The sequence below is a fragment of the Primulina eburnea genome, chromosome 17 (assembly GCF_022965805.1).
Source record: "Primulina eburnea isolate SZY01 chromosome 17, ASM2296580v1, whole genome shotgun sequence".
In the NCBI taxonomy this organism is placed as follows: Eukaryota; Viridiplantae; Streptophyta; class Magnoliopsida; order Lamiales; family Gesneriaceae; genus Primulina; species Primulina eburnea.
Genome location: NC_133117.1, coordinates 4841018 through 4985196, shown reverse-complemented (window position 1 = coordinate 4985196; position 144179 = coordinate 4841018). Strand labels below are relative to the sequence as shown.

At 35.2% G+C, this 144179-nt stretch overlaps 8 protein-coding genes, 1 long non-coding RNA gene and 1 pseudogene across 13 annotated transcripts in view; 4 read left to right on the top strand and 6 right to left on the bottom strand.

The window, feature by feature from the left end:
- LOC140818261 (lysine-specific demethylase JMJ27-like) overlaps positions 1–13929 on the bottom strand; it is a 16964-nt gene extending 3035 nt beyond the window's left edge. The window contains exons 1-11 of one of the 5 annotated variants that reach the window (XR_012114931.1): positions 13065–13929; positions 12824–12939; positions 12319–12418; positions 12082–12223; positions 11374–11437; positions 10493–11294; positions 9732–10061; positions 8853–9581; positions 8324–8396; positions 8145–8230; positions 827–1100 (exon numbers count right to left, since the gene is read on the bottom strand). Coding sequence is in view for 3 of the 5 variants with exons in the window: in XM_073178171.1 (XP_073034272.1) it covers positions 7412–7471; positions 8145–8230; positions 8324–8396; positions 8853–9581; positions 9732–10061; positions 10493–11294; positions 11374–11437; positions 12082–12223; positions 12319–12418; positions 12824–12939; positions 13065–13901 (3339 nt within the window). In the remaining 2 variants the exon portion in view is untranslated. Of the gene's footprint in view, positions 1–826; positions 1101–3177; positions 3325–7259; positions 7472–8144; positions 8231–8323; positions 8397–8477; positions 8568–8852; positions 9582–9731; positions 10062–10492; positions 11295–11373; positions 11438–12081; positions 12224–12318; positions 12419–12823; positions 12940–13064 lie in introns of those variants that run through there. The other 4 variants (XR_012114932.1, XM_073178171.1, XM_073178170.1 and 1 more) reach the window with 4 other exon arrangements.
- A 26286-nt stretch (positions 13930–40215) lies between these two features.
- Positions 40216–44093, top strand: LOC140818142 (glycerophosphocholine acyltransferase 1-like). Its single transcript, XM_073178001.1, has 8 exons — positions 40216–40600; positions 40855–40941; positions 41187–41244; positions 41343–41443; positions 41804–41899; positions 41995–42088; positions 43227–43464; positions 43745–44093. Exons 1-8 carry the CDS (start codon positions 40511–40513, stop codon positions 44013–44015), a joined length of 1035 nt encoding a protein of 344 aa, XP_073034102.1. The 5' UTR covers positions 40216–40510; the 3' UTR covers positions 44016–44093.
- A 3270-nt stretch (positions 44094–47363) lies between these two features.
- On the bottom strand, positions 47364–48876 carry LOC140818746 (uncharacterized). The gene has a single exon (XM_073178797.1). It carries the CDS (start codon positions 48351–48353, stop codon positions 47364–47366), a length of 990 nt encoding a protein of 329 aa, XP_073034898.1. The 5' UTR covers positions 48354–48876.
- Positions 48877–53057: 4181 nt separating this feature from the next.
- LOC140818141 (glycerophosphocholine acyltransferase 1-like) lies at positions 53058–56977 on the top strand. The gene is made up of 8 exons (XM_073177999.1): positions 53058–53403; positions 53645–53764; positions 53979–54036; positions 54135–54235; positions 54598–54693; positions 54787–54880; positions 56020–56257; positions 56544–56977. Exons 1-8 carry the CDS (start codon positions 53314–53316, stop codon positions 56902–56904), a joined length of 1158 nt encoding a protein of 385 aa, XP_073034100.1. The 5' UTR covers positions 53058–53313; the 3' UTR covers positions 56905–56977.
- Positions 56978–58218: 1241 nt separating this feature from the next.
- On the bottom strand, positions 58219–73272 carry LOC140818153 (myosin-17-like). Its single transcript, XM_073178024.1, is given in 40 exon segments — positions 58219–58635; positions 59042–59124; positions 59243–59323; positions 59418–59474; positions 59568–59624; positions 59727–59826; positions 59954–60024; positions 60122–60259; positions 60892–61098; positions 61198–61353; positions 61525–61653; positions 61655–61696; positions 61848–61928; positions 62036–62086; positions 62169–62286; positions 62959–63098; positions 63747–63968; positions 64056–64154; positions 64244–64363; positions 64471–64676; positions 65071–65248; positions 65535–65595; positions 65739–65848; positions 65978–66109; positions 67188–67358; positions 67444–67570; positions 67781–67818; positions 67984–68085; positions 68176–68233; positions 68318–68419; positions 68869–69015; positions 69096–69232; positions 69334–69483; positions 69654–69813; positions 69986–70044; positions 70168–70324; positions 70444–70589; positions 70710–70853; positions 71597–71725; positions 72893–73272. Coding segments are annotated over 40 exon segments (4593 nt in total). The 5' UTR covers positions 72896–73272; the 3' UTR covers positions 58219–58511.
- Positions 73273–73742: 470 nt separating this feature from the next.
- LOC140818743 (uncharacterized) lies at positions 73743–75140 on the bottom strand. The gene has a single exon (XM_073178793.1). The coding sequence runs from the start codon at positions 75138–75140 to the stop codon at positions 73791–73793; it is 1350 nt and encodes a 449-aa protein (XP_073034894.1). The 3' UTR covers positions 73743–73790.
- Positions 75141–75681: 541 nt separating this feature from the next.
- Positions 75682–77160, top strand: LOC140818518 (glutathione S-transferase T3-like). Its single transcript, XM_073178504.1, has 2 exons — positions 75682–76137; positions 76223–77160. Exons 1-2 carry the CDS (start codon positions 75841–75843, stop codon positions 76919–76921), a joined length of 996 nt encoding a protein of 331 aa, XP_073034605.1. The 5' UTR covers positions 75682–75840; the 3' UTR covers positions 76922–77160.
- Positions 77161–82009: 4849 nt separating this feature from the next.
- LOC140818405 (WD repeat-containing protein VIP3-like) lies at positions 82010–104319 on the bottom strand (annotated as a pseudogene).
- Positions 104320–119673: 15354 nt separating this feature from the next.
- On the top strand, positions 119674–122139 carry LOC140818269 (pre-mRNA cleavage factor Im 25 kDa subunit 1-like). Its single transcript, XM_073178188.1, has 7 exons — positions 119674–120168; positions 120282–120327; positions 120896–120989; positions 121098–121171; positions 121248–121334; positions 121414–121524; positions 121776–122139. Exons 1-7 carry the CDS (start codon positions 119996–119998, stop codon positions 121842–121844), a joined length of 654 nt encoding a protein of 217 aa, XP_073034289.1. The 5' UTR covers positions 119674–119995; the 3' UTR covers positions 121845–122139.
- Positions 122140–122762: 623 nt separating this feature from the next.
- Positions 122763–136459, bottom strand: LOC140818270 (uncharacterized). Its single transcript, XR_012114937.1, has 2 exons — positions 136381–136459; positions 122763–122864 (listed from the first exon to the last, which is right to left on the bottom strand). It is a non-coding gene; the product is annotated as an uncharacterized lncRNA (long non-coding RNA).
- Between the last annotated feature and the right edge of the window lie 7720 nt (positions 136460–144179).

Genomic DNA, 144179 nt, shown 5'->3' with positions numbered 1-144179 from the left:
CCATGTTTCTTAGTCCTCAACTTACCAAATTTCCCCAAACGAAGGTATTATATACTGACGTATAATCTACTGATGTCTATATTTGACAATATTAGCCTTCAGCAAACACTTTAACAATCTTTTGATGGACAAATCTTGTCAAACCTTTGCTTGGAGAAATTTGGTAAGTTAGAGTAGTAAGAAACATCGCAACGTTAGAAGATGTGCAAAGGATGAATTTGGGGCTATGAGTCTATGACAAAAAGCAAAACCCCCCCATATAAAATTATTTACACTAAAACCCTATGTTTTTAAAAATAAGCATAAAACCCTTCATATATGGGGTAAATGTGCTTGAGTTCTAAAAAAATGGAAGACATATTAGCTTATTAAAGAACTTCATAGAAGTTAGAGTAGTAAGAAACATGGCAACGTTAAAAGCGATGCAAAGGATGAATCTGAGGCTATGAGTCTGACACAAAGCAAAACCCCCCCATATAAAATTACTTGCACTAAAACCCTATGTTGTTAAAAATAAGTATAAAACCTTTCATATATGGGGTAAATGTGCTTGAGTTCTAAAAAAATGGAAGATATATTAGCTTATTAATATTTTAAAGTGGTTTATGTGTTTAAGACTTCTCACAAGAGGCAGATGCAATTAGCTACTAATTTTAATCAATCTCTTTGAAGAATTGACCTTCCGTGGGAGTAGCCTTTAAATACCTAGGGATATTATAAATAAACGAATTTAAAAAATTCCTCATCAAGTGCATGTATAATTGACTAGTCACACTTATTGAAAAAGTAATATCGGAACGTGTGTGAGATAGGCAGAGCAACATACCTATTGATCTTTGGAATTGTCGAGTATCAAGAGTAATACCCCCAACCTTTGCCGCTAGCTTAACATTAGGATTCATATGGAGTCTCAGATGGTCTATAATTACCCATTCCAAGTTCTTCCCAAAGCTCTGATTATATTTATGTTGAGAGAACGACTCCTATTTTGAACAAGTAATTTCCATAACTAGTGTGTCAACGCTCCTAAATCCTTCACCTCAAAAGTTTTTTTTGTTAATTATGTCGTCATCCTCCAACTCTGATTTTCTTCTAAAAATCTGCATGGTATCAGAGTGACTTTGATCATCTCCTCTCATAACAAATAAGGTACAACCACTAAAAAATTTAACTCTTCATTTGAAATTACATCATATTCCAAAAAAATTCCTAATGGAGGAATCGACAACAATCTACCCATCACCGGTCGTAAATTAAATGGGCATAATTGCCTTCAGTGGTCTCAATCTGTAAGATATTTGAGTGAAAAGATGAAAGATGATTACCTAATTGGAGATGCAACAATCCCCAACAAAAAAGATCCAAAATACAAAACATGGAAATCTAAAAACAATATGACAATATCATGGTAATTGAAGAAAACTTTATTCACCATGAAACAATCAAAGGTATATAGGACACTACAAGAGAAACATATTCCAGTTCAGAAAAACATCCGAGGTAATTAAGGTCGAAAGCATTCTCCGTGATCTTCATCAAGGTGAATCTTTTTTTTTTTTTTTTTTTTTTTTTTTTTGATAAGAAACTAATATATATTGATAAAATTTAGTTAAATATTACAACATTAAGTGGACAAGCCATCCACAAATCGTGGTAAATGAAAAAGATTACAGCCTCAACTTTCAAGAATCAACAGAGGATAAAACACCAATCCCTAACAAGATCATGAATGAAAGTGTTCCAATAATGAAATCTTGTAGATAGTCGAAAAGTAGCAGATAATCAAACTTTTAGTGGGATTCAGCAAAGACCATGATGAAATGAAGGCAGAATTCTACGAACAAAGCCCCTACCGAGCATCCATGAAGCCTTCTCCAAAACTCCTCCAGAAAAGAGATGGCAAAAATGATGATGAGTGCTCAATTGGCACCTTTTTGCAACCATAGAAGAGTATGCAGTCGCAGTTCAAGGACATCAAGATGTCAGGCGAACTTGAAAAGAAAGACCTTGTTGTGAAATTGCGATATACCTAATCATACTAAGCAAACATGTTGGAAACTTCACCGAAAACCAACTGTTGGAAGTCATCCTCTGCATGGCACACCAACAAAGAAAGTCGTCTAAATATTGTCACTACATCTGAGGGGTTTGTTTCTAATGAATCTGCCGTGTTTAACAAAGTAGATTGACTTTCTTCAAAGATGCTTGGACATTCATTGTCCAATCCGTAGACTCCTTGTTTATGAGTTCGTGATCAGAAAATCATCTACAACTTAAGCTCAATCAAGTGATTCTTTCAAGGCTTTTACTGCAAAGCAGGTTAAGAAACCATGTATTGTTGATTTAGGTGCTTCAAGCTACGACTGTTGGTGCCTTTTTCATCATGAATCTCAAGACAATTCATGAAACATTGTCTAAATTGCCAGTGGATCTGTATCTAAAGAAAAAGGAATTGGTTTAGCCAAAATCGCAAATTCCATTGCTCCCGGGCCATCTACAACCCTGTACCAAAATAGGGCCCCTCTCCTTGCACCAACTTTGGCACAGGGGTTTATTTTGTTATTCAGTTTTTAGTGATTATAAAGACTTAATAAATAGTTTAATTTGGTAATATAATCTACAAACGTATAACATATACATATATATGGAAGTTAATTTTGTAACATTTTAAAAATATTTAATCCATTAACAATTAATTAGTGTAAATAATTAATGCAATAATATAATGACAAATTCAAACACACTAATTTAATTATAATAATATTATTAAATTTATAAATAGATGGTTAATTCTTAATTTTATTTATACTGTTTATTTATTTTTAAAAATTATAAATAATTAATAAACGGTTTAATTTAATGAATAAATAATAAAATAGCCAATATAGTTTATAAATATGTAATTTATATTAATTTTATCATTTTAAAATAATTTTAATTTTAAAATAAATGATGAGAAATAATGTGAGTAAAATAAAAAAGAATACTCTAGAATAAATTTTATAGCATAAGATTTGAAGTAAATGAGTTGGATATGGATATTGTAATCAATGCAGAATTTGCATTATTTTAGTTTAGAAATTGCACTAAAAGAGATTTATGGGTCGGAAATTGCCTCTATTATATCCTTCTTGTTCCAGCCCATGATTGTAATATTTTATCAATAACTAGACTCACCCATATGAAAATTGTGGCTAGATTTGGTCATAACCTTTGTGAACATCATAACTTGGATTCGGGAGAGACGATTGACATTGTTAAAGAGAACTCGGGACCCTATCTTCTCTACAATGAAGAATCTCCAAATAAGCCAATGCTGTCAAGCTGCCTTAGAAAATTAATGTCAGAATAAAGCTTTATTAAATTCTAAGTCCAATAATGATTGTGAAATTATGTTAAATCGCCATCATCCAGGTTGGGTTTTTTTTTTTTTAACCATGGTCAAATTTTTTTTTAAAACTCGCTTTCTTAAAAAAATATTTGACCATGTTTATTTTACAAATTTCCACTCATCTAGGTCATCCTATTTCTAGTTTTTGGAAAAGATTTTCCCACTTTATTCAGAAATAAACCCTCGTAGGATTTCCAATGTGAAGTGTGTCACTATTCAACGCACGTTAGTTCATACTGCAAAATTCCATATAAAATTGCATCTTTTCCCACTAATTCACATCGATATTTGGGGAGTTTCCTCAAATAAAAAATATAACAAGTGCATAATGGTTTATTTCCTCTATAGATCATCATACTCGAACCACTTGGCTGTTTCTTACGGCAGAAAAATCTGAAACAACCCAGATATTAAAAAATTTCCATGTCAAAATTCAAACCCGATTTAATGCTAAGAAATACTTTGCTTCAATTCTTGGTGATTATCTATTGGTCATGGGATTATTCATGTAAGCTCTTCTATTGACGCACCTCAACAAAATTGGGCGGACAACAGGAAAAACAGGCATTGTCTCGAGGGAGCTAGATCTCCCATGTTCACAACTCATGTCCCTATAAATTTTCCGGGGGAATCTATTATTGTGCAACTTATCCTATCAATAGGATGTCATCTCAAGCCCTAATTTCAGAATACCTATAAGTGCTTTTTCTTGATTAATACCACGCTCCAAAATTGTGTCTAACATTTCCTCGAAAATATTTGGATGATGAACCTATATTCATGTGCATCGGTGAGGTAAACTTGATCCCAAAGCCATCAAATGCATAGTCTTAAGGTACTTACCAAACCAGAAACAGCATAAATGTTATTCTTCTATCAAAAGACAGTTCTACAATACGATGAAAATCACTTTTCGTGAACAATGCCTGTACTATCCCAACCTGCCATCCAGGGGGAGAATGTAAGTAATGTATACCAACTTTGGAATAGCATGTTCACTCAATCACCTGCTGCATCTAAACTTTTAGTTTCTCCACCACATTTTGCGCAAAATCATATCCCTCAATTTCTTGAGTTTGAACCTCAAAGTAATGCTCCCAATAATTCCATTGAACCACCAAGTCCACTGCCATCAAGTTCTGAAAAATCCTTCTGTCCCAAAGAGCGATCTTCGATTCTATTTCAGGAGAAGAACTCGAGAGGAAACAAAAAACCGAGCATACCTTGATCCAGTCCAGGAGTCCAACCCCAACACAAGCCATCATGTGTTTCAAGTTAACATCTAAGAAATTCCCATCACTAATTAACTCTTGATGATTTGAATTTGCCAATTGCCATGAGAAAATGTGTAAGATCTTGTATCAAACACCCAATCTAAAACCTTTTTTCTATAAAAATCTCTCACCTAGTTATACCGTCTTTATGTGCAATATTGATCCGATACATGTCCCCAACCCTGTCCATGCGCAAGTACCTGAACGGAAGGAAACAATTCTTGAAGAACTTAACATCTTAGAGAAATATAAGACGTGGGAGCCCTCAGAACTAGCACTAGGAAAATAAATTTGTTGGATTGAAGGGGATGTTTACAGTGAAACACGAAGCAGATGGAAGTCCCGAAAGATTCAAGGTTCACCTCGTGGCTAAGGGGTGGTTCACCCAAGCTTAAAGGATTGACTATCAGGAGATGTTTTCTCATGTAGCAGAGCCCAACACTATCAGGGTCCTTTCCTTTTACATCTAATTAGGATTGGCCTCTTTATCAATTAGATGTGAAGAACGAGTCCTCAATAATTACCCCTGAAATTAAGTTTATTTGGTAATTTTTTCTGTAATTAAATTGCCTGCTACAACCAACAATGTTTTCAAACTTAAGAAGTCCTTATATTGATTAATTCAGTATCCGTGTGCCTAGCTTGACAGATTTTCTAAAAGTTCAGAAGATATATGGTTACAACCAACGTCAAGCAAATCACACTCTTCATCAAGCATTTTCCCGATGATAGCACAGTTGTCCTAATAGTGTACGTCGATATTATTATCACTAACAACTTACATAGAAAAATGGATAAACTCAAGAAATTCCTCATGAAAGAATATGAAATCAAATACCTGGGGGCTGGGAAATCTCATATTTTCTAGAGATGACAGTGGCTCGAACAAGGAATGACGTCTCTATCTCTCAGAGGAAATATGTGTTTGATCTTCTAAAATAAATTGGAATGATGGGAGGTAAACCAACTAATCATGTAGATGCTACAACAAAACTTGAAATCAACGAAGCTAAGGCGCCAGTGGACAAAGGTCATTAGCAAAGACTAGTGAGAAAATCCATCTATCTACCCCCATGCTAGACCAGATATTAGTTATTCGGCGACTGTTGCAATTCAATCCATGAGCAGTCACACAAAAGAACACATGGAGGCAGTCTATCGCATACTCGGGTATCTCAAGACGGCACCATGAAGAGGATTGTATTTCAGTGAGAATCTCAACAACAAAGTTGATTTTAGCAAAGGCTAATTGGTTAGGCTCTGTGTTAAATCATTGGTCCACCATTGAGTATCCATATGGGGAAAAATTGTCACTTGGCAAAGCAAGAAACAGTTCGTAGTCAGTCACACCAAGTAGCGCAGAAGCTGAAATCAGACCTATGACCCTTTCGATTTGTGAAGGAATGTGGTTAAGAAGACTTTTCAATGAAACGGGCATCTCAACCACCGAACCTATTCGCATGCACTAAATCAAACCGGTAAAAGAATTACAGAAAGCCCAATTCATCAATCATCATGATCAAATAAACATGGAAGCTTTTCGGCATTTCATCAAAGAGAAGTTAGTTAGCAAAGTCGTGAAACTCTTTTATACATCAATTCACCAAATTGCATATGTTCTTACCAAAAAGTGTCTCGAACTACCTTTGAAAAATGAGTCGCAAATTGGTAATGATTCAAATGCATCATCCAACTTGGGAAGTGTAGAATTTTTTAGAGTTAGTTCTCAGAAATTAAGGAATATTTATACCTTGTAGTTTGCTGGTTTGTACAGGCTGCAGATAGGTGCTTATATTAGTTGATTTTTGGTAACTTAGTTCGTTTTCTCTGTAGACTGATTATAGGAGATATTTTAGCTGTAAATCTGTAATTCTAAATTAGAATACTAACTTTTTGACTTCAACTCCTCTACATAATGTAGTATGTATTGTACATTTGAAATGCATAGACATGTTGCTTCAAGGTCTCATGCATTAAATCAAACCGTTAAAAGAATTAAAGAAAAACCCAATTCATCAATCATCATGATCAAACAAACTTGGAAGATTATTGGCATTTCATCAAAGAGAAGTTAGATAGCAAAGTCGTGAAACTCTTTTATACATCAATTCACCAAATTGCATATGTTCTTATCAAAAAAGTGTCTCGAACTACCTTTGAAAAATGAGTTGCAAGGTTGGTAATGATTCAAATGTATCATCCAACTTGAGAAGTGTAGAATTTTTTAGTTAGTTCTCAGAAATTAAGGAATATTTCTACCTTGTAGTTTGCTGGTTTGTACAGGCTGCAGATAGGTGATTAAATTAGTTGATTTTTGGTAACTTAGTTTCCTTTTCTGTGTAGACTGATTATAGGAGATATTTTAGCTGTAAATCTGTAATTGTAAATTAGAATGCTAACTTTTTACTTCAAGTCCTCTACATAATGTAGTATATATTGTACGTTTGAAATGCGTAGACATGTTGTTTCAAGGTCTAATGTATATGATAGATTTATTTTGCTAAAGAATGTAGTAGTTTCAAAATTGATTTGGTACTCTTGAGACTCCTCATTTGAGGTTTCAAAGGAAGACAGCTTTTTGCCACATTTTCTTATATACTATTAATGGTTCTGCACAACAATAAATACTTCTGCTTATAAACATTTAATTGCAATGGAACAAGTGAATCATAAACAGCTCGAGTTCATGGCTCAAAAGCATCAATTTTTTTCAACATTCAACAACAGCATTTTTCAAATATTCTGCTCACATTTCTGCTGACCTAATTGGATCAGGTTGAAGATTCAGTATAAACCTGCCTGAAACCTGGTCATACACCACCAAAGTTTATCACTAATCACATAGATTCAAGATCCAATCACCCACCAACTTGTATATATAGAAAATGTGATTCTAAGGTCATTTCAAGAACTAGATACACAATACCCTAAAACAGGAAACATCTTGAATCAGATTTTAGTTGGGTAATCATCTTTGTGGAGCACCTCGATCCAAAAGAGGATTGAAAGAAGAAAAACATCATCATCCACCCTTAATCTTGTCAATTCTTGGTCCCATACCTAATTAAAATTTCTATCTCAACAACAAATCTGACAAAAGGAGGTAGTAGGTTGATGTTTAAAATTTCAATCTAATCTGAGAGTTGTACTATTCATGTGTTTCAACCAAAGAATTTCAAATTGCTCAGTCAAAATCTATTGCAATAATTATAATATTTATTGTTTTATGTTGATTTCAAATTCATCCAGTACAATTTTGAGAGACAAGGATTGTAATGGGAAATATAAATCCTCCAATAACGAAACCCATTGAAATCTAAATATCAAATCATTTCTTCAAAAGTCGATCCTTCAACAAAACAGAAACTGGATAATCATGGAACTAAAATTTTTTGATCCATTTTTCTAGGTCAACTTAAAAAGGAGCCTTCATGAGAGTTTCAATAAAAACATCATAGCAGTTCCGCAAACAAATCTACCTTTAAATTCCTGACTTGATGTGGACAGCCAGCAGGTATGAAAACTGCATCGCCTAATTTCTGAACAAATGTCCATGGTTCAATTCCTAAGTAAGCACAAGCATTTAGCAAGATTAACCAAAAAAACTACATTTTTTACTGGTCACAAATATTGGATGCATTAAACAGGGTAAACTAACCATATTCCTCCTTAAGTCTTCTTTTATGCTCCTTTGTCAGGTAAACAGTTTGATCATGGATGGGATGGACAACCTATAATGTGAGATATTTATACAGATATTAAATTATCACAGATGCAGGCAGGTTTGAGGGAATGCATTTCTGATACCCAGAGAGACAACAAAAACATTAGTTACAAATTTCAGAAAAATGTAGTAGACAAAGCAAATCATAAATAGTTTGATCATGAATGGGATGGACAACCTATAATGTGAAATATTGTGAGTAGATATTAATTCTCACGGATGCAAAAAGGTTTGAAGGAAAAATTTTCTGATATCCAGAGAAACAACAAAAACATTAATCACAAATTTCAGAAAAACGAGAAGACGAAGCAAATCAAATTCGATCACTGGACCTTCTTAGTGGCTTCTACATTGTATGGTTGTAAAAGACTTGTGAATTATGGTTCTTACTCTTCGGATTTATAAAACTTGATTGAAAATACAGGTTTCCTGAACCTTTAAACAATTCCAAATCAATTTTTACCTGAGGCAATGGATTGCAAAAGAAGTGCCTGAACTCCTTGCAATGCCGCTTCACATATTCCTCAAGCTTCGGTACATCTTGCCTCCTAAAAATATCCCAGAGAGCACCCTCATTGTCTCTATAACATTCTAATACATTTCCTGAAACTGAAGCACCATCAGTATCATCTTTTCTACATTCTTTCTTTTGGTCATTTTCAACACTTTCAGAAGATCCTAACAGCTCATACTGATCATCATCAAATACCTCAGCCTTGTTACTTTTCATCATTTCCTCTGGGATGCAAGATTTTACACCAGATTCGTTGATAGAGCAAGCCTCAGTGTTATTGTCTTGCCTATCTGAGGTATCAGCTCCATTCTTTCCTACATTGAGACATATCAGGTCCTTTACATTACAGTCTCTCTGTTCTTCCATATGACTTTCAATGCAGACCTTCTCATCTGGTTTTTCATTCAGAGTGTTTCTCTTTGCAATATTAGAAGCTGTCGATTTGCTAGCTTTATTCCTTAAATTAGAACCCTCAAAAACCTGTGACAATGCCTTTTCACTCAACCTGGATGGTCCACTGTCACTGAGTTGCTGATTTTTTAATGTGGCATTTAATATCCGAGTCTCTCCATACAATTCTCTTTTATCCTGGACAGCAAGCTTCTTTTGCAGTTCTTTTATTTTCTCAAGCCTCGTGGGTCCAATCGTGACCGACTCGCAATGGGTCAGCACATTCACCTAAGAGTGACAAGATTAAAAAACCTCAAAAAGTGTAAGACTATACTGACAGCAAAGACTTGGCGTGGGAACCAAAAGGATCTCATGCATACGCCGTACTAAATATCATATGATAGCAACAGAATCACAAATTCAAAGGATAGAGCGTACAGCATCAGATATATCACAGTGAAGTTTGGTGACAGAATCACCCCGTCCAAACTCTGGAGCAAATCCATAAGCAATATATGTCTTTGGTCCCAAATCCGGGTTCAGACATTTCTCAGGAAGTTTAGCAGCAAGATTTAAGTACCCGCTGCGAGGATGTGTGTATTCCTTGAAAGGCAAACAGCTGAGAAACTCGGCACCATGGCGAGGTAACCGCTCCTCAAACAAGTTAGATGAAGGCCAGTCTTTCAACTTAAGGATCTCTGGCCAACCTGTAGAATCAAATCGACCCGCTGAATACCCTTTGAAAAACTGGTGTACATTTACATCGACCTGCATATTATGAAATATGTTTTATCCATCACATTGAAACGACAGATAGAAGCATGCTTATCTGTAAGATGATGACCAAGTTGGATAAGAGAAACAACTTGATGAAGAACCTATATTGTTCTAGCAGCGAACACGACGATCAAGTTAAAAAAAATTATATAGCCAAGAACTTAAAGCCTACATTGCCTTCGAAGCTTCAATTTCAGATGTCCTATTCAGTAATTTAAAAAATTCAGCTAAAAATTGACAACTATCATATAAACCATCCAACGTAAGTAAATAATTCAAAACCCAACATTCAAAGAGAAACCACACTCAACAAATAACCAAAGATGACCCAAACAAACAAATAAAGTTCACAATCAGATATACATAACAATCAGGCTTTAGCTGCTTGAAGAAATAAAATAGTAATGGAAAAACCAAGCAACCTCACACCAGTCCAAGCATCTAATAGCAGAAACGTCACGTAGCTGTCCATGTTTAACATTTGTAATCTGTCGAAAGGCTCGCCACATAACCATAGGCTCCCAGCTCAAACCACGCGTAGTTTCGAGCACATCACTGACAATCACCGGCTCACCTTTAGACCAATGCCACTGAAAATGCATCAAATCAGTATGATGGTCTTTGGATGTTGGATTGAATAAAAAATTATCCTCTGAGTTTTTTCGAGCTGCGGCTTTGAGCATCTTGTTCCTGTCAGTGTTTTCGCCAACAAAGTTAAAACATGAGCACTTCTGCTCAAAATTTCGGGACGTGTTCTCAAGATCTTGTGTTTGGGCTATTTCTTCCACTTTAAGCAACAACTCGGACACACAATTATTAGGAAAGATGCGTTTCAATTCAAGAATCCCTTCACCACAGCCACCCATCTGTTGGGGTGGGCACGGGATGGCACCTGTTTCCATACATTTCCATTCATGTTTGAACTCACCAGCATCCCTGGTCATAGTATCAGACACTTTGCCACAAGTCCCATTGTTTACTGAAGTAGCACCATTTAAATCAACAAGATCCCTTTCATTTGCTTCACGACGAGATGTTTTTCTTTTAGCGAATAAATCACCAAGCATATAACCAGGTTTGTGTTGGATATAATGCATGACTACTGCCTTATCACGTCCCCGTAGAAATCCATCCCGAAGCTCCCGGCAACAAGTGAGGCACAGATGATATGAGCATCGTGGACAGCTTCGGTGAAAATCAACAATAGATGTTTTGCAGTTGTCACTGTATACATTCATGGAAAAAATAAGTCTTTTGCAAACTTTAAAAGTGTCAAAATAAAGAGAGCGCCACCCACATATACCAGTAAAATCGCTCATTCATTTTACAATCCGATTTCCGAGGTTCAATTTCTGAGACTGGTAACCCTGCTCAAACAAACTATCATGAGTCAAATAAATTGAGTAAATGAAGTTGAAATTAAGTTTGTTTTAAATTGTTGAGGCAGTTAAATTTTAGATTATAATTGAAACCTTCACATTATTGGCAAAGAAAAGAGGTGCATTAGCCAGCCAGTCATGATTTTGCAGGAAAAGAAAAGAAATCAACCGTTGAATCAGCACAAAATCTGTTCCACCATACGAGTTTAGCAAGAGTTGTCGTCTGAAACACTTATTCCCAATTATACAGAAATTTAGCAGTTCTCACAGCATTCACAATAACAGAAAATCCCAAGATTTGTAACAAAACCACTAGGTAGTAGTTTCTTACAGTTCTCACAGCATTCACAATAACAGCAAATCCCAAGATTTGTAACAAAACCACTAGGTAGTCTGTAGTAGTTTCTTACAGTTCTCACAGCATTCACAATAACAGAAAATCCCAAGATTTGTAACAAAACCACTAGGTAGTAGTTTCTTACAGTTCTCACAGCATTCACAATAACAGAAAATCCCAAGATTTGTAACAAAACCACTAGGCAGTAGTTTGTTTTGCAATATTATGAATTATTCCATGCTAACCAGAAGGGAGAAAGGGAATCATCCAAAAAATAATATGTTCCGGAAAATACCTTGTATCTTGGCCTCCATTTCCCCCTCATATGCTTGTTCTGCGTGAAATTGTTTCAAGAAGGGCAGAAGCATTTGCAATACATGTTTAGAGTACCGCATTCTCTCTTCATCACAATATTCCAATTTCAAGTCGGCCAAGCTCTAAAACAATGTAACATTATTCATATATAGTAAAAAACTAAGAATGCGATAAACATAGGAAACATAATCACAAAAGCAGAATATGTAAAGCCAACCCTAATTGATCCATCCAAACGCATGCAGCTCTTGCAATTGCAGTTTCTACAACAGACGGGGCAAGCTTTAGCAAAATCCTCTTCTGACATCCGAGGATACCTGCGAACATGAAAGATAGAGATGCCAGTCCAAGGTATACCTATTAATGGAAGGATAAAAGCATGAGATAATAAACACCCATAGCTAAAGAGTGGTGGATAATAAAAAATTAAGTATATGAGGACATGCATGCTAAACGGCTTGCACAGTCTGAAACAGCTTGCACTGCAACACTGTCAATTTGAGTACTTTCTCGGTTATGCTTTGAAGTCATACCTCATGGTGAGACACGTCTTACTTGAACTTGAAATGTTTGAAAACACTCGAGTGTACTCCAAATTCCCAAAATAATAAACTCAACAGCAGAAAGATGTGTGCCCATTCAAAGATAGAAGTTATAACAGGTAGGTTAGGATAATGACCATGTCCAGCAAAAAAGAACTAGACATGTAAGATTTCACACACCATCGAGTCATGCAAGGAACGCAATATCGCTTTGTGTTACATTGAGTACAACCTACAACCCTCCCTTTATCATTCCTCTGGCACTGGTGACACATGGTAGACTCTATCTCATTCCCCTGTCAAATGAAAGGGAAAGCCAAAACAGAATACGTATGACTCTGGCCAGATTGACAGAAAACAGAGAAAACCAAACTATTACAAGCCGCTAAAAATTAAATTCAAGAAATAGAAATTAATTTACATTTTCATCGATCTTCTTCAAAGCGTTGCGCTTCTGTGCACCATTGGTTTTAGAATTCTTATATCGAAGAGAATAATCTCCTTTCTCACCATTTTTCCCTCCCTCCTCTCCTCCTTTCTCCTCTTCTCCCTGTTTCAAAGGCTTTCCCCCTTGACCTCTGGCATGGCTACCTTTTTCCTCGATTTTTTCATCTACCACAGCCTCGTCATCATTCTCCTCATTTCTTTTCTTTCTCTTCATGCCCCTTTTTGGCTTCTCCTCAGCTTTCTCCACTTCCACCGTCTCACTATCGCTGGGCTCACTTTTCACACACTTTTTCTTTCCCACATGACCCATCCTCTTTTTCTTAAGGTTCTTTCTCTGCTTTCTCTCCACTTCTGAATCATACAAACCCTCATTCCGAACTGCTTTCTCTATTTTCTCCCTCGCCAGCAGACCAGACTTCTTCGGTTCTCTCGGGCTAAAAACACCACAGTTCATAAAACCAGCCCCATCCGCTTTCCACTCCTTGTTTCCACTCGAATTCCCATTTCCCTGTTCTTTCCGTCTCCTACCCCTCTTCTTCCCACACTCTCTCTTGTCCACTAGGTCATCGATCTCCATTCCATCTCTCTCGCCAATTTTCGCTTCTTCCTTTTCAACATTTTCTTTCTTTTTATCCCTCCCATCTTCCACCTCATTTGCCAAAGCTGCCATATTTTCTCCCAATCCGACGTTTTCCTCCATTAAACACCGACTTCCCTCCCTCCCATCTTCCAACTCTTTCTGCAAAGTCTCCATATTTTCTCCCACCGCAACAGTTTTCTCCCCGACTACACACGGTCTCCTATCCCTCATCTTCCAACTCTTACCGCAAAAGGTAGACATTTACAGACTTTCAATTATTTTTTTTAAATAACAAATTCTTATTAATTTGATAAATTTTTATTGATTTTTATACAATATTTGTAAATAAAATTTCATGAATTTTTATAGATTTTTTACGATTGTGATAGACATTTAAAAAAAAAAAAATACAATTCAATTTAACAAAATCAAAATTTCAATATATATAATTTCTTTGATTTAATAATTATTTAATATAAATATAAATAAAAATTTCACTTTGAAATAGATTTACTTATTTAAAAAATAAATATGTTTAATATATGAAAAAAAAATCACAATTCAATTTATCAAAATCAAAATTTCAATCTTAGGGTATATTCAACATGCATAAATAATTAATCAATAAATTTTAAATTTATAAGCATATATATAAATTTAATCAATATAGATAAATAGATAATCAAAACATTATGAAATTTGATAAATTTTAAGCAGTTTTTTATGGAAAAAAAAACATAAGGTTCGTTATTGTGAATATGATCAACGTCACTCCACATTCTATTTGCTATAGTATCTCTCCATGCATTTGCATTTGCATTTGCATTTGCTCGTCGTTGTTCTTCAGTGTCAAATATTTGATCAAAGTTGTTATCCTCGTAAACTTGTTCTGATGAAGGTTGTGGAACTTCATTCTCTGATTCAACTGGAAATTCATCAGATCGACACTCCTTTCGAAGAAAATTGTGCAATCCGGCACAAGCCAATACAAGCTCTGCCTGTGTTGGATATGGAAATGGAGGAGCAGTTTTGAATATTTTTAACCACGATTTAAATATACCGAATATCCTCTCAATGACGTTTCTCAAAGAGGCATGACGAAGATTGAACAACTCGTTTGCATCTTCAGGGTGACGACCTTGGCTAGTGAATTCTTGGAGATAATAACGAACACATCTAAAAGGAGCCAAGATTTAACGTCGATTTGCATATCCACAATCCACTAAAAAAAATTTAATCGAACAGTATTTGTAGAATCAAGTAACCAATGAATAACATATATAATCTTGAAAAATTACAAACTTTTTAAATAAGTAGCATATAGAACAAAAAACATACATTGTGGCACTTTAAGCTCGTTATTTCTTCACAAAGCATATGTCAATATGTTTGAATCATGGGCAGATCCCTCCCACCCAATGAGCACATAAATAAATTATAAATCAAAGTTACAAGCTGCTAAAATATTTTGAGAAATTGTCCCGTGACGATTACGATAACTGTTAGTATCATGTCCAAACATTGTTGCTGGAATATGAGTGTCATCAATAGCCCCAATGCAATCCTACAATAAGAAAAACATAATAAAAATTGTGGTACTTATAATAATAACAACTAAAATGAATTTAATCACTTACTTTAAAATAAGAATAAAATCTTGTACTCTCTCTTATTTTTTCTGGAACTCCAGATCCAGGTTTGACCATCATATTTGCTGCAATGCTATTCAATGCTCTCAACACTTTGTTGAAGTTTTGGCTAGTATTATATTGTGATCGAACGAATATTTTACGAATCAAGCAATATCGAGTATCTTGACCGATAACAAGTAAAAACATGGCAAGCATTTCTTCAATACAAATATATCTTGTATCTTGCAATTGTGTTTTTTCTATAAGGATGTTGCACAATTTTAAAAATACGTCAGGTACATTCTATAAATTTCTCGAAAGTTTGTTGGATCCTCTTTTAATATTTTATGGATATAATCGTATCCACTTGAAGTTATTGTCGTCTATTTAAGGGACGATGGACACGTTCGTCATTCATGCTAGTTATATGCTTAGTTAGCACATAGAGCATCCCAAGAATTTCCCTCAACAAATACCTAAAAGTTTCGTGTAATTTTTCTTCGAATTCCTCTTCTTCCATTTGATCTTCTACATCATGTACGTTGATATATGAAATTTTAATGAACCACCTGATATCAGACAAGGAATTAGAATAAAAAAAAGTCTATGAATTTATTGAACATCATTCCATGTAAAACTCAAAATTTATATAAATAATCCAAAAATACACAATCAGAAAACAAATAAAAAGAATATATCCATAAATTAAATCACAATATAACTCATTATTGATCATGTCCCTAAAAATACTCATTCATTTAATTTATAGTTTATCCATCCCGAACGCTCTTCAATTGTCATTTTCAAGAAATCCATCTTCTTTGATCTGGTGTTAAGTTAATCAAGCACTTTGTATCGAGTACGATTATCCAAATTTGGGACCTCTTTGATAGCATCCCAACAAGTATCACATGCATTCCCTATTAATTCTATCTTAGAAATTACCTTCTCAAGAGTGTGAGATATTTCAAATATATAATTTGGGTCTGTATTCTTGCATGTGCTTGATTTTGCTTCAAACTCAGTCATATCTCGTTTTTTTGTTGTTGGTTGAACCTCTGAATTTCTGGGCTGAGGGGATAATGGTAAAGCAGAGTTCTCAAAAAATGGAAGCTGGTGTGAAGAATCTTGTTTGTCACTTTGCACGAATTCACCACTATCATAATCAAAGACATAATCATTTAATAAATTAGTTTCCCTATTTTCTTCTATCTCAAATATTCTTACATCAGTGTCATCTCCTAGTCCAATTGAGTATTTTCCAGTAGCAGTTCCAGTCCCGACCGCAATTCTCAAATCTTCATAATCCTCAAAAGTGTCTGTCCGATAATGTTCGTGTTTAGGATGAGACTGGTAAAGAACAAAAAACAACAATTGTTAAAATTAGTTATAATTCTAATTATAAATATAAATTTATTATTTTAACTCAAAGATTTTTACCTTGAAATAATCCTCTCATACTTCGTCTTTAGCAGTGAATTTTTTTGTCACGGAATCCCATCCAAAACCAGAGTTATGACGTATAAGCTTACAATAATTGTTGTATCGTTGTTTGAACTACTTTAAACGACTTTGATATTGTGTAATAGTCTTTTCACATCCAAGTTTTTCATTTAGAGCAGGAAGTATTTTTTTCTCCACAGTTTTCTTGTTAAATACTCCATTCTTATCGGGCCATCCTCGCATTGCGGCATCAACCATGATTTTTAGCAATTCATTACTCTCTTCAATCTTCCACACATTATATTTTGCTCGTGAATCTCCCATTGTAAGTATTACTTGAGTATGCATAAGATATAAAATATACGGTGATAAGAAGCAAACAAGCATATACATTTTACTAGATATTGACCAAAATAAGTAAAAAGATCTAGAGACAATGATAAAGTGTAATACAAACAATCAGACAATAAGGACTAACAAGAATTTTAAGAAAGATGCTCCTAAGTTCTATGCTTATCACAACTACATGATATACATTGATTTTAAGTCAATGTATTAATTCATAAATGGACTATACATGTGATGTTTTTTATTGTGCGACATTAAACATTGCAATGGAATTAATATTATTGAATGCCTTAAAAATATCAATATTAGATATTAATATGTCAAACTTACTCATTATTATGATGATTTGGGAAGCATTGGTTTTCTTATAGATAACGCGCCTTCTTTCAAGGCTATTAAAAAATTGTTAGGAAATTTGGGCATCATAATGGCATATGAATGAATAATATATATTTGAATACAAAACACACATATGTTGTTAGCCTATTGTTATATCTTGCAAAACCATCGGCATTAAATTAAGAAAACAAAACCTCTTCATATGATACATTTCCTCCTCACCTTCCAAGATATAGATGCATATAAAATTAAAATAGATTTTTATATCCTAATTCCTGACCACTGTGAAATGATCTGCTAAGATTGAAACCAAAAGGAGACCCAAACTGTACAATAAAGTATATTATGAGAGTATTTTGACTCGCATATCAAAGGAAAGTAAACAAAAATACTGTTACGAAAATCTTTTGTATTACTTCAAAAAATCCATTTCATCTCAAGAAATTTAAAGAAAATAACAAATTAAACAATGACATCGACTCACCACTAATAAAAAAAACTACTGCAAAATCATAAAAATTGATTCCACGAAATGCTTATCCAAAATGTCTATTGTCCATACCAATAATGTAATCATCAAAACTATAATTTCCAGCCACACCTACGTGAATGAACCAAAATACACTTGTTGAACACATGATTTGAATATATAGAAATCATAATATTTTTTTTTTAATCAAATCAATAACGATTCAAGAAAAGATTCATACCTTTGAAATTTGAGAAACCCTCGATTTGTCTTTAGAGATGAGAAAACGCCGTCTTTTGAGTGAGAAAGAAAGATATATGGGTGAGAATGATATTTTATTCGATTAAAAGTCTACCAAAATCTCTAGGATGAGCAGAAGACAATTTTTGAGTTTTTATAGTTGTACCTAGAGTTTTAAGGTTTGTACATAGAGAATTATATTAGAATCATTGTAAATCTATGGAAATATTGGATATCTATAGATTTTTATAGATTTTTAAAAAGTCAAGTTTGAATACCACTATACTTTTTCTGACTCTAAAAAAATCTAATTTGGATACCACAAAACTTTTATAGAGTTTATAAAAGTCTATGTTCAATACATCTAGACTTTTAAACTCTACAAAAGTAAATAAAGTAATTAAATTTCCAAGGTTGAATACACCCCCTGTTGGAACTTTTCAAGTTCGCAATCTTGATTTTGATGATAACAAAACTCATTATTATGTTACTAATAATCTACCTTAGTGCGCAGATAGCTTAAACCGATTTAATCAAGTTTACGAAACCATAACTGAAGCTATCAGAGATACCAACTGATCGCCGAAACCAAATCAGTCCAACTGGTTCTTCAAGCAAGCAGTTCAGTTGGTAGTTCAGCTGATAGGTGATTCAGCAAGGAGACCTCAAAAGCTTGGCCAGCCGATCACATGTCCAACTGACGATGAACTCAGCTAGCCAGTTCAAATGAATGAGCTAAACCAGTTCAACTGACGAGTCAACTGATTTAGCTAGCCCAACTGAAGATCGGTAAAGCTGACGAAACTGAAGCATCAGTCAGAACCTTTCAGTTGCGGATCAAGACAAGCTTACAGCTAATGGATTCCAGCTGTACGTAAAGGTACAAACCTTTGTTCAGTCAAAGTACAATAATGGTTGTTGCATCAGAGCATTAAAAGACAAAACGCTTCAGAAGGGCAGACAAAAAGTCGAGACACAAAGTTCAAGAATCCGATTCGAAATGCAACAGATACAATAATTGAGTCTCACTGTACGATCAGTTATCTCCTGCCTATTTAAAGAAGATATCAGTGAAGACTCAATAACACAAGTCGATAAGAAGAAGGAGTGAGTGAGAAAAAGAAATACAGAGAAGGGCACGCTTAATTGCAAATCAGCTTATAGAAGCATTATAGCCCAGAGGGATTTCATTATTGTTGTATCAGCTTAGTTTAGAAGCAATCGTCCCTCAGTGTGTGAGAACATTCTTTGTTCAGTTCTCACACACACACTCACTTACAAAACCACTCAAACATCGTCTTTCACAAAGATGTAAAACTTATGTATGTAGTCTTTGACATATAGACGTTTAAGAAGTGTTGGCTGGAAGGTGCTGCCTTCAGTCGTAGCTAGGAGTTCAGTTTAGGCAGTAGTGTAAGTCCTAGCTGAGTGGGTTTGTACAAGGTGTTGTATAAATCAAAGTCTTCTAGTAGATCATACTCGTGGAGGTAGAAAGGGTGACGTAGGAGAAGTTGAAGTCTCCGAACATCCATAAATATATCTTGTGTACTTAACTGATTAACTACCGTTTTAAAATTATTTTGATTAGTTGGAGTGTTCGTCTGTTCAAATGTCACCATAACTGAAATACAAGAATGCAAAAACTAATCTATGTTCTTTCAGTTAGTCATTTTACACAAGTTAAAAAATTTTCTAACATTTCAGTTTTCTTTACGAAAGATTACTTCGAGTTTCTTCCGCTTGGTTTAAAACCAAACTCGATTTAATTTATCGGTGTTAATATTCTTAGAACACGAGCTATTGAAGCTCATTGGAGAATGTAGTGTTCGAAGTGTCTTCGAAGACACTAGCACACTTTGGTCCCTTCAATTGGTATCAGAGCAGGTTATTCTAAGAAGAACATTTGAAGAAAATTGTGTTTTAAAATGCTTTACTTGGAAATAGTGTTAAAAGCTATTTAAAAGTATTTCAAATTATTTTCAAAACTATTTGAAAATATTTATATGTCTCTCCTTAGTAAAGAGTTGAGAGGATTGGTCCTGCAATCTTCGTTATGGCCACTTCTCCAATTTCCTAACTTCAGAGTTTTTAATCAGGCTGCAGGGGACTGAGAAATATCTACAAAGATGCACAACTAAATTGCTCACTGAACAAGAACTCAATTGAAAACCCACCAAGTCAGTTGTTCTTCATACGAAACTCATCCATGTCGGGATGTTGGTCGATTCAATCACCAGCTGAACTTCACATGAGCCTAGTCAGAGTCTGCTCGACCAGCTGGGTGAGCACAGAGGACAAGTTCAAAGCAGTTTTACTCGTTTCTCTAGCAAATTGAACTCACAACTGATGCAGTAGTTCAAGCAGTCAAAACAACTAGCTGATGGTATATCCAGTTCTGTCACAGAAACCAACTGATATCTGATGTTGTTTAAAATATGCTATTGTTGTAGAAAATTTTCTTCAACTGATGTATGTACTCAATGTAAATACATGGAATTTTATTTGAATAAAACATCACGTTCAGTCAGTTGCGTTTCAGTGTGATTAAATAGATATTCTCAGTTATCTTGCATACGATACTTGAATGATCAAAATGACCATATAAGCATTCTTTTTCAAATACGAGATTTTATTCAGTCTCTGAGGGGGAGCGTTTCAGTTAAACTAAAAAATTTCATTAAAATCCAGTTACTCTCTCAGTCAACTGATAAATACTGTTTTAAATTCTCCTTATTTATCAATTCAGTTTTAAAAGGGAATTTTTCTTTTGTATTCAAAATTTCTTTAATTCAGTTGTTAAGGGGGAGCTTTTAACAGAGTTTGAATGTACTAACCCTTAAACTAAATATATTGTGCTTAACTGTTCGAGTTTTGTAATTATCAAAAAGGGGGAGATTGTTAGAACTTTTCAAGTTCGCAATCTTGATTTTGATGATAACAAAACTCATTATTATGTTATTAATAATCTACCTTAGTGCGCATATAGCTTAAACCGATTTAATCAAGTTTACGAAACCATAACTGAAGCTATCAGAGATACCAACTGATCGCCGAAACCAAATCAGTCCAACTGGTTCTTCAAGCAAGCAGTTCAGTTGGTAGTCCAGCTGATAGGTGATTCAGAAGGGAGACCTCAAAAGCTTGGCCTGCCGATGACGTGTCCAACTAACAATGAACTCAGCTATCCAGTTCAACTGAAGGAGCTAAACCAGTTCAACTGACGAGTCAAATGATTTAACTAGCCCAACTGAAGATCAGTCAAGCTGACGAAACTGAAGCATCAGTCAGAACCTTTCAGTTGCGGATCAAGACAAGCTTACAACCAATGTTTTCAAAACCAGACCGGACCGGCCGGTTGGACCGGTTCAACCGTGAACCGGCCTCCAGACCGGTCCGGACATAAATAAAAACCCGGAAAACAGGTTTAACCGGAAAAAATCGGTTAAAACCCGGTTCAACCGGAAAAATCGGAAACCGGCCGGTCTTCAGGAACCGGCCGGGTCTGTGAAATTATAAAAAAAAATTGCCCAGAGATCGACGACGGTTATTTCAAAAACCGTCGCTATATAGCGACGGTTAAAGAATAACCGTCGCTATTTAGCGACGGTTATTTTAAAACCGTCGCTAAATAGCGACGGTCTAGAAACTTTTTTATAAGACACTTGATGTTTGCTACTTTTTTTATAATTAATCTTGATGTTTACTTGAGCACTTAAACTTGGTCATCACTATTTGGTTACATGTCATGTGTAATTTGGATTTTTGAATTTGAAAAATGATTTTTATTTTGATATTTGTTGTAATTTTCATCTTAAAAATTAAATAAAAATTATAAAAACATAAATAATCAATATTTTACTATTTTATTTATTATATAAAATAAATAAAATATTAATTTTATTGATCCGGTTCGACCGTCCGGTCGAACCGGTTGAACCGGTTGAACCATTTTTTAAGGCTTGACCGGTTCGATTAACGGTCCGGTTATAAAAACACTGCTTACAACTAATGGATTCCAGCTGTGCGTAAAGGTACAAACCTTTGTTCAGTCAAAGTACAATAATGGCCGTTGCATCAGAGCATTAAAAGACAAAACGCTTCAGAAAGACAGACAAAAAGTCGAGACACAAAGTCCAAGAAGCCGATTCAAAATGCAACGGATACAATAATTGAGTCTCACTGTACGATCAGTTATCTCCTGCCTATTTAAAGAAGATATCAGTGAAGATTCAATAACACAAGTCGATAAGAAGAAGGAGTGAGTGAGAAAAAGAAATACAGAGAAGGGCACGCTCAGTTGCAAATCAGCTTATAGAAGCATTATAGCCCAGAGGGATTTCATTATTGTTGTATCAGCTTAGTTTAGAAGCAATCGTCCCTCAGTGTGTGAGAACATTCTTTGTTCAGTCCTCACACATACACACACTCACAAAACCACTCAAACACCGTCTTGCACAAAGACGTAAAACTTGTGTATGTAGTCTTTGACACATAGACGTTAAAAAAATGTTGGCTGGAAGGTGCTGTCTTCAGTCGTAACTAGGAGTTCAGTTTAGGCAGTAGTGTAAGTCCACTAGCTGAGTGGGTTTGTACAAGGTGTTGTATAAATCAAAGTCTTTTAGTAGATCCTACTCGTGGAGGTAGAAAGGGTGACGTAGGAGCAGTTGAAGTCTCCGAACATCCATAAATATATCTTGTGTACTTAACTGATTAAATATCGTTTTAAAATTGTTTCAACCAGTTGGAGTGTTCTTGTGTTCAGTTGTCACCATAACTGAAATACAAAAATGCAAAAACTAATATGTGTTCTTTCAGTTAGTCAGTTTACATATGTTAAAAGATTTTCTAACATTTCAGTTTTCTTTACGAAGGATTACTTCGAGTTTCTTTCGCTTGGTTTAAAACCAAACTCGATTTAATTCATCGGTGTTAATATTCTTACAATACGAGGTATTGAAGCTCATTGGAGAATGTAGTGTTCGAAGTGTCTTCGAAGACACTAGCACACTTCGGTCCCCCCCCCCCCCCCCCCTTATCTTTTCCTCCTCCGCTGGGAAATTCAAATCCATCTTAATCGAAATCCTCTCTCATCAAGAAACAAAGAATACATAAACAAGGGAAAAATCCCCAAATAGTCCCTTAACTTGTTCCAGATTTAGTCCCAAATGTTCTTATTTAATCCCGAATATTTATATTTTTACCCAATTTAGTACAACTTCTCATTTTGACCCTAATTTTATTTATTTTTTTGGATATGAGAACACGACGTTGTTACAGCTATTGTGTATGTCCAAAAGTATAAGGTTGCACAAGATTTCTATCTTGCATACCATAGATCTAAGTTTTTTATGGCTCATCACGCTTCCATAAGATAAAATAAATCTTACATCTTTTTGACCAAAATATCGTCATGTCATATCTACCGAGTTTTTAAGACTGTTACTTGCATCTTAACCACACAGTTGTAACTGATGGTTCCTGAGGCAAATTCTTTCTGCATCACATACATAACCTAGTTTCGTTTCCTACATCAAATTATATAGTAATAGATTTAATTTGAAAATAATAGTTTTATATACATATTCATGTTGGGGCACCGTTTTCTCGCACCCAAATAGCAACGAAAGTTTAAAAATTTTGTTTCGACATTCGAAACTGCTATTGGGTGTTGTATGTTTATAAACCATTCATAGAGTGTTTAGATTGTTATCTCCGCGTATAAAACTGAAACGTCTACTGCTTAAAATACTACTAGAATTTTTTTTTTTGTAAATTCACTTTCGAAAATTACCAACTTATGCATGCCTGCGATACCACTGGAAATTACACATTTTAAAATAATAGCAATCATCTGACAAATGAAAATACTGCAGTTTTAAAAAGGGCAAAACATCAAACCTAGTCTTGCGTTTTAAAGTAATGCAAATATGAATGTGTAAAGATCCTGATAACCAACAATATAATAAAATGAATGAGTATGAAGATATCCATCCACCCCTAACTCAAAACATAATGTGCGAAAAATACGGTTGTAAGGTCCAGAAATTTAATTCACGTAACATGAATGCATACAATCTAGTATTTTATTAAATTATGTGTTTAATTATTTTTATGCATAATTATTGCATGATAGGAATTTTTTCATGAAATTTTAAAAGTTCATGCATTAGGATTTCTAGATGCATTTCGCGCTCGAACGAGGAACGGAGACCAAGGAATTATCAGGAATATTATTTAATTGCATGGTTAATTTTTATTAATTAAAGTAAGGTGTTGTAAATGTGTTTTTCAAGAAATGGGCTTTGTTGGATAATTTTACCCGTCAGAGCATATTTTTAACCGGTACGTGAATTTTATCAAAACAGAGGACTTTTTGAGGGCTCGGACGATATTTTCAAAAACTTACCAAAACGAAATATTTTTCAGGAGTGTGTTTGGACTTAATGGGCCTAATTTTAAGCTTATTGGGCTTGAAACATATTTTAAAATTTACTAGGGCCCATTAGTGCATACTTATTATTTTTAATTACCCCTTAATCACACCCTAAACCTAATATCCTTGTATACCAGCCGACACCCCTTCTATTCAGCTCATACCCTCTCGTTTTCAGCACCTCCATCAGCAGCAAGTTTCGACCCAGCCTTTTCCTTCAAGAAAAAGTTCTCCGGTGCTTTCCCGACGTTTGTTCTTTTGACGTTCTTGCGTTGAATTCATCAAGGCACGCTTTTTATCATTTCGTTACTCATCACTCACGTTTTATATGCTGATGAATGTGTATATGCATGAAAAACTTTCGATCCAGCCTTGAGCATGAGAGATTTTTGAGTTTACATATGTTTCTTGCATTTCCATGATCGTTACTCACGTTTCTTGTTATTTTGTGCAAGGGGCTGCGGTTGTTGGTTGTTAAGGGGCTGAACATGGTGACAAGATATTGTTTTGGGCATTAGAATCGTTGCTGGTGGTTGTAGGCTGAAGGGCCGAGAGGGTGGTGCTGCGTTTGGTGTGGGTTTCAGGAAGATCGTGTGGGAAGGGTGGGGCTGGCGGTGCAAGGGTCGATCCAAGGCTTAGACCGGACCATGTGGGGTCTGAGTCATGGCTGGGGAAGGCTCGAACGCTGCTGGAGCCATCCTTGAAGTCGCTCGATCGGGATCTAGGAGACTTGGCCGTGGGTTGTATTCCTTGGAGACAAGCGGGTGATCGCGATTTTCTAGCGTGCATGGGGCTGGGTCCATGGGTATGGTAGGTCCCTTAGGGTCTGGTCTAGGTCCTAGGTGGCTTGGTTCGTGGTTGGTGCGAGCTGGTGGAGCCTAGGGGTGCTAGTTTTCGAGTTGGTGCATTGAGGGTTGATAGGGGGAAAAGCTAAATTTTTCCAGCAACTTTGGGGCTGTTCTCGTGAGCTTAGGTGGTCTGGAATTAATAGTTTAGGAGCTGGTCTAGTAAATTTAAGACATGGTTCGAGTTGGGAAAATTTTGGTAATGTTTCGGGTTGATTCGGATTAAAACCGGGACTCCGGTTCAAGTTTTAAAACGAATCGATTAAGTTTTGAAATGGGCTCGAGTTTGCGTCTAAGAAATACTTTTAAACTGTTTTGGGATGGTAAGCTTCAGGTCAAATTTTAGAGGTCCAAGGGTAAAACGATAATTTTGGGTTTCTAGGAGCAAAATGGTCATTTTGCACATGTGGTGAAATTTTTGTCCTGACAGCGTCTTAAGCACATTTTATCATGTTTTAAATGTTTATGCATCATGTTTATGATTTTTATGAAATTATGATAAATACGGTGCATGCTTGGTTTTAAGGAAACAATTACGTATATGCATGTTTTTATTAAGCGGTGAATATGATGATGTTTGTATGGCATTTTAAAATTTGTTAAGTCATGATTATTTATTTTAAATCGCGGGAGTTTAGTTTTTGTCTTTTCGGTTAAATAAGTGAGGTCGAACTGGAGTTGGAGTATTGAGATAAAATTTAATAATAAGAAAATATTCTTAAATTTAATTTAAACCAAAGAATAAGTTATTTTAATGTAAAAGAATGTTTAAGGATTTATTTAATTAATTAGAGATAAGTAGTAAATAAGTTCCTTTATGTCCAAGAATTTACTTAAAAGCCTAAATTAAAATGTATGACCAATTGAGATAAGTTAATCTAGGCTTATTTTATTTAAGAAATTGTAACTTAACATGTTAGTAATTTATTTTAAGAATTTGCCATGCATGCAAGAAAATTACTATCCCAAATTAATTTATTATTTCACTAAAATACATAATAAGTGTTTAAAACTTTAAAGAGTTAAAATTCAATAATTAAGCAATATTTCACCCTATTTTGAAAGCATAATTTCGGCCACCCCATAAAAGATTTGATTTAGTTTGACAACTCACCATTTTTGAATCCCTTCCTTATCCATTATTGGTAGATAATCCCTTCATTTTAATCAAAAATAATTATTGAATTAAGCAATATTTCCCTCCATTTTTATTTGTAGATTTTCGGCCACTCCTTAGTTAGATTTAAAAAAGTTTGGTAACTCTCCATTTTTAATTCATTTCCTTATCCTTTCTTGGGAGATAATTCTCCCACTTTTAATCTTCAATAATTAATAATTAAGCAATTTTCTACCTTATTTTGAATGAAGAAATCGGTCACCTCATTTAAATCTCCTTCAAACCAAATCATTTCCTTATCTCTCAAACTCAAGGATAGAAAAGTTTCTATCTTGCCTTTCTATCTCCCATTTATTTTGCAACTTCCTCATTCACTTCCTAGCCTTCTCTCCTCTCCATATTTTCGAAAATTTCAGAGCCTTTCAACACAAGAAAATCGAGAGTAGCTCAAGGAAATTAAGGAAGAAAACAAGAAAGTAAAGCAACTCCGTCTCCTCCACGCCGTATCGTCGTATAGTTTGTTTCTTTTCAAACAAAAGAATTTCAGGCATGTCTATATCATTCTTTTCTCTTCAATCAAGTCATATACATGTTTTTAAACCATAGTATGTTCATTATTAATGTAGCAAAACCGAAATCATGTCAACTATCAAGAAACTTTCGAAAATGTTGTGCAGATTTTCGGCTCATTCATTGTGCCTTCACGGTTTTGTTGTTTTTGATGATTTCAGGAGTTGACTCGATTCCAGGCAACCAAGGATGCATCTAGACATGTACTAGGGTGAGTTTGGATCATATTGGTCCATTAGTTCAAGTCCCAAACTCGTTGGATTCAAGACTTGACAGCAACTCCACCATAGTTGCGAGTTGAGTCTCGAAATTCTGATTTTTGATTGTTCAAGGAGGTTCGAATCTTGGTTGGCTTTTGGGCCATGTAACCATGGTTAGGACCTTTCCTTAGCATGTCTAGGACATGACCAAGATGACCTTTCATGGCTTGGTTCATGGTCCCATCGGTTTTAAAACAAACAACACAAGACAGCCCCTTCGATTTCATTTTTGAGTTTGTGTGAGTAGTTTCGAATTATTGGGTGTTGTGTGGATCTTGGTTGGCTCCTAGCCCTTAGCCATGGTTCACACAATACCTCATGATGTCTAGATCAAGCCATGGTTGATCTCATGACCATTGGAATTACCAAGACAACAAGTGAAGCAATACACCCCACGCGTGCTCAATGGCGTCTCGGGTGGAGCTTCAGATTTGTCGTCGTTGTTTGTTTGGATTATGGTTGGCCTAGGGCCCTTAGCCATGGTTCAAACCACACCTTAGGATGTTTGGAAGAGGCTCTGGTCAGTGGTTCAAGCCCCAATGGCCATTAGCCTTGTAATCGAAGCGAAGCATGCACAGTTGCTGCTGCTAGAATTTTACAGCAACTTCATCTTCGGTTCAGAGGTCACGTTTGAGTTCTTGGTAGGATTTTGGCCTATGGCCTTGGACTGGACAATACCTTATTGAGTTAGGAAGGTCATGTTTTTGTCCGTTTGTGATTTGGTTAAGTTTAGAGGTCGTACGAGAATTTACGGTGCAATGTGCCAAAGTGACTCTCGAAAAAGCGTTTCATGATTTTGGCCTCCATGCACAATGTTCGTGTATTACAGCCCTTGGTATTTATTTTCTATCATTTTAGGTGTATTTTAATCATGACTAAATGATGGTTCGATGTTGGTTCGGGTTGGTACGGAGTCATGGTTAGATACTAAGTTTGTTGGGCGCAATTGTCTCGTTTTTAGTTCGGTTATGAAGTTTTGGTCAAGTTGAGTTTATTTGCATGTTCTCATGTTAGGATTAGGATGCAGCGAGCCTGAGAATGATCCAACTCAATTGGTAAATTAAAACATGATTTTTAATTATATTACATGCATAAATATAAAAGTTTATTTTTGAGATATATGCGATATGTCTTGTGGCCACCTCACGCTTATGGGATTGCACGCTTATGGGATTGCAGCTTATGAGATTATTACTTCACCCGGTGACTTACCACATGTTAATGTTCATGTATGGGTACAAATATCCAGTCCAAGGGCTGTGATGATCTCTACCGCCCAGTATACAGTTGTTTAGTCTGATCAGACGATTCATTTCATGTTATGGGCCACTTGCGTAGAACATTATCTCAACAGAAAATTATGATATGCTATTTTATGACAGTGCTCTATCGAGCAAACATTTTACGTATGATTTTTCATTTATGCACGTATTTATAATTATTCATGACACGACTTTTCACGTTATGCTTTACGTTACGATATTTTTACGCTACGCCAGATTTTACGATATATTTACTTGTTATTCATGATATATGCATGCAGATTTTTTAGACTCACTAGACTTGATTATTGTAGGTACTGATGAGGTCGAGACCGAGGGTGGGGACCAGTGAGCTAGCTTGGATCGGCAGTAGTAAGAACCCGAGGACCTCATTTTTCAGCACTTACTATTTTTAATCAAACTCAGTTTTTATTTTGTCGAAATATTTTTAAGTTGTGGTTGGAAACATTTATTTACTTCTGCTGCTACTTTAAACATTGAATCTTTTTATCAGTTTATTTTTATGAATGATGCATGTTATTTATTTAAAAAAAAAGAAAAAAAATTTGAATTATTCCGTAAATTTTCAAATACGAATTTCCGGCCTCTACAATGATGATGTTTTTGAAGGATAAAAATTGGTTGTGACTGACGATGTATATATATACGATGACATGAGATATGATGAGCTGATGCCAAGGCTCAGTGGACGGGTAATGCTGTCGCTGATGTCCCTGCCGCCGGGTACCACTGTTTTATAGATCGATCCATCGAATAGAGCTGATATGATAGAGCTGATACGAAAATCACAACTAATGAACTGAATTCAATTAAAAGAAAATGTATACGTATATGATGACATGATGAGACATGCTTTGACACGTTATGATTTTATATGACACGTTTATGTTCATGCTTTTAAGTTCATGAAAGATATGTTGAGTATGATATTTTTCACTACTGTGTGACATGTATATGTACATGATATTTCTGGTACAGGTGTGTTGAGTCTTTAGACTCACTAGGCGTGTGTGATGCAGGTGAACTTGATGTTGAGGGGACTGGAGGTGCCGAACTCTGAGTAGGCAGACATGGTGGGGTGACACGACCTGAGGACCGCATGTCTTCCGCATTATGATTTCTGAGATTTGATAGGATATGAACATTTTTATTCGTTGATGATTTTAAAATTTTTTTTCGTTTATGTTTACGTATAATTTTAGATGAGTTTGGTTATTTTAAACTGCACTATTTTTACTGTCAAATATTTAAGATCATTTTTCTTTATGTTATATTTTTCTGTAAAGTGCATACATATTTAGATACCCTCAAAGCAAAGGTGAGAAAGATAGATTACAGTCCTATCAGTGCAACGGCCGAGCTTTTAAAAATATATATATATCTGTACTTTTAAATCAGTAGATGTTACAACGGTCGTCAGGTTCGCGTGCGCACATCCAACTCTGCCTACTCAGTCTTCGGTACCTCCGATCTCCTGATCAATATGCTCACCTGCATCATTCATATCTAATGAGTCTAAAGACTCAGCACACCTGTAACGTTATAGCAAGTAAATATACATAACATGCAATAGTGAAAAGTACTGTAATAAGAAATACATTTCGTGATCTTAAAAATTCGTAAGCATAATCATGACTTGTCGAAGCATAAACATGTTCATAACATATCTCATCATATCCACATATACGTGTTTGTTTTCTTAATTCGAATTTTGTTCATTAGTTGTGACTTTCGTATCATCGTATTAGGCGATGGATCCATCTACGTATAACCGCGGTATCTGGCTACGGGGACATCAGCAACAGTATTACCCATCCACTGAGTCTTGGCCTTACATATTGAAACATCCACTACTCTTTTTTTCTTAAAAAGTGCTAGAAATTTATTTTTCTACTTAATCTCGACCGAATATACTATACATATATATATATATATATATATATATATATATATATATATATATACTTTTTAAAATACCTTGCACCATTTAAAAATAAAACAACCAACTATATTTGAAAATTCAGAGGAAAAAGTTTAAAACATAAAATCGTCATTTGTTTACCAACCTAACTTATCAATATTTCAAAATAAAATTAACTCTAAAAACCTCTCAAAACCACTCAAAAAGCATCATAAAAGTCGTAAAAATCCTTAACATAAACTTAAATCATAAATGCGGAAAAACTAGCGTTGGTCATCGGGCTATGTGCACCTTCAGTCCAGTGAGATCAACCTTCAAGTCTGTCAACAATGTCAACATCATGCTCACATGCATCGATTACACCTAGTGAATCTATTGACTCATCAAACCATAACCATAATAGCAAGTAATATGTATACAATCACATGCAACAGTTTACTTAAAATAACATTTCATAATATGCATAAACTTAAACATTTTTCATTCATCATAAACATAATCCTTTCATTATATACGTTTACGTTTTCTTTTTCGTTGAATTCAGATCATTAATCGTTACTTTCGTATTAGCTGAAGGTCGATGGATCTATCTACGTATTATCACAGTTGTAACGCCCCAAAAATTTGAAGGTCCACGCGAACCACATGCATACAAGTTACTAAATTCCTTGTGTATTTCAATTAATTGTTAAATATACCATAATAAGGCATAATGCAAAAGAGATTTTTTTTCATAAAAAAAATTCACAAAATCATTCCCAATTGTAATCTACACTCTCAGCCACCATAAAAATTTTGGAAGAAAATTTTGGCAAAAAGGAAAATTGATTTGCTTAATTATGGATTGAGAATCCATAATAATTGATTAAGAATCAATTAAGGAAAAAAAATCATCCCATCCTTTTCATGAAAAGCTCTCGGCCATGAAATAAATTGGTTGGGAAATTTTTGGCCAAGTGATTTTTCCTTCCACCACCGCGCCGCCGACGCTACACCGTCACCGGATTTTGGAAATTCGGAGTGCGCAATCTCAACGCACAAATCGTTTGGATTTTCTAGTGCAAATCAAGCGATGAAAACAGTCTTCGATCGTGGACCTAATTAGACGATCAAAGAAGGACGTTCATAGGGAATTACAAGAAGGGCTATATTCGTCTTAAACATCGGAATAGTTTGGAGTCAAGCGTTAAGAACGCAAATGTATGATCCTAAACGCTCTATGAATGATTTGAACACACGACGCCCAATAACAAAATTTTTAAACTTCCGCTGCGTTTTAGGTGCGAGAATACGATGTCCCAACAAAATATACAAATCAGATCATAATTATAAGACACGTGTTGTTGTATAAGTACTTGCGCCTAAATTTATAATTTTTATGCATTTTTTGCAACTATTAAATTTAATTCATGTGAGCAAGACATAAATATAAAAAATATTGTGATTTACATGCAAACGTATTTTAAATAGTTTTCGGAAATGAGCTTCAATAGAAAAACTAATTAGATACCGAATACATAAAAATAAATTGATTTTAAATTAACATTGAATGATCATATAACAACAACAATGGAATTTCGTCCCGGTTTATTTTTGTTTAGATAAATTAAATGAATTTTTTTTATTTGATCAATATATACTATCTACTTCTTTTGTAAATTATAATATGAAATGCCTAAACAGTGGGTTCTTGGACTATAAATATTGTAAACCTTCCAAGAGCAAAGAATACTAATTTGCGACAAATTTTCATTATAAAATATTTACCCAATTATAATTTGTATAAAATTATATTATATTTCATGTTACACATATTAAAATTAAATTTGTGAGGAAAAAACATGCATTTCATTTTGGTTAGGTGGGTAGATTTTAATATATATAATTTAGGTTTTATTATGGTATGCCACACGATCATGGAAGATAATATTATTCTTCTTTTATGAAAATGGGAGGAGTAAAGTTGTGAAGGCGATGGATTGTTTCGATTTTGTAGTCGATGGAAGGAATATGAAATATTGCATGAAATTTTAGTTTATTCATAATTATCATATATCGTTTGTGGATCCAACCATTTCCAAAACTAGCCGAGTAAGAAGCCATTTCAGAGGCAATTCAAATATGATTCATGTCTCTTCCGTGCGTTATATCGTAACAAAGTAGTAAAATGCATGTGTTGTTCGACCCGATAACGTAATCTATCGATAATTTATACAATTTGTAAATGCATTTCTTTACAATATAATTAGGTTTATCATATTAAAAATTTTATTCGCATGCATATGCGCATTGTTCCAAAAGTGCGCAAATTTGATTTTAATCGGATTTATTTGACTGCTTATAAAGTGAATTCATTTAATGTATAAAGTCGGGGATGGATCCGGTTATTGATCTCCTTAATTTCTTGTCTCAGCCATGAAACACGATAATTATAATATATGACAAGTGGGATTCACTAATTACTTTGTTGTTACAAAATGATTTTTAAAACTGAACCATGTTATTCCTTGTCCAACTTATCTTATAATTATTTTATGATTCGTAGTGGATATCCAGTCCAAGGGCTGTGGTGATCTTTGCCGGCCAAGAGCTGTGTTGTTAGTTTGATCAAACGAAATATGTTATGGTGCCACATTTCAATGAGCAGAACTCTACGCAAAATATTTAAGTTTATATTATGTCAACCGAAATATGCTTTATGAAAATGTTTATGCAGGAAAGTCGCGTCATATTTATTTATGCCTAGGTAATTTACGTATCAAGAATGTTTAGATTGCATGAATTTTTATTATATAGTATTCGTTGTTCACGGTTTATCCATGCTGAGTCTTTAGATTCACTAGACTTGATTGATGCAGATGAAGTTGTTGAGGAGACTGGAAGTGATGACCAGTGAGCAGGCTCGGATCGTAGGCAATGCATGCTCGATGGCCTTACAGTTTATGAGCTTTGTGCATGTTAAAACTGATTTAATATTCTGATTTATTTTATTGCATTTTGGTTGGGAAACCAATTATTTCTTTGGATGTTTTAAAATATATTATAGATATCGACGTACATCACTTTTTTAATCCATCAAAATTTTAAGAATTTAAATTGTTTATATTTTTTTTAGTTTTGAATTTTAGGTTTATTTTTGGAATCTTCGAAAATGATGTATAAGTTTTGTTGAGTTTAAAAGTTAAGAGTTATGGATTTAATTAGACAGAAAATTTTTATTTTTCGCATATTTTAAGTAGTAAGTGAGGGTCGTTATAGTTAGTATCAGACAAGGTCTTGATAAAGAGTTGTGCCTACTTTCAGTTGCGAGAAACTCAGCAAGTCAAGCATCAAGTCTGTAAGTTTTTACGATTTTAAATATTATAATTATAAAAATACGAGTTTTTTTGGTTGTGTGTTTAAGTTTCAAATCATATTTAGTATGTTATTTGAATATTATTTTTATGCTTGTTGATTACGTGTTGAGTTGGGTTGTGGAACAGTATGCTTCCCAGATGTGTGGATGATCATAAGAATCGTGAGGGTCATGAGGATGAGAGAGTTCCCTCTCCACGTCCACCACTAGATCTTCAGCTACAGATGCTTGCTGGCATGACCCATTTTTTTGCACAGTTCGCTAGGAACAATGCCGAAGTGGGGAGAAGGACGAGTCCATAAGCAGTTTATGAGCGCTTCCGCAATATGGTCCCCAAGGACTTTGCGTGGACGATAGATCCTTTGGTGGCAGAGCGTTGGATTAAATCCATAGAGGTGATCTTTACTTTTATAGAATTGCAGGATGTCGACAGAGTTAGATATGCCACCTATCTGCTGAAGGATGATGCTAGACTGTGTTGGGAAGGAGTATCAATGACTGTGAACCTTGATATCCTTACATGGGAGGGCTTCAAGGAAGTGTTTTATTCGAAGTACTTCACTGATGATGTCCGCTTCCGTCTGAGTAGGGAATATATGACACTGAGGCAGGGGGACCACAATGTGGCGGAGTTTCTGATGAAGTTCGAGCAGGGGTGTCATTTTGTGCCCATGATTGCAAATAATCTAAGAGAGAAGTTGATTGAACTTTCTAAATGGTTTGCGGTCGATCTTGCGCCGTGATGTTCGTGTGGCTGGTCCTATTGTAATGTCTGAAAAATCAATCCACGTAAACCACATGCATGCGAAATTATTTTAATTGTTTTAAATGCTTGCATGATATTTATTATATGATTAAATATATAATTGCATGATTAAATGATTATATGACATGATTTCATGAAATTAAGGATTTTACCCGAATATTCGATAATAGGCAGGGAAAAGGAGACCGGGGACGACCAAAACAAGAATATTTATTTTTCATTAAATAATGGCAAGGCTTCCTAATATGATTAAAAATGATTTAAATTTTCTAAAAATATTGGAGTTAGAATTATTTTATGAGTCAAGCTCGATTTTTCTCGGGAAGCCGGTTTTGGGCAAACAAGAAGTTTTAAAAGATAAAAAATATTATTTTATGAAAACTTTTTTTATAAACTTTTATTATTTAATTAATTAAGTGTTATTAGGTCCAATTTTATTAATTAAAGTAGGTCCAATTACCCTTAAGCTTGCAAGCTCAAAACCAAAGTCCATTAATATATAATTAAGTTTATAAATAACTAAACCTAGTCTTCTTCACCTCATAAATCATCACCCATCAGCCGAGAACACCTTTCACACACTCACAATATTTTCGAAAATTTGGGAAGGAAAGAAGCTTGTGTTCTTCGTCGTCCGGTCGTCCAACGTCGCACCCTCGCCAACGATCGAATAATCGAGCGTTATAAACGCAAAGGCACGTTTTCTAAACCCTTTCAACCATTATACAAATCATAATATGTGTGTTTTAATTGATTATGCATGAAAAATATGTGGGTTCGATAATTTTTACGGTAAAAAGTTTATTTGTAAAAACGAGACGATTTTACGTTTATTTGAAAAACGTTTTGAATCCAACGGACACGCTGCCAATACATGATAAAAATATGGTTAAGTTATGATTGAAACATGATAAATTCAATAGGAATTAGGCTGGAAAGACTCATCTTGGTACAGTGAGGACAGTCGTCGAATCTAGGGCGTTACAGTTGGTATCAGAGCCGACCTCTCTTAGTACGGTGTGGTTTGGGGACGATCCAAGCGGAAGCTGGTGGGCATGTGAGGCCCGGGGCCGAAGAGGGTGGGGGGTGATCGCCGGTGCCATGATTTTGCACGGACAATGAACGGTTCCTGGCAGGCTTCTATGCGGAGAAAACATGAATGAAACGATCTTACACCGGAAAGAGAGGGATTTTGAAACTGTTTAGGTATGAGACTATACAGTTGAGAAGGGATTAAAAGATTTGATATATACTACACATATCAAGAAGGTGCATCTTCTTTTCGGTAGCTCATCACATAAAAACTCCAAAGTTAAGCGTGCTTGATTTGGAGCAATTTTGGGATGGGAGACCCCCTGAGAAGTTTCTTAGAATGCGTGTGAGAGAGGACATAAGCACGCTAGAAAGACTCGTCTTGGTACAGTGGGGACAGTCGTCGAATCTGGGGCGTTACAAGAAGTTTTAAAAGAAAAAAAATATTATTTTATGGAAACTTATTTTACAAACTTTTATTATTTAATTTAATTAATTAAGTGTTCTTGGGCCCAATTTTATTAATTAAAGTAGGCCCAATTACTCTTAAGCTTGCAAGCTCAAAACCAAATCCCATTAACATGTAATTAAGTTTATAAATAACCAAATCTAGTTTTCTACACCTCATAAATCATCACCCATCAGCCGAGAACACCTTTCACACACTCACAATATTTTCGAAAATTTGGGAAGGAAAGAAGCTTGTGTTCTTCTTCGTCCGGTCGTCCAACATCGTACCCTCGCCAACGATCGAATAATCGAGTGTTATAAACGCAAATGCACGTTTTCTAAACCCTTTCAAACATCATACAAATCATATTATGCATGATTTAATTGTTTATGTGCGGAAAAAATAGGTGTTTGAATATTTTTACGGTAGAACGTTTATTTTCAAAAATACGATATTTTTACGTTTATTCGAAAAACGTTATGAATCCAAGGGGTTAAGCTGCAAATACATGATAAAAATATGATTATATTAGGGACAAAACATGATAAATTAGTCAAGAGAACATGTTGAAATCGTAGGAAAAATTCAGAAATAAGAGCCGTGGGTTGTTGTTTGGTTTGCAAATTCAAGGGCTCGGTTCTTATGCATGGGGGTAGGTGGCTCGACTAGGTCTGGAGGTTGGGTCCTAGGGGTCATGGCTAGGTCCTGGGTTGGGTCCTAGGGTGGCTAGGGTTTGAGATTTGGGCTGGGGAAGAGTCCACGTGAAGAGGGACTCTCCCCCACGCTCACGTTTGTGCAGCAGCGGCCATGGGGGCTCGCTGCTTGGGGCTGGGTGGCTCAGATAGGTCCTATAGGGTCTAAGGTTGATGGGCAAGGGCTGGGTCAGGGGCTGGAGTGGAGTGGTTAGCCGCTGGCACGACTAGAAGTGGTTGGCGCAAGGGAAGCAAAGCTCACAGGTTCTGGTGTGACTGATAAAGGGGGCTCGCGGCTGGCCTGGGGGCAAGCCAGGTGGGTCCTATAGGGTCTAAGGGTAAGGGCTGGGCTAGGTGTTGGAGCGGCTGGGTGTGCTGTGGCTCGAGCCAAAAGTTGGAACCGTGAGGAGAAGCTTTAGCGCGCAGGTTCTGGTACTTGGCTTCAGGAGCTTTGCTGCTTTGTTCAGGGGCTTGGGCTGGTCTGAGCTTGGTCTAGGCATGGTCTAGGGATGGTAAGGGTCAGGTGGGCTCGGTGGTGGCTCGGCTAGAAGTGTCCAGGTTTTGCTAGGAGTCTTTAGGCATGAGGTTCTTCCATGTGCAGGTTTGTGCTTCAGTTTCCATGCGAGTTGGAGCGACTTAGGGGCTGGTTCTTTGGGATGGGCTTGGTCAGTAGGGTGCCTAAGTGGGTTGGCTAGGGTTTGGCTCAAGGTGTCTTGGGCGCGGCTCGAGTAAATTGGGAGATGGCTCGGTGGTTTTGATTAGGTGTCAATATTTCGAATTTTAGAACAAAAAATAGAACCATGGGTCCACGGGTGTGGTTCATGGCTCCTAAGGGTAGAATAAATACTAAAAATGTTATGTTTAAAATTTGGGATCAAAATATTGAGTTTCGGATTTATCCGGGATTTAATCACCACACGAAACGCTAATTAAAGAATTAATTGGAAAGCCTAGTTTTAAACTTTATAAAATTATGAAAAAAGTGAGATCGATCCCAAAATAATATAAAGTGAACATGAAATTCCAAGTTTAAATTTCAAAATATGTTATTTGATTTTGTATATAAGATCGATTATACAATTTAGCTTCATTAATGTTATAGTTGAACAATGTACACAACTCGTCTGAAGTGACGAAGAACCCTTTTAAAGAAAGTGAGTGAATATTTCAATTTCAAAAGAATAATGAAGGCTAGTCGTTATGAAAGAAATTGATGTCATGCATGACATATCTTATATTACTTGCAAGCAAACATAAAATACGCTAAAAGCGTGATCGACCAAATATTTTAATGAATCCAATTTGGATGGTGTTATTCATGAGCACTTTAGCTCAGAGTTTCTAACCCAAAGTCGGTTATGAGAAAATATTTTCAGTGGTCATAAATGAGTTAATTATACAGTGATATGTATAGAAAATCCTCTTAAGATTTGATATGTCAAATGGATTTAGATTCAATGTCCAAAACTATTATTTCAATAGAACATGTCATTATATAAATAAAAATGATCACATGCATCAACTTTTGGCAAATCAATATACAAGTTTGGAATACGAAGAGTTGATGATTTTAAGTGATGCTTGCAATAGGAGGAGTATTCAAAGTTGTCTCTTTTTTTCTCATCTATTATTTTTCTCGTTTGTCAAAACTAAATTTTTAATGAGGCAATTAACGATTAACGAGAGATGTCGTACTCTTTTTCCTTCACTAAGATTTTGTCAACACTTGGTTTTTCCTAGAAAGGTTTTAACAAGACGCATCTATTGGTGGGAAGACATCCAAAGAAAGTATCTATTGATGTACTCTTTTTCTTTCGTTTGGATTTTCCCCAATGTGTTTCGCTGACAAAGTTTTAACGAGACATCATTGAGTCCCAACAAAGTTTCTAAGCATCCATCTTGCCAAATGGATATTTGACGAATCAATTGTTTCTGCAAATAATCATCTAAGGGATAGTGTTATAAATATATTATTATTGTAGATGATTATCTTATTTAGTTAGATTTGAAATATTTGTAATCAAGATAAATATGACAAGATAATATATGTAAAGATTTGTATGTTGTAATCTTTTTCTATAAATAAAGTGACTGTGTTTAATGAAAATTGCACCTCAGTATTGACTTATTATCTCTTTTCTTTTATGAATTTTTTATGCTCATCTCTCCTTATTTTATAGTTTATAACAAGTATAACATATATAAGTTACAATGTCAATATTATGCTACAAGTTCATTACTCTTATTTGTGATAATTAATATTATAAAAAATCATTTGACGCAAATGATAATGTATTTGATTACACATATTTGTTTTATCCAACATTTGATTTAAGTTCTATAAATGATTAGAGTTATATATCATTATATTATACATGATTCCATGCATAGAGCTGTCAAAATGAGTCGGGCCCGTTGGATCAACCGGCTCTGTCAAATAGATAGGTTGGATTCAAAATTCTCAGCATGCCTCGTAAAATGTTGGGTTGCTAGTCGGTCCTCCCGCCAATCCGTTTTGACTTCTTTATCCATGTATATAGATTTGTTATCCCTATATCACACATCCAAAATTATCTCATCTCATTAGCCCAATGATGTCTAAATGTTTATAATAATTTGCTTTGTTGGATGGGACGATGGATGATGTAATGATAAATTGAGAAATTAAATATTTTTTGACTTCGATTATCGTAAACTTTAGGCCAAACTTTCAAATAATGTTAAAGATAAATCTCTTCTCTTCCACTACAACAGATGTTCAACATGACGAAAATTCTCGTATTTCGTATATACATGTTCTCTGCATATAATATGTTTTATAATATAAAAAAACATCATTTATATTTTTTGAATTCAAATAAAAATATTGTATAATCTAAAAAATCAATTAATGTTTTTGTGTAAAATCGAATGTGTGGTAGATCGCCGTTCCTGCGGCTGACTAATCGATATCTTTTATGATGAATATCATTGCTCCAAAAGGTAAAATCGCTCACCTTAGGCGTCCTTCACCCTCGGCCCGACAAGATTGTGAGAGGAGGTAAATCATGGTGACTCAGCCAACCAGCAGCAGCTAGACCTTATGCTACGCTGCGCACAAGGAGCTCCCCCTCATTGGAAGGAATTTAACTCCCACACTGCCGCTTGCGAGACTCGATCTCTGGTCATTGCTCCAAGATTTACTGCTGCTGACCAACTAAGCTAAGCCCATGCGGGCTTTTATGATGAATATCATGCTTGAATTGAAATTGGAATTGAAATTAAAATTATGATTATATGAAAATATCTCTCCTTTTTTTCGATCACTTGTGAAAGGAATTTAAATTAACATAAATGTTCACTCAAAAAAAAAGAGAAAAGAACGGAATCGTCTGAGGATAAACCCCGTTGGGGATGAGAGATTCAAACGTATTTATTTTTGTAATGGGATTAGCTTTTTTATGCAACGATTAGCCAGCTGATCAAAGCGAAAGCGACAGATTTCCATTTCCCTGAACAGACGCACACGCACAGAAAGACAATGCCAACTTGAATGAAGCAAAGAACCACGTCGCAATCGACTGACTTCTTTAAATTCATTTCCCGCAGCGAAATAAGGAGGTTTCTTGAAAAACAATAGGAGGTTTTTGTTTATGCGGAGAAAGAATGGCAGCCTATGAAGAAATCATGGAGGTGGAGGATTCAGAAGGGAATTCATGCGGGCAAGTTAAGCTAAGATTCAGAGATCGGTCCAAGGTATGAGCCTTATGTTGTGTAGATGCATGAATGCAATTTGCTAGTGAATGGCTACAAAATTTGCGCTTTTCTTGAGGTGGGTTTACATTTTGGATGCTTTCTTCATTTGGGTTGTGGGCAAGCAACACTTCTATCTCGAGGGAGAAAAATAATTACTCGAAATTTGAATTTTTTTCATGTTCTGGATTGTTGTCTGCGCGCGTGTGTTTTTTGATTGTTATTTGTTTACGTGGGCTGCGTTTGATTTTGCCTAGGCAGTGGCTCAGACCAAACAGATCTTGTCAAAGCAAGCGGATAAGATCGCCAAACAGGCTGAAGAACATGAAAGATTCATCAATAAGGTATTTGGTTGCATAATTATGTACAAGATTCTTTATTCTTCTGCCATTTTCGATTAGGAAATGTGACTAATATTATGTACAAGGTATTTGGTTGCATAATAATGGAAGCAGGACCATGTTTTCTACAGTATTTGCATGCAACTTAAAGAGAAAAATTGTGGTTTTTAAGACTCCTCGACTTGATTCTTAGTGTATGGAGCAATTTTCCGAAGTTTTGATAAATGGTTTTGTTGGGAACTATTTAGGTGACGCATTTGCTTGGTGTTCTTGGCTTCGGAGGATTTTGCTTTGTTTTGGGGGCAAGTGAGTGGAACATCTACTGGCGCATGACTTCGTTGGGATTACTGGCATGCATTGTAATCTTGTCATGATATTGATCTTTGGTTGGTTAAATGATGCAGGGCCACAAGATGTGCGGTACCTATATTGTTTGTTTTACATTATTTTTGTTCCTCTTCGATGGATTTACTACCGATACAAGAAATGGCACTATTATCTTCTGGTAATCTCCTACTTATCTATACCACTTGATTGTTATGGTGGAGGATCAATCTGGTTTTTTGGAAATTTGTTTGTTGTCCTTCCGTTCAGGAGTGACGTGATAGTTTGTTGCTCGCTATTCTAGTGGCTTTACATAATTTAGGTTTACGCTCAGCCTTGAAATTGAGTGCATGCCGTAACTGCGTTTTGTCAGTGTTATCTATCAGTTTCATATTCTATTCTGTCAGTATGTACATAAGGTTTGCAGATTCGGTATGTTCATATACAGTGGTATGAGTTTGAATTCATAGTGCCATGCTAGGCTTCTTCTACAGTCTCAAGGAAAGAGTATTCTCATGATTCACGTGTTTATGCCATACAGGACTTTTGCTATTATGCAAATACAATCTTTCTGGTCATGATTCTGGGTTATCCTAGAAACGAGAAACTTTTCATGGTTTGCTTCTCATTTGCAGAGGTAAGTTATCTGACCACTTTCACTTCAGTTTTATTTCATTAGCATAATTCCCTTGCTCATTTTTTTTTTCCCGAATTAATGTACAATGATTTCAGGGACCATTGGCATGGGCGCTCATTGTTTGGCGATGTAGCTTAGTTTTCATTTCTATGGACAAAATTGTAAGCGTCTTCATACATCTCTTGCCTGGTAAGATGAATTTCCTTTACCGTTGTTAAATGATTCAATTGGCTATTCAGTATCTTGAGAGCATTCTGAGAACTGAATATTTGTATTTTTGTCCTGTTAATTTGACTTGTTAAAGTTGATGTAGTTGTCCAATTTACATTTAAATTATGGTCATATATTTTGGTCTTTGATTTAGCTCAGCTCTTAGCACTGGCATGGGACAAGGTTTGGAGTATTAGAGTCATGCATATGGCGCATTAACCTGGTAACTAGACCGACAGTTACTCAATGTGTTCAGATTGTTACATACAGAACCTGTACAGTGTACAATATGTCAGATGAGATTTTTGTTTCTCAAGGTGACAAAATCATAGTGTGTGCTTACTACGTACCATATTTCTGACCTTTTTCATAAGTCAAGCCTCCAGAGTTATCTCTCGAGGGTTCTTTACATGAAAATGGTTGGAAACCTGAGCCAAAAGGCCATGGTTCTTCAGATTGAAATAGTTGTTCTTGGGTATACCAGAAAGATAATTAATAAACGTAGAATATTTATTTCTGTATAATGGGTGAAAACAAAATCTGGGCATTTGACCAAATCAAGAGAAAAAAACTAAAGAGAACCTCTTCTCCATTTACAAGAACTTTTTTCGGACTTTGCCTTTGTGTTGGGTGGATGTGGAGGCAGCCCATTGACTGACAACCTCCTCTTTTTCTGTCATTGCCTCTACCTTGTAGTTCATGAAAGGATGCATAAGTTTTGGCTGTAATTTTCACCTTATATTTCATGGAATTCGATAGCAGCTGGCTGTTTCAACACTCAATGAATTATTCACAGTACACAATTTCTTTATGATAGTCAAACTGCTTCAAATATGTTCTTTCCCAAAAGAATGTAGAATACAGTATGTATTACCAGTACTTTCATAATAACAGTGATGGAAAATATGAACCCTGTTGTAATCTGAATATGTTTTTTCTTGAAAATGGAATGATTCAGCTAAACTATTTGTCCTCGTGCCATTTCACAGCGACTCCAGCATATTGTGGTAGCTCAGATAGTTGCAAAACTTTTATTGGATGTAAAGCAAGTTTTTCTAAAATATATATGTAGTCCCATAATCAAGCAATTTATAGATGATTCAAATGTGGCTTTCAGGATTGGTTTTCTTCACAATTCGATGGTGGGATCCTCCGTTTTTTGAAGCCATGCATCCCGAGGGAACAGCTCGGAGAATAACATGGCCCTATGCAGAAAGCAAATCATATCTGTGGACATGGCTTTTTTTGGTTCCTTTGGTGGCTTATAGTGTGTGGCAGCTTCTTTATTTTCTGATTGTAGATGTTTTACGTGGCCAAAGACTACTCAGAGATCCCGAAGTAATGACTTCCTACAGGTTAAAACATCTCTCTCTCTGCTTGCAAGTTACTATAGATCAGGGGTGGTTTCCGCAAGAGGGTGATGGTGTCCCATCCAACAAAAACGTTTTTCTAACTGTACATGTATCATTTTTAAGAAAACTGTAAGTTTTGTCCCCAAATATCTAGTCTGTTGCACTTGTTTGGGTTCACCCCTTGACTGTAGTGACACTTCCATAAAACTTGGAGCCCATTTTTTTCGTTATTCAATGGAATGGAACATATGGCCACTCATTTTTCGAGCTTCCTATCGAACAGGGAAATGTCGAAGAGAGCCCAGAAAGCAAACAACATTTGGTGGCGTTTAAGTGGATTGCTTGGAGACAATAACCGCTTGTTTATGTACATTCTGCTTCAGGCCATTTTCACCGTAGCAACTATGGCACTAACTGTCCTCGTATTCTTATCTTACAAATTACACGTTACTTTCCAATTACTCAAGGTTACTGCAACTGGAGGCCACCTTCAATGTTCAAAGGGTGGGGGTAATGGTGATTTCATATTATCAACATATTTACTTGTTTGCTGACCAACTAATTTGGGATTAAGACACATATAATTATATAAAGATGACGAAAACCATATTTCGACCAGAGTCAGTGTTGAATAGACATCGTTTAACACCTAATCTGATGCTAAACGTAATGGTCTAGGGTATTAAAAATGAATATTGTTACATGTATTTATTGGTGGTTTGTCATCTTTATTAAGCCTCAGGAATGTTACCTCTCGTGTAGTTGCGAGAACGATCGAATTGTGAAGTTTAAGTTACAACGCAGTTTAAAAAAATTTGGTCAGTGTAACATACGAGATTTCTAGGGCATGAGACGAACTTAAAAAATTGTTTTCGAAATAATAGACCATTGTTTTTCATTAAAAAGATTTTTTTTAAAAAATATAACATCATATCTATTTCATCATCTTCAATTAAGATTTCTCTAACATTTTTCCCATTATATGATCATGAACATTCAGAGGAAATCTCTCTCTCTTTGTTTATATTTTCGTGTTAAATATTTTCAGTATCATAATATGCAAGACAATGCAATTATTAAGATGGGTGTTCTTGATGGGAAAACAATCGCAATGTGACGTCAAAGATGTTGGTTGTTGTACGACCAGGGATGGATCCATGAATAAAAGTTGGGGGGGCTTGAACTCAATATGATAAGTTATATATTATTAAAAAAAATTTATATTATATCGTTCAATGAAGTTGTGTCCTACAATGATTTTCTGAAAACGACGATTCTGGCTTCCAAATTTTGTACCTAGATACTCCAACATATCTCGTTTATAATGCCCCATATTTAGATATGAACGTCTTATCTCATCTCGTACATTAACATGATATTCACATATCTGTTTTCTTTTTCCCGGATCTCATTCAATAAAAGTAGACGAAGACTGATGATCGTCTCTAGGAAAGGAACATGAAGGAATTTGGATATTGGGAAATAGAAGACTTTCACTGGATTGATGTTACATTGTAAGGACCGTAGGAATTGAAGTATCTTCACTAGCTTGACGATCTCTCTTCTTAAAGAAAGATGATATCAATGTTTTTCCTTTCTTTGCAGCAGATTGATGTTCCATTTTGAAATAGTTCAAGTTATACTCATAACAAGAATAAAATAATTATTAAACAAATAAACAAGTAATAGTCAATCAACAACTCAACAACAAACAATCAAGAAACCACAAATCACGCACAGAGAAGCTATAAAAAACAAAATAAAAAATGTATAGCCGATTCTTACTTGGATTGTTGCCTTGTCGATGAGCAATTCAATTTCTTCGGGAGTCCACAATTCTATTCTGTCGCTAAAGGGTTTGGGACTTGGGAGAGAAATTTTGTAGAATTGAGATGGGGCGGATCAGAGGATATGGGATGAATTTGGTCTCATCCTTGTAAATGGACGGGACTTGATTGCATCAGCGACGGTTTAGTAAAACCGTCGCAAATATTAGCGACGGTTGTTGAAAAACCGTCGCTAAATAAAAAGTGGACTGGGCTACCGTCCAGTACAGCCTTATAATAAATCCGTCTCTGTGTATGACGTAAAATATTATAATTGTATTGTTATAACTAGCTATATTTTTTAGTAAAACTTGCTAAGATTCGATCATACGAGAAAAATCGTTTTAAGATATGAAAAGTGATTTTTCATAATTTAATTATATTTATTGAAAATACGTACAAAGACAAAAAATAAGGGTATGGGTCATGAAATGTACGTGAGAACAGTAGCCCATGCTAGTCATCAATCTTGACCAAATAGATACAACATGCATAAATCCAAAATTAATTAATTTTTACTTTGAACAAAGAGAAAGCAACTCTATCCCTTCGCCCAAAAAAAAACTCTATCCCTTCGCCCAAAAAAAAAAATTTGTTTCCAATATATTGAGTATGAATTTTTATATGCGATAATATAATTTTTTACAAAATATTTTACAGCTTAAATTAAATTTAAGTGAAGGAAAAAAATTATTATTATTATTTTATACTTAAAATTTAGAAATAAGGTCATCTTACTTTAAATATACTAACAGGCATGAACGCAAATATGTTTGCTCGGTAGGAAAAATCAGTGTTTTAAAAAGCGGTAGGCGGTAGGCGGACGGTCACTTACCGCCTAGCGCCTAGGCGTTTAGGCGGGGCCTAGGCGGCCGCCTAGACGGTTTTTTTTAAGCCCAAAAATCTTGTGATTTTCTATGCAATAATAAATTAATAATATTTAGTATATAGATATTAATACGTTTTTATATATTACTAATATTGGTCAATCACTATCATATGTTTGCTACAACTTTCGTATCATCCATGATACTTCAATATTTTTCCGACAAAATATATAGATATTAAGTCTAAACATCTATTTCTTCTTGTTCATCTCCATATTTTTCCAACACTTTTTCTGTATCAGATTCAAACTCAAAATCCATGGCGTCTTCCTCCTCTTCATCCGATACAAATTCTTCTTCGTGAAGTTCTCTTATATCTTCGACATTTGTCTCAGCATCTTCATCTCCACCATCAACAATCCATCCTTGTGCCATAGTTGCTTCAGTTGTAAGTAGCACATCTACTCCTTTTCTTCTTGTCTTCTCCTCTTGTTGATGATCTTGACATTAAATTGAACATAGACTAAATTGTTCAACCTTCCGGTATCTAGTCTATTTCTTTTTTTTTTGTATGAATCTGGATTAAAGAAAAATGTTAATATTGAATACTTATTTAAAATTTTAATAATAAATACAGAATAATTAATCAAGTGCTTACCCCCTCAAAAGTGCTCCAATTTCTCTCACAACCAGAAGAACTTGTAGTTAAAGAAAGAATTCTTTTAGCCATTTTTTGCAATTTGGGTACACCATTTCCATAAAGATGCTACCATCCAACTAAATAAACAAATGAAACAAGTCAACAACAATTAGAGAACAAAAAAAAACACAAACAATAAAATTTACAAAATAAATTAAGTTCTTACCCGGATCATATTTCTCATCATTTTTTGTGCATCCCGCCTTAGCCAATGCTCTTCCAAATCCACCCTCTTTGTTGATATACTTCAAAAACTCCACATTTACTACCTCACTTTGGTTATCAATATCATCAGGGAAGAATGATTCAACACAAGTGAAAAATCCATTTGTGACCACTTCTTCACTTCCTATGCTTGGGTCATTGAAGGAGTAATAAGGGTTCAAGAGGTAGGCGGCCAAATGTAGTGGACTATCAAGCCGATTACGACTTTTCTCATCAATAATATCAATAATGGGACGATAATGAAACTCTTGATTTTTGAATGTCATTTTAATCTCATCTCTTGCTCTAAGTAATTCACCATACAAAAAACCCATAGATGGTTTCTTATCGACGAAGCACCTTAACTAATGGAGCAAACACCTTCAAGCAAAAACTTACCCCGTTCCAAAAAGAGGCACTCAAAGCGGTATTATATGACATCTTCCCTTTTACACTCTTTGAATGTTTGCATACATTCCACTCTTCACTAGCAACCATAGCTCTCAATTCATTTTTCTTCTCCATCAAGCTTTGCAAAGTTAGAAAAGCGGTTGCAAATTTTGTTACTCCCGGCCTCACAATGTCTCTTTTTTTGGTGAATTTCCTCATCATTGACAATGTCTTGTGATGTGCATAAATAAAGATGGTGAAACATTTCGCCTTCTCAATCACCCCTTTGAACTTAGATTGGTTTCCAATTCCTTGAAGCATAAGATTCAATGTGTGAGTTGCACAAGAAGCCCAAAATATATGTGGTCTCTTCTCCTTTAATAAATCTTTCGCCGCCATATTATTTGAAGCATTGTCCGTTACCACTTGAACTACACTTTGTGCTCCAACTTCTTCAATGCACTTGTCCACATATTCAAATATATAATTCCCGGTGTGTGCTTCATCTGATGCTTCCCTAGAAGAAAGGAAAGTTGTGCCTTCCTTACAATTAACACACAAATTCATGATACTTCTTCTTTTTCGGTCGGTCCAAGCATCAGTCAAAATTGAGCAACCATTCAAAATCCATTCTTCTTCTTGCTTTTTTAATAAACTTTTAGTTCTTTCTACCTCTTCTTTCAATAAGGGCTCCCTTAATAGGTATTGACTTGGAGGACAATAACCCGGACCAAATTGACCAACCGCTTCTACAAACCTCTTGAAGCTATCATTGTCAATGGCATGAAAAGGAATACCAGACTCATACACCCATCGAGATACATATTGGTGCACACTATGTGTCCTTTGCTTCCAAAGTGCATCAATAATATTTTTCTGTTGAGTCGTCTTCTTACTACCACTCAATGAAGAATCAAGGTTAATTTCAGATGCAAATCGGTCCATAGGTCCAAGATTAAGTGGTTTTCTTCTTGTCCCTAGACTTCATTCTACTTCCTCATATTCATCAAGAAAAACTTCTTCTCTCACCATCATTTCATTTGTATTCTTTTGTTTCTTTTTTGTTCTTGCTTCTTCAATAGCATTCTTACACTTCACTTTATCCTCGTCCGAAGAATTTTTACACGGGGCAACATTTCCCTTGATATTAGCAATATGTTGTTTCATCCGATAAATTCCACCACTAGTAATTTTACCACACAACTTACATTTCAACTTATCCATATTTGTAGGATCCACCAAGTCCGCAAATTCCCATCCAACATCTTTCGAATTACGCTTCAAAGGATTATCAATCTCCGTCCCCGATATTGAATTAGATGCTTCAAAAGACATAGTACCCGCAATTTTCCTTCACAAATATCAATTCAAGACAAACAATAACATACTTGAAAGTTGAAAATAACAATTACATTCTGCATATATTAGCATCATCGAGATTTACACGGATTCGTACAATAGATATTGTTTTTATGAAAAGAGTTCATTTTAGAAAACAGAAAAAAAGATTTTATTTTACACAAACGAGTCTGAGATGAACATTATCACTTCTATAATTCTTAAAATATTCTAATATGTAAATATAGATGCAAGTAAACCAAATTTCAGCACATATATATGAGAAAATTACCAAAAATAGAGAAAGAAATAGTTTTCTTACAAAATTTAAAATGAAATGGTATGATAGAAGATAAGATGTAAATAAAAATATTAAATATGAATTTGGGTGGTTAAAAAGTATTTTTGAAATTATAATTTTTTTAGAGTAGGTCTCTTGTGAAACGGTCTCACGAATCTTTATATGTGAGACGGGTCAATCCTATAGATATTCACAATAAAAAGTAATACTCTTAACATAAAAATTAATATTTTTCATGGATGAGCCAAATAAGAGATTTGTCTCACAAAATACGACTCGTGAGACAAATCGGTCCATAGGTCCAAGATTAAGTGGTTTTCTTCTTGTCCCTAGACTTCATTCTACTTCCTCATATTCATCAAGAAAAACTTCTTCTCTCACCATCATTTCATTTGTATTCTTTTGTTTCTTTTTTGTTCTTGCTTCTTCAATAGCATTCTTACACTTCACTTTATCCTCGTCCGAAGAATTTTTACACGGGGCAACATTTCCCTTGATATTAGCAATATGTTGTTTCATCCGATAAATTCCACCACTAGTAATTTTACCACACAACTTACATTTCAACTTATCCATATTTGTAGGATCCACCAAGTCCGCAAATTCCCATCCAACATCTTTCGAATTACGCTTCAAAGGATTATCAATCTCCGTCCCCGATATTGAATTAGATGCTTCAAAAGACATAGTACCCGCAATTTTCCTTCACAAATATCAATTCAAGACAAACAATAACATACTTGAAAGTTGAAAATAACAATTACATTCTGCATATATTAGCATCATCGAGATTTACACGGATTCGTACAATAGATATTGTTTTTATGAAAAGAGTTCATTTTAGAAAACAGAAAAAAAGATTTTATTTTACACAAACGAGTCTGAGATGAACATTATCACTTCTATAATTCTTAAAATATTCTAATATGTAAATATAGATGCAAGTAAACCAAATTTCAGCACATATATATGAGAAAATTACCAAAAATAGAGAAAGAAATAGTTTTCTTACAAAATTTAAAATGAAATGGTATGATAGAAGATAAGATGTAAATAAAAATATTAAATATGAATTTGGGTGGTTAAAAAGTATTTTTGAAATTATAATTTTTTTAGAGTAGGTCTCTTGTGAAACGGTCTCACGAATCTTTATATGTGAGACGGGTCAATCCTATAGATATTCACAATAAAAAGTAATACTCTTAACATAAAAATTAATATTTTTCATGGATGAGCCAAATAAGAGATTTGTCTCACAAAATACGACTCGTGAGACCATCTCAAATAAGTTTTTGCCTTTATATGAGTCAGTTGTAATGACATCTATATGTTGAATACGATGAAATTGTACATTTATTAATAGATGTTCCTTAGCTGTTTCAACTTGATTGAATATCGAAATATTTATATGATAGATATACAAAAAAAACTTAAAAATTATATTTTGCGTTGAATTGTATCCGAACTCTTCGTTCATGAATTTGAAAGTTAGTAACAAATTCAACACAAAGCCCAGCTCATTGAATATTTCTACGAAAAGATTGGTATATTTAAATAAAGTCAAATGATAATTAAATAGTGTTTCATTATGGCAAAAACTTGTGTGTGACAGTTTCACGAGTCGTATTTGTGTGACAGATCTCTTATTTGAGTCATTCATGAAAAAATATTACTTTTTATGCTAAAAGTATTACTTTTTATTGTGAATATGGGTAGGGTTGACATGTTTCACATATTAAGATCCGTGAGACGCTCTCACGTGAGACGGTCTCACATGATACCCAATCTTTCATTATAAGATTAATTAAATGAAGATTGAATCATCCTTCAACTTCCCCAAATATAGGCAAGTGTCCAATTGATGTTATTCTGAACCAAAAAATATTAATTAATTTAGGTAAACATCTCCACCCATTGTACAAAAAAATATGTTTTTTGTGAGACGCTCTCAATAATCTGTATTTGTGAGCAGGGCCGTGCCTATTAGGAGGCAAATGAGTCCAATGACTCAAGCCCATCTTTTTTTTGGGGCCCAAAATTTATTTTAAAAAATTATTATATATAATATTAGTTATTAGATAGTCCAAAACCAATTATTTATTAAATGAAACTTGCTTAGCATTTCATCGATTTATTCCCCAATCTTTCCCAATATTCATCTGCAGACAAGCCTTAATTGACTCCATTCGTTTGCGTCGTCTTTAGGTTTGATTGAAAGACCCGTGAGTAGCTGTAAGTCTATTTTCTTGTATTTGCTTTGTTCGGGCTTCTAATTTTTATTGTAGTTTTTCTACTTTCTTCGGGCTTTATGTGGTATCTATAATCTACGCTTTTTGACTGAAATTTTGGTGGATGTAATGCTTATCCGGATTTCAAATGCTCATATTGCTTATAAAATCTTGTTGACTGTCCTGGTCACAGTAGCAAGTGCATAGCGAAGTTTTTCAAAGATAAAGCTCATCAAAACTTTTCTCCGATCAACCATGTCACGAAAAAAATTGAATGGATTGGCTATGTTATCGATTGAAAAAAAATTACTGAACAACTTGATTATACAGACTTGATTAATATTTTTAGCTATAAAACTGTTAGGCGGGTTGTTTTTTAGTGATCATTTTGGACATGTTTGACATTTTTATTCCTTTAATTTTTTATATTGTCTTTGACGTATTGATTTAATTTGAAAAATTGCTATGCAACGAAAAAAATATGAACACACATTATGTTTCGGATATCTCTTTTTAAAAGTTAGACTCAGGCCCAAATATTGTTAGGATCGGCCCTGTTTGTGAGATGGGTCAACCCTACTAATATTCACAATAAAAAGTAATGCTCTTAGCATAAAAAGTAATACTTTTTCATGGATGACCCAAATAAGATATCCGTCTCACAAAATACGGCCTGTGAGATCGTCTCACACAAGTTTTTGCCTTAAATAAATTTTGGTTTGAGCCATTATTTGATAAAAATTTCTAAAAAACTAGATTTATTTAAGGCAAAAGCTTGTGTGAGACGGTCTCACAGGTCGTATTTGTGAGACGGATCTCTTATTTGGGTCATTCATAAAAAAATATTATTTTTTATACTAAGAGTATTACTTTTTATTGTGAATATGAGTAGGGTTGACATGTCTCACATATTAAGATCCGTGAGACGGTCTCACATGAGACTCAATCTTTATTTAAATGTTTTTAAGCTACAATTTCTATATTCAAGCTGAATCAAAACCGCCTCTCTAAAATCAAACTAAAATTAAATCCATCGATCTTGGTTTAAGATCTGAATATAAAATTTCCTAAAATTATGACATACCTAGATTTTTTTCCCAAATAAAAATTGGGGAACTTCTATGAAAAATATAAGTTGTTAAAAGAACATATTTATAACATGAGTAGGTCTCATGTGAGACCGTCTCACGGATCACAATCTGTGAGACGGGTCAACCCTACTCATATTCACAATAAAAAGTAATACTTTTAGCATAAAAAGTAATACTTTTCCATGGATTATCCAAATAAAGATCCGTCTCACAAAATACGACCCGTGAGACCGTCTCACACAAGTTTTTGCTTTATAACATATATAAGTTATAGTGTCAATATTATGCTACAAGTTCATTAGTCTTATTTGTGATAATTAATGTTATAAAACATCATTTGGTGCGAATGATAATGAATTTGATTATACATATTTGTTTTATCTAACGTTTGATTTAAGTTTTATAAAAGATTAGAGTTATAAATTATTATGTTATAAACGATTCCATGTGTAGAGCTGTCAAAATGAGCTGGGTCTGTTGGATCGACCGGCTCTGTCAAATAGACGCGTTAGGTTCAAAATTCTCAAATCGCCCTCGTAAAATGGTGGGTTGCTGGTCGGTCCTCCCGTCAGTCCGTTTTAACAGCTGTATCCATGTGTATCGATTAGTGATCCCTATATCACACATCCATCATTATCTCATCAACGATATTTAAATGTTTATAATCATTTGGTTTGTAGAAATAAAACGCCATGGGGGATGAGAGTCAAACGTATTTATTTTGCAATCGGATTAGTTCTTTTTTAATGCAACGATTAGCCAGCTGATCAAAGTGAAAGCGGCAGATTTCCATTTCCCTAAACAAACGCACCCGCACAGAAAGACAATGCCTTGAATGAAGCAAAGAACCACGTCGCAATCGACTGACTTCTTTAAATTCATTTTCCGCAGCGAAATAAGGAAGTTTCTTGAAAAACAATAGGAGGTTTTGTTTATGCGGAGAAGGAATGGCAGCCTATGAAGAAATCATGGAGGTGGAGGATTCAGAAGGGAATTCATATGGGCAAGTTAAGCTAAGATTCAGAGATCGGTCCAAGGTATGAGCCTTATGTTATGAAGATGCATGAATGAAATTTGCTAGTGAATGGCCACAAAATTTGCGCTTTCTTGAGGTGGGTTTGCATTTTGGATGCTTTCTTCATTTGGGTTGTGGGCAAGCAACACTTCTATCTCAAGGGAGAGAAATTCGATTTTTTTTTCATGTTTTGGATTGTTGTCTGCTCGCGTGTGTGTTTTGATTGTTATTTTTTTATGTGGGCTGCGTTTGATTTTGCCTAGGCAGTGGCTCAGACCAAGGAGATGCTGTCTAAACAAGCAGATCAGACCAAGCAGATCTTGTCCAAGCAAGCGGATAAGATCGCCAAACAGGCTGAAGAACATGAGAGATTCATCAACAAGGTATTTTGTTGCATAATTGTGTACAAGATTCTTTATTCTTCTGCCATTTTCGATTAGGGAAATGTGAATAATGGAAGCAGGACCATACTATCTACAGTATTTGCATGCAACTTGAAGAGAAAAATTGTGGTTTTTAATATTCTTCAACTTGATTCTTAGTGTATGGAGCAATTTTCCGAAGTTTTGATAAATGGTTTTGTTGGGAACTATTTAGGTGACGCATTTGCTTGGTGTTCTTGGCTTCGGAGGATTTTGCTTTGTTTTGGGGGCAAGTGAGTAGAACATCTACTGGCGCATGACTTTGTTGGGATTACTGGCATGCATCGTAATGGTGTCATGATATTGATCTTTGGTTGGTTAAATGATCCAGGGCCACAAGATGTGCGGTACCTATATTGTTTGTTTTACATTATTTTCGTTCCTCTTCGATGGATTTACTACCGATACAAGAAATGGCACTATTATCTTCTGGTAATCTCCTACTCATCTATACCACGTGATTGTCATGGTGGAGATCAATCTTGTTTTGTGGAAATTTGTTAGTTGTCCTGTTCAGGAGTGATGTGATAGTTTGTTGCTCGCTATTCTAGTGGCTTTACAAAATTTAGGTTTAGGCTCAGCCTTGAAATTTAGTGCATGCTGTAACTGCGTTTCGTCAGTGTTATCTATATCTAGTTTCATATTCTATTCTGTCAGTATGTACATGAGGTTTGCAGATTCAGTATGTTCATATACAGTGATTATGAGTTTGGATTCATAGTTCCATGCTAGGCTTCTTCTACAGACTCAAGGAAAGAGTATTCTCATGATTCACATGTGTTTTTGCCATACAGGACTTTTGCTATTATGCAAATACAATCTTTTTGGTCATGATTCTGGGTTATCCTAGAAACGAGAAACTTTTCATGGTTTGCTTCTCATTTGCAGAGGTAAGTTATCTGATCACTGTCACTTCAGTTCTATTTCAATTACATAATTCCCTTCCTCATTTTTTTTTCCTAATTCATGTAAAATGATTTCAGGGACCATTGGCATGGGCACTCATTGTTTGGCGATGTAGCTTAGTTTTCAATTCTATGGACAAAATTGTAAGCGTCTTTATACATCTCTTGCCTGGTAAGATGAATCTCCTTTACTGTTGTTAAATGATTGAATTGGCTATTCAGTATCTTGAGAGCATTTTGAGAACTGAATATTTGTATTTTTTTCCTGTTAATTTGACTTGTTAAAGTTGATGTAGTTGTCCAATTTACATTTAAATTATGGTCATATATTTTGGTCTTTGATTTAGCTCAGCTCTTAGAACTGCATGGGACAAAGTTTGGAGTATTAGAGTCACGCATATGGCGCATTAACCTAGTAATTAGACCGACAGTTGTTCAATGTGTTGTGGCTGTTACATACAGAGCCTGTACAGTGTACAATATGTCAGATAAGATTTTTGTTTCTCAAGGTGACTAAATCATAGTGTGTACTTGCTACGTACCATATTACTGACCCTTTTCATAAGTCAAGCCTCCAGAGTTACCTCTCGAGGGTTCTTAACATGCAAATGGTTGGAAACCTGAGCCAAAAGGCCATGGTTCTTGAGATTGAAATAGTTGTTCTTGGGTATACCAGAAAGATAATTAGTAAACGTAGAATATTTATTTCTGTATAATGGGTGTAAACAAAATCTGGGGATTTAACCAAATCAAGAGAAAAAAAACTAAAGTGAACCTCTTCTCCATTTACAATAACTTTTTTCAGACTTTTCCTTTGTGTTGGTTGGACATGGAGGCAGCCCATTGACTGACAACCTCCTCTTTTTCTGTCCTTACCTCTACCTTGTAGTTCATGAAAGGATGCAGAAGTTTTGGCTGTAATTTTCACCTTATATTTTATGGAATTGGGTAGCAGCTGCCTGTTTCAACTTCAACACTAATGAATTATTCAGAGTCACAATTTCTTTATGATAGTCAAACTGCTTCAAAATATGTTATTTCCCAAAAGAATATAGTATATATTACTAGTACGTTCATAATAACAGTGATGGAAAATGTTAACCCTTGTTGTAATCTGAATATGTTTTTCTCTTGAAAATGGAACTGATTCAGCTAAATTATTTGTCCTCGTGCCATTTCACAGTGACTCCAGCATATTGTAGTAGCTCAGATAGTTGCAAAACTTTTATTCGATGTAAAGCTGGTTTTTCTAAAATATATATGCAGTCCCATAATCAAGTAATTTATAGATGTTTCAAATGTGGCTTTCAGGGTTGGTTTTCTTCACAATTCGATGGTGGGATCCTTCGTTTTTTGAAGCCATGCATCCCGAGGGAACAGCTCGGAGAATAACATGGCCCTATGCAGAAAGCAAATCATATCTGTGGACATGGCTTTTTTTGGTTCCTTTGGTGGCTTATAGTGTGTGGCAGCTTCTTTATTTTCTGATTGTAAATGTTTTACGTGGCCAAAGACTACTCAGAGATCCCGAAGTAATGACTTCCTATAGGTTAAAACATCTCTCTCTTTGCTTGCAAGTTACTATAGATCAGGGGTGGTTTCAGCAAGAGGGTGATGGTGGCGATGGTGTCCCATCCAACAAAAAAGATTTTCTAATTGTTATATGTAATTTTTAAGAAAACTGCAAGTTTGTCCCAAAATATCTAGGCGGTTCCACTTGTTTGGGTCCACCCCTTGACTGTAGTGACACTTCCATAAACCTTGGAGCCCATTTTTTTGTAATTCAATGGAATGAAACATATGGTCACTCATTTTTCGAGCTTCCTATCGAACAGGGAAATGTCGAAGAAAGCCCAGAAAGCAAACAACATTTGGTGGCGTTTAAGTGGATTGCTTGGAGACAATAACCGCTTGTTTATGTACATTCTGCTTCAGGCCATTTTCACTGTAGCAACTATGGCACTAACTGTCCCCATATTCTTATCTTACAAATTACACGTTACTTTCCAATTACTCAAGGTTACTGCAACTGTATGGAATGGAGGAAACTTCTTAATAGAAGTTATGCCGAGGCAGGTCATCTTGAAGGAGAAGAAGAAAACAGAGAAGAAGCCTATCGAAGCTCAGTTTGACCAATCTGCCGAGAAGGAGAACTCAATGAAAGCTAATAATTCTGGTGATGCAATAAAATCTTAGATTTCTTTGCTTGTTACTTTTGCTGTGTTGATCTGTAAAATGCTGTCTTTTAGAATGAATTGATTTGGTGAAAGGTTGTGCAATTGTGCTGTGCTGTGGCTGTGCTGGTTGGTGTATTGTGTAATTAGACTTGATTTCTGTTACTGTCATATAAGCTATCTACTGCGCTGAGTGAGAATTTGTTCCTTTTGACAAAAAGGGTGAGATGAGATCGGACAGTATGACAATATTTTGTGCCTCCCAAATCTCCACGACACCAAGAAGGGAACTAGGATTGCCAACTTCTCTATGATAATGGTGGAATGAATGATGTTAAAACTTAAATTGCATTGTTTAGCGCGAATAATGATGTATTGGTTGACCACACATTTTTATTATATTCAACGCATCATTTACCTCACGAAAGTCTTTTGTTTTTCAATCAAATTTGGACTTCGAAAATCCAAGATTATTTGGTGGTGAGGATAATGTCAAGATTTAAATGGTCATATTCAACTCAGCAGGCTTCATCTTTTAATGGAAAGATCAATTATTAGTTTGTCGCGGTGATGAGGTGGGATTGATAAAAAAAAATGAAAAAAAAAAGAAAGAGAAGAAAATTTATGTATATAATCCAATATTTGGTTGATGTTTTAAACAAAGATTAATCAGCAGGTTCGTCACATTTAACCGAAAATCATCAGCCATCAGACCCCGTAGGCAGGATTATTCTACTGTAACATGGATTAGGATACTCTATTGCCCCTCCATTAATTTGTTTTCTTCTTTCGATTATTTTTTCCTCTCAACAAAATTGGATTCCACCTCAGACCCATCAGCTTCCTGACGTATCTCTCTCTCTTTTTAGCAGCCAAGCTTCTCTACTTCAAGAAAGTAGGTTGCAAAAAGCAAATAAAAATAGAGAAGAGAAGAATAGGGAAGGAAAACAACATTTTTTCTCTCTTTATTTTTGCTATGAATCCCAAATTCCTTTCCCATGATTACACGAAAACCAGGGAATAAGGTACGGGGGGCAAAATCAAATGTATTTTTCTCAACTTCAAAGGAACACGAGTTTACTACGATTATTAAATTATATGCCCTGGGGAAAAAGAAGGTTACAAGGGACGAATACGTAAAAATAATAATCTTCTTTACACAATACTAGGAATGAACAAATCATGTTTTTTTTTTACATGTGCAGTGTCTTGATGACACTTAAAATTATATGCATCAAAATAATAATAAAAAAAATGCAACACCCTTGCAAACACTTTTCACACTAAAACGAATCAAATCCTAGAATCTGCAACCTCTCGATTTACACACAAAAAAAGGCACACAACAATTCAAAACCAATGCATATGCCTATACTTGCACCTCGATACAACCTAGTTCCTAGAGTCCCCTAACGACGTCCCTGACATTGAAAAGGGACGAGGAGGAAAATTTTAATTAACCCAGACAACAAACAAAGACTGTTGTCCAAGGGAATTGGGATGTAAAATATACAATGGGTGTTGACACGAACAATCGAATGTATACAAGAATGTATGCGTGTTGCTCCATTTGCGAAATCAACCATATTGGCTCTAGGACGGGAATATAACCAAATTCCAAAGCCATCATCAATCTGATCGTTGATGCAAAAATACAAAACCTGAATTTTCGCGAATTAGAGGGGGAGGTTCCACATCGGCTACGTCTACTTTTTGCATGGTTTTGGAGATATCATCAACAGAGAACGGAATACTGCAATGGTGTTTGTTTACACAAAAATTCATGATCAGGATATTAATGAGATCATGCCAAATAGAGCAATATTGTAACTTTACTGATTCTAATGGATTAATTATGAAATCGACCACACGATTAAGTTGACATCTAAAGGGAAGGGGGCGGCATTTATCAACACCAATAGGATGGGAAACCTCGTGTTTGGCCACAGCCTACAGAGAGGAGATTCAATAACTAACTCCACATTAAAGAATCACAGAGATTTCATCTTCATAAAACAGTCTTTCTTTTTAGAAAATTTTCTCGTGGAAACGAATATATTTGACATCGAAGACATTCATATGAAATAAATACAGAAAGAAAGATCAAATTCATCCCAACCGTCCTATGAATCTACAGATACATAAAATAAAAATTCTACCTTGAGTCGTCGTCCAAGAGAAAGGAACTGCTCACTGCATTGTTCGAGTCCTCTGTCATCATGACTCTCATACTTGAAATGACCTACAACAAGAGAATAAATAAAATCAAAGAATGAGAAGGCATCAATACAGTAAATTTATGCACAAAGCCGGTCAAATGGACTAGACTGAGGCAGAATCAAGTTAAAGGACTAACTTACTTCTGAAGAAACACTGTGTGTGCCATATTTGTCATCCCAGTACATTGTGCTAATCCTGTATAACTGCTGTATGCTTAGCACCTGCAAATAGGACAAGAAATATTAAATAATCAAGACGAAGTAAAACAGAATGGCTGATGAAAGATTGGAGCGGTGGGAGACTAGTTTTACTCACAGGGCAAAGTTCAGTAGTAATTTCATTCAATGTTTTCTTCGGCTTTTGGTGTATAACCTGAAACAAGAAAAATGTTTTAAAAGTAAGAAATCCATGTAAGCCAGAACACCAGGTTAACAACCAAGAAAGGAAAGTGAATCTGATTCCCACCAAAAATCCAACTGCCTGTCTGATATGCTTCAGTTCATCCCAAGCCAAGCCCACGTACTGTGTGACAAGATCCATGTCAAGGATGAGACACTGATTCGAGGTAGATAACAAGATAGAATAACTAACTTAACGATATAAAAGTAACTAATGATAGCTTACTTCCTCTGTCGCATTACAACACCATTGCTCCAATTCAGCCAACCCGGCTTTCACATACTCCCCATTACTGAATGAGCAACACTCTCGTCGCAAAAGAAGACTGCCATATTTTGAAAGAAAAGTGTAAATGCAGAGTGAAGATATTCTAGGATTCATGATGTAAACGTTCAAAATGAGAGTACAACAGAAAAATGAGGGAAATGGTTTCCCTGAGAAGATGGACTCACCTGTTGAATAGTTGAACATTGATAAATGAGAAAATTTGAGTGAAAACCTTTCGGACCAGGAAAGGGGGAACCTGTAATGCATTACAGTAACAGAAAAAGGAAAGGGTAAAGTTAAACAAAACGGAAAAAGGTGCAGATATGCCACACCATAAACAATCGCAGTCTTACATAGTTTGCTTTCATCATCTTCAAGTAACTATCTAGACTTGTCACTATTTTCTGCCAGTGGGCAATTAGTGCTTGTTGCGCAACAGCATTAGCCTGGGAACGCCCTTTAACTAAACTTGCACGAGATGTTCTGGGTGCCTAGCATGAAAAATAAAGTGTTGAAGCCAAATAAATATCAGCTCAGCAGTTTGCTCAGTTCATATTAAATTTTATACTAGTAGAAATGCATCGAATACAACACACATCACAACACAATATTTACATGATTCGGTCAAAAAAATAATATACACAACACAATATCCGAAGGGCTTAACAGTAAACTCTCATTATTCTCTTAGTTTACAGTATAAAAATCACCCCTTTATATATGTATTAATTGGGGACAATTATGGTAGGAAATTAATCATAATTACATACAATCACATCAAAAATTTATCGTGATCTCAATAATATTAAACTTGAAACTTAAAACAAACGCACAGGGTCTATCCGCCTCCCCATTCATATTATTGCATTCTGTAACACCCAAGAAAAAATAAAAAGAAAACAAAAAAAGGGCAAACTGAAAAGTGCAAGTAGTTTAACCTCGCGTCATAATCTAACTAGAACTTAGTTTTGTTAATAATAAGCACCAAAGTTCTTGCATAATTCTTCACAGATGCCAAGAAACAATGTCCAAGGTGCTGATTATCAGAAAAAAAACATTAAGGAAAATTAAGGAATCATATAGAGATCATTATAGCATGCACAACATGTAGTGTAGAGCTCACCTGGATACACAAACCAAGCAACGGGGAAATCTCTTTCTTCAGATTGTCCCTGATCATCCCATAAATCTTCTCCAGGAAAGCTGTAAGCTGCTGCTTGAACAACAAAGCAGGATACTTGGCCTCAACTTGCCGCAAATCATCAAGTCTACCAAGCATCCGACCATTCAGAAATGAAAGTCCAGCGCTCTGTGGAGATCCCCTCAATCCCTACAAGAAATTGTGCAGAGATACACAGGAATGATAAGCCATATCTTTAGCATCATGCTACTATGAGAAAGCAGCTGAAAGTTAAGAGTACATGCATACTTGTGACATCCTCCCAAAAAGGGAAGCTGATGATGACCTACGCCGCTGGGGGGTCAAGCTAGCTGCCCCACTTGCTTTGAGAGTGTGTTGAAGCAGCATCAACAATGTGGATGTGTTACATAGCCAATAGGCTAACGCATCATTGTTGTCAGTTCCCTTCAGCAAAGTTTCACAAATTAGACTTCTCAAGAAATCACATGCACAGGTAAAAGATCAGTCTTGCGGATTGTCTAATTATAAAAAACTTATTCAGAATTCATATACGATAAACATTCACAAAGTAGCAAGCAGCAATGCAAAATCAGATACTTTATTCAATTAAGTTACCTCTATTGCTGAAGCTACAGTTTGAATTATGCGGTCAAACACAGTAGTCCTCTCAACTTCAAATGACCTCCAGTGAAGAAGGCATTTGTAAATAACACAAGCTGCGACAGGTTTGCCACCAGAAAATCCCTAAATCTTGTGAGATACATTTTATCAGGAGGTCTTGGTTTTCCTGTGGAAGACAAAGGGTTATACATTCATTACATTGGCATATCTACCATAATTATCAGCATGAGATTCTTTATTTGTGGAGTTGGGGCGGTAGGGAGAGTTTGATCAAAATTACTCATCTGAAGTTTCAGTAATATTTATGAAGTACATACTTGCTGCTTGTCATTTAGTGACTTCTGGGGTTTTTCCTCAGATTCAGGCTCCTTCGAGTTTGCTGCAACAATGGCCATGTCCTGTAAAAAAGTAACATGCCACATAAGCACGACTCACCTAAAGCATAATAAATTTACAAAATGCTTCATTTAAATGTAAACATATCACAACAATGATAAATGCTTACGTGTACAGCCTTTGTTTCTCCATTAAGAACATTTCCATTCTCTGGAGTTCTCTGTAATGCCACTAAGAAAGATGAGAATGTTTCTACCAACAACTACAGTGATGAAAAAAATATCATCTCAATCTGCATTTACCTGGATGACAGACATCCTAGGTCGAGCAGATATAGATTTCCCTGTAGGTGACATAGTCAAAGCTTGTTGCCTAAGTACCTGATTTTCTGATTCAAGATTCGATAACTTCTCTTCAAGCCTGAAAACAGATTAAACAATTATAACACATTAATAAACCCCATGATTTTACAAAAAACTTTGGTGGCAGTTATTTGCTTTTACTTTGAGAGCAACGTGATTTATTTTACTTCTCTTTTAGTTATTTTGAAAGGAATCGCAGTTGATGAGTTAATTTTGTTTTACAATACTAAATCTAAATAAAATTTAACAATCACTGAAAAAATTGCTCTGTTAACACATTAAGAAATTGTTATTACAAACTCAAATCACATATAAACAAAGTGTTGGAGATTCTAAGTTCAGTATGGAACGATATTAAAAACATCTTTTTTATATATTGTTTTGAGATTGATTGATTTACTGTAATCTCTTCTTAGAAATTTAGTTTAGGGCTCTTCTTATGTAAATATGTGTTGTTGTGTGAATAATAGTTACTCTCTCTGTAGGCCTTTTTCTCATATTTTTTTCTGATCACAAAGCACGCACAGAATGTCACTATAACTGTGACTTGCTGGACTCTATCAAAATGCCCAAAGAAGAATTATCATATCGGAACAATAAAAAAGAATTAGTCCTACGGATGAGAGCCAAAAAATGTAAAGATAACCAGAGACGAGGATAAATAATGTTTTATGTGGATGGCTGAAGTAAATGAGTTGGAAATTCTAACATCTATGATATTAGAGCAAACCTCTGAACTGAATCTTGGAGCTGTTCCACTTTTCCCTCCGCTTCTCCAAGTTTTTTAGCCAAATCCATATTATTACTCGCAGCATCTGCACAAGACTTTTTAGCCTCTTCTGCAACATGTTTTTCAGACAGTAGCAAAGCCTGCACACGTCACCGAATTTGGTTAAAACAGTGATGACAGGAATCCATTTTACAGTTTGGTTTTTAATGTGAGAAGATATTGAATTTTTGTGTACTGTAAAGATGCGTGTTCCAAAATACTGTTGAGTAGCAAGGCTAAGTCAGACCAAGTTGGCATTCAAACATAAAACATACTAACACAGTACTTTCAACAAATTCAGAAATTTTTTCATTGAAAATGAAATGCAGAAAAAGTCCTGGCTAGGTAACTTAGTGTTTTGTAATAACTTGACTCTATTAATAAATTTCATAGACTGATAGAAGTGTTAAAAAAATGTTGCAAATCCCACATTAAAATTGAAGACAAATCTTGAGTTTTCCTGAAGTTCATCGAAATATTTATGGATTTGGTCAATATAAACCTGACCAGAATATATCTGTAGGGAATTGTCTTCTCATAAAGTCTTCAGTTGAGAAATACAGTACAAACGATGTTAAACATATGCCACAATGAATTGTCAGCAGAAATTGTAATGCAGTGTGATATTCAATGAAATGAGTAATAAAACACCCAGTTCTTAGCATGTAAAGCAAAGATGCCAAAAAAGATGAATTAATGTGATTCAGTGATATGTTCAAGCACTGTTCTAATAAAGAACGAGTTCCTACCTTCAGACTCTCTACCTCGGCAGCTAATGCATCAATCTTTGCCGTGTCTTGAACCATAACAGGGGTTTCTTTAATGACTGGAGGAGCTTCTTCAATTGCTTTGCGTGCAGCTTCTCGTTCTTTTATCACTTTGTCATTTGCTTCTTCTACTTGTGTTTGCATTGAGTGCAATGCCTCCTGTAACTTCGAAAGTTCTTGTGCTTTTGTTTCCTCCAATTCAGTCTGTATTGGCAAACAAAATAAGGAAGTGATGCCTGATTCAGCATGTTGGAGAAAGAGAATCACTCCAATTTAATAAAAAAGGATTACTCTCAATCGTTTCTCAAACTGCAAGCGCCATGTGAGCTCCTCCACCTTCTTTTCTAGCTTGTCTTTGGCTTCTTTCAGGGCTCCTGTTTCCCTTGCAGCCTGAATCAATATGAGAAATAGTTATGCCAAGTATAAGAATATTTTTTTTTGTGCAAGAAACAGGAATACAATTAAGGACAGTGCAGAACCATTCGAAGGCTTCGAAGCTCTTTCCTAGCTACTCGTTGCCTCCAACCGCATTGAGTAACAATAGCAGCCTTCTGCAGCCTTCTGTAATAAGCGTATTCTCTGTGACAGCGAAAGTGAGCCTGCAGGCAAGTAACAAAATCAAGGCCAATAATCAGCATCAGCTTCTTCACATTCTCCAAGTCTCCAAATCTCATCGGATTTTTTCTGAACGAAGTAAAAGTGAGACCTGAACTTTGACCGCAGCCTTAGTCTGCTTCCTAAATCTGAATTCAGTGCGGGCAGTCATCGCTCTCATGCCTGTCTGCAAAATTATAGTGGAATCCTGCAAGCTTGAGTAGGCTTTCCAGGCAATGTAACACCGGAAATTCTTCTGAATCTTCACAGCAGCATCTTCACGTCTCAATTGCTCATAGAGTTTGCATGCCGATATAGCTAACAAATATTAGAAAAAAAGTTATAATTCTGGATAACCACATGATGGAGTTAACCAATATTTAACAATTTAAACAAAGAAATTCTAGGAAGTATAGAGTAACTTCTCGAAGTTTAGTCATGTAAACAATCACATACCTGCGCACAAATATATTTACTTGTGCACATAGTTTGCACAAAGAATGGCCACTCAACATAGTATTCTCTTCATACTCATATGCAGATAAATACTGATAATTAAGATTCATATGATGCTCATCCTACACGTTCTATGTGAAATCGTGTAATTTCTGCTACTTCATAACAAAAGATATGCTAATTCTTTCACGTTATAAAGAAGCTATTATTAAATTAGTCATAAAAGCTAGTTACAGATCTCTAAATAATTAATTACCTCGCCAACACGATTGCAATTGGATGGCTGCTTGACGCAACGAAACGAACTCTTTCCGAGCTATATAAGTACGAATTTGCCTTTGAATAGTTCGGGCTGCATTTCCGAGAACCTCAGCTCTCCTTGCGTCTAACTCAGCCATTTGACCAGCTCGTAGGAAGACCTTTGTCTTGCCTAACTGAAGAAACACAATAATTTATTTTGATTATACCACATTTTGGACAAAAATAGAAAATATGAGAATGTCGATTCATGAAACTGCGAATTTAAGCATGCAATACGGACAGTACAACCACTATTGATAGTCCTGAAGGAGTCCTTTGAGTAGTAACCCATGGACTACCCAACCACTCTTACATTAAATGTGGTACGATCCTCAACCCCAATGTGGTGTGACATAGTCACACGTATTAAATAAAAGTATAGCACACACTAAATTCAACATCATATTTACGTAACCATACCTGATAGCCTTTTAATCCCATTTTGTCCAAAACCATCTTACAAGCAGTCTTGTCATCAGAACTACATCAAAAATATTGTCTTATTTGGAAATAAAAACGGAGACAAAAGTGAGGAAGGAAAGCACAAGGCAACGTGGAGAAATGAATCTCAAGTCAAAACTCAAAAGCAAAAAAATAGAAATTTAAGATGTCAAAGAGACTCACTTTCCCTCCAAAGCTTCAGGAGCGAGAACACCAAACCGGAGAAGGAACTCGTCAAATGTACGTCTGGTTGGGTAACCGGCGCAGCTGATTCTGATAGCCTCAAGAACACCCTGCATAATAACAAATGTCTCACCTCTTGCTTGAACATAGAGCGATCAAAACCAAAAAATTTAAGTCAAATCTGCTGGCTGGACCAAATTGAAATTCTCAATAGGTATTATCCTCCACAAAACACTTACACCACATCTTAATTGCTGAATGATGTTAAGATTCTCAAAAATCGCAGGCTTGAGAACACTGTTTGGCTTCACACATCTGATGTAGTGAGGTTCTGTTGAACTTAAGGTTTCCATTAAAGATTGTAGTTGTAACTGCAAGAATAAAATAAAAGTTCTCATTCACCACATCATCCGAATATTTGCACACGTACTAGCATGAGATCTGAAGATCAAACATATTCAGGATATTCTAAATAAATATTACATTTTTTCAACCCTTTACTTTTCATAAGCAAATAATTAAGATGAAAAACAAGCGTGTGTCTGGTTCTTTCATTTAGCCAACCGTGAGAACATAATAAAAGAGCAATTGATTCGTGATTTAATTTCTAAGAATGGCAATATCGGCTTAACTCGGATATCTGCAGCTCTATGGTTCGATCAGATGGCATAGAGTAAAAGAGGAGCTGCCGAACAAGGATTCATCAAATAGGTGTGTGCTTCATGAGCATGGTCCATAAGTATCAACACTATTTCATTCCAACCAAGAACCACATATCATTTTGAGTTCTTTTGTAAATGAAGAAAAGTGTTTGTAGCATTGTAGATTTTATGATTTAGATTCGTTTGTGTACATCAAATCTTAGGCAGGAATCATAAAACGAACTTCTTAAAGGAATGTAAACTAATATGAAATAATTCGATAAAAATATGTAACATGAGAACTAATATACATTGTCAAATGGCACCCTTTTGGTTCATAAACTCTCAAGGACAATGAAAATCTACATTTCAGTAGTCCTTTCATAAGTATTGCAAGCATTATAATTCGATTTTAGAAACTATGAGAATTCAACAAATTCATCTTATTGAGAAGTAAATGAAAGTTATCAGGAAAAACATCAATGGGCAACTTCTAACTCTTCTCATGGGTTTGGCTGAAGTAATTTTGGCGGGACAATTAAGAAAAATGTGATAATATAGAAGCACTGTCAACCAATCTTGAGTATTAAAAATTATAAGGCAGGACATCCATGTATCAGCATTCACAAGTATATTGACGTTATTTAGAATTAATCAATTAAGTAGAAGAAATATTTAAAATTTTATCTTAATTTCTCCCAGATGAGATATTCCTCAGGAGTCCGGTCCTCCATATGTGCTTTTAAAATTAATAAAAGGATATAAAGTAAAATAAAAAATAAGGTTTTGGATGTAGAGATTGCAGAACCTTAAAGCGTGAGCCAATCGAAGAAAATTTGGAGGACTTCGATGAATCTTCAGGAAGAGGAGGAAACAAACCAGCTACGAAGGAGCATTTTGATGCAGTTAATAAATCTTGATGTTCTGCCACCACATAATCTTTGTTCTTATCAAGAAATAAATCAGCCATGTAAGTTACCTGAAATCACAGTAGATGGTTCAACATTTTTTCAAAAGGATATCTAGTGCTCTCTTCTATACAAGAATGGACAACATGTCATTACCTCCCCTGCGTAGTGAGATATTGTAAAATTGGTTCGTGAAAGCTTTGGTTTGATGAAGCGTTTATTTTTTGTGAAGGTCTGATACAACTTCTGAGCAAATGTCTCATGAGTGGATTTAGGAAACATACTGCCATAAACAAAAATATGAACGGCAAATATGTGATGACACACACACACGACCAAACGAAAATAGTGAGCTGTGAGCGTAAGATATGCAAGTAGGGTTAATGAAAACCAAGCCATCTCTATATTTTGGAACCAAAAACTAAAACATATGAGAAGAATTAAAGTAAGAATGCCAGGAAAGTCCCTAACAAGAGAAAATATCAAGCCATACCAAGCTTCATCCAGTAGTGCAATAATTCCTCCTGGTTTCTGTAAATAAATTTGAAAAACATGTTATAAGGTCTAACCAGGAATACAACGCAGATACAAACTTAACAATCATGCGAATCCAGGGCGAGGAGTATATATTTATATTTATAATAAATAAAGGAAAAAATAAAAGCAGGCAACTTCAGCAGTCTCACAGTAACAGACCTTCTCAATTAAATCAAGAACATCTTGGTTATCAACAAACTCTATGTAGCTCCAATTTATCTCTTCTTTTTCATAGTCTTCTTGCTCCATTTTAAATACATGCTGAAACCACGAATACCAAACCTTAATTAGATGATCAGATCATCATTGAATTGATGCCAGAAGCAGGACTTTACAAGAAAGAGAAATAACCTGGTTAAAATGTTGCTGAAGTTTTTCATTGGTGAAATTTATACAGAACTGCTCAAAACTTTTGTACATAGAAAAATTGTAAGGAAGGAACCGATACAGTCACATTGTACACTGAAAATGAAAAATTCGGCAAAAAACTCACCTGTTATGCTTGAAACTTTCAAACCCATATATGTCAAGAACCCCTATTATTGCCTTTGAGTTGGGATCCTGACCAATGGAGACATTTATTTTTTCCACAATCCTGTGAACAATGCAAATTGGAGTTCAAAATGATTAGCAACTACTCATGCTCCAAATTATTCAGTAGCATGTGTCCTCAATCAGATCAAAGTAAGTACTAGTGGCATTTGATTGCATTTTCTATATTTTCAGCTCAAAAGGTTTGCAAGTAATATTTGAAATTAAATTTTAAAAGATGTTTTTGAAAGTGTATTTGGTAAGAAATTTTTACAAGTTGAAATGATATTTTGTTATTTGAAAACATGCCTAGTTTGGTAAAGTGAGCAAAATGTTTGAAAATTTTAAAAAAAAATTCTGTGTTTTTTTGGGAATGACATACAGATAATGAGAGAGTTGATTCTAAAATGGAAAATGATTTTAAAACTTGACGAAAACAAAGAACCATTTAACTTCAAGGGGGAAAATGTTTTGTTAAAAAAAGCAACAAGGACGTTGTTTTTATATTATTACCAGTCAAACAAGCGAGAATATATAGTCTTCGCCAAAGCATCCCTGCTACCCAGTGCAGCTTCAGGATCAAGCGTCCTTGTAATAACTTCCTCAGGTGTCACCATTACACGCTTAATCATTGCATCTTCCAAACTCTTGGGATCACACCTAATAAATTAAGTTATATCACAAAATGTCTCAATATCTGGATAGGAATATTGTTAAATTTAGAAACTACAAAACCCTACTTGAGCAATTCTGCAGTTGTATTAAGATGAAACCTAGACTTCTCATCCTTGATAACAGAAGAATCAATTTCCTTCCCCTTCGCAAATTCAATATTACCAAGGTGAAGAACAGCGGCAACAACCCTAAATATCGCCTCCTGAAAAATACATTAAGAATATTAGAGATTTATGTAAAAATAAATTCATAAAAACTAATCAATAAGCACATTGAAATGGCAAATTTCATGGAAACAGCAACCTGCTCTTCCTCGCTGATTCCAACTATATCCATAGCCCTTCTAGTTGCAAGGTATTCCTCAGCATCATCTACTCCATCGAGTTTAATACACTTAGACTGGTTAAGAAAATGGAATGATTCCGGGTTTCCCAGCTTATACTTCTGTCTTTCCTGCAGAAAAAGTTGAAATTATTAATAAAACTAATAAGATAGAAAGCGCTAGCTGCAAATAATGGTTATGAAAAACTTTCGTTGACGAAAGCACCTGCAATAACGTATCTATTACAAAATTTTGAAAAGCAATTAGGAAGCAAACAACTGGTGAAATACTGTTCAGATACCTCAGGTGGTGCTGCACAGAGAAGATAGAAGCAGTGGTAGTTTCTTTCAGGATCTGAAATTTGGCAAACACGAGATCGCTCCAGCAGATAAGTTCTTATAGCTGCTCCAGATATCCTTCCACTCTTGTCAAACTGGATCTCAACAAATTTACCAAAGCGACTGCATATGTGAAATACCATTGAATACATAATAGTCACAGAAACCGTAAACAATGCACATGCATTACAAATAACTTTGAACTCTCACAAATAAAATGGTCAAATCCAAATGTGATCAAACAAACATGTACCAATAAATACTTTTTATCAAAAAAGATTAAATAGGCTCTCACCTAGAGTTGTTGTTCCTGACGGTTTTGGCGTTTCCAAATGCTTCAAGAACGGGGTTTGACTGTCAGTTATCACCAAAAGAAAACCAAGGGAAGTAAAAGCTTGTGACCATTAGATTTCGTATTAGATTGTTTATTCTGAATAAAATTAATTTAACCTGTATCTATATAAACTTCAATCTTACTTCTAAAACTTGTTGTTCAACAGTTCGCCCTTCAACTCCAGACCGACCACCCAAGTGTGCCAAATATCGCATGAGCATTTTTGTTGTCTCTGTTTTACCAGCACCACTTTCTCCACTAACTAAAATGGAGTTGCTTTTACCATCATTAATCATTGCCCTGATTGGAAAAACTAAAAGGTAAATATGTATGTTCCTCAACATAACCCAACTTCTAGGCAGCTCCACCGCCACAAGGTACCAACAAAAAACTAAGTTTACAATTTCCAGCAAACTCACCGGTAAGAAACATCTGCAATTGCAAAAACGTGAGGACTAAGCTCTCCAAGTGCTGCCCCTTTGTATTGTTCCATCATGTGAGTATCATATAGATGAGGCAGTCTTTGAAAAGGATTTATTGCAATCAAAATATTTCCAGTATATGTCTGAGAAAGATGTTTTATTATAATTAAAATGTCAATGTCAGTTTATAAGAAAGGTCAGCCGACTGAATTATTAAAAAACAAACTTTCGTATGTATTGTATGAGGGACATAAAGAACTCACATAGATTTCATTAAGTTCGTATCTTGCTGCAAGGTTTTGCAGAACTCCAGGCTCGTGCAAATATGAAAGCTTAGTCATGTCATCTACACCTCCAGGAGAAGCTTCAGTATCCTTTGGAAATACTTTCGAGATATTTGTGACAATCTGCAAGTTAGAGGCCGAAAGATGTTACTGCTACCTAAAAACTTATATTTAGACCTCAACGAACAAAATTTCGGAGATAGAACTTCAACAATTCAGAAATAGGACAGAAAACTAAGATCAGGCAATTTTATTTGCAGAATGGTGACAGCGGATGAAAGCTAACAAAAGGTAGTTAAAAACATAATGACAAATCAGCGAGACGAGTAAGAACAAAAAATTAACGATTCAACAAACAGATTTACAAAGTAGCTTTGATTAAAGAAAGTGCTCTCAGAAACATTTGGTATGAATAAATGAAATCAGCAATTCACCAATACAGCAAAACTTGCAAGTAGAATTGCAAACAAATCAAGATTTAAAGAATTCACAAGTTTGAGCTTGTATCTATATTTCGGGCAAGCTCAAGTAAAGAGGGTAAGCTTGATTTTCTGCTGGCCACGTAAAATCATTTTTGGTTGACCATGCTCAAGTCAAACTTCGGAGAATAAAGATGCAGTAAGCGCTGCACTGTGAAAACATACTAATAGCTTTTTTTAATGATTAAAAATACAATGTGCATTATTGAAGCATAACGAAGAACTCATTCAAGATAGAAGTTGAGGTGATTAATTTGACTGAATACAAGACGAACTGAAATTTAATTTAATCATTAAAATATGAATGCAAAGGGACTAGGATATTACAGAATTCAACACATATATGCGGGCGAGAAAAAAATTAAGCTGGGTTATTTCATTAATCACCTTTTTGCCATTTGTAGTTTGAACATGGACATCTCGACCATCTATTTTATGTACTTCTCCGTCAATCCATGCCAAGACAGGATCTTCAACCCATACATGCGAACCAACGATTATGTTTACAGGTGATGCCTGCAAAAATATAGAGGAAAAAATCATTAGATTTGCAACAGCAGATCAACCCTCGTTTTCCCAAGAAGAACTCAAAATCACAAGCCTCTCATTCCATTTAGGATTAAAAAAAATCAGAGAAATCGACAGCCACGAGAATATTGTTTTTATCTGATAAGTTATTTGAAACATTTCTTATTCCCATTTTTAAAGACCAGTTCCTGTACTCCTATCAGACTAATATTCTATTTAAATTTCAATGTCGTGTGTAATCTGATTTAAATTTTTAAAACCAAAGCAAACTGCATCAGGCCAGAAATTATATTAGATTAAGGTGGGATCAAACTGTACAATAAAACAACAACTAATGAATCTATCGTCACCAGAGGTAGGCCAAAAAACTAATCCTTTAGTGAAAGATATTCACAAAGTTAGCAGCTTTTATAAATGCATTGGATATAGATAATCTGTGTTACTTACTAAAATAGACTGCTCAGGGACGAATAAGATATAATGGATGTTTGATTGTAACAGTTATTATGAAAGGATTTTCATTTGCCGATATCAATTCGACTTACCAGATAATTATAAAATGCCAGAATCTAATAGATCACAGACATTTAAGCCAAAAGACCTACAAAACCATGAGAACTCTAGGCACTGATGGCTGCAAAAGAATTAAAATTATAGAACATCTAATCACCCCAAACTTATGAAAGTACACTCAGCTTCTGTGCTTGAATGTGCATAAAATAAATAACCAAAGTCATCAATTCCCCAATTACATCATTTATAATATCTACCAACTAATTTCCTACCTGCATAACTAAAAATCTGTCACACATAATATATAAGCAAATTGTTCAAATTTTCCTAAAATTAAAATAAGCAAACATAAATTCTTCCAAAACGATTTTTCCATCTACATTTCAGTGCAACCTCGTTAAAAATGAGAAAAATATTGTAATAAAATGCAATGCCAAAGAATCGGAACTCAAGTAAACTCCATTTAATTCTCAATCAAAAGGATGGTCAAGTATACTATATGACGCATCCAATTTCGTACATTTTCAAATTTTAAAGGGGGAAATTGGTGAAAACAATAATCTAATCAGTCAAAGCTAAATCAAAGCAAGTCCGGAAAACGTCAAAACGGCAGCCGGAGAGTCGTTTCCAACAAAAGCATACCATGAATTGAATACGACAAGTCTCGATCTCTTCCTCTTCAGCTCATCAACACAAAAGTCAGACCGAGCTTTGACTCACGGATCGGCGCCACCTCCGAATCGCCGCCACAACCTCCCCCGGCGCAAGCAAAACACAAGCTCCTCTCTACTTCCGACGACTGATTCAACAGTTTCTCCTCCAAAATTACTACCAACTTTTTTCCTCCAATAAATTAACTCAAAAAACCAACGCTTTTTGCTGTACAAATTCGTATGCGTAATACGAAAAGTAGCGTGGAATCTGTTCCCTGCGTTGGTTTCTCTCTCTAAATTTGCTGTCTTCGCAGGAATTTCGCTGTGTTCTCTTTCTCTCTCTAAATTTTTTAATGTTTTTTGGGTTTCCTGTTGTGGAGTCCCACACTCGAACATAAGAACGAGATTAAGGCCATCTCCAACCCATTACGCTATGTTAGTGTCACACTAATTTTAAAATAGTGTAATTCTTACACCAAATATAAAATTCATCTCCAACCCATCAACTCTAAACTCTACATTAAAAAGAATATTCTCGGAATATTCTCTATTATTTTATTAACAAAAAATAATTTACTTCACAAAATATTTATAAACACAACAATTAAAATATCACTAGTATCTAAAATCATTTCTATATTAAAATTCATTATATATATTACTGAATTAAAATATTAATTAAATATTTATTTATAATTACGTTAAAATTTTTTAATATTTAATATTCATTTTCAATACTTAAACTTATTACTTGATTAAATGTAATTAACTAATCATTCAAAAAAATTACAATCACACAAGTAAATATTTTGAACATAAATTACTAACATACAACCAATATTCAAATGATCCATATAAAATAGAAATGACACACAAATATCCAACATTTAATTAACGGAATTACTATATAAATCCCATAAATGGTCGATTAGTGCATCTCGTAGTGCGAAGTGAGCCTCTCTGTCCCTTATGTTTTTATACCGAGCAAGAAATTCTTGAAATCTTATATTTTGATCCGTAATCATTTCCACATTTGGAGTTGGTGCTTCCAACGCATCTTCGATTGGTGTATCCAAGTCACGCTCATCTTCGATAATCATATTGTGCATTATAATGCATGCAGTCATTATATCTTGCAAGTGTTTTTTCTGCCAAGCACGTGCTGGAGATGCTACAATTGCAAATCGTGATTGAAGTACTCCAAATGCGCGTTCGACATCTTTCCTACATGACTCTTGTTTCATTGCAAAATATTTTTTTTTGGGACCGCGTGGATCATGAATTGTTTGCACAAGAGTTGACCATTTAGGATATATACCATCGGCTAAGTAATATCCTTGATGATACTCTTTTCCACCAATAAAGTAATTTGCTGGAGGAGCGATACCTTGCGCAAGATTTGAAAAAAGATTTGATGCCTCAAGAACGTTGATGTCATTGTTAGATCCTGGCATACCAAAAAATGCATGCCATATCCAAAGATCATAATCAGCAACCGCTTCCAAAATAATGGTCGGAGAACCACTACGACCCGCGTATTGTCCTGCCCATGCTGTTGGGCAATTTTTCCATCTCCAATGCATACAGTCCAAGCTTCCCAACATTCCAGGAAATCCACGTTTTTCACCAATATGCAGTAGTCTATCAATATCAATGGAGGTAGGTGACCTTAGGTATCGCTCTGCAAACACCTCTACAATATCCCGACAAAAACGTTGAAGGCATTGAATTGTAGTTGATTCTCCTATCTTAATATATTCATCAGCAGCATCCGCTGGTGTACCGTATGCCAACATCCGCATTGCAGCAGTAATTTTTTGATTAGTAGAGAGTCCCAGCCGACCAAGACCATCTACTCGTTGTATGAAATAACGATCATGATTCTTTACAGCCTCAACAATACGAAAAAAAAGGCCTCGTGACATTCGAAAACGTCTTCGAAACATTGCTTCATTGTATCTTGGATTATCAGCAAAATAATCGTTGAAAAGATTACGATCCGCCAATTCTCGATCACGCGGAATTACGATATGACCGGGAATCGACCCTCCATGTTTGACTTCAACTTCATGTTGCTCAGCATATGAAGCCGCTAAAATTGTGTTATTGGTTGCTAGACTCCCCAATAAATTTTCTGTTTCGTTGATGGACTCAAATTGATCTTGAACATGTGAATCAAATTCATCAGATGAGCTAGATGATGCTGAATTGAAAAAATGAAAATTTTGATAATTCATGATGTTTGTTGATAGTTGGAAATTTTGAAGTACGAGTTGGATAACTTCATATGATTCATATTATATAACAAAACCAAATCTATTCACATTATCTTTATCATCTATCCAAAAATTCTGAACCGATTTATACACCGTCGGATTAGATTTCATTTAAACCGAACCATAGGATCTTTATCATATATCCAAAATGGTTGGATTTTCAAAATCTTTATCTTGACTTCACGAGAATACACACAAATGGACATTATAGGATATTATATACAATACATGATAATAGTAATAATAATAATAATTTGTTTATATACAATACATGATAATAGTAATAATAATAACAATACACGAGAATACACACAAATTAAAAAAACATGAAAATTTGTTTCTTTACTATAGGATATTATATACAATACACACAAATGGACAAATATGTATTTATAATAATAATAATAATAATAATAATAATAATAATAATAGGATCCTTATCCTATATCCAAAAAATCCGATTCGATTTATTCACCGTTGGATTAGATTTCTTTGAGTTGGAACCATATGATCATTATCCTATATCTACAAAATCTTATCCGATTTATACTCCGTCGGATTAGATTTCATTTAAACGGAACCGTAGGATCTTTATCCTATATCCATTATCATACTCTATATAATAAATATTATACCTGTCTCTCAAAATATTTTCGTTTCAATGGCTTCGAATGCACGAACTGCTTCTTATTCATATCAAGAAGACATACACCTTTGTCATGTTTATCTTGACATTTCCCAAGATCCTATCATAGGCATAAACCAATCTCGAAATCAATTTTGGAGTCGTGTCGAGCAAAGCTACAACAGTTCCAGAGCACCCGACATGACTGAAGTTCGTAACAAAAGATCTGTGCAATCTCGTATGGGCTTAATATTGGCGGCGATTAGTAAATTAAAAGCATGCATCCAACAAGTTGAACAACTCCATCCAAGCGGTGCTTCAGATATGGATATTGTGAGTTTTGTTTTGATAGAATATCTATACTTATATTATTATCAGTTGTTTATATTATTTATCTTAACTTTAATTTTATATACAGATAATTCGTGCGAAAGAGTTAATGAAACAGGATTCTAATTTCAAGAAAGGTTTTAAGTTTGATCATGTATGGTCTATTATGAAAGATATGGAGAAATTTGCAGCTTCGTCAAATCATTCAAGGTCAACAATTCAAAGAGGTATTGAATTTTTCGACTCTCAACAATCGGACACACAAGCAACGGATTCCCCCAAATCAGCGTCCCCTGGATTATCACCATTTGAGATTAATTTAAGTGATGAAAATATTGGTGGTACTTCGTCACAGCGGCCACTTGGAGTGAAAAAAGCAAAATTAAAAAAGAAAAAAGATGAATATATGTCACAGACAATTGAATCAATGCGATTAGGACAAGAAAAAATTCTGGAAATAATCCAAACTGGAAATGCTTATCGTGAACATAACAAAGAATTACAGATAAAACGTATGCAACAAACTGAACGAAAATTGGAACAAAATGAAACAAAAATAGAACAAAATCGACAAATGTTGGATTTGACTAGGTTTCAAGAAGAAAACAAAATTTTGGTAATCGATCTCAACTCAATTCAAGATCCATCTTTGCGTGAAAATTTTAGGGCCGAACAGTCAAGAATTTTGAGTGAGAGGGAAGAAAGGAAACGTGCACGTGATAGTCTCGACTATGGAAAATATTTTGGAGACATTGGAGGATCTGGATCCAGCTTACCTCCGTTTTAAATTTAAGTGCTTGTCATCCTTATTTTATTGTATTGTGGTATGATTTTTAATAGTTTGTTGTTTATTATCTTCTTTACGTTTATGTTGTATCATTATCTTTGATTTGAAGTGTTGTCATCTTATTTTATTTTATGTTGTATTGTAATGTCAATTTTAATAATTTAGTGTTTTTTATGTTTGTTTATTTAATTTTGTATCATTTTCTTTGATTTTCAAAAAAATAGTGTTTGAAATCTTAATTTTTTTTGTACTTGTATCTTTGTATTCAATATTAATTAATTTAATTATAACTACATAATTAAGATATTCTTGGCAAATTTTATACTATTTTATTTACTACAACTAATTTATCACAAATAATTTATTAACATAATCATATTATCTTTATTAATTATGTATTAAATTAAAATATCCAAATTTTTTAAATTCACTTTTTTAAAATTAATTGTTTGAAATAATACATTTTTATAATTAAATTGGATTATAAAACTAATTATATAATATTTAAAGTTTAAGTAAAATGACAATAAAAAAAATTACAAAAAAAAAATAAAAAAAACCAAAAACCCAACGCTATTGCTACAGTGTTGCACCAAATTTGGTGCAACACTGTAGCACTCCACTAGTTTGGCGTCAACAATAGGTATCGGTTGGAGCAGATAACCCTGCACCAAAATGGTGTTTTACACCATTTTGGTGCAGGGTTGGAGATGGCCTAAAGGGAACTTTACACAAGGGATAAAAATGTAAATTCGTCCCTTCTTTTCGGGTCTCGACATTGGTTTATTTACCGATTTGCCCTACTTTGGAAATTTAACAATGATTGTGATTTTTGAAATTAAATGCAATTTCTTAGTCTAATGAGAGGTGATCAACTCTAATTTTGCAATTTTTTTAAAAAAAATATTAATAATTAAAAGTATTGTTCGTTGATTGTGAATATCGGTAGGATTGACTCATCTCACATATAAAGATTCATGATATCGTCTCACAAAATACCTACTCTACTCTCGAATCAACGATAATACGACCATCACATTATCATTTCATCCTAAATTTAGTATCAATGTACTATATTTATCAACCGACTTGACTAGTTTCTAAAGTCCCATTTTGAATGTTTAGAGAAATTTATTTTAATTTTTTTAATAATATTAAATTACATATCATAAAGTAAGTTTTGAATACACAATCATTAGAATTTTAAAATAATAAATAAATTAAAATTAGTCATAATTGTTATTAATTATAAAAGTATGAATGATAGGACGAAAAAGAATATATCGAAGTAGTTCTGATAATTCAACAATATTATTACTGAAATTTGAAGTTCTTAGTTACTTAGAATAGATTAATCATATCGATCAAATAATTAAGTCATAATTCATTGACTGATTGTATCATTAATAATTTCTTTTTGTTGGTACGAGAAACTTATCATAAATCCACTGATTCCTGCTGCTTCCGTTATTGCTGTTGGATTAGCCGCAGGACTTACTTCTATCGGACCTGGAGTTGGTCAAGGGACTGATGCGGGTCAAGCCCTAGAGGGTATAAATTTTTCTATAAACACGAGCTTAGGGCTGATGTGTAATTACATAGCAATATTTTAGGGATTTTATTACAATCGGATGTCCGCCCCACATTTGCTGTCGCAAGCAAATCGTTCAGCTATATTAATGGAAGGGAAACAATTACGTACAAAACTGCTCACTTCATCTTCACAAGGCACGCGGATTTTTTTTATATTAATTAGTGTAATATATCGTCACGTGTTTATATAATTTTTTTAAAAAATTATATTGATTTATATTAAAATAAAATTAATACCATAATTCTAAAATTTAGTGAGTGCCTTTTGTTGGGTTTATTTCATCCTACCTATATGAGTATTGCTACATGATAGGATGGTTGACCAAGATTTGCCCATGCATATTATATAGGACCCATTTTTTTTTTTGAAATTGTATGTGTGGCAAGATCTTACCCGTTGAAATTTAGTGAAGATAATGCCCACATAGGTAGGATCTCATTAACATGTTGGTAATTTCAAGAAAAATATTTGGTGTCCATTTTTTTCTTTAATATAGAGATTTTTTATATATGTATAGATATAATAATAATAATAATAATAATAATAATAATAATAATAATAATAATAATAATAATAATAATAATAATAATAATAATAATAATAATTTAAGTAAATACCATATAAAAATATTTAGTTTTTGTGAAACTTTTTTAAAATTATCTATTATACATTTGACTCTAATATTAAATTTGATTACTGACTTTTTTATAAAAAAAAATCGTGTTTTATTTATTAAATTGTTTTTTATTTATATTTTTATTATTATAGTAGAGTGTGATTCATGCCGTATCCAATTTTATAAATATCATAATTAAAACAAAACTTGAGAAATAAAATAAATGTAATACATAATATTCATGAGTGAGTCTCATGTGAGACCGTCTCACGGATCATAATCTGTGAGACGGGTCAACCCTACTCATATTCACAATAAAAAGTAATACTCTTAGCATAAAAAGTAATACTTTTGCATGGGTGACCCAAATAAGAGATACGTCTCATAAATATGACCCGTGAGACCGTCTCACACAAGTTTTTGCCAATATTCATATATCATATTGTACACACCTTTGTGTCAAAAGTCCTTAATTTATTTTAAGGTTTCAAATAAAACTCAATAATCCATTTTAATTTTTTTTTCCAAAATAATTTTTTATCCATTTTTAAAATTAAATATTTATGATATTTGTTCTCTCAAATTCCGGAAAAAAATCAATGGAGCAATTCCAACTTTTTAATACTGGATAACTTGTTTGTATTAAATTTACTTTGTTGAACAATTTGAACACGACTTTTCCCTATACCTTTATCAAAAACCCAATAATTTATTTATTTAATTTTTTAAAGATCATATTCATGTATTACCACCGTACAAGTAGAGAAACTTGTATTTACGACTCGTGTGAAATATCGAAAAAGTATATAATCTCGATATCGGGTTTGTAGCTCAATCGTCTCACCCCCTGCTGGATTAGCCGGTTCCCCGGGTTCGATCTCCTATCCCCACGTGAGTTGTAATAAAAAAAAAGCATATAACCTCGATATAAAATTAAAGATCTTTCGACACATGCGTATTTCTAAAATATAGACATATTTGCACCATTTGTAGAGGATTTTACGTCTATATTTGAGTTAAATGTTATTTACCATCTAAAAATTAAAATTGTGGAGGACTTTTCATATTTATGGCTACGATCTTTACACGACTCTTAATAAATTTACTTGAGCCTAGAACGTAAATTCTTCTAATACATGGTTGACAATGAAACTAGAACCTCCATATCGATTCTACGTCGAAAGAATTAATACTGTCACATTCAAATAAACTTATAAAACCAGACGTGAAAGCATTTTATATGTGTCTTTTGTGAGACGCTTTCACATATCTTTATTCGTGAGACATGTCAATCTTGCTCATATATATCATAAAAATAATATTCACAAAATTGATATGTGATATCGTCTTACGTGAATTTTGTTATTGTATATTAGTTGTTCTATAATATGATAGCCAATTGGGTGTATTTATAATATTTTTGTATACTGTAAAATATTTATAATTTCTTGTTTTTATTTGTCTGGGTTATTTTTTGATGTATTTGTGTGTTTTTTAAAGGATGATAGGTTTTTGCATTTGCGGGAAACACTTTTGGGAACAACTGGCGAAAGTATTGCGAGAAGTCGGAAGATTTCTTCGTCTCTTTTTTTTTTTTTAATAAAAACTTGTGTGAGACGGTCTCACGGATCATATTTTGTGAGACGGATATCTATTTGGATCATTCATGAAAAAATATTACATTTTATGCTACAAGTATTATTTTTTATTTTGAATATGAGTATGGTTGACCCGTCTCACAGATAAAGATCTGTGAGACCGTCTCACAAGAGACCTACTCTTTTTTTTCTCGTCAGCTAAATTTAATTTATTATTGAAATCTCACTTTTGAAATTTCAGTTCACTCGGTATAATAAAAAAATGGAAATATACTAAAAAAACAAATTGAGAAAAAATGTACTAAACTTTTGAAATTATTTTGGCATCCTTTTTTGAGTAAAGTTGAAATTAAAATTGGTTTTGGCATGTGTATTTTTTGAGGTTAGGACGAATGTTTGATTGTTTATGACTCAGTTTTTGAAATTTTCATTTTTAGATTAAGAATTATATTGATTTCGGAAATAAAAAAATTGTAGATTGTTGCCCTTCAATATATTAATTTAATATATACACCAACACTCCTTCACGTGCAATTCATGTATATATAATATCTTTTTTATTTGGTATTTTTTGTATTAAAAAATCAGAAATTATTTTAAATTAAAAATCATATAAACTATTTTTTAATAAACAAATTATTTTGTCTTATGATGATCTTTATTGAAAGTAAATTATTTGATACTATGATTTTTTTCAAATATAATATTATGTAAAAATAAGAGTAGATTGGTATTAAATAATAACCTAAAACTAAAATTAATTAGTAGAAGCTTAATAATATATAATATAGTATAAATTTATAGGAAATCAAGTTTTCTTTCACGTCAAGCAATATAAATAAAAAATCACAAAAAATTTTGCGAGACGGTCTCATGGGTCAATTTTGTGAGATATATATTTTATTTGATTCATCAATAAAAAATATTATTTTTATACAAAAAAATTTTATTTTTTTTTATAAATATGAACAGAGTTGACCTGACTCGTTAGAAAACAAAATCAAACTATTTCACACTAAAGTGACAAACATAATCTTAAAAAAATCGCAACAAAATTTACCAATATGGTCATTCATAAAAGACAAAAACTTGTGTGAGACGGTCTCACGGGTCATATCTGTGAGACGGATCTCTTATTTGGGTCATACATGAAAAAGTATTACTTTTTATGCTAAGAGTATTACTTTTTATTGTGAATATGGGTAGGGTTGATCCGTCTCACATATTAAGATCCGTGAGACGGTCTCACATGAGATAAACTCTTCATAAAAACAAGTAAACTTTTAGTATGGAAATTGCACAACACATATCAGGACAGTCCACAAAGCAGGTCGGAAATTTAGCCACAAATTTGCTATCCACTGCTAAATTTTGCTAACCTCTAATTTATTGACAAACTCGAGAACATTTATAAAAGGATAAACTCTTGTCGACTGACACACTCGCGAGCAGACAAGATGTCCGCAAAGATAGTCCAAATGCCACGGCCCAAGCCTGGTCGGCGTGGCTGGTTAATGTATGGGTGGCTGCTCTCATTTGAGATCCAAGTGTCGTACAGTTTTGTCACTCGATCCTGTGGCGATTGCTGCTCCATCCGGGGATACATCGACACTCGGAACCCAACTAGAGTTCCCTGACATAGATGTAATCAAACTATTCCTCGTCTGAGGCGGAGAAGAGAACTCTCGAATCGAGAGGAGCTGATGAGTACACCAGCCTGCGAACTGGCATGGAATGGCCTTTCCGAGTAGTGTAAGAATTTTGCACGAGCCACGTCAAGAACGGAGATGGTGCCATCCATTGAGCCACAACCGATTTGTCCACCATCAGGGCTCCACGCCACCGAGAGGCAAAACTTCTTATTTCCACTTTTCTTAGGGGGTTTCAAGCCTTCCGGTCGAGGACCTGATAATGTGGCAAATTAACTGCCATTCGGCAGTATCCCACAGCTTCACTGAAGAACGAGTGAGTCTCATGTGAGACCGTCTCACGGGTCATAATCCGTGAGACGGGTCAACCCTACCTATATTCACAATAAAAAGTAATACTCTTAGCATAAAAAGTAATACTTTTTCATGGGTGACCCAAATAAGAGATATGTCTCACAAATACGACCCGTGAGACCGTCTCACACAAGTTTTTGCCCTGAAAGAACTACCACCTCCAGCAGATGCTAGTGTTGTGCCCTGAAAAAGAATAAATAGTTTTTGCTTTGTCGGCAAGACATTTATTTAATGCAAGTTGGCCCGGTGGCCTGTTGCACATTAAATACGAATGTCGAGAATTTGAAATGAAATTGTGTGTTCAGATTGAACGCGTTTTATACGCGGTTTCACACCTCGGAATTCTACTATAAATAGGTGCTTCATTCCTTCATTTCAAATCATCCCTTCTTCGAGTTTTCTCTCATCTTATAAGCATTTGAGTGCTTAGTTCTATAATATTTGTGAGGTGTTTGTTCTCCTGTATTAAGAGAGTGTGTGTTCTCTTTGGAAACACAGTGAGTGAGTTGTACACCACAAAATATTATAGTGGAAATTCTTTTCATCTTGCCCGTGGTTTTTACCCTAATAATTTTTAGGGGTTTTCCACGTAAATCTCGGTGTCCAGTTTATTCTTTATTTTCCGGTTTTTATTATCTCAAATTCCGCACGTGGGACCAACAAGTGGTATCAGAGCCTTGGTCTAAAATTTCTTAAAATTCTGAGTATGCTCTGTGGTTGCAGCCTAGACTGATCTTCCACATCAGAAAAGATTTTTCGAGATTTATTATTTAAGGCGGGATTATTTTGTCTGGTCTATTAAAATTGTTGTAGACATAATGGCGGGAAGGTACGAGATAGCAAAGTTCAATGGAAGCAATTTTATGCTGTGTAAAATAAAGATACAAGCAGTTTTAAGAAAGAAGAATTGCTTGGCGGCTATTGGAGACAGACCGGTGGAGATTACGGATGATGGAAAGTGGAATGAGATGAATGATAATGCTGTTGCCAATTTACACTTGGCTATAGCAGATGAAGTTTTGTCAAGTATCTCTGAGATAAAAACAGCCAAAGTTATCTGGGATACTCTGACAAAGATGTACGAGGTCAAGTCGCTACACAACATGATTTTCTTAAAGAGAAGGCTTTATACTCTTCGGATGGCGGAATCTTCATCAATGACCGACCATATCAACACACTAAATACTCTATTTGCCCAACTCACTTCCATGGGGCATAAAATAGGGGAAAATGAACGTGCGGAGCTTCTACATCAAAGTCTACCAGATTCATATGATCAATTTATCATCAATATTACCAACAATATTCTTATAGGCTTTCTAAGATTCGACGATGTCTTAACTGCGGTTCTCGGAGAAGAAAGCCGGCGCAAGAATAAGGAAGACATGTTGGTAACTTCAAAGCAGGCAGAGGCTTTGCCGATGATAAGAGGAAGATTCATGGACCGTGACTCCAGTGGGAGCCAAAGACGAGGTAGATCAAAGTCAAGAAGTAAGAAGAAAAATATTTACTGCTTTAAATGTGGCGGTAAAGGGCACTTCAAGAAAGAGTGTACGAGTATTGATAAAAGTTCTCAAGGAAATGTGGCCAGTACTTCAGGTAGTGGTGAAATATTATTCAGCGAAGCAGCAACTGTTGCAGAAGGCAGACACAAATTTTGTGACACATGGATTATGGATTCAGGAGCGACGTGGCATATGACGTCTCGGAGAGAATGGTTTGATCATTATGAACCAATCTCAGGAGGATCTGTATTCATGGGAAATGATCATGCCTTGGAAATCGCTGGGGTCGGTACTATCAAAATTAAAAATGTTTGATGGCACCATTCGCACCATACATGAGGTACGACATGTGAAAGGACTGACGAAAAATCTTTTGTCCTTGGGGCAATTGGATGACATCGGGTGCAAAACTCGGATCGAGAACGGGATCATGAAAATTGTGAAAGGAGCGCTTGTGGTTATGAAGGCGGAAAAGGTTGCTGCAAATCTGTATGTACTTTTGGGAGAAACACACAAAGAGGTAGAACTAGCTGTTGCATCAATTGGTTCAGGAGAAGAATTAACAGTGTTATGGCATAGAAAGCTCAGGCATATGTCAGAACGAAGGTTGAAAATTCTCTCAGAACGGAAGCTGCTGCCGGGACTTACAAAAGTGTCACTACCTTTTTGTGAGCATTGTGTTACCAGTAAACAACACAGATTAAAGTTTGGCACTTCTACTGCCAGGAGCAAAAGCATATTGGAGCTGATTCATTCGGATGTTTGGCAAGCACCGGTTGTATCCCTAGGAGGAGCGAGATACTTTGTCTCGTTCATTGATGATTTTTCTAGGAGATGTTGGGTGTATCCAATCAAGAAGAAATCAGATGTTTTCCAGGTCTTCAAAAATTTCAAAGCGCGGGTTGAACTTGATTCTGAAAAGAAAATCAAGTGTCTGAGGACTGACAATGGAGGAGAATATACCAGTGACGAGTTTGATGCATATTGTCAACATGAGGGCATCAAAAGACAATTCACGACGGCTTACACACCTCAACAAAATGGAGTGGCGGAGCGGATGAACAGGACCTTGTTGGACAGAACAAGAGCTATGTTGCGGACTGCAGGTCTAGAAAAGTCATTTTGGGCAGAAGCAGTCAAAACCGCTTGTTATATTATCAATCGTTCTCCTTCAATGGCGATTGATCTGAAGACTCCGATGGAGATGTGGACTGGAAAGCCGACAGATTATTCTCATTTGCATACATTTGGAAGTCCGGTGTACGTTCTGTACAATGAGCAAGAAAGATCGAAGTTGGATTCGAAATCCAGAAAATGTATCTTCTTGGGCTATGCTGATGGAGTAAAGGGGTTTCGCTTGTGGGATCCTACTGTTCACAAGCTTGTCATCAGCAGGGATGTTATCTTCGAGGAAGATAAAGTAAAGGGAGACAAATGCACACTGAATTCAGAAACTACTATATTTCAGGTGGAGAATAAGACAGACGAAGGTCAAGTTTCTTGTGAAGCAGTACCAGAGCACGAAGAACAAGAACATGTTGAGTCTGAAATTTCCAATGTGAGGCAGTCAACTCGAGACAGAAGGCCACCAGGTTGGCTTTCAGATTATATCACTGAAAGCAACATTGCATATTGTCTATTATCAGAGGATGGTGAGCCATCGAGTTTCCACGAGGCTACTCAAAGCTCGGATGTATCCTTATGGATGATAGCAATGCAAGAAGAGTTGGAGGCTTTAGACAGGAATAAAACTTGGGATCTTGTTACACTACCACGAGGAAGGAAAGCCATTGGAAACAGATGGGTCTATAAGATCAAGCGTGATGGCAATAACCAAGTGGAGCGGTATCGTGCTAGATTGGTGGTAAAAGGGTATGCTCAGAAAGAAGGCATTGACTTCAATGAGATATTTTCTCCTGTGGTTCGGCTTACAACAGTCAGAGTAGTGTTGGCATTGTGTGCGGTGTTTGACCTACATCTAGAACAACTAGATGTGAAAACGACATTTCTTCATGGAGATCTTGAAGAAGAAATCTATATGCTCCAGCCAGAAGGTTTTGCGGAAAAAGGCAAAGAGAACTTGGTTTGCAGGTTGAAGAAATCTCTGTACGGTCTCAAACAGGCGCCGAGGTGTTGGTACAAGAGATTTGATTCCTATATCATGAGTCTTGGATACAACAGACTGAGTGCAGACTCTTGTACGTATTTCAAGAGGTCTGGTGATGATTATATCATTTTGCTGTTGTATGTGGACGATATGTTGGTAGCAGGCCCCAACAAAGATCATGTCCAAGGATTGAAGGCACAGTTGGCTAGGGAATTTGATATGAAGGACTTGGGACCAGCAAACAAGATTCTAGGGATGCAAGTTCACCGTGACAGAAGTAACAGAAAGATTTGGCTTTCCCAGAGAAATTATTTGAAGAAAGTCTTGCAACGCTTCAACATGCAAGATAGTAAGCCAATCTCGACCCCTCTTTTTGTTAACTTCAAGTTATCCTCCGAGATGTGTCCTAGCAGTGAAGCAGAGAGGATGGAGATGTCTCGAGTACCGTATGCATCAGCAATGGGAAGTTTGATGTTCACCATGATATGTACAAGGCCGGACATTGCTCAAGCAGTGGGAGCAGTTAGTCGGTATATGGCGAATCCTGGACGAGAGCATTGGAGCACTGTTAAGAGGATCCTTAGATACATTAAGGGTACCTCGAATGCTGCATTATGTTAGGGAGGATCGGATTTTACACTCAGAGGATTTGTCGATTCAGATTATGCAGGAGATCCTGATAAGAGGAAATCTACTACTGGTTATGTGTTTACACTTGCAGGAGGAGCAGTAAGCTGGGTTTTAAAACTGCAGACAGTTGTGGCGTTATCTACAACGGAGGCAGAATATATGGCAGCTACTCAAGCTTGCAAGGAGGCAATATGGACTAAAAGGTTATTGGAGGAGATCAGACACAAACAAGAGAATGTTCCTTTGTTTTGTGACAGTCAGAGTGCATTGCACATCGCAAGGAATCCAGCCTTTCATTCCAGGACGAAACACATTGGAGTACAATTTCATTTTGTGCGAGAAGTAGTAGAGGAAGGAAGTGTGGATATGCAGAAGATCCATACAAAGGAAAACATAGCTGATTTTCTGACCAAGCCAGTGAACACTGATAAGTTTGAGTGATGTAGATTCTCAAGTGGCTTAGCGGAAACATAAGCAGCAGGGAATGGCAAGATTGAAAGGATGTGTGGAGATGTGTTTGATTCTCAAGCAAATCTCCAAGTGGGAGAAATGTTGGCAAGACATTTATTTAATGCAAGTTGGCCGGTGGCCTGCTGCACATTAAATACGAATGTCGAGAATTTGAAATGAAATTGTGTGTTCAGATTGAACGCGTTTTATACGCGGTTTCACACCTCGGAATTCTACTATAAATAGGTGCTTCATTCCTTCATTTCAAATCATCTCTTCTTCGAGTTTTCTCTCATCTTATAAGCATTTGAGTGCTTAGTTCTATAATATTTGTGAGGTGTTTGTTCTCCTGTATTAAGAGAGTGTGTGTTCTCTTTGGAAACACAGTGAGTGAGTTGTACACCACAAAATATTATAGTGGAAATTCTTTTCATCTTGCCCGTGGTTTTTACCCTAATAATTTTTAGGGGTTTTCCACGTAAATCTCGGTGTCCAGTTTATTCTTTATTTTCGGGTTTTATTATCTCAAATTCCGCACGTGGGACCAACATGCTTATCATTGAAGGAGCTAATAACGTTAATAAATTTCACAGTTGATTGGGAGTTTCAATCAAAAGTTGAAGAAGGTAGACAGAATCAGAGGATTTCACTCTCCAAGCTATTACACAACAGCAATCATCAAAATTGCATGCATGGAAAAAGAGTATAATATAATGTGCCATGAGGAGAATTTAAATTTCATAAATAAGGCCCATCCAAGCAGAAATTGTTGTTGAAGAATGCTATCAAGTATTATATCACAGCAAAGCATATGTATAATGGCACAGAAAGAACTTCATGATCTTATCCATCTAAAAAGTCAACAAAGCTATTTAGATTGTTTAATCTTAAATTGATTGACAAATACGTAAATATGTACAAAAATCGTGTCAAAATATTATCTAAAATGAGTGCATTTCTGAGTGAAATATTGACATCAACGAGAATCTGGAACTTAGTGATACATGCTCCAAATTTAGAATCTAAGTTCAACAAAGGCATGGAAAACTGTACCCAGCTCACATTCATGATCAACACGAGTATAAATTTTCATAATCTGTTATTAGTGGGTATTAAATAAAATCCTTATTTGAATGAAGTATTAATTAAGACATGATTAAAGAGTTGTTAATTAAACATTGCTAAGAAATTGATTAATTGAGGATCAACATGTTAGGATCTATCGAATTTAAAATATATCATCTAGTCTACTTCAGATTACATTATCCCGAAAATCTAACTAGACAAATGAGATTATGATACGTGGCAGATAAGATGAGTTCGAATCTTCTGAACTAGTCCGGATGCAGCCTATAAATATAAGCTAATTCATTTGTTTCCTACATCGTTTTCTCTCAACTTTTCTTTCTCGCGCTCTAGCCATATACCTTTGATTTTCTAGCCAGTTTCTAAGTCAGTTTAGTGTCAGGAAACTTCTAGCCAATTTCTAGGGTAGTTTAGTATACACAATTAATTATGTGCCGCAAATTTATTTGTTGTATGATACCTGTTTTACTGTTTTGACGTACTATACCGGACATATCACATTGGGCCCGATATTTGCAAATTTATTTGTTGTACGATACCTGTTTTACTGTTTTGACATACTATGCAGGACATATCACATTGAACCCGATATATTTTGAGATATACCTCGTTTGTTGGGGCTACTTAGCCATTTTTATATTGTGGACAGTTGAATATCGAGAGCTACAGTGTCTGGCAAAACCCGCGAGCTCTGATGATCCTAGACATTGTAGGTTCATGTCTTTTTTATGAGTGTAGGAACCAAAACATGCTTATGAAAGATCGGATACTACACACTCAGGCGCCTCTAGACTGAGCATGAGATTTTTGACTTGAACCTTGATATCCGATCATATTGCATTGCACATGCATCATATTAATATGTATACTCGTACATTCTCGTATTGGACGATTGTCGCACACACGTCCTTGTTTTCGTCTTAGACACCACATTCCACGAGATAGGTCTTCGGTTGGGCGGTTCGGGAGACCAGGGCTGTGGCTAGAACAGTTGGGTTTTTTTTTTGCGGTGATCCAATAAACGTTTTATTTGATTTCTCGTATTCTCATGCAGAATTATGATTTCGATATGGTTGTATTAACATTTAAAACTGATATTATTATTCTATTTTCGTTTGGATTTTATAATGATTAAGTAATTTGGTTTCTCCCGTTTAATTATTATTATCAGGATTAATTTTACATGTTTATTATTTTGTTTTGTAGTGGCTCGGGTAAGAACACTACAAGTTATTTCCCCCATTCCCAAAACAAAAAAGAAGGAATTTCGAATGGTGACATTTCAACCAACTCTTGAAACGAATTCCAACAGTAAGTGCATTCATTGCTTATTTAGCAAACAATGCATGTTGAGGAAACTCTCAAAACAAATTAGGAAAAAAAAAGAAAGAAAGAAAAACAAAGGCAAGAAATAACAAAAAACAAAGCAGACGTACTAAGATAATACATTAACTTCAAAAATCTCGTTACATCTTCTGTGTGCCTACCCAGGTGAATACATGTAATTATGATAATTTAGATATTAACTTCAAATTAAAGAATTCCCGAAACATCGATCTAGCTCACTGATTGGCATCTAACATTCTATTTGGATTTGTTTGACAACCATGGTCGACCTATTATTTTAATCTTGGTTCATAACAAAATCACTCAAATTTCCATAAGCAGCAATTCTTTTCTAAACTTTTCAACATTCTCCAATATTTAAATAACATGAACTCAAGTTTTCCAACCCATCGTAGATGGCACATGTAGCTGGCAAGACCAGCTACCTAAAGTTGCGGGGTGTGCAGCCCTTCAAAAATTATCCCGAAAATTATCGGATGCAAGGCCACGGTTTTTAGACTTCATTTCAGTCATAGTTCCCTTTAACTCGTATCTCCGCTGAGTTCAAATTTACCCTGTTAAAATAGAATGATGATGTAAACACAAGGAGCCTTTTAGTATAGCAAACAAAAGACTTCACGAGGATAACACCATTACGCCTAAAATCAGTACCGATTCAAAGTACCTGCTGTTAGATGGATATTACCCTGGATATGTTGAATGTCTTGTCACTCGAACAAACCGCAGTAACTTGAATCACGAACAAAGCAGCAACAACAAGATCAAGTCGAGGCAAGGATGATCCTTTCTCCGCAAGACGAAATTGCCCGTATATAGTGCTATACGTCGAAGGCAATCGTCCCCAAGATACAACGACTTCACGTCGAGAATTTGCAGCACTTCAAATCTCGTATTCAGCGAACAATTGTATGTAAAAGCTTTCAAGTATTTCGAAAATCAAGGATGCAGTAATATGTGAAGGAGAAGTGAGTGCAAGGAAAAAATCAGCAACCTTGGACAATGGTGGGAGGGATCATTTATAGGTGATCCTTGGATGTGTTGAAATGACATATCTTTCCAGATTGGGTGCATTGAGGAGCCACAATTCTAGCCAAAGAACACAATGGTTGGGCCAAAACCAGCCAAGAAAGGATGTTTAGAAGCCAAGGGACGCGCATGTTCTTCTGAAACAGCGCTGCGCGCGCAGCATACTGCTCTCCAGAGCTGCGCTCACAGCAAGGCGCGCGTGCCCGCGCGAGAAGTTGCGCGGCCGCGCGCTTTGCTCTGTGCCAGCAGTAGGGCGCGCACGTGTGTTTCACCGAGACACACCATATGAGCGTCTTCTCCCTTCTAAAAACTTCTGGTACCCCTTGGGACCCAAACCCCTATCTCAACTTGGAGCTTATTAGGGAAACTTCATTTGGTGATTTTCTCAATGTGGGACAAGCCACACTTGAGACATCCTACTTCCCTTTACAACTCCTCACCCTTCCTCTTATTATCTCTTCATTTATCCAACAATCCCCCACATAAATGAACTTAATGCATGTATGCAGATTTACTTGAAAGCTCTTGTGAAATATTATTGCATTAGGATAGGTAGCTTTTGACTTTGAACCTTCCTTAGTAATATACTATAGGATTTACAAGTTGAGTAGTGACACGATGTCTTGAACTAGTCAACCGTTTATGTAAACCAAGTCAATAGCATTTACACAATAATAATTCTAACACATTCTTGTTCTCACGTTATGTCTGTTTCGGCCATGGACCATATCTTAGATTCATAAGTGTTTTCCACTGAAGCGGCCATTACTTCTCACTTATATAGGTGATCTCCTATCTAGAGTATCATGTCATACTCTACCTCATAGGTATTGAATCATTAAAAGAAAACTTAACCTCACCACATGTTGCAGGTCTTTTCTACTTGGATTTCGTAGGAATGAGCCTTTATTTATTCCAAGTACTCAAACTAATATTTATAACTTAGTTGTCCCATTGAACCAAGGTCATAGGATCTCCACTTCACAAGGTTGGGTTACTGCTATAAATATTTTATTTTGTGGGTTTTAAGCTCATTCCTCTCAACAGCTTGTACATTTGATCTCTATTTATACCTTTAGTAAATGGATCTGCTAGATTTTCCTTTGATTTCACATATTCAACCGAAATAACCCCATTTGAGATCAATTGTCTTATGGTATTATGTCTCCGTCTAATGTGACGAGACTTACCATTGTACATACTGCTTTGTGCTCTTCCTATTGCTGATTGACTATCGCAATGAATGTTAATGGAAGGCACTGGCTTATTCCAACAAGGAATATCCTCTAGGAAGTTTCTTAGCCATTCGGCTTCTTCCCCATCTTTGTCTAATGCTATGAATTCGGATTCCATAGTGGATCGAGCTATACATGTTTGCTTAGACGATTTCCATGACACCGCTCCTCCACCTATTGTGAATACATATTCACTAGTGGACTTGGATTCTTTTGTGTCAGATATCCAATTGGCATCACAATATCCTTCTAGAACGACAGGATATTTCGAATATACCAAACCATAGTTCAGTGTATATTTCAAATATCCAAGCACTCTCGTTAAGACTTTCCAATGATCCTTACTTGTATTACTTGTGAACCTACTTAACTTATTCACTGAATATGCAAGATCTGGACGAGTACAGTTAGTCAAGTACATTAGACTACCAATTATCCTTGCATATTCCAGTTGTGAGTTGGGTTCTCCTATATTCTTTGCTAAATGAACACCTAAATCTATAGGTGTTCTAGCAGGACGACAGTTTAAGGTACTTAATCTTTCAAGTACCTTTTCTATGTAATGGGTTTGTGATAAAACTATTCCTTCAGGTATTCTAGAGATTTTAATCCCTAATATGATATCACAAAACCCCAAGTCTTTCATATCAAAAGATCTTTTCAACATATTCTTGGCATTTATAATCAACTCATGATTACTTCCCATAATCAACATGTCGTCTACATAAAGGCATACAATGACATAAGCATTTGCACTACCTTTAATATAAACGCATTTATCACATTCGTTGATTTTGAAACCATTTGACTTCATTGTAGTGTCAAATTTTTCATGCCGTTGCTTAGTGATAAGTGCAAGATTTGCACTTAATTTACATTTAAATCCATTTTGAATTATGCTTGTTTCGAACAGAATTATGCGTTTTTTGGTTTGTTTATGTTGTCATTTCAGAAATGGAGAAAATAGCGAACACGAAGCCAAGGGGACTAAGAAGCGCACGACCACGAGCACGTCACTGGACAGGAGCTTGCGCGCCCCAGCGCCACTTCACGCGCACCCGCGCGCACACCCATACTTGTGCATGAAACAGAGATGCGCGCGCGATCGCGCCAACTTCCGCGCAGCCGCGCGCACAATGACCCCCTTTCGGACAGAAGCTAGCGCGCCACCGCGCGAGCTTACGCGCACCTGCGCGCGCACACAGAAGCTTGCGCGCGTCCGCGCGAGTTCATGCGCCACCGCGCGCATACACCCGAGAGGAGCACGCCATCGCGCGACTTCATGCGCAACCGCGCGCAAGCCAACACACAGCAGATGGCAGATGCTTGCGCGCCTCCGCGCCACATTTCGCGCCACCGCGCGCACGCCGCGTCCAGAAAAGGTATAAATGCGCGAATCGTCTAGGTCAGAAGGGATCGGCCGCCGCAGAGAGAAAACACACGATCATCAGCCGTCACAGGAGAAAAAGACGAAGAAACGGAGCGCCTACAGGAGATAGAGATTCAGAGTGCGAAGAACCATCGCAAATACGAAGAACGACGGATCTGGGGACAGAGACGACACTTCGATTTGTTATCTTTTCCTTTGTTTCTTTATTTTATTGCGTAGAAATGTCCAGAATCACAAACATGTCTTGTTTTCTCTTGGATTTCGTGATGAACTAAACTCTCATTCTGGAGAATGACGTAACTCTGTTGAAACGATGATTTGACACCGTTATTTATTGATTGAATTCTGCTTTCGTTTAATTGTGTTCTCTGCGTTTACTGCACTGCAATTTACTGGCCATAAATTGTTTGTTGTTTGATTAATCTTATAACTCGGGAGAGGGACTAGGGTTATAGATCATTAGAGACACATCGTTGAATGTTTATAGCGTTCGGAAGGCGTATAACTTTAGCGAGTCTTGGTAAGAACATTGTATGCGCTTATCTATGAAACGTAGATTCTAATTAGGAATAATTGAATCGAAGTTGATAGATACACTTTATTCGTCACTTGGGAAAGGGGGAATAAAACAATCTAAGTGTTCTTGGCCATTAATCGATTGGAATTCAGGAATATAAATTAAACTGTGAATGATTGTCGTAGAAACTTTGTGAAATCATTTCTCTAGATACTTTCTCTCATTATTATCTCTCAATCCGGTGATTTAATTTATTCATTGCTTTCAATTAATTCGTTTAAACAAACAAATCTGATTATTGATTTTTCTAGATAAAGTCTTGGCTATTTTAATTACAAGAATTGATATACATTTTTATACACACTCCTCGTGGGATCGATACCTGTACTCTAACCAGTACTAAAACTTGACACCGTATACTTGCGGTAGTGAAAACACGCAACAAGTTTTTGGCGCCGTTGCCGGGGAGTGTCAAATTTGAATTTATATCAGTATTGTTACCAATTAGTCTAGATTTTAATTTAGAACTTTTATTTTATTTCATTTTTGACTTATTCACTTTCTCTGTTTGACAGTGCATGCTAAGATCGCACATCCCTGATTTGCTTATTTTTGATCCGGAGATCGAACGAACTGCGAGAAGATTGAGAAAAGCGAGAAGGGAAGAAATCAAAACGATGGCTGATAACAGAGAAAACGACAGACAGATGCCGCCTGAGGCTATACCAATCAGAGATCACTTTCGACCAGTGATCAACACGCACTATTCTGGCATTGCTCGAGGAACCATCAACACCAACAATTTCGAGCTTAAGCCCGCATTGATAAACATGGTTCAACAGAACCAGTTTGGGGGAGCCACTACTGCAGATCCTCATCTACATCTCAGAACATTCTTGGAGATTACGGACACGGTAAAAATAAATGGTGTTTCTGATGATATTATTCGACTGCGCTTGTTTCCTTTTTCTCTTAGGGATCAAGCAAGAGGATGGCTCCAATCACTGCCGTTAGGGAGCATCACGACATGGCAAGAGCTGGCGACGAAGTTCCTTTCTAAATATTTTCCACCTGCGAAGTCTGCACAATTGAAGGTTGAGATCAGCACTTTTAGACAGACAGACTTCGAGCAGTTGTATGAAGCTTGGGAAAGGTATAAGGAGTTGTTGAGGAGGTGCCCAAATCATGGATTTGAAGACTGGGTACAAATCGAGCTTTTCTATAATGGATTGAATGGTCAGACTCGGACAACAGTAGATGCAGCGGCAGGTGGCACGATCTTTGCCAAGTCTCCTGCTCAAGCCTATGACTTACTTGAGCAGATGACTATTAATAGCTACCAATGGCCGTCTGAGAGGTCAGGATTACAGAGGACAGCTGGAGTTTATGCTGTGGATCTTATCACATCACTCACAGCGCAAGTCTCAGCGTTGACTACACAGATAGCAACCATGAATAAAGTGAGTACATCAAACACTGAGGGACCACCGCTTGTTGTTGAAGAACCACAATTTCTTGAAGAAGTCCAATACATCAACAACAAAAACTTGGGAGGCTATGGAGGATATCGAGGTAACCCTCTCCCTAACACTTATCATCCTGATTTGAGGAACCATGAGAATTTTTCATATGCAAACAATAAGAATGTGTTGAATCCTCCACCGGGGTTCAATACATCAAATGGGGAAGGGAAGCCGTCATTTGAGGATTTAGTTGGGACATTCGTTTCTGAATCTGGCAAGAGGATGGCTAGGACTGAGTCTAGACTTGACAACCTCGAGACACACATGACAAATATTGGAGCTTCGTTGAAAATCCTAGAGTCGCAAGTTGGGCAGATAACGAAGCAACTCACGTCTCAACCGTCAGGCGCAGTACAAAAGACTGCAAATCCAAATCTGAGAGAGGTGAATGCCATTTTTATGCAGCATGAGGAGATTGGTGTGGTAGGCAGCGAAGAGAAAGAGGTTGAACTCACACATGTTCAGAATGAAAAGCCAACTCCAAGCAAAAGAACCCGAGGTAAGAAATCTGAGAGGTATGATTTAAATCAATGCATTGATATTTCCTTACTTCCCTACCCTCAGAGATTTTTACAAATACAAGCTGAATTTAAAAAGAAAAAAAGTCTTGAAGATCTCAAGACCCTACATTCTAATATTCAGTCTGCAGAGCAGGAAGATGTGGAATTTAATGGAGGAGATTATAAGGAGAAGCAAGGAAATCTCCCTCAGAAGCTACAAGACCTCGGAGAATTTGTAGTACCATGTGAAATAGGGGGTAAATTGGTGGAAAATGCTATCTGTGATTCAGGAGCGAGCGTGAATATAATGCCAAGTTCTCTTTACGAGAAACTTGGATTGAGCAGGATAAAGCCCACAGGACTAAGCTTGCAAATGGCAGATAAATCGGTCAGGACACCGCTGGGTGTTGTGGAAGATGTTGAACTTAAGATTGATAAAATAAGGCTTCTAGCAGATTTTGTGGTACTTGATATTGAGAACAGTCAGAACGTTCATGTCATTCTAGGACGACCATTATTGGCTGCTGTTGGAGCTATTATTGACGTGAAACGAGGAAAGATGACCATGGAAGTTGAAGGTCAGCTGGTGGAAATAAAGGCATCCAAGATATCATATGATCCACCATGAACAGGATTGGTATAGTCGGGCTGATGACGTTAAACCAAGCGCTGTGTGGGAGGCAACCCACAATTTATTTTCTTTAGCATTCATTTATTTTATTTTATTTTACGTCCTTAGTTGTTAATTTTACCCACCACCAGATCTATCACCGCCGCAGCCCGTGGAAATGGATGACTCAGATGCTGCGGACAACAACTCGAGCGCCCGAGTTTTGACACTCGTGCGCGAGGTATGTGTTGTCGTGTTCTTTATTTCTATACATCGAGGACAATGCATACTTTAAGTTTGGGGGAGGGTAAAATTGTTGGTCATTGCTTGTTAGAATTTTTCTGCAATTTTTTTTTTTTTTTGTTTTTTTTTTTTTTTGTTTTACTGATCAGTAGTTAGTTTGATTTTTTTTATTTATTGCATTCTATATTTGTTAGGTAGAGTCATGGATAAGTAAAATGTGTGACCGATGATGAAAACTGAATTGCGATCCTGAAATTTATATGTGTTCATGATAACTTAGGAGTCACAATTAGTCTGCACTATCGTGTTTGTTGATACTATCATTGCTCAGAGACAAGTTGCATGCCTATGATGCTAAATAGATGAGGGAGATCCGACTCTTGGTAAATCTTGCATGATATTGATTGACACTTTTGCAGACTTAGAAATGATCTAGGCAGTCTTTCACAACATCCTTGGGCCTGGATTCTTTGTTTACTGTCAATTGGAACCCTTTGAGCTTAAAAGTTAACTGAGATACTTACTTTTTCTTCGTGCACCTATTTCATATATCATTTTGATTAAAAATTGCATGTGACTTGTTTGTATGAGTTGACTAATGGATTGACGGAAGTCTAGAACTTGTTCGAACACTTTTCGAGGCGAAATACGGATAATATGTGACATAGGAATGATTTAGGCGATCTTTGAAACCGTTGAGCCTTCGAGCCTACCAAATGAACATGAAATGTCCCTAGTGTCCCGTTTTGAGCTTACTAAAAAATCAAGTGGTGTGTGTCAATGACATACAATCAACCCCCACTTGTATCTATTCTACATCCCACAACAACTACCTAATGAAGCCGATACACTTATTTTCCTACCTGATTTTGAGAGAAAGAAATTCATTGGTGGTGTAGTGATTCAAAAGCTCCTTGAAAAGAAAAAAAAAAAATTGAAGTGAGCAAAGAGGGAGTTGAAAATAGACAAAAAGAAAGAGAAAAAGTTCAATCAAAGAAAAATATAAGGGAGATGAAAGATATGAATGAAAAGAAAACAATAAGTGGATGGTGAATGAAAAAGAAAATGAAAAAGAGTGAAATTGATGAAGAGTTGATTATTTCTCTCAAATTTTGAATTCCATACCTTTTATTGTAGCCGTGAGCCGTGGCCTAACGTTACAAGCCTACAAGACATATTAACCTTGTCACATTTATCCAATATACTAGTGGAGAAAAGTTGTTCAAGTTAAGCCTATGGATACCTGAAACTCATTGTCAACAAGTATAGACCTTAATCACTTGCTTGCAAGCATCTCATTTTGTGATTTCATCTTTGGCATACTTGTGTTGATCATCTTTCAAGCCAAATAATCACCGAAAAAGTCCTATGTGATCTGTGAATGCAAATGTTTATGTTGATGATGTGAAAGTTGAACTGAACTGAGGATTTCTTGATTCTGTAAGGCAAAGGGGCATTACAACTTTATTTGAGCATTCGATGGGGTAAACAAACATTGACATAACACACACACACGTGACTCTTGGGAAATCGTGAATTACATGAAATTAGATGAATCGGAGGTCATTATCACTTTTTTTCGCACATCCATGACTTTAGTAGTTTGCGTATTTTTATTCCTTCTTTATTAGCTTTTCTTATATTTTGCTCGGGACTAGCAAAAATTCAAGTTTGGGGGGTTTGATAAGTGCAAGATTTGCACTTAATTTACATTTAAATCCATTTTGAATTATGCTTGTTTCGAACAGAATTATGCGTTTTTTGGTTTGTTTATGTTGTCATTTCAGAAATGGAGAAAATAGCGAACACGAAGCCAAGGGGACTAAGAAGCGCACGACCACGAGCACGTCACTGGACAGGAGCTTGCGCGCCCCAGCGCCACTTCACGCGCACCCGCGCGCACACCCATACTTGTGCATGAAACAGAGATGCGCGCGCGATCGCGCCAACTTCCGCGCAGCCGCGCGCACAATGACACCCTTTCGGACAGAAGCTAGCGCACCACCGCGCGAGCTTACGCGCACCTGCGCGTGCACACAGAAGCTTGCGCGCGTCCGCGCGAGTTCATGCGCCACCGCGCGCATACACCCGAGAGGAGCACGCCATCGCGCGACTTCATGCGCAACCGCGCGCAAGCCAACACACAGCAGATGGCAGATGCTTGCGCGCCTCCGCGCCACATTTCGCGCCACCGCGCGCACGCCGCGTCCAGAAAAGGTATAAATGCGCGAATCGTCTAGGTCAGAAGGGATCGGCCGCCGCAGAGAGAAAACACACGATCATCAGCCGTCACAGGAGAAAAAGACGAAGAAACGGAGCGCCTACAGGAGATAGAGATTCAGAGTGCGAAGAACCATCGCAAATACGAAGAACGACGGATCTGGGGACAGAGACGACACTTCGATTTGTTATCTTTTCCTTTGTTTCTTTATTTTATTGCGTAGAAATGTCCAGAATCACAAACATGTCTTGTTTTCTCTTGGATTTCGTGATGAACTAAACTCTCATTCTGGAGAATGACGTAACTCTGTTGAAACGATGATTTGACACCGTTATTTATTGATTGAATTCTGCTTTCGTTTAATTGTGTTCTCTGCGTTTACTGCACTGCAATTTACTGGCCATAAATTGTTTGTTGTTTGATTAATCTTATAACTCGGGAGAGGGACTAGGGTTATAGATCATTAGAGACACATCGTTGAATGTTTATAGCGTTCGGAAGGCGTATAACTTTAGCGAGGCTTGGTAAGAACATTGTATGCGCTTATCTATGAAACGTAGATTCTAATTAGGAATAATTGAATCGAAGTTGATAGATACACTTTATTCGTCACTTGGGAAAGGGGGAATAAAACAATCTAAGTGTTCTTGGCCATTAATCGATTGGAATTCAGGAATATAAATTAAACTGTGAATGATTGTCGTGGAAACTTTGTGAAATCATTTCTCTAGATACTTTCTCTCATTATTATCTCTCAATCCGGTGATTTAATTTATTCATTGCTTTCAATTAATTCGTTTAAACAAACAAATCTGATTATTGATTTTTCTAGATAAAGTCTTGGCTATTTTAATTACAAGAATTGATATACATTTTTATACACACTCCTCGTGGGATCGATACCTGTAATCTAACCAGTACTAAAACTTGACACCGTATACTTGCGGTAGTGAAAACATTCAACACTTAGGTGCTTGTTTGAGTCCATATAGTGACTTGACAAGTTTACACACCTTCTTTTCTTGTCCGGGAACGACAAACCCCTCGGTTTGTTCCATGTATATTTACTCTTCCAGTTCTCCATTCAAGAAGGCTGTCTTCACATCCATTTGGTGAATCTCAAGGTTATGCAACGCAGCAATAGCTATGAGAACATGAATGGATGTAATCCTAGTAACTGGAGAGTATGTGTCAAAGAAGTCATATCCTTCTTTTTGTTTGAACCTTTTAGCCACCAAACGGGCTTTATATTTGTCTATAGATCCATCTTCTTTGTATTTCCTTTTAAGAATCCACTTGCATCCTAAAGGCTTACAACCCGGAGGTAGATCAGTCAACTCACACGTATGATTATGCATAATGGATTCTATTTCAGAATTTATAGCTACTTTCCAAAAAAGAGCTTCGGGATTGGATAGAGCTTCTTGAATAGTTATTGGTTCATCATCTAACATGTAAGTCATAAAGTCAGGACCAAAGGACTTTTCAATTCTTGCTCTCTTTCCACGTCTTGGTTCTTCATTGACTTCTTTAGAATCAATAGTAGATTCATAAGACCGTTTAGAGGAACCGTCTTTTCTTTCCTTACAAGGAAAGTTGTTTTCAAAGAATATAGCATTCCTTGATTCCATAATCGTTCCTTCATTAATATCAGGAATCGTTGACTTATGCACCAAAAATCTATATGCACTACCATTATAGGCATATCCAATAAAAATGCAGTCAACAGTTTTGGGTCCAATTTTAACTTGTTTTGGCTTTGGTATCTCTACTTTAGCCAAACACCCCCACACTTTTAGGTATTTATAAGATTGTTTGCGACCCTTCCATAACTCATATGGAGTTTCATCTTTTCTTTTGTGTGGTATTTTATTAAGAATGTGGTTTGCAGATAGTATTGCTTCCCCCCACAAGTTTTGAGGTAAGCCCAAATTTATCAACAACGCATTCATCATCTCCTTAAGAGCACGATTTTTACGTTCTGCAACTCCATTTGATTGAGGTGAGTATGGTGCTGCTGTTTGATGAATTATGCCAAATTTAGTGCACAACTCTTCAAATGGAGCGACATACTCTCCACCTCTATCACTTCGAATCATTTTGATTTTTGTACTCAATTGATTCTCAACCTCATTCTTATAATTATTGAAAGCTTCTATAGCTTCATCTTTACTTTTCAATAAGTAGACGTAACATAACCTTGTGCAATCATCAATGAATGTTATGAAGTACTTATTCCCACCTCGAGTTTGCACAAACTTTAAATCACATACGTCGGTGTGAATTAAATCAAGTGGATTCGTACTTCTTGTCACAGAATGAAATGGAGCTTTGGCCATCTTTGCTTCAACACAAATCTCACACTTATCTAGTGGATTTATTTTAAATGCAGGTATTACATTTAAGTTCGCAAGTCTTTGTAGTGTGTTGAAGTTAACATGTCCTAATATTTCATGCCATAAATTAGAACTTTCAAACAAGTAAACAGAATCATTCACTTTATTCTTCGCCTCTTGGAGGATAACATTCATTACATTCAACTTAAAAAGACCACTATCTTGGTACCCTTTGCCTACAAATACTCCATGTTTGGTTAAAATAAACTTGTCTGATTCAAATACAAGCTTAAAACCCGCCTTACTCAACAAGGATCCAGAAACTAAATTCTTTCGAATGTCTGGCACATGCAGCACATTCAACATTGTTATCTCTTTGTCGTAGGTCATCTTCAATACCACTTTGCCAATTCCTACGACCTCAGACGTCGTAGAGTTTCCCATGAACAATTTCCTATCACTGACAGTAGTGTAGGATGAGAACATACTCTTTTCAGCACATATGTGGCTAGTGGACCCAGTATCTACCCACCATTCCCTTGGATTATCCACCAAGTTGGTTTCAAACACAACTGCAGATATATCAAGTTGTGACAGGTCTATGGGTACATGCCTTTCCTCGATGACGTTGGCTTGCTTTAGTTTCTGATTTCTGTTGTCTTTCCTTGGAAGACGACAGTCCTTGGCCATATGATTCGGTTTGCCACAGTTGTAGCAAGTTCCTTTGAACTTCTTGGTCTGCCCTTGTTTCTTCTCATTCGTATGGCGCTTTCTCTTGCAACTAGTGCTAGATTCTGTCAAATTTGCCTTGGCCTCGGCCTCCACTGTTCTCTTGTGTGTTCTAGCTTCAGAAGATCGACTATCTTATTCAATTCGAAGCCTCACAATCAGATCTTCAGGTTTCAACTCCTTGCGCTTGTGCTTAAGGTAGTTCTTGAAGTTTTTCCACATTGGTGTCAATTTCTCAATTATGGCCGCCACTTGAAATGGTTCATTGATTTCCATTCCCTCTGCCAACAAGTCATGAATATTAATTTGAATTTGTTGTAACTGACTTATTACAGATTTGGCGTCCACCATTTTGAAGTCTAGAAATCTACCAACTACGAACTTCTTCACTCCCGCATCTTCTGTCTTGTACTTTTTCTCCAATGAATCCCACAATTCTTTGGCTATCTTGACAGAGCAGTAGACACTGTAAAGCATGTCGTCTAGTCCGTTTAGAATGTAGTTGCGGCATAGAAAATCACTGTGGTTCCATGCATCCACAGCAGATCTTCGTTGGGAGTCATTATCGTCCACATCAATGATAGGGGAGTCCTCTTTAAGGAACCGAGATAGGCTTAGTGTTGTGAGGTAGAAGAGAATTTTCTGCTGCCAAAATTTGAAGCCGACACCATTGAACTTTGCAGGCTTTTCGCCTTGTGCGGGAGCAGCAGGGATGGTGTGCAATGGCGCAGGAGCAGTAGGAGGAGTCGACATATCCAGAAAAACAAAATGTAATAAACTTCGTCTTGCGATTGTTGGATGGATATTACCCTGGATATGTTGAATGTCTTGACACTCGAACAAACCGCAGTAACTTGAATCACGAACAAAGCAGCAGCAACAAGATCAAGTCGAGGCAAGGATGATCCTTTCTCCGCAAGACGAAATTGCCCGTATATAGTGCTATACGTCGAAGGCAATCGTCCCCAAGATACAACGACTTCACGTCGAGAATTTGCAGCACTTCAAATCTCGAATTCAGCGAACAATTGTATGTAAAAGCTTTCAAGTATTTCGAAAATCAAGGATGCAGTAATATGTGAAGGAGAAGTGAGTGCAAGGAAAAAATCAGCAACCTTGGACAATGGTGGGAGGGATCATTTATAGATGATCATTGGATGTGTTGAAATGACATGTCTTTCCAGATTGGGTTCATTGAGGAGCCACAATTCTAGCCAAAGAACACAATGGTTGGGCCAAAACCAGCCAAGAAAGGATGTTTAGAAGCCAAGGGACGCGCATGTTCTTCTGAAACAGCGTTGCGCGTGCAGCCGCGCGAGAAGCTGCGCGGTCGCGCGCAGCATACTGCTCTCCAGAGCTGCGCTCACAGCAAGGCGCGCGCACCCGCGCGAGAAGCTGCGCGGCCGCGCGCCTTGCTCTGTGCCAGCAGTAGGGCGCGCGCGCGTGTGTTTCACCGAGACACAGCCTATGAGCGTCTTTCCCCTTCTAAAAACTTCTGGTACCCCTTGGGGCCCAAACCCCTATCTCAACTTGGAGCTTATTATGGAAACTTCATTTGGTGATTTTCTCAATGTGGGACAAGCCACACTTGAGACATCTCACTTCCCTTTACAACTCCTCACCCTTCCTCTTATTATCTCTTCATTTATCCAACACCTGTATACAACGCGTCAATATTTTCCACCGAGCTACTGAGATTCTGGCCATCACCCTCCGATCACTTGATTCACTCATCAGCACATGAGCTCATGCTTAACAAAATTCTGTACCAAATGAACTTCAATACAAGAAAATTAAGGATACATGGGGGTTGAACTGGAGTTTCCAGACTTCAGATGGGGGAGCCTCGAGAGTGGCTGTAATGTTGGTCGTGGCGACTTCGAAGACTCAAATAAAGCTATTAATGAAGGCGGATGCCGCAGTAGGAGGGTGAGCCGCCACGGAAACGACTCTAAAGCAGTGTCTGGTGTTCGTCAGCAGCTTCTCAAGGACTTCCGGATTCCACAGCCTCAATTTCTCCTCTGAACCCGTCAAAAGAACATCGTCAGTCGTCAGGACCATTGCCGCATTCTGCCCGTCCACAAGGAGTCATCGTGGGCATTCTGGACGGAGCTGAGTGGAGCTAGTTGCATGTATATGGCAGTGTAACCCCTAGGTCAGGTTGAAATTTTTATTTTTTTTATATAATAAAACCATATCATTATACATTTATTCAAAATGTCATTACGTGGCCATCCGGAGAGAATGAAGCACTACAATTTAAGATTTGAACTACTTGTATTGCATTTATCTCAATCATTAGTTTGGACCAACCCAAGTTTAGAGCATTCTTCAACCCTTTTTCGACAGCTCTGTATTACATCTATCTCAATCATTAGTTTGAAAAATTCTTTAGTATATCTAAATTTTCTATAAGTATTGGATCTTGGTTTTCTACACGCTCAAACGCATCGGAAGTTTTGAAATTTATTTATTTTGACAATCAAAATATGTTTTTATTTGGGCGCTCGTATGATTTTAACAAAAACATTCATAGGATGTTAGAAATTTATACCTTTGGTGAATAATTCACGTGGCACCAACTGATCCGGTATGACAGATCTAGATCTTGATGAATCCCTACAAACTTTCTTCAAGAGACTCCTTGTTAGATCCTCTTATCAAGTCCACGACTAAATCGCTTGATCCTCTTCCAAATTGCACTAGAGAATATGAAAGAGATTTTGCGTTGAAATTAATTTTGACAAGAAGTGGCCAAAAATCCCTTTGGAAATTCAAAGGAGGTGGCCGAATTCCTCTTGGAGTGGAGGCTCACGAGAGGGTTTTTGGTGGTTGGCCAGGGTTTGACTTGTATGCTTTATTTATATTAAATCCATAGCCTAATTACATAATTAACATTAATGCACTTTATTTATATTAAATCCATAGTCTAATTACATAATTAATATTAATGGGCTTGATTTAATTAATTGGGCTAGTCCAACTAATTTAATTAATTTAATCAAGATCCATTAAAACTTTAATTATTTATTATGTTGGACTTGTACTCCTATAAGCCAATTAAACATATTACCCACCATATTTATTTTATTAATTAATCAACTCAACTTTTGAGCTTAATAAATTAAATACATTATAAATTCAACATCTGAATTTATTATTTAAATTATAAATTCAATTACTTGAATTTTCATCACTCCAAAATTTAATATTTAATAAACTCAACATTTGAGTTTAATAAATTAAATTCTCAAATTTTATAAATTCAACTCATTGAATTTATTCTCTCAAAATTTAATTATCATAAATTCAACTCCTTGAATTTACTATATAATATAAATTCAACTTCTTGAATTTATTCTCTCAACGGTAACAAACAATCCAATGCTTGTGACCCTCAATGGTTCAGGGATACAGCTAGCCGTGAGTTCACAACTCTTTGTGATTCAGGACATAATCTTTTATTTGGGCTTACCCTAGTTAGCCTCATTCTTTTCATCAACACCTTGATCAAGAATGTCAGAACTCATTTCTGATTGCACCCATCGGATCATGGTAAGAGCGTCTAGTAGCATCACCCCATGATCCCCTAGGTATCACTGATAGTGCTTGTAAGAACCAGTCGATTATGATTAACGTACAGTACGGTCCTTTCAGCTCATATATCCCGATCGAATCTGCAACCATTGGTTCATCGAGGGTTGCATATTAATTCAATCATAAGGTGATAACTATAATAGTGGCATCGCGTGTACTATTGGAGAACTCCTTCTCCAACGTACATCTCATACTCTAGCCAGAGATTCCATGCACTATTATACATCAGATCATATAGGTTATCCACACCCGCAGGTGAGTGGTGAATCCCCGACTACAATGCACTGGCTCCTATATGTGTCGCAACTATACCCAACCTCGCCACCTGATGACTCTCCTGGAGCCGGTAAACGAGTCAAAGCACAGCCCTAGCATATAGAGCCTCAGTGTTGTCCCGGGTCGTAAGGACTAATGGTGTACAATCATAACCACGGACTTATCATCTCGATGAATGATAACCACTTGGAAAGTCCGAGGGAGGATTGTTCGGTATAATCATCATATGACTACCCATCTGTATGTTTGGACATCTCTATGCCCTTACCAAGAAACGCAGTACACAACATCACAGATGCTAGTCTCGAGCTCAAGCGACCTTTATCCATGTTTTAGGCGGCTGAATCGAATATGAACGAATTTAGATCATACAGTGTTTACAAACGAGTTTCAACATCGAATTACGATTAATTTGTATTAAAGTATAATCAATTTCTTTATCTATGTTGTTCAAATGTGTATACAGATAAAGAAATAATCAAACCATTAAATAATGAATTATATTAAAATAAAGATTGTTAGTTACAACTGAGTCAATAAAATCTCTAGCCAATAGTTGGCTTGCAGGGCATCTACTCTAACAATACGTTCATCCGTACTTGACAAACATGGAAAAAAACATATAAAAAAATCAAATCCTAAGTGCTATGTTAAAACCCATAAAAACAAACAAATATAACTTATAATGAACAAATGAAAAATATAATATCCACAAGAATTACATCAATATCCATAAACATAAAATATATATCGCTAATTATATGGATCGAGAATAAGCCGAACTAAAACCCGGTCTAGCCTACGCATAGGCACGCCCCCTTTACCAATCACGTCTATGCTAGGCATAACACAATGGCTCCACTGCAAAAATGCTTATAGTACATTACATAAGATCAACCAAATCACATTAAACGCCGATTCGTATCAAAGTAGCGACCGGATAACAACAAATGCATTGGTTAAATTATTTGACGTTCACACATATAATAATGGAGTTCGAGCTCTCAGTTGGTCAAGCTATCTTACAAAATCTTCACGCGTAAGCATGTGATGTTTTTTAGTCATCACACTACTAGGCTGACTCACATATTTGAATCTATGCACTCGTCAAATGCGATGCAAACTAGGAGTGTAAATGAATCAGATTATTTCCATAAATAATTGATTTTTCGAATCAGACTAGTAGTCATCACACTACTAGGCTGACGCACATCTTTGAATCTATGCACTAATGATCGCGATGCAAATTAAGAGGGTAATCGAATCAAACTGCTATGATAAATAATTGATTTGTATTTGAAATAATCAAATACAAGTCGAACTCGAATATTTTCGAAATTTTCTATGAGTCGAACTCGAATCCAAATTATCTTATTCAACAGTTCACAAGATGCTTGTAGAATTTAATATTATATATGTTTGAGTGCAATAATTGGCTATGCTGATAGAACAATCGAAATGTGGTGCTTGAAATCCACGAGCAACTTTGTAATGAATTTTTATTGAAATTATTTAGAATAAATTCATTATTTTTTTTTATTTTTTGTGAAGATGATCTGTGCTTTTTTTCCCGCATTTAATATTTTGGTGCATTCGTAGACATTAAATGGAAGTTTTATGTGGGTGGAAAAGTTTGTATCGAGGAAATGAGAAATAATAAGAATTGATTGCAAATAAATTACATTTTAACGTTAGACAATAATTTTAATAATAAAAATTAATATGCTTTTAGTTCTATTTTAAAATTATTCAAGTGTTACAAAATATCCTCTTTCAATTTCAGATTCTCTTCTAAAAAACATTTCAAACAAGTTGCAAGCGGGAAATATTCAATAGGAGACAACTAAAGTTGCTAAATAAAAAAAAAATTAATTAGGTTAATTAAATCTTTTCCAGTTGACAGAATTTCCCTTTTGGTTTCATATTTGGGGAATTATTTTAATTATAAATATAAAAGGGTGCAAAATGATAATTTTAATTTGATTTTAGGGTGCATTATGCCAAAAAAAAAACAATTTAATAGTTTTATAAGGTGCAAATTGCCAAATATCCTATTAAATAAATATTTTTCAAGATTTTATTTTCGAATAGTTCACGACATGTTTAAACATTTCGAGTCGAACTTAAACATAAATCTTGATTCATATTGAGTTCATGCAAAAAAAAGATTAAAATGTCTTAGAATTGAATCAAATTCGAGTTTATATATATCTATTTGAGCTGAATTCGAATTTTAATTTTTTTTTATTTTCAGTTTATTCAGCTCGTTCATATTACAGACTCGTATAGAAATCTGACACATTGTATTTTACAAAACAAATGAAACTACAACTATAGTTTTGTAACTTACGAACGCTTTTATGCAATTATAACAAAATATCTAAAAACCTTGTAGATCTGAAACATGTTGGTAAATCTTAGATAGATACATAATTAGCATTTCATGATTTAATGCCTCACAATAATGGAAAATAAATATATTTACAGCACGTGGAAAAATATATGTATAATTAATTAATTAAAGGAGTGTCAAATGAGGTCTCTGTCAAAAAATTTAAATTATTATAAGGGTAAATTAAGGGAAAATCCATATAAGATTTTTTCTCTACGGTCTAAAATCTTACTTTTAATTCCTCAATTTTGAAAAGGCGATAAAAACTATCCTTGATTTTATAATTGGGTCAGAAATGGAGAATTTTCTCAAATAATATGGATCTAAATACATGTTCGAGATTAATTATTTGCATGACTTATTCCAATATTTTGGAATATTTGAAACAAGAAGTTATCAGAATCCAAAGGTAAATTTTTGATTCATTCTAATAAGTTCATGAAAGTAGTACTGGATTCCTCTAAACTCTACGTAGATCTTAGAAAATCCAAAAAACAGTACAAAATTATGACAGTATGTTGTATTATGTATCATAAAAGTGAAAACATATTTAAAAAACAAGAATAAATTCTTGTAATATTAAAAGATATTCAAACAAGAATCCAAACTCTAGAACAACAAACAAGTTATAGTAAAAAGACTTTTGTATTAAGGTTACCATCATATTTTAGTACATAATCCTTATTACATTAAAAGGGACGATCAAGGTGATACCAAAACTTTTAACCGGCGAAAAAAAATGATCGATCTAATTAAAAATATCTCAAAAAATATATTAATCTGATTACAACTTTAGAAATGATTGGTCTCGATGATCTCCAAGACCTTACATGATCTTTTGCAAATATCAATGTCGTTGATCTGAAGATGAACACAACTGTAAGGCCCGAGATTATATCATTTTAATCCGAGATTATTTAATTTACGAATTTTGGAATGATGAATTAAATTCCACGATTTTTGTAATTAATTAGGATTGAAATGGAATTAAAAAGAGTTTTGAGGACTGAATTGCAAATAGTGAAGATTTCAGGGGCTAAAGCGCAAATATGACTTGAGTGGACACTTGTCACACATGCATTTGAGATATATATGATTCATCTATTCATTTCCCTCAAACCAGCCGAGCAACAATTCAGAAAACTTCTCAAGCTTCTTCGTATGGTTAATTGGTGGGTTTAATAATTCCGTTTATCCGATTTTGAATCTGAACACGGTGTTGTGTTCCTTGCATCGACAGCTACATCAGGACGTAAGTTTTACTGAGTTCTGGTATCATTTGAAAATATGATGTTGTAGGAATTTGATATAATTCATATATGATGTCTTGGACATGTTAGACATCGTAGAATCAAAGTCAGATCAGAAAACGGACTGATTCTGGAATTATTATGATTTTCTGATTTTATTGAGTTGAAACCGGACAGATTTGATTATGGGTTGATTACAAATTGTATCGGATATGAGTTATGATTTGTAATTAATATCTGGTGATATGGTATTGACGGGAATACTGAGATGGTGCCGTTATGCCGTTGATTTGAATTAAATTCAGATTAATCAGATTCAGTGTTGAATTGAGAATGGAATATTGATATTATGATTCTCGATATATCGTTTCAGATTTACAGCGACAGTCTTGAGTTCAGAACTTCGATTACTTCAGACCGAGATTACGAACGAAAGGTATAAGTCAATGTGGTATTGGGAGATGGACTTGAGTCGGTTTAGACTTGGGTTTCCCTAAATCACATACTTTACTTTATTGCATTGATATTTGCATTGAGTTGATTGATATACTTGTTCTCTTGATTTTAGACAACAAGTATTAGACGAGTAGTCTTATGACAGAAACGTCGTTAGTGGTGGGATCACCACGGGCACATTGCACGATGTCATAAGATTGTGTATTGGCGGTTGTGCCAAAGACTGTCACTGGATGTTTGGCTATCGATGTGGATATGATGATGGCTTTTTCTATTACTGTTAATCAGTATTGTATCGATGTGGATAGATTAGTAGCTCTTCTATTACTGTTAATCGATGTCATATCGATGTGGATAGAATTAGAGTTGCTTCTATTACTGTTAATCGGTACTATATTGATGTGGATAGAATAATAGCTTCCTCTATTACTGGTAATCGATACCGTATCGATGTGAATAGAACTGGAGTCTTTTCTATTACTGTTGATCGATACCGTATCGGCGTGGATGGAATGGAGTCTTTTCTATTACTATTAGTCGATACATGCATGCCAACTTTTGGAACCGGGATCCCTAGACTAGGATTGAGTCTAGTCTGAATGATGTAGCTACGAGTATTGTCGACAGTTGGATATTGATTATGTTTCAGACTTTGTTACATATATCTGTTACCTGATTAGATGCTTTATATAGTTTATATGATTGCATGTTTCGTTGATTTATACTGGGAGTATATTCTCACCGGTTTATCCGGCTGTTGTCTTGTCTGTATGTGTACTTGACAACAGGTGGGACAGGATCAGGGTCCAGGAGATGAAGAGAGAGATCGTGATTAGAGTGGTGGCACCGGACTTGGACTAGAGATAGGGTTGAACACTTGATAGTAGTTGTCAAACCCTAGTTTGAATAAATGTGTTGTAATACAGGATTTGTATTTTATATATTGATATGTATATATGTTTTAATTTCACTACGTTCCGCACTTTAAAAAAAAATTTAGACCCTGTTTTATAATTGATTAATTAGTCCCAATGATGATTAAGAACTTGATTAGCGTCCGAGTCCCCACAACAACTGTGAGGAACCACACAATAACATACCAAAGGAAAGTATGGGATCTCATGAAACAAATATTACACGAAACCAAACAAAATTTCATGTTGGTATAAATTCACACCCATCAAGAATTAGGTCAAGGAGAATTCAAATTCTCTTGCACCAAAAAGTCTATGAGAAATCTGTTTTGGAACATATACATCCTTATGCGGTTATCTTAACCTTGATATACTAAACTTCAAAAACCGAGAAGATCTCATAGATGATTGGACATCGGCTATGAAAATCACAACATGAACACTTGATCTTAACATAGAATGATTCATTACAATTTTAGAAATGAACCTTATGGGATCAATCAAAATTGCATGAGACATGAATTTGGTAGAAACCAAAAAGTCATGAGTCCTAGCCAGAAAATCTCTCAGTGAGATAACTTGGAAAAAGACTACCATATTTCAAGTACGATTTATAGGAGTAGATTATTTTAACAGTCAAGACAAAGAGAAGAAAGCGAAATATACTCAAGCTGACATGATCGATTTGGGGGGAAATTGTCGAGCTACAATAGATCGGTTCTTGAAATATTGAATACCGATGAATTAAATCAAGTTTGGTTTTCAAACCAAGCGGAAGACACTCAAAATAATCCTTCATAGAAACTGATTAAATATTTTGTAAAGTTTTTAAAATATATGGAAGTTGAATGAGTAAAAAATATTTTTGTTGCAATAAACAAATAGACACGAATTTGTTTATGGGTCCTCGGAGATTAACAACTCCTACGTCACCCCTTCTACCACCTCGGGTAGGATCCACTAGAAGACTTCGATTTATGCAACACCTTGTACAAACCCACCCAGCTTAGGACTTACTCATTGTCTAACTGAACTCCTAAACTAGACTGAAGACATTACCTTCCAGTCAACACTTGTTTAACGTCTGTGTGTCAAAGACTACATACACAATTTTATTGTGTTTGTGCAAGACTATGTTTGAGTGGTGTGTGTGTGTGTGTGAGAGAACTGATATATGAGTACCGCACGAAAGTGTTCTCAAACACTGAGGGAATTGTGCTTCTAATCTAAGCTGATAACACGATGAAATGTTCCCTCTGGGCTGATTGCTTCTTGTAAGCTGATATGCAATATGCGTGAAACGTCTACTTATTTAAAATGTGGAATTTTTTTTTAATATATATAAAAAAAACCTCACATCTTGAAATTAAGCATTGAATATCTTGCATTCATACAATCCTACTAAAAATACCATTGGAAAATAATTATAAATATCTGTCAATAAAAATATAGCGGAAACATAAACAAGAAAAATCTTAAAATCCATCAGTGAAATAAAACAACGTATATAAAAAAAGCGGGTCTCATGTGAGACCGTTTCACGGATCATAATATGTGATACGGGTCAACCATACTCATATTCACAATAAAAAGTAATACTCTTATTATAAAAAGTAATATTTTTTCATGAGTGACCCAAATAAGAGATCTGTCTCACAAATACGACCCGTGAGACCGTCTCACACAACTTTTTGCCATATAAAAATACTCAAATCCTATCAACTCATAAAATCATAAATATGCGGAACACATGTGGTCCTCGGGTCGTGTCGCCCCACCAGGCCTGCCTACTTAGAGTTCGACACTTCCAGTCCCCTCAATATCATGCTCACATGTATCACACACGTGTAGTGAGTCTAAAGACTCAACATACATGTACCAGAAATAAAAGTACATATACATGACACACAACAATGAAAATATCATGTAATTAACATACCTTTCATGAACTTTAAAAGCGTAATGTAACGTGTTGTATGAATTCGTAACATGTCAAAACAGCTCTTCAATATTCATCGTTCATCATATCCTTTCTACATCATCATCATTTATGATGAATCTATCATACATAGAACCGCGGTACCCGGCGACTGTCGGACATCAGTGACAGTGTTACCCATCCACTGTGCCTAGGCCTCATCATCATCATTTTTACTCATCCACTGTGCCTAGGCCTCATCATCATCATTTACATATACGTCTTAAGCATTTACATATACTTCGATAGCCACAACTAATTCACATCATTCCAAACATCATCATTTTCATCATTTATCAAAATCATGCACATATGCAAATTTTTCATTAAAACCAAGTATGCAACGTATGTTTCATAAATTCTTAAAAATCGTGATCATGATGCATAACATTTAAAACATGATAAAAAGTGCTCAGAGCGCTACCAAGACAAAAATCTCACCCTGGGTGCAAAATGACCGTTTTGCCCCTGGAAACCCAAAATGACCATTTTACCCCTGGACCCCTAAATTTAGACCCGAAGCTTACCGAACTTCTTAAATCATCCCAAAACATTTTTATAAGCATTCTTAGATGTAAACTCGAGCCCGCTCCAAAACTTAAATGATTCGTTTTAAAACTTGGACCAAAGTCCCGGTTTTAATCCGAATCTAACCGAAAATTAACCAAATTTCTCCCAACTTTTCACCACACCTTATAGACATTTAATAGACCCTAAAACCATCAATTCCAGACCACCAAACCCTTCGAACCAGCCCTGCAAGTTTCTGGAAAATAACAACTAACGTTCCTCGAAAACCCTAGCTCACCGAACCACCAATATTTCGACCCTAGCTCAAAATTGAAAGGGCCAGCTCCTAACCAACCTCTCCGAGACCACTATAGGACCATACTGGACCATAACATAACACGAGGTCATCCCCATGCATGCTGGACTTCACGATCGGTCGCTAGACTCCAAGGAACTACAACTTGCGGCCAAACTCCTAGACCACGCTTGATCGGCTTCAGGGATGGCTCCAGCAGTGTTCGAGCCTTCCTTAGCCGTGAATCAGACCCACACGGTCTTGTCTAAGCCTGGGATCGGCCCTTGCACCGCCAGCCCCACCCTTTTCCACGCGATCTACCCAAAACCCGCACCAAACGCAGCGCCACCCTCATGGCCTCTAGCATTCCTCAACATAATTCGAATCCAGCCTATGGAAAACAATAAACCACCGTTCCTAGCCTCTTAACATCATGAACTCGGTAGCCCCCTTGCAACAATTCAAGAAAACGTGAGTGGTTGGTAGAGAAATGAAAGAACTTGTAACAAAACCGAGCGATCTCCATGTATGATGCTCGATCGAGAATTTCACACACAAATAAACACATAACAGCATGTATACATCGTATATGATGCAGAATGAAAGTGCTTGCTGTGCTTGATGATAATGTACTCGAAAACTAGAAGAACCGCATGAAGGGAATGTGCTTGATGATAATGTACTCGAAAACTAGAAGAACCGCATGAAGGGAAGGCACAAAAGGAATTTTCTTTGAAAGATCAAGCTTGGCCGATGGATGCTTGGTGTTTTGGTGCTGAAAACCGAGAGAAAAGTGTTGAGTGGAGGGGTGTGGGTGACCGATTAGTTTAGGTTTAGGAATAGGTTAGTGATAATTTAAATAGAACATTACATGCTAATGAGCCCTAATTATCATTTAAAAAAAATTAAAAAGAGTTTTGAGCCCACTAAGCTTAAAAATAGGCTCATCAAGTCCAAACACACTCCTGAAAAATATTTCGTTTAGGTACATTTTTGAAAATATTGTCCGAGCCCTCAAAAAGTCCTTCGTTTCGATAAAATTCGCGTACCGATTAAAAATATGCTCCGGTGGATAAAAATACCCACCAAAGCTCATTTCTAGAAAAATACATTTAAAAAATCTTATATTAATTAATAAAAATTAATCATGTAATAAAAATAATTTTCCTGATAATTCCCTGCTCTCTGTTCCTTGTTTGAGAGTGAAATGCATCTAGAAACCCTAATGCAGGAACTTTTAAAATTTCATGAAATAAATTTTATCATGATATATTCACGCATAAAATGCATAAAAATAATTAAACAAGTAAATAAGTAAAATCCTAGATTGCATGCATTTAGGTTACGTGAATTAAATTCATGGACTTTACAATACGTGCCCTTTTTCTCTGTATCTTCACACACTTGTTGTTATTTTGGTATTCCCTGATCTACTATTTATAGGCGGGAAACTGATCGTATAATGAGACTCAATAATTGTATCTGTTGCAGCTTGAATGCGTTCTTTGATATTCGTGTCTCGACTTTTCCGAAATCTATGCTGGAACATTTTGTCTCTAAGCTTTGCTGCAACGTCCATTATTGTACCTTTGATCGTACAATAACTTTTCCTCAGTGCACACAACTGTATTCCATTGAATAAGCTTGTCGTGTTATGCAAACTGATTGATTCCTAACTGATGTTTTGAACTGATCAGTGGAACTGATCTTGAACTGGTTCGATGAAATCAGTTGGCTCGTCAGCTGAACTGATTTCGCTGCTTCAGTTGAACTGATCAGCTGAACTCTTCATCGGTTGAACTATTCATTAGCTGGTCGAACTTCTGAAGGTCTTATACTGAACTGCCTATCAGCTGGACAATCAGTTGAACTGGTCTTTGATATATCATTTGAACTGATTCAGTTTGGATGATCAGTTGACGTTTTCAGTTTGCTTCTCGATAGCTTCACTTTTGGCTCGATAATTGATTGGTTCGAAGTTTGATCAGTTCCAACTTCCTGCGCACTTATGTAGAATAATTAGTAACAAAATAACAAGTTTTGTTATCATTAAAATCAAGATTACGAACATGAAATGTTCCAACAAGTATCCTTAGCACAAATGTTAAGTCGTGATCATCTCTATATGAAAATTTGAAAATCTAGATCCTTATCTCGAGTTTTTAAGTCAACCCTCATCTCGAGGATTGAAGAGAGAAATCAACTTTAGAGCTCATACAGACAACGATAAATCTAAGGTTGATACTAATGAAACTGTACTTTCTCCAATTCAATTATATCAACTGAACTAAGAGAAATTGAAAACAAGAATAAACATTAACCCAACGACAATTCGAGTTGATGTAGCAGAAAAATATCTCAGGGTATGGATGAAACCAAATTTATATCAAAATAAGGTCAAGACATGATGTGAATTTGAGGCTCATACCTCAGTTTATACTACATTACCTAGCTTCCTAGAAATATCAAGTTTACATAAGTGGATTCAGGAAGCAGTACACAAACATGGATAAACAATGACTATTTGTCTATATGATATATTCTAGATCTATATTTTTCGGTACAACACCAAAACAAGCACGAAAAGGCTTACATGAATTCTTTCATTTTATCAAGCTAAGGAGACTATATACAAATATTAAAAAATTTAGCAAAGATCTTCCAACAGAAGAAACACCCTTGTTGCTTCATTAACTTAAGATAACATCTCTACCAGAAGAGCATGTGGTCTATATGTCTGTTTAATCGAGATGGACAAAGTCAAGTTTTCGTTTAGGTTTTATCGGAATTTTTTATGTAAAATAATTTGATATGAAAAACAACAAGTTTTGTAGAAAACCTATTTGAAAAGAAAATAAATCTTCTATGAAATAGCGAACTGCCGAGAGCAAAGAAACTCACCGAAAGTTCTGTAACATGACTCATATGAGAATATGATCAAAAAGCATTTGCCCATAATTCACGAACCAGAAGGAGCCAAAATTCGAGAATGATTTTCTTCCAAATTTTGATTGAAAACATGTTGCAGAAACAAATCTAAGTGGTGAGGGACCAGACAAAAAACAATTTAATCGGGGAGCATACAAAAGCAGAAGATTCATTAACAAAGATAAAGTAGACATGCTATCCAACCACTACATTGGTGGAGGATGAACCATTCAACCACCCATAAAGACTAGTCACTAACCGGTGGTTGAAAAGATCACTACTCACAAAATGTTGTTGGCCACAACTGTTAGAATAATTAACAAGATTTGTAATCCCACAAAGACTTCTATAAATATCAAGGCATAAAAAAGATGAAAGCATCATTAACCTCTTCATTTTTCTATCCAAATAAACTTGTAATAAATTTCTTTATTATATGTGTTGTAATTCCGACTACTATACGTAACTAAGCAAGTTACTCATCCTCTATAAGAGATTACTATGTAATAATAGTTGGTGTGTTTGGATAAAAATACCAAGGCTCACCGTCCTTCTCATATATTATTTTGAAATTGAACAACTTTACTATACATTAAATAATATAGAGTTGTGTTAGGCATTGTTGAAAATATCTACACCAGGAATCATCTGTTGCGACTGTGTGGTTAGACTGTGTGGTGCAATCTGTAAAATCAGTGGTCACAACCCGATGACACTCCGGTCAAAGAAGTAAACTATTCAATTCATTTACGGAAGCATGATGAGTCATTAAAAAAAATTAATCAAGGTATATTTTGTAGCTTTATGTTTTTAGGTTGTATATCCTTAAGAATAGTATCGATAGGTATAACAAAACCACATATCAAGATTAAAAAGCTCGAGGATAATTTTGCAACATTTTAAATAAAGTACAAGATTAAAAAGCTCGAGGATGATTTTACAACATTTTAAATAAAGTATGAAGCTTAAACTAACTTTTAAGGAAGAAGGAAGTAAAAATTAAATGAAACTAGAGTTTATGTATTTATTTACAATTTGCCCATATTATAATTATAACAAAGAAATAAATGTGAAAACAAATCACACCAAAAAAAATTAAAGCAACCGGACATAAGACCTACTTCTCTCTTTTCTCAATGTTGTCTCTTCTCTCCTAATGTATATTTTTGTGCCTAATATTTTATTGTGTATTAAATAACTCTTATTTATAAACTTAGATATTTTATTAGAAATTAAATATTTTATAAATTTTTTTATAAAATACTTCATGATAACTATTTAAGTAGGATTTTTTTTAACATAATATTTTCTGTAATAGATTTGCGGGTTATGGGTGATAAGGATAATTTTGTGAATGTAAAGATGTTTTGTTTTGGCATCATATTATAGATCTACTTATTGATTAAAAATCTATTTTTTATGTCTCGAAAATGAGACAAAGTATCGAGTTCAAGATTCATTTATAACAAATTTTATCTTTGAACTTCAAATGAATGTTTTTCCCGAGTTTTTATTATCTTGTCAAGTATATCATACTTATTATTTTAGGTTATACAAACACCTTTAGAACTTATAACTTTAATGTTTTGACAAAAAAATAAACACTATGATGATGACCGGGTGAATCAGGTATGAGCTTGATGGACGATTACACCGGATCGAGTTGATGAGCTAGATATGGTTGCCCGGGTACTTGGACTTGCATTCTCAAAGGAGAAAGAGCGTTAATGGGAGCCGGAAGATTCTTCGGCGTGACCATTCTGACGCTCAAGTCAGTGAAGTCTTTTTAGAGAATCTTGTGATACAAACTACAGGCAATGTAAGTGAACGAGTATAATGTAAAGCAAATCTGTTATTTATAGGAAAAAAGTCAATGATGACCTTGTTTTCAGTGTTCACTTACTAAAAGGCAAGATGATTGCTCATATCCTACTTTCTGATACGTCAAACCCATGTGATTCTGACAGTAATGATACCAAGCATAAGACCTCCCATACTTGTGCACTCGAGTACGGTGCTACTTTCGAGGTAGCCCGGGTAGAAAACTGTCACGCCTCGAGCCCGGGCCCGCGACTGCGTGACTGCACAATGAGTCTCTATAGCAAATACTTCGTATTCGTCATCGCTTTACGAAAATGATTAACCCAAGTTGCTTTAGAAGTCCATTGTAAGCTATTATAAACTCATTTTAAATCTTTGATTTTTTCGATGTGGGACAAGGGTATCACAAAAACCATCCGGTAATTCGCCTGAAAACTCGGGCTCTTGGTTGCGCGGGTAAATAACATCCCAAGTACTCACATGCCCGGCTACTTACAATCTCCGTCTGCAAATTTACTATGATTCGAGTTACCCATTTACTGTCCTGGTTTATCTATGACCTTGGCTCTTCCGGGAGTATCACCACACTAATTTCACGATAACCCAACTATAATCGATTCACATCTTATATTATCAATGGGTTTGTTGCTTTCGCATTATCATTGATCCAATGAAATTTAATTACCTTAGCACTTTATGTTCCACAAAACTCTTGTAAGACAGTTCCACATATCAATTTTGTGAGACGATTATTTTATTTGTATCTATCATGCTAAAATATGATTTTTTATGTTAAAATGTTACTTTTTATTATAAATATAAATAAATTTGACAGGTCTCTCAAAAATATATTCTGCATGTTTATTTCTTGAGGAAAAAAAAAAAGAAACCAAAAAAAATTGATTTAATTAATGAGATTTGGTAAAAGATCAATTCCATCAATAATATTTATGTCCGAATATTGCTTATTAAAACCTGCAGCTTTGACCCCATGAATGGGAGTAAACACGCCTTGAATCCTGCTTCTGGTAAGGATCTCATTATTTTGGCCGTTGCCAATCTTTGACGCTAGCAAATTGGTGTAGAATTTGTTAGGACAAGTTTTTTGAGTGAGGACAAATTTTCTGCCATTAGGAAAACTGCTCTTGCAATATCACTACCCTTCCTTTATTTATTCCTTCTCACTATTATATTCGTGCCACCATTGTTCCAGTTCTCTCCAGTACAGCCACGTTGCGTTCCCACTGTCCTTCCCACTCCGCTGCTTTTTCCCGAATATTGTCGTATTCTCATTCCCCACTCGGCCACTCCTCCCTATCCCTCTACCACCTTCGCTTCTTCTCTTACACTGTTGAAGCACCGTGCTTCTGACACATCGGAATCGTCCTCAAATGGCCAATCAAACCGTGGTTTTGGGGAATGGAAACTCCCACCAGACTGCAGATCATAGTGATACCGATGAGCTGGATATTTACCCCCTTAGCTGCTACTACTTCGGATCCAGAGAGGCCGTCTCGTTGAGGAATGAGACGGTAGCTGAACGGGTTTTGCGAATGAAGGCCAAGTATGTATGAGTTTATTGATTTTTATGATGGGAGAGTTTTTCTCTTGTTGATTCTGGGTGTTTTTATGATGTGGGTTTTTTGGAAAGTTATTGAATTTGTGATTTGGAATCAGCTATGATGCGTATGGGATGAGGAAATACGTGTCTGCGGTGCTTGTGGTCCGTATTCTCTCTTTTCTTTGTGTTCTTTTATTTCACCATGTTGGATTTGTAGTTTAATTCCCGATGATGTTACATAGTAGTGACTGAATAGTAATCGTCTTGATTGTTCAGTATAATGAACTCGAATTTTACATTTTCTGCTCGATAGAAGTTCATGATCGACTTGCTAATAATATTTAACTATGTTGTTTTTGTTATTTCTCTTTGAATGTGTTTCGACTCAGCAAACTGATACCTGCCATATCTTGAGGGTGTCCATGATTTTGCCAAATTCATTATATTAGCGGAGTTGTGGTGTGAACTATGAAGAGTGGAAAATAAATCCTATTACCTGATTTTCATACATATCTTTCTATGAATTGATTCAATTATGTAAACCCTATTATCTGGTGTAATATAGTTGATGCACTTCTTTTAGTTTAACCATCCATATTAGTCCCAACTCGCTCTCTCTAATATATAGTTTGGCTTTCATTCATGAACTTCGGCATGATAATGGACTGCATCTGCCTTTTGAGATGGCAATGCATCCCAATCCATGAATTATAAGTAGTTCTAATTACAGGTTGAATTGTTTAAACACCCGCATATCTTGTTGCTTCAAGTACAAAACTCCACATTCAAACTTCCTGGAGGCCGCTTACGTGCGGGTGAATCTGGTAAATCTCAATTTTGGGAGTCATTCGTTTAATTGGGCTCCTAGACATAGTAATTGGACAGAAATCCTAGGCAAGGTTCCTGACTTTAAAATTTATTTTCTGCTGCAGATATTGATGGCTTAAAACGCAAGCTTTCAAGCAACTTATCAGTTGGTGAAGATGGTCGGGGTCCTGAGTGGGAGGTATATAGAATCACAATCTCCCAATGATGGATTGATTACTTTAATTTGCTCAACATTTCTTTTTGTGGATTTCCAGATTGGAGAATGTCTTGGAATTTGGTGGAGGCCTAACTTTGAATCCCTTCTTTATCCATATTTGCCGGCGGGTACAAAAAAACCTAAGGTGAGTTTCTCTGCATATAAGGGTTTTACATTTCGATATCTGCCAGAAGCCCTTGATTGTCTAATGCTCATCTTTTCAGGAGTGCCACAAACTTTTTCTTGTCAAGCTTCCAGCAAGTCGGAGATTCATCGTACCAAGGAACTTCAAACTTCTTGCTGTTCCATTGTGCCAACTTCATGACAATGAAGAGGTATGACTTAATTGCAGCCACAGCTCCGATCAAATGCAGCCATGTTGAATTCCATGCTAATCTTATCGTGATTTAAATGGATTTTTTTTTTACTTGTTGCTGCCGTAAACATGGTATTAATGTTTAAATGCTCTCCCTTTTCTGATCAAAATGCAGCTCACTGCAAACCGAATACTTGTGTTTTATGGGTGTTCTTTAAAGTTTGTGCAATTAACTAGGATATAACTTGTCCCAATTGTTGTATTCTGTAGGCATATGGATCAGTTATATCTGGAGTCCCCCAGCTGCTATCCAAACTCTCCTTCAACATTATAGAATAATGAATGTGCTAATTCTTCGCCATTGTGTTGGTGTGGTAAGCATGCAGCAGTCATCATAGAACAGCCCTGGATGCTATTCAAGGACAGGCTGTTTCAGATATATTAGTTGTTTTTGAGATGAGAACACTGTTAATATATGTTTATCAACAAATGGGTTTGTATACAAAGTTGTATTGTTATCCGTATATGAACGTTCCTCGTTTACTATGATGATAATTTTGTGTTAAATAAGACAGAATATGTTGCATATGTAGAAATTAAAGTTGGAAATACTTCCAAGCGCTGGTTTCAAAGAGGAAGTTGGAGTACTTGATTCTTTTATATACTTAGAAAACATATCTGATTGAAAGTTTCAGGTAAAGGAAGCTGTTACAAACTGAAGCATTAGCGGACTTTGATATTGTTCTGTTTACCGAAGGTCACAGCATGATCAATTTTTGCATCAGCTCAAGCAATTGGAGGTTCAAATTATTTGTTACGATGGAAAGAGGTAAGTTTCTGAATTATGCGATTGTTGTATTTAGTTTGAGAAATGTCATATCTCCATTTTGAAGCTGAGGCTTGCCTAATGTTTTTGCTGAGGCTTGCCTAATGTTTTTCTGTTTGTTATAATTATAATTTGTTCACAAATATTTTGCATATGGCTTTATCTGCTAATGACTGCCACAGTAGATATGATGCTTTGAATCTTGGAATATGGTGGTTATGTACCTTGTCATACTTGAAGTTCATGTTATTATACCTTAATTTAGAGGTCTCTGTGGCTGCAGAAACCAACGCATTGACTACGAATTCGAGAAACTTTGCTATATTTCCCGATCGCAATTTTCTTCTTATGCGGAAGGTTCTTCATGAATGGGAATATCTTTTGAGGTTTTGACTGTTGAAGTTGGCATTTATAAATGTCTCCTGCTTATGTTGTGTGTAAAAACCAGTATTGTTTAGTTGAATATTGAGTATTCCATACTAGCTCCATAAGTACTTGTGAATTAGCGGTTCTAGAAAAGACCTTCTGGCTTTCTTCCCGGGCTTATTCAAAGTCGGGTAATTCGATATTTCTCCATGTCCGTTAGATTGTCTCACAATACGTTAGATTGTCTCACAATAGATTTACTAATAAATTCGAAAAACATATTGTTTAAAATTTTCATATTTTCAGCACTCCATAAGTATATCTTGCTCTAATTCAAAATATCTTTGTTTTTTAGGTAGAAAATTAGATTATAACGAGATCCTGCTGAATAATTGTTGGAACATATAATTTTAACTCTATGTTCCCAAATAATAAATAACATGTAGATATCTTACTAATAACATGTAGATATTTTACTATCCAAGGACAGAGATGTAAACGATCTAAATCAAACAAAACCAAATCAAACAGTATCATGTTTGAGTTTGACTCGTTTAAGACGAGCTCGATTCGAGCATCTATTATCAGGCTCGAGCTCGGTTTGTATTGAAATTACCAAGTTTGAGAAAATTCTCGAGCTTGATTTGTTAAAAAGCTCGTTTATCATGTTAATCAAGTCAAGCTTGAGCTCGGCTCGTTAAAAACTCGTGTATCATGTTAATCAAGTCGGGCTCGAGCTTGATTCATTAATATCTCGTTTATCATGTTTAAAAAGCCTAAGTTGAGCTCCGCTCGTTTTCGAGTTCGTAAAGCATGAATTGAGCTCAAGTTAGAGTTTGATCCGAGCTTGTTCAAAATTAAATGTATCTATGAACTAATTTTAAATAAGACATAAAAATATAAATGTATTCATAAATAATCAAAAGACAAAAATAACAACTAAAAAAAATAAATTCATGATATTATTAAACATCCCAAAATAATACATTTAGCATATAAATAACAAATATTCGTTATATATTGATATCATCATATACATAATATTGCAATAATTTCACACCTTTAATACTTCATTTGTTGTGTTCGAAATAAATTTTATTTTTTAATCAATATAAATTCATTATATTTAATTTAATATAATATTTTATGATAATAATTTTTAAAATTACTCAACGTGTATATGACTTGGTGATACAAATTTTTTGGGGAAAAAAAATAAGTTGGTGTATTTATGTTAATTTTTTATGTTTTAAAGAACATTTTAGTATAATGATATGCGAGTAAAATAAAAAAAAATTAATTGTGATTGTGATGTAAATTCTTTTTTTTTTTCAACTATATTTTGTGTTAAATTCCTTCTATTGACATTATACTAATATTTTTATTTGTAAATTCAACAAATGAGCCAAGTTCGAGCTTACGAGCCACCTAAACTAGTCAAGCTCGAGCTCGCGAACCTATTATCGAACATGTTTGTAAACCTATTATCGAACATTTTTGCTAGTGCACGAGCCGAATATCTTTAGGTTTGAGCTTGGTTTGATTAAATTTTCGAGCTCGAAATCAGGCTTAAGCTTGACTTGATATGATTAGCAAACGAATTCAAACGAGTTTTTTTTTATCAAACCAAGCATCGAATATCTCACAAACAATTTAGTTCATTCACATCCCTGGACAAAAAGCAAATGACCCGCCAACTTGACGGGTTGGAAGACCTCAATCCGATACGACCTGTTGGGATTTTTTTAAAAAAAAGAAAAACTAGAAAAATATAAATAAACATTATATTAAGGGTAATTTGTAGAAATATACATCTGTCCAAGATTTATTTAAGATTCAGTATCCAACAGTTTTTTTTTGTATTTTAGTACCTGACAAAAGACAAACTTAGTTTTTAGTACATATTTCATGCATTTTTACATTTTTACCCTTTTAATTAATAAAAAAGTATATAAATACTTAATTTTGTTGGACATCTTCTCTTTCCACTCATCAATCCCGATGCATTTGGATGACATGTATATTTAATTTAAATATTTTTTATTTAAAAAAAACAAATTCACAACTAATTGAATTTTTTGAAATACTTAGTTTTACTTGTGAAATACTTAATTTCAATTTTAAAATACTTGATTCAGTAAATGAAATACTCAGAATGTTTATTAAAAACTGGATATTCGAACATGCATTTAAAAAAAAAAAAAAACAAATTCGCAACTAATTGAATTTTTTGAAATACTTAGTTTTACTTGTAAAATACTTAATTTCAATTTTCAAATACTTGATTTAGTAAATGAAATACTCAGAATGTGTATTAAAAACCTGGATATTCGAGTATGCATTTAAAAAAAAAAACTGTTCGCAACTAATTGAATTTTTTGAAATACTTAGTTTTACTTATGAAATACTTAATTTAAATTTTAAAATACTTGATTTAGTAAATGAAATACTCAGAATGTGTATTAAAAAACTGGAAATTCAAATATGCATTAAAAAAAAACTAATTCGTAACTAACTGAATTTTTTGAAATACTTAGTTTTACTTGTAAAATACTTAATTTTAATTTTAAAACTACTTGATTTAGAAAATGAAATACTCAGAATGTGTATTAAAAACTGGATATTCGAATATGCATTTAAAAAAAAAACAACTTCGCAACTAATTGAATTTTTGAAATACTTAGTTTTACTTGTGAAATACTTAATTTTAATTTAAAAATACTTGATTTAGTAAATGAAATACTCAGAATGTGTATTAAAAAGCTGGATATTCGAATATGCATTTTAAAAAAAAAAAACAAATTCGCAACTAATTGAATTTTTTGAAACACTTAGTTTTACTTGTGAAATACTTAATTGTAATTTTAAAATACTTGATTTAGTAAAAAAAAATACTCAGAATATATATTAAAAAACTGGATATTTGAATATGCATTTTAAAAAAAAATTCGCAACTAATTGAATTTTTTGAAATACTTAGTTTTACTTGTGAAATACTTAATTTTAATTTTAAAATACTTGATTTAGTAAATGAAATACTCAGAATGTGTATTAAAAACAGGATATTCGAATATGCATTTTAAAAAACAAATTCGCAACTAATTGAATTTTTTGAAATACTTAGTTTTACTTGTGAAATAATTAATTTCAATTTTAAAATACTTGATTTTGTAAATGAAATACTCTGATTGTGTATTAAAAAACTGGATATTCGAATATGCATTTAAAAACAAATTCACAACTAATTGAATATTTTGAAATACTTAGTTTTACTTGTTAAATACTTTATTTTAATTTTAAAATACTTTTTTTAGTAAATGAAATACTTAGAATGTTGTATTAAAAAGCTGGATATTCGAATATGCATTTAAAAAAAAAAACAAATTCGCAACTAATTGAATTTTTTGAAATACTTAGTTTTACTTATGAAATATTTAATTTAAATTTTAAAGTACTTGATTTAGTAAATGAAATACTCAGAATGTGTATTTAAAATCTGGATATTCGAATATGAATTTAAAAAAATAGCAACTAATTGAATTTTTTGAAATACTTCGTTTTACTTATGAAATACTTAATTTTAATATTAAAATACTTGATTTAGTAAATGAAATACTCAGAATGTGTATTAAAAACTGAATATTCGAATATGCATTTAAAAAAAACAAATTCGCAACTAATTGAAATTTTTGAAATACTTAGTTTTACTTGTGAAATAATTAATTTCAATTTTAAAATACTTGATTTTGTAAATGAAATACTTAGAATGTGTATTAAAAAATTGGATATTCGAATATGCTTTTAAAAAAAAATCGCAACTAATTGAATTTTTTGAAATACTTAGTTTTACTTATGAAATACTTAATTTTAATTTTAAAATATTTGATTTAGTAATTGAAATACTCAGAATGTGTATTTAAAAACTGGATATTCAAATAAACATATGTTTTTTAACATATCCATTTGGTTGATATGTTTATTTCATTTAATTATTTTTTAATTGTTAAAAAAACAAATTCGCAACTAAGAATTGAACTTTTTCAAGTACCTAGTTTTACTTGCGAAATACCTAATTTCAATTTTAAAATACTTGATTTGGTAAATAAGATACTCAGAATGAGTATTAAAATACTGAAAATTCGAATATGTAACGTAAGTTCACCAAATGCTCGCATTCTATCCAAGATGCATTTGGATGACATGTTCATTCAATTTATATATTTTCTTTATTTTTTTTAAAAAAAAAATTCGCAACTAAGCATTGAACTTTTTCAAGTACTTAGTTTTACTTGCGAAATAATTAATTTCAGTTTTAAAATACTTGATTTGTTAAATGAGATACTCATAATGAGTATTAAAATACTGGATATTCAAATATGCAGCGTAAGTTCACCAAGTGCTCACGTTTCCATCCAAGATGCATTTGGATGACATGTTCAAGGACTTTTCAACAGCCACAAAGCTTTGAAAAAGAAAAAAGGCTTAGAGCGAATATTTGAAGATTTCCGGACAATATTCTTCGAGAGAATATCCCGTGATAGGAACAAGTAATTTAATCCGTGGATTTAAAATTTACAGATAAATATGAAGTCGGATATACGTCGATAGTCATAGTTCAGTAGGTCGAAAGCTAGTGGATTTAATAAAACGACATGCAATTCATCCTTGATAAATAATTAAAGAGAGTTAATTACTTCACTGAGTTGAATTAGTTTGGCATAGCTTGAGAGAGTGTGTTCAATTGGATATGAAATATCGTCGAAAGCATAGATCATTGTCGAACGAATTAAGTAGATTAGCGAGGGGTAAATGAAATACTTAGAATGTTGTATTAAAATACTGGATATTCTAATATGTAACGTAAGTTCACCAAATGCTCGCATTTCCTTCCTAGATGTATTTGGATGACATGTTCATTTCATTTTAAAATACTTGATTTAGTAAATGAAATACTCAGAATGTGTATTAAAAAACTGGATATTCGAATATTCATTTAAAAAAAAAAACAAATTCGCAACTAATTGAATTTTTTGAAATACTTAGTTTTACTTGTGAAATACTTAATTTTAATTTTAAAATACTTGATTTAGTAAATGAAATACTCAGAATGTGTATTAAAAACTGGATATTCGAATATGCATTTAAAAAAAACAAATTCACAACTAATTGAATTTTTTGAAATACTTAGTTTTACTTGTAAAATAATTAATTTCAATTTTAAAATACTTGAGTTTGTAAATGAAATACTCAGAATGTGTATTAAAAAACTATATATTCGAATATACATTTAAAAAAAATCTCAACTAATTGAATTTTTTGAAATACTTACTTTTACTTGTGAAATATTTAATTTTAATTTTAAAATACTTGATTTAGTAAATGAAATACTCATAATGTGTATTAAAAACTGGATATTCGAATATGCATTTAAAAAAAACAAATTCGCAACTAATTGAATTTTTTAAAATACTTAGTTTTACTTGTGAAATAATTAATTTCAATTTTAAAATATTTGATTTTGTAAATGAAATACTCAGAATGTGTATTAAAAAACTGGATATTCGAATATGCATTAAAAAAAATCGCAACTAATTGAATTTTTTGAAATACTTAGTTTTACTTATGAAATACTTAATTTTAATTTTAAAATACTTGATTTAGTAAATGAAATACTCAGAATTTGTATAAAAAAACTGGATATTCGAATATACAACGCAAGTTCACCAAATGCTCGCATTTCCATCCAAGATCCATTTGGATGACATGTTCATTTCATTTAATTATTTTTTTTATTGTTAAAAAAACAAATTAGCAACTAAGCATTGAACTTTTTCAAGTACTTAGTTTTACTTGCGAAATACCTAATTTCAATTTTAAAATATTTGATTTGGTAAATGAGATACTCAGAATGAGTATTAAAATACTGGAAATTCGAATATGCAACGTAAGTTCATCAAATGCTCGTATTCTATCCAAGATGCATTTAGATGACATGTTCATTTTATTTAGATATTTTCTTTATTTTTTTAAAAAAAATTCGCAACTAAGCATTGAACATTTTGAAGTTATGCTCGATCACTATGAATTTTACAATGAAAGATTTGCTCGATCACTAAACATGGAATATTTTGAAGTACTTACTTTTACTTGCGAAATACCTAATTTTAATTTAAAAATGCTTGATTTGGTAAATGAGATACTCATAATATGTGATAGAATACTGGATATTCGAATATGCAACGTAAATTCAGTCATGATTGGTTTTTCCAACTAAGATTCATTAGAATACTTATTCATGTCATTTAAAGAAATGAAACTGTTCATTATTGATCGTGGAGTAAGAGTAAGTTGTTTGTAGATCAAAATAAGCACTTACTTTTAACAAAAATATAGTAGCATACTTGTCCCAGAGTAAAAGTAAGTTCTTAATTTGTATATCGAAATAAATTGTTATTTTTATTTCATGAGAAATGATGAGCAATGTATTTGTTAAAATTTCATTTGCATTGAAATTGCATCATAATGCATATTCGAATATCCAGTATTTTATAATCTATTTTAAGTATCTCATTTATGAAATCAAGTAATTTGAAACTGAAATTAGTACTTATCCAGTATTTTAATACACATTTTGAATATCTCATTTACCAAATCAAGTATATTAAAATGAAATGAACATGCCATTTAAATGCATCTTGGAAGGAAATGCGAGCATTTGGTGAACTTACGTTACATATTCGAATATCCAGTATTTTAATACAACATTCTAAGTATTTCATTTACTAAATCAAATATTTTAAAATTAAAATTAAGTATTTCATAAGTAAAACTAAGTTTTTCAAAAAATTCAATTAGTTGCGATTTTTTTTAATGCATATTCGAATATCCAGTTTTTTAATACACAATCTGAGTATTTCATTTACAAAATCAAGTATTTTAAAATTGAAATTAATTATTTCACAAGTAAAACTAAGTATTTCAAAAAATTCAATTAGTTGCGAATTTGTTTTTTTAAAATGCATATTCGAATATCCTGTTTTTAATACACATTCTGAGTATTTCATTTACTAAATCAAGTATTTTAAAATTAAAATTAAGTATTTCACAAGTAAAACTAAGTATTTCAAATACTTAATTTATATAGTTTCAAATAATTTTAAAACTACAATTAAAAGATCCATTTGGTTGATATGTTTATTTCATTTAATTATTTTTTAATTGTTAAAAAAACAAATTCGCAACTAAGAATTGAACTTTTTCAAGTACCTAGTTTTACTTGCGAAATACCTAATTTCAATTTTAAAATACTTGATTTGGTAAATAAGATACTCAGAATGAGTATTAAAATACTGAAAATTCGAATATGTAACGTAAGTTCACCAAATGCTCGCATTCTATCCAAGATGCATTTGGATGACATGTTCATTTTATTCATATATTTTCTTTATTTTTTTTAAAAAAAAATTCGCAACTAAGCATTGAACTTTTTCAAGTACTTAGTTTTACTTGCGAAATAATTAATTTCAGTTTTAAAATACTTGATTTGTTAAATGAGATACTCATAATGAGTATTAAAATACTGGATATTCAAATATGCAGCGTAAGTTCACCAAGTGCTCACGTTTCCATCCAAGATGCATTTGGATGACATGTTCAAGGACTTTTCAACAGCCACAAAGCTTTGAAAAAGAAAAAAGGCTTAGAGCGAATATTTGAAGATTTCCGGACAATATTCTTCGAGAGAATATCCCGTGATAGGAACAAGTAATTTAATCCGTGGATTTAAAATTTACAGATAAATATGAAGTCGGATATACGTCGATAGTCATAGTTCAGTAGGTCGAAAGCTAGTGGATTTAATAAAACGACATGCAATTCATCCTTGATAAATAATTAAAGAGAGTTAATTACAATTAACTATTTTTTTTAAATGCATATTCGAATATCCAGTATTTTAATACAACATTCTAAGTATTTCATTTACTAAATCAAATATTTTAAAATTAAAATTAAGTATTTCATAAGTAAAACTAAGTTTTTCAAAAAATTCAATTAGTTGCGATTTTTTTTAATGCATATTCGAATATCCAGTTTTTTAATACACAATCTGAGTATTTCATTTACAAAATCAAGTATTTTAAAATTGAAATTAATTATTTCACAAGTAAAACTAAGTATTTCAAAAAATTCAATTAGTTGCGAATTTGTTTTTTTAAAATGCATATTCGAATATCCTGTTTTTAATACACATTCTGAGTATTTCATTTACTAAATCAAGTATTTTAAAATTAAAATTAAGTATTTCACAAGTAAAACTAAGTATTTCAAAAAATTCAATTAGTTGCGAATTTTTTTTTAAATGTATATTCAAATATCCAGTTTTTTAATACATATTTTGAGTATTCCTTTTACTAAATCAAGTATTTTAAAATTACAATTAAGTATTTCACAAGTAAAACTAAGTATTTCAAAAAATTCAATTAGTTGCGAATTTGTTTTTTTTTAAATGCATATTCGAATATCCAGCTTTTTAATACACATTCTGAGTATTTCATTTACTTAATCAAGTATTTTAAAATTAAAATTAAGTATTTCACAAGTAAAACTAAGTATTTCAAAAATTCAATTAGTTGCGAAGTTGTTTTTTTTTAAATGCATATTCGAATATCCAGTTTTTAATGCACATTCTGAGTATTTCATTTTCTAAATCAAGTAGTTTTAAAATTAAAAATAAGTATTTTACAAGTAAAACTAAGTATTTCAAAAAATTCAGTTAGTTACGAATTTGTTTTTTTTTTAATGCATATTCGAATTTCCAGCTTTTTAATACACATTTTGAGTATTTCATTTACTAAATCAAGTATTTTAAAATTTAAATTAAGTATTTCATAAGTAAAACTAAGTATTTCAAAAAATTCAATTAGTTGCGAAAAATTTTTTTTTTTAAATGCATACTCGAATATCCAGGTTTTTAATACACATTCTGAGTATTTCATTTACTAAATCAAGTATTTGAAAATTGAAATTAAGTATTTTACAAGTAAAACTAAGTATTTCAAAAAATTCAATTAGTTGCGAATTTGTTTTTTTTTAAATGCATGTTCGAATATCCAGTTTTTAATAAACATTCTGAGTATTTCATTTACTGAATCAAGTATTTTAAAATTGAAATTAAGTATTTCACAAATAAAACTAAGTATTTCAAAAAATTCAATTAGTTGTGAATTTGTTTTTTTTAAATAAAAAATATTTAAATTAAATATACATGTCATCCAAATGCATCGGGATTGATGAGTGGAAGGAGAAGATGTCCAACAAATTTAAGTATTTATATACTTTTTTATTAATTAAAAGGGTAAAAATGTAAAAATGCATGAAATATGTACTAAAAACTAAGTTGGTCTTTTGTCAGGTACTAAAATACAAAAAAAAACTGTTGGGTACTGAATCTTAAATAAATCTTGGACAGATGTATTTTTCTACAAATTACCCTTATATTAATATTGTATAATTTATTATATTTAACCAAATGGTCACACAATTAATATGATTATTACCAAAAGAAATTGCAATTTAAACTGAATAAAGTTTAACAAAATCTGAACTTTTACTCAAAATTTATCAACTATAAATAAATGTATCATTTAATTTTTCAACGTTTTCTTGACAATCTTTTCTTCTCTTTATGAATAATGTTCAAAATATTTGAAATCTTGTCAAATAAAATTTTCTTAATATGAGCAATATGTTCTTTATTTAAATAAAATACATATATATAAAATTATTGAAACCTTAAAACTTGATAAACAAATATATCAATTAAATAAAGAAGCAAAGTGATAATTTGTAAATGAGACTAATTATTTAATAACGAATAAAAATTGAGGATGGAGGGGGAAAATCAATTATATAATAATTATTAAAAAAAATTATCTTTTAACAATATTTCGGCCTTCGGGCAAACCCACCCCAACCGGAAGCCCAAACAAGCTGGCCTGTTTCCACTTGCTTCGTAAGAGGGTAAATTCTCGGTTTAGTCCCAAATCTTAAGTGTGTTTTTCGGTTTAACCACAAATCAATTTTTTGACCCAATTTAGTCCCAAATCTTCACATTATTTTATCCTATTGGTATTTCCGTCAATTTGAGGTTGAAATTAACGGAAAGACTACGCTCTTCTTCCTTTTCTCAATTCAGAATCCCTAATCGAACTTTTCTCTTCCAAGTTCCAATTTCAGACACGCACATCCCCTTCTCGGTCGCTGCAACAACTTTTTTCCTCCGCGTCGAGTCGGTCGCTGGTGCAACAACTATCCTCCTCCACGCACCGCTGCACGCTCGAGGTAATTAGAGTGTCTGTTACTTTCTTGTGCTGTGATTTTGCCATTAGAGTGCTCTGTCGGAATCTGGTAGTTATGACTCTTCTCCAAAGTTTACAAAAACAAGCCATGAATGTGATTTTGCTGTTAGAGAACAAAAATTTGATACACAATATTCAGGTATTTTGCCTTGTTAAATGACTGTAGGCCATATACTCAATAACATATATGGTGCAAAGTCAGAAACTTGAGCAATTTACTTGTGTAATTTTGCGATTGTGGATCATGATATGATAGCAGAGTATTATTGGAAAACTTGACAAGTTTGGTGAGCTAGGATCTTTATATGAATAGCCTGATTGGTGCAGCATTCACATGTGCCATATGGAGCGGAATCATTGAAGTCTAGGCTCTAAATTGCTCAAGTTTCTGACTTTGCACCATATATGTTATTGAGTATATGGCCTACAGTAATTTAACAAGGCAAAATACCTGAATATTGTCTATCAAATTTTTGTTCTCTAATGGCAAAATCACAGCAAAATCACATTCATGGCTTGTTTTTGTAAACTTTGGAGAAGAGTCATAACTACCACATTCCGACAGAGCACTCTAATGGCAAAATCACAGCACAAGAAAGTAACAGATACTCTAATTACCTCGAGTGTGCAGCGGTGCGTGGAGGATAGTTGTTGCATCAGCGACAGACTCGACGCGGAGGAAAAAGTTGTTGCAACGACCGAGAAGGGGATGTGCATGTCTGAAATTGGAACTTGGAAGAGAAAAGTTTGATTAGGGATTCTGAATTGAGGAAAGGAAGAAGAGCGTAGTCTTTCCGTTAATTTCAACCTCAAATTGACGGAAATACCAATGAGGTAAAATAATGTGAAGATTTGGGACTAAATTGGGTCAAAAAATTGATTTGTGATTAAACCGAGAAACACACTTAAGATTTAGGACTAAACCGAGAATTTACCCCTTCGCAAGATGATGATAAAAAGTACGGTTTGGCTTTGATTTGATGATTGATTTTTAAACTTTATTTTTTTAAAAATGCTATATTTCGATTATTTACAAACATAATGTAAAAATTTTAAATTAGCTATTAAAAATAGACAAATTTCATATTTAATAAGAATTTTAGTGCACCGGTGTGTACATGTTGTATATTTTTGCCATTTTTTTTATAATTAATTTGATTTATTTTGAAATATGGATACAACTCATAATTTTAAAAATTAATGAGGGGTTTTAATATATTTTGAAATGTAAAAAAAAAAAGACCAATACACAAAATTTATCTCTATTAACTCGATTTTAATAATAACTAGCGACCGCGCACACATGTTGAGTGTTGTCGTGTTTTCGTTCGAACTACCAACTTAAATTCATATTCTCTAAATAAATGAATTTAATGGTGAGTAGAGTCGAATCCATACGGAATAAAAAATTTATTTTTTTTGAAGAAAAAACAATTAAAAATAGGGGGAATTGTTGGATAAAGAATAAATAAAATATTAAAACTAACTTAAGAAGCAAAGAAAATTAATAATTTTTAATCAAGAAATAAAAAAAATGATGAATAATTAACGAATGAGAAATTTCAATCTTACCGATTTCTGAATCAAGAGGTTCTACTATTCAATGTATCACTAGTCATAGGTCAACAAATTATTCATTCATGCAGTTCCAATTAACCTTAGAATTATATGGATATCCGTTAAAATTTTTGTGTTCTCCAAATTTAATTGATTAAACCTAATATCCAGTCAAAACTTATCAATAACTGACACGATAACGTTTCATATTAGTTAAAGATAAAAATTTTGTTTTGTGAAAACAGTTAATCCTAAAATCTAATAACCGGATAACTACAATTGATAGTTTCAGTTTCATTGATTTATCTAGATTAAATATGCTATGATCACACAACACACATAATATATCACTACTCACATATAAATCATTTATAACAATTACGGATCACTAAATTCATGAATAACAATAGAAAATCATATGTCAAATTAAATTTTTAGATTAATCGACATATGAATTTCATATAAATAAATCATAAACCAACAAATATTAGAATAAATAAGAATATTAAATTAAAGTACAAAAACTTCACAATGATAAAATTGAAATAGATGAAATACCACTTGAATTAAAAACAAAACTTAGCCTAAAGCTCTTGGGAAGATATGAGAAATCCATGCGTCTTTCTCTTCTTTCTTTCACATGAAGTTAATGTGGAGTAGAGAGAAGTCTAAAGAAAAAACCCGAAAACTAGAGCAAAACCTAATAACACTAGGAAGATATTAGGTTTATCAATAAGAATACTAGAGTTTTATAGAATAAAACTCTGTAAAATCTTTCTTTATCACAATAATATATCAACATCTCCAAAAGCATTCAATGATCAAATACCATAATTGAGAATCTTAAAATATGATATTATCATCATAATTTTCGTGTTCCTCTATTGCTTTTATAACGTTGTGCACAGCTAGATTAGCTTGTTGTATTCTACAGACTGATTGATTCCTAACTCATGCTCTGAACTGGTCAGTTGAATTGATCTTGAACTGATTTGGTGAAATCATTTGGCTCGTCAGCTTGATTTATTTCACTATTCAGTTGAACTAGTCAGATGGACTTTTCGTCAGTTGAACTCTTCATCAGCTGACTGGGCTTCTGAAGGTCTCCTGCTGAACCACCTATCAATTGAATAATCATTTGAATTGATCTTTGATCTTTCAGTTGGACTGATTCAGTTTGGACAATCAGTTGTCACTTTCAGTTTGCTTCTCGATAGCTTCAGTTTTGGCTAATTGATCAGTTTCATCTTTTTGCGAACTTCGGTAAATTCATCAGAAAAAAACTAATAAGTTTTGTTAACATCAAAATCAAGATTGCAAACATGAAATATTCCAACATATACAACACCTTGTACAAATCAATTTCAACTGAGGACTTATCTATTTCTTAATTGAAAATGCTAGCACACTCTCGATTGTAGGCCGCAACCTCACAATCTGCATAATGTTTAATATCTCTTATGCCAAGATTACAAACACAATCTTTAATGTCTTTGTGTAAAGACCCACTCAACTAATCTTTGAAGTTCAACTCTGTTGTATGTGTGAGTGACTCTGTGTGAGGAATTATCCTTTACAGTGTACATCTCAAATGTATTCTCACATAAGGGTTTGTGCTATCAAATAACATATTTCTTCATGCTAGCTATGCATGCTTTGAATCTGCTTCAAAAGCTCTTGTTTCATATTCAAGATATTGTATTTATAGGTCCCAACAATGATATATACGTTAGACACAAGAATATGACCGTTTGGTAAGCTTTTGTACTATTTCTGAAATTGCAACGGTCAAATTCGCCTTGCTGGATATTTTCCCGAGCTTAAACCGGTCGTTCAGCGGTCGATCGGCGGTTGAACTGGTCAGCAGTTGAAACTGATCAGGTGTTGAAACTGTTCGGCGGTTGAGTCAACGGTTGAAGATGATTTGTAGATTATCGTGTTATCTTTCCAAAGCATATTGAATCGGTTCATTCCAATAACCGAGCTGAAAGATATAACCAAAATACCGCAACTGCTCATACCCAAATAATTGTTATTTTCATGCAATCAGTTTTGTAATTCAACAATCGATTTGACCTATATACCATTCGATTTTGCCAAACTAATGTGAGATATAACTTGTTCCAAATTGAGTTTTCTGATCCGTCAAGTTTGCGGATTGTCATTTTAATCATCCAGCTGAGAGATATCATTAAAAAACCGAAGCTCGCCAGAAATTCAGTTTGACTAAATTCATATTCAGCTTTCATCTTGTGTTTGCAACTTCACACGTGAGTAAATGTGTTAGAAATACAATAACAAGTTTTGTTAACATCAAAATCAAGATTTTGAATATGAAATGTTCCAACATACAGGTTTTCAGTGCTCCATTAAATGCCCATATTCGTGTCATTGCATCCAAATCTTTAAGGAAAAGTCGAATAAGAACATATTAAAAAAATCACGATTCTTGACTGTTGTTGCTAAATTATTGAATCTCTCTCATGCTGCGTAGAATAACTCTCTGTTTTGTTCGGAAAAACTTGTGAATACTTGTTGATGAAACATCTCGAAATATTACACAACAACAATCCCCATAGCGTTGCTTTTTTCTCAATCTCCTAGCTGTTTTCTCAATTTATGGAATATATTTGAGTTCACCGGCACGAGAAGAACGAAACGTAAAAAGAAAAGAAAATAACAAAACTCGAAATAAACTAACATTGAACCGATCCCTGGTAAAAACGCCAAAATTTGATGTACTATCGTTGAACAACCAAATTTAAATTCCTAATATCTAAATAAAATGGGTATCGTGGTGAGTATGATCGAATTCACATGTAACATGAGATTTATTTCTTTCGAAGAAAAACGATTAAAATGAGAGATTTTTTTGGATAACGACTAAATAAAATACTAAAACTAACTTAGCAAGTAATGAAAATTAATAATTTTTAAACGATACATAATGTAGTGACCCGTTCCAGAATCACCTACTAATCAAGAACTAAGCATGCAATTAACTTAATTAATACCAATCAGAGATAATAGCGGAAAAGGTCAACAACTGATATTTATACAACCCAATCGAAAATCCGAATAACTCAATACTAAAATAAAAGTATGCGGTACAACCAAATCAAAACAAAGAGTACAGAAGAAATAACTCCACCGTCTACTCAACGTCCTCCTCCTCCTCCTCCTGAGCCATCCAACCTGAGGCCTGCCCCGTGGGAATGGGGTGTCCAAGATAAACAAAACCGAGGACGTGAGCGATAAGAACGCCCAGTACAAAAGCATGAGTATACAAGCCTATATGAAATGCACATGCTATGATATGATACCAGGGTAGTCAAGAAAACAGGAGTCACAAAAAGATCTCAATATGCTCAGTCTAGAGGCGCCAAGTGGATAGTGCCGCGCGGTACTCCTCTGGGTCACTGCATCCACTATAAGATCAGACGTGGACCTAAAATGTCCCGGATCACCGAAGCCCTCCGGACCCGTCGGCCACTGTGTACTCTCGGTGTCCATGCGTCCACAAGACAGGGCTGAGCGGCCCCACAATATATAGCTTATCTCGAAAGAGATACAGCTCAACAATAAAGGCTATCTCGAAGGAGATACGGCTCAACATGAAATGCAACATGCATCATAAAGCGTGACATAATAGCATGCATTATATAACATATAACAATGCAGCAGATAATCATGCAACACATATAAGAATGTATACTCAACCAGGATATCTCGGATAGTACTTTCGTACCTCAAACCAGCAGATCCCAACAATCAGCCCTAGACTCACGCCTGCGTCCGCAGTCCGCCCACTGATGCCACTAGCTCCCAACTAGAGCACAGCTCCGCTACAACACCAGTAGCTCCCCGCTAGTGCCTGAACCTCGGGAAAGACTAGAAACCTCTCAGAAACGACTAAAACGCTCTGGACTCCTCTGAAATGGCGAGTCAAATGTGAAGCCTCGCACCTCTATTTATAGCCAATGTTCGGACGCTCCGATCCACTTCGGAAGCTCCGATCCGGTACACTTCGGACGATCCGAACCTTGCATGTGTTCTACGTGTCCAACCACCTGTCTCGGACGATCCGAACCCTTTCTCGGACGATCCGAATTCTGCATGTCTGCCACGGGTCCAGCCACCTGGCTCGGACGATCCGACACTTGGCTCGGACGATCCGAACCATGATCGGACGATCCGAACCCTGTTCGGTCCTTCCGATCCCACCGAAAATATAATTAATCCAATAATTAACTCAAATTAGGAATCGGGATACTACATTCTCCCCCACTTAAAAAGATTTCGTCCTCGAAATCAGGTTTATAGTATGAACAAAACGGAATAACAACATTGTTATTACATCTCAATTGTTGTTGAACACAACTGATATTTGGATTACAACGGAAAAACACACACACATCCATATTACAACCACAGTACAACTCAAAAGAGCCCTGGATGCTCTGAACGCATACGACTTTCTAACTCCCAAGTGGCTTCTTCAGTACCTCGGCGCTGCCACTGCACTAAGACAAGAGGAATGATCTTATTCCGCAACACCTTGTCTTTGCGATCTAGAATCCGAACTGGTCGTTCCACGTAAGACAAATCCGAATCAAGTTGAACTTCAGAGGGATGCAAGATGTGAGACTCATCTGCTACGTATCGTCTCAACAAAGATACGTGTAGGTACGGCGGCAATGCAAGTCTGTAAGCCAAATCTTCCACGCTTTCCAATATTTCAAATGGACCAATAAATCTCGGAGACAGCTTACCTTTGAGACCAAATCTCAAAACCCTGCGAAAAGGCGAAACTCGGAGAAACACTTTCTCACCTGGCTGAAAATGAAGAGGTCGACGCTTGGTGTTCGCATAACTAGCCTGTCGGTCCTGAGCAATCTTAATCCGCTTCTTGATTACTGCAACCTTATCAATAGCCTGCTGGACTAACTCCGATCCCTCAACATGTCGTTCCCCAACTTCGTCCCAGAATAATGGAGTACGACAACGTCGCCCATACAACGCCTCAAATGGTGCCATACCAATACTACGATGATAGCTGTTGTTGTACGCGAACTCAATCAAAGGCAAATGATCCTGCCAAGCGGTTCCGAAATCCATAACACAAGCTCGCATCATATCCTCAAGTGTACGGATAGTCCTCTCTGTCTGACCGTCGGTCTCTGGGTGATAAGCCGTACTCAAACTTAGTGAAGTACCCAATGCTGACTGGAAACTACCCCAAAATCGTGAGGTAAAACGAGGATCTCTGTCACTAACAATACTGACTGGCACTCCATGCAGACGTAAAATCTCTTGAATATACAAGCGAGCCATACGATCGAAAGTGAAATCACGGTTATATGGCAGAAAATGAGCAGACTTGGTGAGTCGATCCACCACTACCCAAATAGCATCACTGTTCCTCGAAGACAATGGCAAGTGCGTAATGAAATCCATCGCGATATGCTCCCACTTCCATTCGGGAATAGGTAAGTTCAGCAATAATCCTCCCGGTCGACGGTGCTCTGCCTTAACCTGCTGACAAACTAGACACTTGGAAACAAACTGATAAATGCTGCGCTTCATCCCTTTCCACCAAAATCGTGTCCTCAAGTCTTTATACATCTTGTTGCTTCCCGGATGGACACTCAACTTGCTTCGATGAGCCTGAGACAAGATCTCTTCCCTCAAAGTATCATCCTCTGGTACTACAACCCGATTAGACAAACACAGAAGACCATTAGACTGATAATGGAAATTACTATCTCCCCCAACCAACCGAGCTAATCTCTGAGTCTTAAGATTAGACATCTGAGCATCTCGAATCCGAGCGAACAAAGTTGGCTCAGATAAAATGGTAGCAACACGAATGCTCTCCATACCTTTCCGATGTTTGAAATTAAACCCCAACGAGCAACAATCCTGGATAGTACTAGACATAGCACTGGTCTGAAGTGCATAGGCTCTCACCTTGCGACTAAGAGCATCGGCTGTGAGATTCGCAGAACCTGGATGGTACTTGATCTCGCAGTCATAATCTTTAAGTAGATCCATCCAACGACGTTGTCTCATGTTCAACTCAGCCTGAGTGAACAGATACTTCAGACTCTTATGATCAGTAAAAATTTCAAACTTAACCCCATACAAATAGTGACGCCAGATCTTTAGCGCAAACACAATAGCAGCTAATTCTAGATCATGAATAGGGTACTTCTCCTCGTGAGATTTTAATTGCCTGGAAGCGTAAGCGATCACATGACCATTCTGCGTCAACACACACCCTAAGCCTTGAAAAGAGGCATCGGTGTAAACACTGAAACCATCAGACCCTGACGGTAACGCCAAAACAGGTGCAGAAGTCAGAAGTCGACGAAGCTCTCTGAAACTATCTTCGCACTCAGATGACCACTCAAATGGAACATCCTTCCGAGTAAGTTGCGTCAATGGTCTAGCTACCTGAGAGAAATTTACGATGAAGCGAAGATAATACCCTGCCAGACCTAAAAAACTACGAATCTCGGCCACCGTCGTCGGACGTGACCAATTCAGCACTGCTTCAATCTTGCTAGGATCCACAGAAACTCCTTCCTTGGAAATCACATGACCAAGGAATACTACACGATCAATCCAGAACTCGCACTTACTCAGCTTAGCATACAATTGCTTTTCGCGAAGAATCTGCAACACAATCCTCAAGTGATGGATATGCTCTTCCACACTGTGAGAATAAATCAAGATATCGTCGATGAAAACCACAACAAACTGATCTAGAAAATCCCGAAAGACTCGGTTCATCAGATCCATGAACACCGCTGGCGCATTTGTCAATCCGAATGGCATAACTAGAAACTCGTAATGCCCATATCGAGTACGAAATGCAGTCTTGGGAATATCATCATCTCTAACTCTCATCTGATGATAACCCGATCGCAAGTCAATCTTGGAGTAAACAGAGGTACCCTGAAGCTGATCGAACAAGTCATCAATACGAGGTAATGGATACTTGTTCTTGATCGTCACACGATTCAGCTGGCGATAATCAATACACAGTCGCATTGATCCATCCTTTTTCTTGACAAACAAGACTGGAGCTCCCCAAGGTGAAACACTCGGGCGAATATAACCTTTATCAAGAAGATCCTGCAATTGCTGCTTCAATTCTCTCATCTCTGACGGAGCCAGACGATAGGGGGCACGAGAAATCGGTGCAGTCCCTGGCATTAACTCGATGCCAAATTCCACCTCTCTAATCGGAGGAAAACCAGGAATCTCATCTGGGAAAACATTAGGAAATTCACAAACCACTGGAATATCCTCTATACCAACACTACCTGTGGATGAATCAATCGCATAGATGAGGTAACCTTCCCCGCCCGACTCTAAAGCACGACAGGCTTTCAGAGCAGATACCACTGGCATCGGAGGTCGCGCTCCCTCACCATAGAAAAACCAACTAGAGCTCTCAGTCGTACGAAACTGAACAAGCTTCTGGTAACAATCCACAGTAGCTCGGTAGGTAGTCAATAGGTCTATACCCAAAATACAATCAAAATCTTCCATCTCTAGGATCATAAGATTCGCAGTCAATTCGTTACCCTCAAAATCTAAGGGACAACCCATCACTAGACGCTTTGCTAACACCGAATGACCCATCGGAGTAGAAACGGAAAGAATGACGTCTAGAGAAATATACGGTAACCTATGACGCTTAACAAATCGTGCAGAAATGAAGGAATGTGATGCTCCGGTATCAATAAGAACAAAAGCAGGAATACCGCATAAACGAAAAGTACCTGCTATAACTCTCTCTGTCTCATCTGCAGCCTGATCCTGGTTCAGCGCAAATACCTGACCCTGGGCACGAGGTCGAAGATTTGAACTACCCACTGCCTGACCCTGCCTCCTCTGCTGAACAGTCGTCTGAGATCCGGAACCAGATCCTGCTCCACCTCGCAACTGAGGACAATTCTTCTTAGATGACCCATCTCTCCGCACTGAAAACAAGCTCCCGCAGCTGATCGGCACTGCTCCGATGGATGGTTCTTCCCGCAATGCACACAAGAAACCTTCTTCTTACCAAAGCGAAAAACACCGCTAGACCGAGATCCAGATCCAGAAGAAGAAGAACCAGATTTCTTGAAAGACTGAGATCGAGGGCTCAAAGTACTCGGAGGTCTAGAAGAAAGAATAGCCCTACCACGCTGGAGACTGATCTCTGCCTGGCGACACCGGTTCACTAACCCATCATAAGAAGTAGGATTATCGCAGACAGTGACTCGATCAAAGATCTCCTGGTTAAGACCCTGAAGAAAATGGTCATACTTGGCCTCAGAACTGCCACTAATATGAGGAGCAAAGGGTAACAACTCGAAGAACTTCTGCTGATATTCATCAACAGACATACTACCCTGCTTAAGATTCAGGAGCTCAATCGTCTTTGCCTGACGAAGGGCTGGAGGAAAATACAGCTGCATGAAAGCTGCACGGAAATCGGCCCAAGTCACCCTACCCTGAGACTGGACTATCGGCGCAGAAGTCGATCGCCACCACTTGCGCGCACGGCCCTCGAGGAGAAAACTAAGGGTCTCCATCTGCTGCTCCTCGGTGCACTGGAATGCACGGAAACAACTCTCCATACGCTCTAACCAATCCTCAGCATCATCAGGAGTCTCACCACCGACTAGAGGCTTAGGCCCCATCTGAATGAAACGATGCAACTCAAAACGCCTAGGACCATCCCGACGATGACGATGTTCACGATGACGCCTACGATCGTCCTGGTCACCCCAACGACCTACACTTCCCTGACTACTCTCATCACCAAAGTGGTCAGCCATCGCTATAAGAATGAGGAAAATGGTAAAATGGTCAACGAAAATCCCAAAACAGAAATCTATATCCCAAAATCATAAGCATGCTCTGATACCATAAATGTAGTGACCCGTTCCAGAATCACCTACTAATCAAGAACTAAGCATGCAATTAACTTAATTAATACCAATCAGAGATAATAGCGGAAAAGGTCAACAACTGATATTTATACAACCCAATCGAAAATCCGAATAACTCAATACTAAAATAAAAGTATGCGGTACAACCAAATCGAAACAAAGAGTACAGAAGAAATAACTCCACCGTCTACTCAACGTCCTTCTCCTCCTCCTCCTGAGCCATCCAACCTGAGGCCTGCCCCGTGGGAATGGGGTGTCCAAGATAAACAAAACCGAGGACGTGAGCGATAAGAACGCCCAGTACAAAAGCATGAGTATACAAGCCTATATGAAATGCACATGCTATGATATGATACCAGGGTAGTCAAGAAAACAGGAGTCACAAAAAGATCTCAATATGCTCAGTCTAGAGGCGCCAAGTGGATAGTGCCGCGCGGTACTCCTCTGGGTCACTGCATCCACTATAAGATCAGACGTGGACCTAAAATGTCCCGGATCACCGAAGCCCTCCGGACCCGTCGGCCACTGTGTACTCTCGGTGTCCATGCGTCCACAAGACAGGGCTGAGCGGCCCCACAAGATATAGCTTATCTCGAAAGAGATACAGCTCAACAAT

Excerpts from the sequence above, each read along its gene's own strand:
- LOC140818142 (XM_073178001.1), top strand. The coding sequence starts at position 40,511 with ATGGCAGCCTATGAAGAAATCATGGAGGTGGAGGATTCAGAAGGGAAT. Across the intron at positions 42,089-43,226 it reads CTTCATACATCTCTTGCCTG|GATTGGTTTTCTTCACAATT; the intron begins GTAAGATGAATT and ends TGTGGCTTTCAG. Across the intron at positions 43,465-43,744 it reads GAAGTAATGACTTCCTACAG|GGAAATGTCGAAGAGAGCCC; the intron begins GTTAAAACATCT and ends CCTATCGAACAG.
- LOC140818746 (XM_073178797.1), bottom strand. The coding sequence starts at position 48,353 with ATGGACCGATTTGCATCTGAAATTAACCTTGATTCTTCATTGAGTGGT.
- LOC140818141 (XM_073177999.1), top strand. The coding sequence starts at position 53,314 with ATGGCAGCCTATGAAGAAATCATGGAGGTGGAGGATTCAGAAGGGAAT. Across the intron at positions 54,037-54,134 it reads TTGCTTTGTTTTGGGGGCAA|GGCCACAAGATGTGCGGTAC; the intron begins GTGAGTAGAACA and ends TAAATGATCCAG. Across the intron at positions 54,881-56,019 it reads CTTTATACATCTCTTGCCTG|GGTTGGTTTTCTTCACAATT; the intron begins GTAAGATGAATC and ends TGTGGCTTTCAG.
- LOC140818743 (XM_073178793.1), bottom strand. The coding sequence starts at position 75,140 with ATGAATTATCAAAATTTTCATTTTTTCAATTCAGCATCATCTAGCTCA.
- LOC140818518 (XM_073178504.1), top strand. The coding sequence starts at position 75,841 with ATGGCTTCGAATGCACGAACTGCTTCTTATTCATATCAAGAAGACATA. Across the intron at positions 76,138-76,222 it reads GTGCTTCAGATATGGATATT|ATAATTCGTGCGAAAGAGTT; the intron begins GTGAGTTTTGTT and ends TTTTATATACAG.
- LOC140818269 (XM_073178188.1), top strand. The coding sequence starts at position 119,996 with ATGGCCAATCAAACCGTGGTTTTGGGGAATGGAAACTCCCACCAGACT. Across the intron at positions 121,335-121,413 it reads CGGGTACAAAAAAACCTAAG|GAGTGCCACAAACTTTTTCT; the intron begins GTGAGTTTCTCT and ends TCATCTTTTCAG. Across the intron at positions 121,525-121,775 it reads AACTTCATGACAATGAAGAG|GCATATGGATCAGTTATATC; the intron begins GTATGACTTAAT and ends TGTATTCTGTAG.